We start from the raw sequence: 137,961 nt of genomic DNA, 5'->3' as shown, positions 1-137,961 counted from the left end.
TATGTAAATACTTCCCCACCTCATCTTCTACTTGGGACAGAAGGAGACATCAAAATGCTGGGAACAACTTAACAATACAGTGTGATTGCCTAAGGAGATTTTCTCTGCAAGAACAAAGCATAATGACTCCTGCTAACAAATGAGAGAAATCCCAGAGGGAAGTAGAGATATGAATACCTAAGAAGGTTCACAGCCACAATGTCACCCCAGCAAGACAGCACTGAATGAGAGTCTGTCCTGTCTTTTTTGAGAAGAGGTGTATGTTCTGAGTGCCTCTCAGCCCTGCTTTCCTGCTGATCCAGCGGCTCCAGCCCTAGAGCTAAGAGGAAACAGCGATGAGAAGACCAATTTTCCTGAGTCGTAATGGCGAGACATGTCTCCCTTGTGTAGACATCATTTCCCTCGTAGTTACTGGCTTTCACTGGCCCAATTTGGCCCCTGCAGCCTGTGTAAGCCCTGAAATTGCAACCCTTATACATTCAAGTCCAGATTATCCTTCTTAAAGGGAATCAACCATTGTTGAAATCCCCAGGTAATCCCCCAACCTCATTTGCACCATTTTTTTATACTGCTTTCCCAGAAAGCCCAAGTTCTAAATTGAAAGAACAAGCAAAGAGAGGTTGATGGCTTTGAATGTCAAGTCTAAGCCAAGAAGCCAACCAAACGTGGTACCAGGGCCCCAAGGAGTTCCCATATTCCCCAAGAGCTCCCAACTCTCAAGCCCATTCCTCTTCAGAAAGTCACAGACCTGTGCTTACAGCCCCAGAAGAAGCAAGGAGGCCAAGCTGGAGGAAGCAGGTGCAGTGCAGCCCCCTCCCATGAGTCCAGGTCAGAACACAGCCTGGCTGCCTCCGAAGTTTGGATCTTAATCTCTGATTTAAAAGCATCCAGTGCAATAACTGTAGGGCAAAACCAGGAAATAACTAATAAGAAAGAACCAGAGTGGTTTCCAGAGCAATTATGCCTGAGGGTCCTAAACACTGAGCAGACAGCCTGGGGACTTTGGGCCAGGATGGTCCGCCATGTCCCTCTCCCCAGGATCCCACCTTAATCTGGTCCCCAGCTAAAGCCGGAAGCACATGGTGGCTGACTCAATATACCCTTGTGTGGGAGAGTTACCTGCCCTGACTCTCTGCTAGAGGTAGTAGCCAGCCACAAAACAGAGACACTGAGCTAGCAGGATGGACAAGAGGTGGGTGTGAGAGAGGAGGGGGAAAGTGAGGAGGGAGAGGAAGGAAAGCCAGGATAGTGAAGATGGGGTCTAGATCGGCAAAGATTCATGGAAACGTCAGGATCGAAAGCCTGTCTTTCTTCTCTCCTCCCCCCGCAAAAAACTACTCCCCTCCACAGTCTTCGTCACAGCCACAACCCCACAATGGCACCTGTCTTTCCCCCAAGCTTATGGGCAATTTCAGTCAGCATTGCCAGCCAAGCCCTTGATTACATGATTTCAAGCGTATAAATCTGTTTCCTCTCTCTCCTAGCAAGAGGTTTCAGTTGCTTGAGGACAAGATTATGTTTGAAACGTCCCTTGCAGCTAAGAGCTAGTACTGCAGGTAAAGACCCTCTCCGCAAGACGTGTGTTGACTCACTCATTGCACTGGCTCCCGCCAGCACCTGTCCTAGATGAAGGCTTTGGCAGAAGGATGCTCGAGAGTTCCCCCTGCAGGACCATCTGCAGATTCAGGGGCCTCATAGGTAATGACAATAGATAGGGCCTGCCAGCCCAACCATTAAAGGGGATTGACGTTGATATTTCATCCAGAAATAGATGGCTATTTTTCAAACACACACACACACACACACACACACACACACACACACACACACACACACACTTGATTTATAAAATACAAAGTCATTTCAAGGCACTGCTGACCTCTTATTAACTGTATGTCATAGGGTTTTTTTCCTAAATAGGTAGGTATTAGAAGTTCAGGTCCAAGACATTTTTTTTACCTTAGAAAAAGAATTTCTACATCATATTAGAAGGGGTTGGAACACCTGAGCCACACACCAAACGCTGAAGCCTCCCCCAGTTCAGTCAGGCAACATGCTGCTCACCGGAGCCCAGGGTCCCGAGTCCCCATTTATGATCTCAACCTGCTGCAGTTAGTGCCTCTGAATGAATATTTTTTGAACCTGCCAAAGAAGCACTTCTGAATGCACAGAAGCCCAAAGCTTAGGGCAAAATTTAAATATTACTGATGCAGTTATCACCCTTGACCTGTTTGCAGGGAGCTGCAATCATACACAATCTAGAAACGTGATTGAAACACTTCTATTTTAGCTGACAATCAACAACAAGGTCCAGCTCCAACCCATCCCCCTCCCCAGGGCAGATAATTTAGAGCCCCATCCTGGAATTCCCTGGCGGTCCAGCGGTTAGGACTCCGTGTTTCCACTGCAGAGGGCACAGGTTCAATCCCTGATTGGGGAACTAAGATGCCACATGCCGCTCGGCCAAAAAATTAAAAGTTTAAAAATTAAAAAAAAATAGGGCTTCCCTGGTGGCGCAGTGGTTGAGAGTCCGCCTGCCGATGCAGGGGTCACGTGTTTGTGCCCCGGTCTGGGAAGATCCCACATGCCGCGGAGAGGCTGGGCCCGTGAGCCATGGCCGCTGAGCCTGCGCGTCCGGAGCCTGTGCTCCGCAAAGGGAGAGGCCACAACAGTGAGAGGTCCGTGTACCGAAAAAAATAAATAAATAAAGATTAAAATAAAAAAATAAAAAAGAACAGAGCCCCATTCTTGCATGGCCAGGAGGAGGGGACCACGAAGCTTCCTCATATTTCCCAGCAACCACAGAGGCAGCAGAGCTCCTCCCATTCCTTTGACCTAATTTACGACCTTGACTTTTACAAACTATCTGGCATGATATCCATGTCACATAGTGAAGCCCACTGAAATAAATGGACATCACTCGAATGTCATGATTATTACTCACATTTCTACATGATTCATAATCCAAGAGGCAACTACTAAGTTAATAAATATCCAAATTCTGACAGGACTTCCATATTTTATGATGTCAACGTTTGCATTTGGGCAAAAAGGCAACAGGTCTTCAGTTGAGGTATGATATAGTGATTCGTAGCCTAAAAGAGGGGAACTGGAAACGGACAGCCATGGACTTGCAACAAACAGAGCCAAAGTTTAAATTGCTTAAACAAAATCAAGGCAGGCCAGCCAGCCCCAGACCCCATCCACCTCTACCGACTAGACCAGCATTTATGAATTACTATGTGTCAGTCACCATGCTGTGCTTCTTACCCATTATTGCATTCAACCCTCCCTAACAGGCAGATTATGCTATTCTTATCACTGTTTAGCAGACAAAGACATTAAGCCTCAAGGGTAAGAAAACCCGGGTAAATCACCTCGTAGGCAGCAAAGTCGGACTCAAACCAAGATTTTCGGACTCCAAAGTTCATGCATTGTCTACTATGCTACGTTGCCTCTCAAATAAAATAGTATTTCTTTGCCGAGCAGCCCTCACAGCCGGGGTGGGTGTGGGCAGATTTGGAGATGGCCCCAGTATAAGAAAGTGGGGAGATGCTTAGAAGCCTTTAAAAAAGTGGTGGCACAAAAATTCAAACCGTCTCCTTCACACATGCCCCAGCCAGGTTTTTAAATCTGTATGCCCTCAACTGGCCCTGATAACAAAGAGATTTCAAAAACCAAATATGAGCAGACGTGTCCCACTTACTCAAATTTGTGACCTTCTTAAAAAATGGACAGAGTCCTCAGTTTGGGGTTCTAAGTACAGGTGCCATGTCTATAGCCCTTGAGGTCTCTAGGTGGAGGCCAAGTCAGAGGAGGACTCTGGGGGTGGATGGGCATGGAGCCAGGCGGGCGCTTACCTGTCTCGGGAGCTGCCTTGAGCCCCACAGGGCCCCCAAGAATGGGGATAAGAGATTGGGAACGCTGTGAGCTGACTGCCACTGTGCAGCTAGGAACACTGCTCTATTCTAACCAGCCAGCAGCAGCCCTTGTCTTCATGATGACTTTGGAGCTGTTCTCAGAACTAAGCAGTGGGGAGAAGGCTAAGTGGGGTTAAACATGACTCAGATAAAGCTATGGATAAATTTATTTTGTCTTTTATGAGAACATTTGTCCCAACTGAAGAATTACAGTGTTGGCATGAATATGCATTAAAAGAATAGAAGCTGAGTGTGTTCCAAGGGAGTTGCATTGACTATACAGGCAGCTGATGACATGGTTTCTTTCTCTAGAAGAATCAGCTCATTTTCAGAGTGACCTTGTAGTTTAAACTCTTGAAATGGAGAACACGATGAGCAACCTCCTCCACTGAATTCATAAGTAAATAACACACGGCAGCACTGAACCACTATCTGGGTAACCCTTTTGCCTGTCGAAATCTGGGTTGGTCACTGTTCATGCATCAGCCCTCCCAAGCTACTAATATCTGCAAATAGTTCTTTCTTTACAGGTTAAAGACTCCCTAATTCAATAGTAGCCACATGTCATAGATCATTTGCTTAGCCACTCTCAACAGAGAACTTGGGTATGGAGGCAAGGAAGTTCTTATTTGCTTCATAGACACCTGGTCAAATGGATTTGTTTCTGAGCAAGGTTAGGGGAAGGTAGCCATGTACCTGGTCACTAGCCAGCCTAGCCCTTTTAACGTGTCTAGCCAGCCCTGAACTCTGGTTAACTGAACCCATTGAGGATTTGTATTGTCTTTGTAGGTGTTCACAAAACCCAAGAATACTATGACTCAAATTTGTGACCAACTGACCCCAAAATTTGACTCTTATTAAAAATAAAACTAAGGGGCTTCCCTGGTGGTGCAGTGGTTGAGAATCTGCCTGCTAATGCAGGGGACACGGGTTCGAGCCCTGATCTGGGAGGATCCCACATGCCGCGGAGCAACTAGGCCCGTGAGCCACAGCTACTGAGCCTGCGCGTCTGGAGCCTGTGCTCCGCAACAAGAGAGGCCACGATAGTGAAGAGGGCCGCGCACCGCAATGAAGAGTGGCCCCCGCTTGCCACAACTAGAGAAAGCCCTTGCACAGAAACGAAGACCCAACACAGCCAAAAATAAATATAAAAATAAATAAAAGATTACTATTTTAAAAATAAATAAATAAATAAAATAAAACTAAGGATCCAGGAGGTTAAGTAACTTGGCCAAGGTTACCCAGCTAGGAGGTGGAGGAGCTGTTAAAGAAACCAGACTCTGGACTCCATGGCCCAACCTCACTCCTGTGCATGAGTTGATCCAAGACAATGGTTTTCAGACTTTCAGGCACATCAGAATCCCCTGGAGGCATTGTTAAAACACAGATTGTTGGGCCCCACCCCCAGAGTTTCAGATTCAGTATTTCTGGGGTGGAACTCTAGAATTTACACTTCCTACTAAGTTCTTAGGGAATGTTGATACTGTTGGTCTGGAGCCAACACTTTAAGAACCACTGATCTAAGATGTGTGATAAGGAAGGAGAAATTGCTCCTTGGACCCCAAAGACACAACAGATTCATTCAAAAACTCAGAATAAAGCGTTTGTTCCAGTTTCCAGATCTGTTCTGGGCTAAGTAAGTTAGGTGAAATCATCTTCTAGAATGCACATTTTGGAAGCAATGAAATGTCAGGGCAAAAGCTTTCTGCTCGTCCTGCTGAACCATAGTAAAGGAGTTTGGGATTTGAGTCTGGAATCAATGAATGAAGAAATGAATCCTCAGACAAATGCAGAAGACAGATAGAGGCCCATGGAAAATAATCAGGATGAAGACGGCAGGTGAGCACAGGTGAGTGGGCAGGAAAACAAAGGTACTGGTCAGGGGCTAAAACGAGGAGCACTGAAGCTCAGACTCAGTCTGGCTCCATCTGGCATGTGCAGTTAAGAACATGGAACAATGTTGGTGCAGCCCCTGTGGAAAACAGTATGGAGGTTTCTCCAAAAACTGAAAAGAGAACTACCATATGACCCAGCAATTCCACTCCTGGGTATCTATCTGAAAATAAACCAAAAACATTAATTCAGAAAGATACATGCACCCCAATGTTCATAGCAGCATTATTTACAATCACCAAGATAATAGAAGTAACCTAAGTGTCCATCAACAGATGAAGAAGATGTGATACATACATACAATGGAATATTACTCAGCCTTAAAAAGGAACAAAAGTTTGCCATTTGCAGCAACATGGATGGACTTGGAAGGTATTATGCTAAGTGAAATAAGTCAGACAGAGAAAGACAATTACTGTATGATACCATTTATATGTGGAATCTAAAAAATACAACAAACTAGTGAATATAACAAAAAAGAAGCAGACTCACAGATACAGAGAACAAACTAGTGGTTACCCGTGGGGAGAGGGAAGGGGAGAGGGGCAATACAGGGGAACGGGATTAAAAGGTACAAACTATGAGGTATAAAATAGGCTACAAGGATATATTGTACAATATGGGGAATATAGCCAACATTTTACAATAACTATAAATGGAGTCTAACCTTTAAAAATTGTGAATTCACCTGTAACATATTATACAGCTGTAACATATAATATTGTACAGCAAGTATACTTCAATTTAAAACATGTTTTTAAAAAAGAACATAGGAAAATGACAGTTAGATTGTTGATCTGCCATCAGAAATGCCAAAAGTTGGGTGTGAAGGGCAATGCAAGTTTTGGTTCACTGAGAGAGAAAGCAAAACCTACCTGCAACTGGAGGTGACTCTTCCTTCATTTACTGAATTATTTGGTCAGCATTTTGGGGGTGTTTCCTGTGTACCAGGCCCTACCATAACTAAAGACTAGGACACACAAAAAAATCAGAAGGCATTGCCTCTGTTCTCAAGGCACTAACGCTCCAGGAAAGAGAAATTGTGAATACACAGCTCTGACAAATGGCATACATGTTTGAGGGAGTAACAGGAAGAAGAGAGGTAACTTCTGCCTCGGAAAAATCTAGGTTTCAGGCTTCTCTTGTTCTTATCATCAACTAAATGTTACTTTACCCCAGAGTTCTATCCTCAGACTTCTTACTGTTAAAGTCTATCGGTGACTTCCAAATGCTGGATCCACCCCTCAGGCTCGTGACCCTGAAACTCCATCTCCAACCTGATTTCTCCCACGCTCCATCTCCCAGGGTATCATTTCCAACTGTTATCAGGGCTTGGATGCCTGGATATCAACCCTTCAACCTCAACATGTCCAAAGCTAGATTCACTTTCTTTCATATTTCTAACTGAATAAGCCAGTGAGTTTATCTTCTAAACAGCCTCCCAAGCTAGAGTACTTGAGTAGACCTTGGCTCTTTCCTCTCACCCATTTTCCATTCGTGATGTCAGCAGAATCTCTTATTTCTACCTCCATCACTATTGCTCACCTGGCCTTTTCTCTCCATTACCATTATCTTCATCATCACGTCCCTGGGTTACTGAGACCACCTCCTCTCTGAAACCTCTGCCTCAAGTCTCACCTCTCCCTAGCGGGTTGCTTTTCACACACTAAGAAGACTCTGGGCAGCTCTGTTTGCTCCTTTGGGCAGTTAACAGGATGAGAAAGGGGTGAGGGCCCAGGGGTAGAATGTCACAGGATCTGTCCAAGGTCCAGCTAGTGTTTGAAGGACCATTGCTGTCAACAGAGATGGAGTAGAACCGAGTCTTGGCCATCTCTGAATGTCAGGCAAAGGACATTCGACTTTATTTAGCTGGCCATGGGGAGTGAGAGAAAGCTTTTGAAGAGAGATGTGATGTAATCAGAGGTATGCATTAAGAAGATTAATTTGGCAGTAGCTTATAGAAAAGATTATATGGAAAATAGATTAGCAGGAAGGAGACTAATGAAGACATACTTGCAAAAGACTATGTGATGAGCAATGAAGGTTTGAATTCAGTTGGCAGCTGTGGAAACAGAAAGTAAGAAATGGAGGAAATATTTTGGACATAGAAGTGCTATTACTTTTTGAAGTTTGGTGCCAAAGAGGGGGAGAATTCAAAAGTAACTCCTGAGGTTTTAGCCCTAACCAACCGAGCAGAGTAATGTCACTTGGAGAAAGAGTGATGGGGGAGGGGAGAAGGAGGGAGGTGATAGGCGATATGGGGCTCACATTTAGTCATGTTTTGGAGGCCTTATTGGGATGCCCAGAGAGGCAGGAGATCAGGGGACAGATGAGTCAGGCCAGAAAATGGAGATGGATGTTCTTACTCAGAGGATATAGAGCAGCTGTGGAGGAAAGGATCAAGATGAAAGGCTGCTAGGATACCTCTGGGTTTAGAGATGACAAGAACATTTGGAGTAAAAACTATCTTGTAAGAGGGAAGTAGCAGGGAAACCAGACTGTCATCACTGCCGCGCGTGATAAGAAGGGAGAAGTGACTACTCTTTAGTGGTGATGGGAATAGAAGGATGGGAGGGAGGTGTCACATTGGGTGACGTGAGTTAGTTTTCAGGCATAAAGGAAGGAAAGAGGTGGGGAGAAGAGTAGGTAATGGATAATCTTAGAAGAAGACAAATTGATAAGATCAAGATCAAAGTGGGAACATTAGTCTAGAAAGGTGAAAAATGGGGGGGGTGATTTAGAAAAAATCATGAACTCTCTCCTGAATGGGGGGATGAAAGCAGGAGGGTCACGGAATAGCTCATAGTAGAAATGAAGGTTAAAAGTTTAACACTAAATTAAAAATACCTAGAAATGGAAACAAGGAATCAGTAAGATTTGGATATGGATATAAGAATAATAGAGCTGAAATGAGGGTTACACAAGAATTAAATGAATTTTTTGAGGACATGATCAAGATAATTCTGTCACTTTTCCCTGAAGCAAGCTTAGCACATTGCCACCTTCCATTGGTGTCCTCCAATCAGATGGTGAGGGGACACTCGAATGGAGAAATGGCAGAAGATTAAGGAGAAGAGGTATCTAGGGTGCCTGGTGAGAGAGACACTGAAGACTGACCATGGGACACAGGCTGGGAGGGAAGGAAACACATCCCTAATGGGAGTGATGAGGGCTCCAGGGTTTCTTGGTAGATGGGAAATTTGGTACCACTAAAGAAAGCTCAAGGGAAATGCAGTCACTGGAGAGACCAGATTTCAGTTAAGATGAAGAGGTAGACAGAGCGCTTGGGACACCAGCTAAGGGGAGTTTGGGCACAGGAGGATTGAAGTTTTCTGGAACTCAGTGGAAGGAACGGGCAGGGGTGTGATCTAAGTGGCAGTGAGCACGAGTGAACAGAAAAGCTGAAAAGGAAGAGAAGAGAGAGGAGTTTGCACCTGTGGGGATGCAGGAGAGCAAGACAATTTGTAGGTTAACCCCTTTTGCTCGTGTAGTAGGTCTCGAGGTCAAGTCAACTGGAAAAATCAATCATACTTCTGCATCTTTAAGTGATGAAGCAGATCGACCTAAGAATTCCCCCATTGTTACATTCTCACGGCCCAGTGGTCCAGGATGGCCTCTTCCAGGACACTAAGGACCTTGTTTTGGGAAAACATGGCTGCTGCTAGGACATCTGACTTGTGTTAAACTTGCATTTCTCCCTGGCCTCTGCCTTTAAATATTCAAATGACTGCTCTTTCCATAAATGAGAACTTCGGTTTACTTGGCTGTTGTTTTAGTTCACTGCCTTCTGTCTTTCTGTTGAGGAGCACCTGTCTAATCTTCTCAGGTTCTAAATACTGGAGAATCATCTACCACTACATCTTCAACACCCTGTCCCTCTGGTCTCTGCCTGCTTAGCACTGTCTGTTGTATCCGTCCCTTCCTTCTAGGTGACACCACACCAGCCCGACTACTATTGTTGACATTGTAAGAGGGGCTTTTCCTAAGATCGGTGTCTCCTGGTGGACCCCAGCTGGCCATCTCCCTAGGGGACATTTCCTGGGTGAATTTGCCAATTCACATGGGCTGACCAATGTCCAAAGTCAACTGTGCAGGCTCAGAACCACCGTTTCATCTGAAATCTCAGAGAGGGACTCTCGCGACCAAGCTCACAAAGACTGAAATATAAATAAGAATTCAGTGTAGTGACATCCCATAAAAAACCTATCAGCCCCACGGGCCAGAATGACGGATAATTTCTGTACTTCTGTGGGAAGTCTTTGTGACACTCTTCCCTACACCAGGGAAAATCCTGTTTGTAAAACTATAAATCTTCATGCCAAACAACAAATATTACAACTTCCTTTTTTTTTTTTTTTGTGGTACGCGGGCCTCTCCCTGTTGCGGCCTCTCCCTTTGCGGAGCACAGTCTCCGGATGCGCAGGCTCAGCGGCCATGGCTCAGGGGCCCAGCCGCTCTGCGGCATGTGGGGTTCTCCCAGACCAGGGCACGAACCCGTGTCCCCTGCATCGGCAGGCAGACTCTCAACCACTGTGTCACCAGAGAAGCCCACAACTTCCCTTTTATTTCCTTCAACTGCTAACGAATCTCAGGGATAACTTCCATTTTCTCACTTTGTATGTGCTAGTAGATTCCATTAGATTACAGCCATGCCATGCTGGCCTGGGGTCCATTCCATCTCTTTCCTCAGAGTTCTTAACCTCATTGTACGTAAAATTAAATACAGTACAAAGGAACTCAATAACACTGAAATGACACTTTAAAATATTTTTCAAATTGTGATATAATATGTGTGCATCTTTATTAATTACAAAATCTAGCACTGGGTCTAATAACTACCATAACTTCAAAGTAGTGACGAGCATAAAGAATATTTTAAAAGATATCCACCCAGTAGATGTATATGAAAATATATGTGATTATTATTGGTGACAAAGTCACAGGTACTGCTAATAACTACTTTTGGTTTGTTGTCTACATTTGTATTTTAAGGAAATGCTGAATTTCAGTCAGGGATTTGTATAAATAAAGATGTAATTTTTTCCCATCCAATATCACAGGTTTTCCGAATTTTACCCACAGACACCAACAGTTTGTGGACCCCAGGTTAAGAATCCCTATTAAGATGACTTGGCATGTCTCTGCTTTTCTACATTACATGCTGGTTTTATAATGTGTTTCTCACATCACAGTTTCTAAGTTCTTTAGGCAATTCATTCCAGTCTATATATACTACCTACAGTTCTCAGATACATTCTCCATCTTTTTAAGAACATTGTTTCTTACATGTAAAAAGTATGAGATAATCATCAAAAACTGGAAACAACTGAAGTATCCACCAAATGCTGAATGGATAAACACATTGTGGTATATCCATTCAAATGAGTACTACTCATAAATTAACAGGAAAATTAATGAAACATGCAGCAACATGGATGAATAAACAGAATTATATTAACACAAAGAAGGCTACAAAAGGCTAATCAAAAGGCTACATACTGTATGATTCCATTTATATGGTTGCCTGCATGGGCAATGAAAGAATGGGAAACAAAGGAAAAGGCTTTTTCCATATTTATTCAGCCATCCCCGGAGGAAAGACACACTAGATAAGACAGAAACAAGCATGCCGAGCACAAGAAAAGTGTAGTCTGTTGTGAAGTAAGGAAATTTTCTAGGCTTTCCCGTAGGCTGGATGAAATAGTCTCAAAAAATTAGTCAAGTCCCTTTGCTCTAATTCCTTGCTTACTCAGCAACCATCTGACTATTAATTAAATTGGTATTATGGTTTTAAAATGAAGCTTTTACGATTATCTTACTATTAATGGAATCCTCAGGGCTTAGTCACCTCAAGGGGAGCTGACGAAATTGAATTCTTCAGCCTGCAAAGATCCAGGGCCCCAAAACACTGTCTTCCCCCCCTACCCATCCCCCTCCTTCATGAGACCCAGTCCAAACTCCTGGTCAACCAACTCTCCACTCTGGCTAATCAGCTTACTCACAAGAATATTAGTGGGCATTTCAGGGTCAACAGATCACTGGTTAGCAGTTGACATGCACCCTCAGAAAATAAATGAAGAAGAAAGAATTTATCTATGATATTTTAAAAAATTAATAGATAAACTTGTCCCTTAGAAGGGAGACGGCAGAAGAACCTTAAACAGAGAGCAGTCCTGAGCTGTTCATTAACTACCACATATTTCTGTAGTAAAAGGAGGAATAGCATCATCAAATGAGTCTCTTTTTCACCTCAGCTAAACATCTAGGCTTCAGCCCCATGCTCAGAATGTGAAGAAAAACAGTACATGGCTAAGAAAAGACATACATTTATAGCAGAAATGTTTCACTACTGCACCTTTGTTTTCTGGCGCTTGATCCTACTGCTGTTGATATCCACCCTACAGAACACTGTTTCTACAGCAACCACTTAAGGCTCCAGGAATGTGGTGACCCTTGACCTTAATTCATCCCTCTTGGTGGACCTCATGTAACCATCTTTCTAAAAGAGCTTTCACAAACTCAGATAAACACGGAAAGGCAGGCCCTCTTATCTTTGGGAGTTTATGTTTATCCTTATAACCCTCTTTCATCACAAATTGCTTGTCAGGTAAGAAACATTGGACTTTTCTTGTATTTGTCACTGCCATTTGTTCCATACCAGCATTCCTTTGACCAAGAATGCATTCCCACTCTCTTCATTTCTTCCTTCCTCCTCAGCTTTGCTCTTCTCTCACCTAAAACACCATAAGCTTCTTCTCCTGAGGCTCTCTTACTTTTACTTCACATTTATCTACATTTGCTCTTTAGGTCTCTGGCAGAATTTTCTCTTCTTTTTATATTAAAAATCGTCTCTATCTCTGTAAGTTATTGATGATCCCACAATCAGATTCGGGATGCTCCCTGTACTCTCACTTTCCCTCTACCTCCTTATCTTGTTCAAGTTCAAATTCTGCTAATGATTTCCAGGTCAATGATAGTTCAGAAGACAAGCAAGTCAAAGTGGCCAAGGGCATGAGGCTTGGAGGGTGTGCTACTGCAGTGAATAACGGAATCTACTATTAGGGGGTGTAAATGGATGGAGTGGGGGTGTAACTAACATGAGGAGATAGATCAGGCATAAATATAAGTTCCTGTATTTAGGTGAAAATTCATAAATGGTAACCGCAGGAGGATATCACCTCACACCTGTTAGAATGGCTATCATAAAGAAGAAAAGAGATAATAAATGCTTGCAAGGATGTAAAGAAAAGGGAATCTTTGTGCACTGTCGCACTGCGGATGGAATGTAAATTGGTACAGCAACTATGGAAACAGTATGGAGTTTCCTCAAAAAATGTAAAATAGACCTAGCATACAATCCAGCAATCCCACTTCTGGCTATATATCCAAAGGACATGAGAAATGGATCTCGAAGAGATACCTGCACTCCCGTGTTCAGCATTATTCACAACAGCCTAGATATGGAAACAGCCTCAGTCTCTGTCTAGGGGTGAATGGATAAAGAATCTGTGGTATGTATGTACACAATGGAATATTATTCAGCCATGAGAAAGAAGGGAATCCTGCCATTTACAACAACGTGGATGGACCTCGAGGGCATGATGTTAAGTGAGATAAGCCAGACAGAGAAAGACAAATATTGTATGACCTCACTCATATGTAGAATCTAAAAAAGTTAAACTCATAGAAACAGAGAATAAAAAGTGGTTGCCAGGGGCTGAGGGGTGGAAGAAATAGGAGAGTTTGGTGAAAGAGTACGAACTCACAACTGTAAGATAAATAAGGTCTGAAGACCTAACGTAAAACATGGTGACTATAGTTGATAACACTGTCTTATATAATTGAAGTCTGCTAAGAGAGTAGAACTTAAATGTTCTCACTAAAAAAAAAAAAGATAAATATGTGAAGTGATGGGTGTGTTCATTAACTAGATGGTGGAATCCTTTCACAATGTATACATATATCAAATCACCACTATGTACACTTTAAATATCTTAAAATTTCATTTGTCAATTATACCTCAATGAAGTTGAAAATAAGGTTCATAAATGAAAAAAGCAGAGATGATGGATAATATATGGTGATTTTTGATCATTGCGACCAAGAGGTCATGACGGGTAGTGTTATGTTGCGGGGAATGTGGTCGCAGCTATTACAGTTACAAATGCGTTCAGGATGCATCATTTGCAGTAGAGCATCTTCCAAAGAAGGTTACTGTCTCAAAGTCCCGTGTACTGGCCTGATTCTACCTGGAGCACGTATCCAGTTCACAGCATCACATTTGAAAAGAAGCACTGACCACCGATGGGAGTGTATCAGAGGAGGAAGTTCTGGGTGATAAGGATTCTGGGAAACGTGTCTGAAAAGGAATCATTCAAAGAAGTTGGAATGTCTATTTGGCAAATAGAAAATAAGCTGTCATTCATCACTCAAATGGCTGTCAGGAGACCAGCAATTTCAAACTCAAATTTCCAGGAGGCCAGGCAGGAACACAGATGAGAGAAACAAGACATGTATAAGGAGAGAAAAGAGCTCAAGCGTGAGAGTGCCACTAGAGATGCTACCTAGCCTCAGAGTCGAAGGAGAGGCCTGGTTGTTGTGATGTCTGAGAATGACAACCTGAAGATTATCATCACATGTGAGAATAGGCCTAATGCTACATTCTTTTCTGCTTTCTCAAGAGAAGCCAGAAATCCACGTTTTCCTGCAATATGTCTCAATTTTTAATTTTAACAACTATTTCAAAAAAACTTTAAAGACAGATTCCTCAGGCCAAACATAACATGTCTTTGGGCTGGTGGCAGCCCAGGGTTGCCAGGTCATGATGTCTATGGGACACATTTCTTGGTTTTAACAGAAAGTAGCGCAAAGATGCATAGATGGAAGATTGACTTGGGACATGAGAGCACGTTCGAATGTTTAGAACTCACAGTCAGAAAACAGACCCTCCACCCAAGCTCTGAGCATTGGGAAATTGTCCAGAGAATAGTAGATGACAATATATGAAAGATATAAAAGAAAGGATTTTCTCCTTAGCAGAGATGTTGAACTAAATTATAATTATACTTTATACCAGAATAGTGGCTTACAGGTTATCAAGCGCTTTTGTATTATCTAATGTAAAAAGTTATTAGAATAGTTCTTTGAAGTAGAAAAGTACGTATTTCTGTTTTACAAATGCATGAGCTGGGTATCTGAGATATTACATAATTCACAGAAGGTCACCCTGGAAACTGGGCAAGAGAATTAGGACTCAGGTCATCGAACTTCAAATTCAAAACTCTTTCCAGTGCTACTTCAGAGTCAGACTCTAAGGCTATGAGATACCATTCCTAGCTATGCTCTGAACTGGATTTGCTCCTTGTTGTTTTTCTGTGGTCAGTTTCCTCCCCTGCACATTTCCGTATTCCTGGAATGTCTTCCTGTCCCTTACACTACTCCCTGAAAGCCCTTATCCTTCACCACCTCTTGTCCAGTTTCTTCCAAGCTGTCACCTAAAGGAATGCTCCCCCAACTCTCTGTGCTCCAAACTGGACTCACCCTTGACATGTGATTGTCCAAAATTTTTGTCTATCTTCTTTGCATCTTCTACATATACGTCTTTATCAGGACAAAACCCGTCTTAACCCATAACAAAGCCACATGCACTTATGTGCACACACATACACACAAGAGCTGGTACTTGATCAATGAATCATCAAATGATTATAATTGCTGGACTTGTAAACTGGTCAGGAGAAAGAGAACCTTTTGTCAACCATGGCTTCTAATTCTCACAGCCATTTCTACTTCCTTCCAGAAACTTTGATTCTGACAAAAGCCAGCTGGGTAGCCTTGTTTCTGCACATTCAGTGCAGGAGAGGCCATAAAACCAGATATCTGGTTCTTTGTATTTCAGGCTCGTGGATGCCATTTTGAAAAGTGTCATTATTCCTTGGGTCGAGAACCTTGTCTCAGAAGAACACAAAAATCATGGAGAAATTGCTAAGTTAAGCTTCCAAATGACTTAGTTTGGCTGAAACATAGGTTTTTCAAATGTAAGCACTGCCAAAGGTTTCTCCTCGTTGACTCATGGATATAGCTCGAGTGCAACGATGCTTTCTGGTGCACTATATTTAAGCCTGTGTAGCCAAATGTCATTCCATGTGAAATAAGTTATTACAGTTTGCATCTATCACTTAAAATGAATGATAAAATGTATAGAAAATGGAAAACATGCATAGAAATAATAGGTAGGGAGGAATAAAATCTCCAAGAATGTTGCTGCATCCAGCCACGCATGGAGAAGGGTATTTTTGTTTGTTTTGATTGTTTTGTTTTGGTCATCTAGCTGGTCAAATGACCTGTTAAGAATATTTCATAGAGCTAATGTTCTGACGCTCTAATCTGTCTAGGCAAGTTTCATATTTGTGTGGGTTACTTATTCTCCTTTTGTTGACTAAGTCAGTAGTCAGAATCAGCAGGTTTGGAGTCAGGTTGGCAGGGCTCAGGAGGCTGGCTGGGGAGAAGTGAGTATAAAAGCCCGAAGCTGGGAGCAGCCCTTCTCAGAGACCCACCAGTCCTCGGCAGAATGGCTTCTTCCCGTCTGTTCCTCCCTTGCCTCGCTGGACTGGTATTTGTGTCTAAGGCTAGCCCTGTGGTGAGTGTTCGACTCTTTGAAATCCTTTCATGTGTCTCCTGTGGACGAAGTAGAAGGGACTCCTTCCTGCTTTGCCAACCAGCTTTTGTTAGTAGGGCCAGGGCACCCAGCATCTATTTTTAAACATCATTGATTCAAACTTCAAAAACAATGAAATTCTGCAGAGCTCACTGAACTGGGGCTTGGATCCTGGGCGCTCTCCTTTATGGCTTTGCAGTGGTGCCTCAATTTCCTCAGATAAATGGTAGAAATAAAGATCCGATATTCCAGAAGCTGTTACTATTGAGTTTTCAGAAGCTTGACATTTGGTAAAGTTGATTTCCCTTTAGCTAATCAAAAAGTATGTAGGGATTAACCTCTGAAAGGCTTGGCAGACAACGTTCTAGTCAGATATCTAACTCTTAAATCCTGAGAATTCCCTGGTGGCCCAGTGGTTAGGTCCCGGCCCTTTCACTGCTGCGGGCCCCGGGTTGACCCCTGGTTGGGGAACTAAGATCCCGCAAGCTATGCAGTACAGCCAAAAAGAAAAAGAAAAAAAATTCTTAAATCCCCTAGGAGAATTAACTAAAACTCTAAAAAGGGTCATGAAATCATCTGACATTATTTTACAGCGACTAGTAAGAGGGAATCACTACAGCAACAACTGAGTAAAATGCTCTCAGGAAAAACTATTTAGTCCCATGGCACAGTACATCTTTGTAGTAATTCCACTCAGATGATGAGGCTTACTGAAGCAACTGTTCTCAGAGGGCCTATTTGCTCCCTTCAAGTTCATTATACACGCCCCCCGCTGGAGCACAGCATGTCCAGAGGCAGAAACCATTCCTTCTTTGGAGACAATCACGTCTTTGCTACACTGAGTGAGGGAAGCTCATTAACCATCAACACTTCCGTAGCTGGAAATGGGATTCGCGTGTCCTTTCTGCCTCCTCCAAATCGAAGGTCACAAAGGACGCATCCTGTCACTCTGACCAACTTTGTTGACTTGTCACTTGTTTTCTCTCTGCCCAGGCCTCTGTTGAATCCAAGTGTCCTCTGATGGTCAAGGTCCTAGATGTGGCCCAGGGCATTCCTGCTGTGAACGTGGGCGTGCAAGTGTTCAAAAAGGCTGCTGACGAGACCTGGGAGCCGTTTGCCTCGGGGTGAGCTGCCCGGAGAACCCAGATGGAGGACTTGGTTATACCTTCCCGTTCCCCCGCCACTTGTTAGAGAGAGGGGCTCACATTGTTACCAGAAGGGGGGCCCCTTCCAGGGCCCGAGAGTGGGCTCTCATCTAACACTCGGAAATGAATTGTCCGAGGAGACGCACGTGCTGACAAAGCAGAGACTTTACTGGGAACGGGCGCCTGGGTGGAGAGCAGCAGGGTAAGGGAACCCAGGAGGACTGTTCTGCCACGTGGCTCGCAGTCTCAGGGCTTATGGTGATGGGGTTAGTTTCCGGCTGTCTCTGGCCAATCATCTTGCTTGTGCCCATATTTGGCCTGACTCAGGATCCTTCCTGGTGGCAGGCACATCTCTCTGCCAAGATGGATTCTAGCTCGAGGGTTTCTGGGAGGTCGGCAGGACCTATGGGCTCCTCCCTCCTTTTGGCCCCTCTCGGGTTCTCCCGATTAGTTTTCTGAGGCAGTGCCGTGTTCCTTATCGGGACCTCCTGTTGTGAGACAACTCATGCAAGCAGTTATTGTCGTACCTGGCCAAGGCGGGCGGTTTCGGTCAAAGGGTCCCTAACAACATCATTCACTAAAGGTCCACCAAGTAAACTGAAAATGTGGGCAGAGGGAAGGTGGATTCTGAGAAGGATGCCCTCTTGCCTTGTTCAGCTGCAAGTGACCAGGATCCTGAACAGCATTCCGGGCAGCTTCCTACTCCCCCCTACACTTCACCACATTTTGGGGTCATGAACCACATGAAAAGGGTGATGAAAACTATGAACTCCATGCCCAGAAAAATACACATATACACACATACAAAAACGTGTATATAATTTCAGGAATTCCAGATGCCTTGATGCCCTTGCATAACACTCCTTGTCTTTGAATGTTAGGAAAGATGTAGAATTTGTGTTGATTTATTAATGAAAGGAATGGAATCGAGGGGCTGCATGGAGGAGGTGACTGTCTGTAGTGTATCTGGATCATCCAGAGTTCAGAGCTGTTGTCTAGCAAACCCTGGTGGAGCATCTACTCTGTGAGGCTGGGGCTATCGAGCTCCATAAGAAAAGACACAGAAGAGAAAGACACGTGACAGCAAGCACAGCCACAGATCAGCGTCACCATGCCCCACCGCTGGGAGCCCAAATGACTTCTCACCTTCACCAGACGCTCTATAACTTTCACAGAGTTCTTCCACCTCCACTAGCAAGAGTTTCAAAGAAAATGCACATTAGTAAAATCTAAACCAACCAACGAAAAGAATGAACAACGAAGAAACATTCAGTACCAAGCGATACTGCTAAGTGTTTCTGTCCCCTGAGAAGAGAGTTTCTGTGGGTTTTCAATGAATCCCAAGAATCACATGATGATTCTTGAAATATAATTTTTTCTTTTTTTTTTTACACATGATGATTCTTCATCCATCATTGGGAAGGTCATTTTCTTTAGTGTGGTTTCCACTCAGTTTTTATTTGTTAGTTCACTTATGTTTCTATAAAATGCCAAGAACACTGTGGAAATGCCAAGTTAAGAGAATATTCTAAGCATGAGACAGAACGGATGCCAAAAACATTCAGATGAAAATAAATAAATAAATAAATAAATAAAAAGAAAAAAAAAACAACATTCAGATGTTTGTGGGAATTTTTTTTTCTGATGAAAAGACAAAAAAGGGAAATCCAATATTTTCTTCCTGGCAAGGAAGAAAGAGTCAATAAAGACAACTTCCATTTTTACCTGTCTTAGTTTTTGCTATCTAATGGAGAGTGATTTCTAACACCAGCCATTGAGCAGGTACTTACATGGAAACAGAAATTGCCTAGTTTAAAAACAAAAAGGAGTTACCTAGTATTTGTTGACGGCAAAGAGTTACCAAGGAGCTTAATCATATAAACAATGAAAAAGTCAGATATGGGTTTCTCCTTGTATTTTGGGGTTCCCATCATGTGTACAAATGATACCGCCTCTGGAAGATACCCTCACACAACAGGGGAGAGAAGTGAGGCCCCCAGGTTCCCCAAGGGAACCCCAGTCAGAGAAGCTTATGGCCACTTCCAGGGGTAGTTACGAACCTTCGCCCAAACACCGACCCTGAATCGTAATGACTTTTTTTTTTTTTTTAATGTTAACTGTCTGGCAATTAGTCTGCTAAAACCTAAATTGGAACATGTAGACACAGAAGTACGTTGAAAAGATTTTTAGCTTTCGGGAAAGGAAACCCATTGCAATAAAACGTCAAACAGTCTTTTCAACTGACAGCAAGAACTACTCTCAGTTTTCTACGTATGAACAAAATCCCGTCACATCAAATTATCCAACAAGTTAATAAAAACAAATTTTCCTGAAACTGCACATCATTTAAGTCCTCCAAATTAGCGGCTGTCAGCTCAATCTGCCCTTGGTGGTTCCCGGGGACTATGGACCCGTCAGTCAGGCTGGCTCTGCTGCAGGCTACCTGGGTGCCAGGTGGGCCCCAGGGAGGTCACAGCTTCAGTAACTGCCTTCCTGAGTGGCCTGGGCTGTCCCTCCTCCCCCACCATGATGGTTAGAGCTTCTTTGACCTTCCCACGCCTCACCCACAAGCCCCAAGTTAGCCCAGTTCAAACACTTCCCTGAGTTTCTAGATGTTCCTCTATCTCCTGCCATTGGCCTGGAACCAGGTTTTCATCTACAATTTCCCCCTCAAAACACTGAGGGGACAAGGCCCCTTGCTGGGGAAGCCGTTTACTCTCCTCCTTACTTTGTACTGTATGGGGAAGCGGCCAAAAATGTGTTTTTTGTTTATTAGTAATGGGTCCTGTTGGACTGAATGACTTAAGAATGTGTCTATTGCAATTAAAAGAGGTATCGTGTTTATATTAATGCTTTAAAGTTTGGTTACTCTGGGAGCATCAGTTTACAAGAGTGTAAATAGATGATAATGAATGCAATGAAGGATCCCACGTTAAAAGTGTACCTCTCTAGAAAACGTCAGTGTGGTTTTTTTTTTTCTTTTTTTTTATTGGAGCAAAATTGGTTTACAATGTGGTGTTAGTTTCTGCTGTACAACGAAGTGAATCAGCTATACGTATACATATATCGCCTCCCTCTTGGACCTCCCTCCCACCCCCCATCCCAGCCATCTAGGTCACCACAGAGCACCGAGCTGAGCTCCCTGTGCTATACAGCAGGTTCCCACCAGCTATCTATTTTACACATGGTAGCGTATTTATGACACAAGGTAGTGTATTTATGCGTAATGACTTTTTTGAAGTGAAACCTCATAAGAGAAAAAATCTACAATGAGCTTTTTGAAATATTCCTGACAAATTTCCTGTCAGTTAATTTTACAGTTACTAGAATTTTCCCTGTCCTGACCTAGTTGAGAAAAAAAAAATATATATATATATATATACACACATATATATAATCACATAAACAAACTGCACTTATGTGTGTGCATGTGTGTGTGTGTGTGTGTGTGGTGTCACCTCAAAATGGCATTTATTCCCTCAATGCCTAACTTAACGTGGACTTTTGCACCTTCTAGGAAAACCAGTGAATTTGGGGAGCTCCATGGGCTCACAACAGATGAAAAACTTGTAGAAGGAATATACAAGTAGAATTAGACACCAAATCCTACTGGAAGTCACTTGGCTTTTCCCCTTTCCATGAATAGGCAGAGGTGAGTGGATGGATGCTTGTGTTGTTTTTAATTTTTTGTTTGTTTTCAATCCCAGAAAATGCACCGTTTGCACTTTGCACCCCTTGGAAAAGTCGGAAGGAACGTACTGTACTAGCACAGCTTCCCTTTCCCATTTCTACAATCAAAAATCCACAAAACTCTGAAAAGCAAACTTTTTCTCTCTTTGATGATAACTCATTTAGTAACATGACCTGAACTTACAAGATGCTCTTTAGAGATTTCATTCCTTCCACTGAATCCTATTGTTTGTCTGCTGAAGAAATATTAATATGTTGGATTATTAGGCAACCCTCCAGACCCCACTTAGGGTGTCACACAGCAAAAAATAAGTGCATCATTTTAATTCTCTAAAATCTGACAATTTTTTCATTCCAAAACACATCTGGCTTCCAGAGGTTTGGATAAGTGATTTCGGACGATGCATACAGAGACAGTAAATTCATAATAATAATAGCAACACAATAGATAACAGTTCTCAAGCATATACTACCACTGTTTTCTATATTTAACCTATGTAATCTTTGTAAACAACCCATTGGAGCCATTCCTATTATTATCCTTATTTTACAGGTGAAGAAAGTAAGGCCCAGGGAAGTTAAATAACTTGCCAAGGTCACGGGGCCAGTAAGGGGAAGAGCAGTAATATTTACCACCAGGGCCCAGGCTGGGTTTAGCCTCCAGGTGTGCCTCAGCTTTCTTCCTGTGAGAAGTCACGCTAGAAAAAATAATAATAATAAAAATAAAGCCACATTTGTAACCCTTGTTTCACACTCTACTCCTCTGCCTATGAGGTAGTGGGAACCTCAACGTTATCCATGGGCCCAATCTCCTTGTCTGTAGTAATTCCTTAAGTCGTGTTAAACAGATGGCTGCCGTGGAAATAGAATCCAGACATGTCGGTCAGCGTTAAAGATCAACTAATTACGTGAGCAATTAGGAGCTCTGTGATTTCCCTCGGTCAGGTTAGGGCCACCCTGATTTTTAGTGTGAATCTCCCAAAAAAAGAGAGAGACCTGATTATACAGGCGGGAGTAAAGCATCTGGTGGAAAGGGCTGCGCAAGGCTCCAGCGGCTTAGCTGGCCAGCATATCTGGAGTTTTGCCTTTTGCTCACACTGCTCCAGAAAACAAAATAAGAAAGTAAAACTAATGTCTTTGGACTTGGAGTGGTCTCTCTGTCTGTGACTCACATTTGGAGGCTCTGCTGAAAAGCAATCCGGTCTGTGTTCCCTCCTAGGTGGTGTTCACAGCCAACGAGTCTGGCCACCGCCACTATACCATCATGGCCCTGCTCAGCCCCTGCACCTACTCCACCACGGCCCTCATCAGCGGCCCCAAGGAGTGAGGGGCACCTGCTTCGGTGGACCTGCAGGATGAGGGACAGGACTTCGTGTAACCAACAGCATTCCATTTTTATTAAAGCAGGGCTCTCACTTTATAGGCTATGTTAGAAACTCGGGCAGAGACAATAAAACATTCCTATTAAAGCACTTCCCATCTCACCATTTGATCTTGCTTTTTTTTATTCCCCTGTTGTCCTCTCGAATAAACAAAAGGAACCAAATTTGACAGAAATGCAAAGGAACTCAAAGAACATCTCCGGCTGAACTCTGGGGGAAATCCAAATTTCCAATGTTTTCCAAGCTAAGCACATATTCGACCTCGTCCGCAGCTATTAAAAACACACATTCTGAAAATGAGAGAGCTTTCTTTTCCTCTCACCTTTGGTGAATAGCAAAAGGCAAATTCTAAGGGTCCTCTTCTTTATTATGTGCATTTCCTTTAAGTGCTTCGCTGATTTCAAGAGTAGCCCAGCTCCACCGGGACAGACTTACAGTGACTCAAGCCCTCTAATCTGGTTCAGAATGACCAGAGCCCACAGGCAGCTGACTGGGGGATGTGATCAGAGAACCCTCGCACCCCCAACTCACTTGGACTAACCCGAAATTCATGTACTGAGAGATTGCTGTACGCCAAGCATTCCTTTAGATGCTTTGAACCTAAATAAGATCCAGTGCCTGCGTATAAAGCGCTCACATTCTTTTAAGAAGATAACTATGTCAACGTGATTTGACAAGGGCTATGGCCCAAGGCACCATACCTTGGCAGGAGGGTGGGAAAGAGGGATAGCAAACAGCCTGGAGAAGTCAGAGAGGAACTCGGAATAAGTTGCACTTGTTTGAAATTTGACTCTTAGCCCTTTATCGGGTAGAAAAGGAGGACGTATTCTAAGTAAGGAGAGCAGAGATTGCAAGAGCAGGCCAAGGGAAAGAGCTTGATAAATTGAGAGAACAGATGGGGGATTAGAATATTGGATCGTAGTGGGTATTGAGGTGCACTAGGTTGTGCTACCGTAACAAACAACCCCAAACCTCTGTGCCCGAACACAAAGTTTATTTCTCATGAGTGCGAAGTCCAGTGCAGAAGTTCATGTTCTGGTGACCCTCCACATGGAGGTGGCTTTCCTCCACATGGGGACTCAGGGCCCCAGTTTGATTTATTTTGTGGCTTCAAGGGACACCTAGTCAGCAGGCTGGAGGAAGAAATTATGGTATTAGCTGCCTCTGCACTGAAGTGTCACACAGGATTCTCCCTGACATTTCACAGGCCAGAACTAGTTACACGGTCCCATTCAGATGCACTGAGCAATATGGTCCCCAGCGGAGAGTCATTTCCCAGAACAACTCTACAGTCTGGAAAAAAGCACTAATCTGTGTTGGTCAACAACCATCTCTGTCACAGGAGGGCTGGGAGTGGCGGGAAATGAGGCTGGAGCGGAGGCTGATGGCCCTGATGTCACCTTGATTTGGGGCTTCTACCCTCCACAACTGAGAGAGAGAACCATGTGTCTCTGCCTTCCTATGGCTGCCTTCTTACTGGATTATAATCTCATCTTTTATTTTTTAAATATACATTTTATTGTGGTAAAAAAACATAAAATTTATCATCTTAACCATTTTGAAGTGTTCAGTTTGTAGTGCTAAGTATTTTCACATTATTGTGAAACAGATCTCCAGAACTTTTTCATCTTGCAAATCTGAAACTCTATACCCATTAAACAACAACTCCCCTTTGCCCCCTCCACATGGCCCCTGGGGACTACCATTCTGTCTTCTGTGTCTATGAATTTGACTACTTTAGATCCTCATATAAGTAGAATCAAACAGTATTTGTCTTTTTGTGACAAGTGTGACCTCATTTTAACCAATTACATCTCCCATGACCCCATTTCAAAATAAAATCACATTCTGAGGTACTGGAGGTTAGGACTTAAACATATATTTTGAGGGGGACACAATTTAACTCATAACACTTGTCTTTCATGACATTGACACTTTTGAACAGTACTGATATCCGTTATTTTGGAGAACCACCCTCAGTCTGGACTCACCTGGCATTTTTTCAGGATTGGACTGAAATTATTGTTTGTGGTAAGAATACCACAGAAGTGATATCAGTGTTCATCTGAGTGCATTATAGTTAGGAGTTGATGTTGTCAATATGTCATATTCTATGTCCCGTTTTTGATCAACAGAAAGTCTCACGTATTGTGCTGGTGTGGGTGGGAAGGAAATATCTCATAGCAGCAAGAAAGAGGAGACAGAGAGGAAGAACCCTGGAACCTGGAAACACAGCCATGACGTTGTTGTTGTAGCTTTATAGGCCGGTGATGAAAACAAGATTCAACAAATGGAGAGAAGACAGTGTGTCAGTACTCTCCAGCCCAAATCCACCAGGAACACGTGTGTAGCTGAACCAGTTGGACTTACTACTCATCCCGGCAAGAGAGAACACACAACACTCTCACTAAGACAGTATTAGACAGACCCTATCACAGGGTTTGGGCTTTGCTTGGGTGGCTTGGGGGAGAGTCTAAGAAAGTGGGACTCCAATCTCTAGACTGGACGCCATCAGAAAGTGGGGACAATTCTATGACTGAGATCTCAACAGTTCATCTGTAGGGAAGGCAGACCAGAGCAGACACAAAGCTGTGACTGGTAAAGCAGAAATAGTTACTCCTTTTAGCGAAAAGGGAGGTTTTGGATTTTGTGTGTTTCAGCGATTCCTTTTTTTCTTGCTTTGTCATGGTCTTAGACCAACATTGTTTGATGTTCTGTGAGACTGTTGTATCCAACAGAGCGACGATGGCCCAAACTAGCTTGTAATAAACTTGAGGCCAGTTCCCGAATGCCAGCAGCTGCTTTCCCACCCTCTTCCTCAATGTCTATAGAGCTGTTGAGAACAAAAAATCAGAAAATAGTGGTGATAGCTTTGCTGTGAATGGGGAGAGAATTAGAGGAGTCCATGAAGTTTTAGGCATCAATCAGTCCTGGCCAGCAGATTAAACGGACCACCCAGTCACTGAGCTTGGGAATATGGGCAGAGGGCAGATTTGTAGTCAGTGATGGGTGAGTTCAATTTTAGCCACAGTGAGCTTGAAGTCATCAAGCCAGTTTTCAATCTCATACCTTGGAAGTCAGCATTGTGTGTACACATACAGGCAGAGAACAAAACTCACTAATATTAAAATACCTCCTGAAACATTTGGATAGCACCTGCCAAACAAGGAAATTTAGGGTGTTTATGCCTTAACCTGTATTTTGTTCACGAAGGTGACACTTCTAAGAACTTTTATTTCTCACCCAAACCCTCAGTCTTATGACCATTCCTTCCTTTTACTTCTCGTTTCAGAGAACACAACACTCCTGCCCCCGCTTCAGCCCCACGACCTTTTCCTGCCTTTCAAAATGGAAATAAGCTCAGAATCAATTCCATTTTCCTAGCTTCCCATTCTCTGTGGGTTAGGACTGCCCCAGTTAATTTAAAGCCAAGGCAGATGGTAATTCATCTTTGGCAATCAGTGCAAATGCTGAAGGTCTGTTCCGGAATCACTGTCAGCCAGCAAGGAGAGAGGGGTTACCTGCAGCTGCTGAAACAAACACTGAGATGTGGAGCTTCCCCAGGGGCTCAGCAGTCACCCACCCACCGCCGCTGCCACTAATGTCACTCCCCGGGAGGCTGAAGGTTGGGAAACTGCGTATACGGCAGGAATGCAACGGTGGGCTTGGGAGAGAACACTGGGGCTGGAACAAGCCCTGGCAGCTGCCCAAATGAGGACTCACGCTGAGCTGAGTGGACACGACTCGACAGCCTTCCTCAGGAGAGTGATTTGGAAAATACCCTGGAATATATTTCCAAGTATGTGGAGGACAGTCCCTAGCACATAGTCAGTGCTCAGTGAATATTTGCCAAAGGAATGAATGGAAAGGGTGGATCCGGGTAGGCAAATAGTTCTCATCTGCGCCCTTAAAGTCCCTGGGGTTCTACCAGGGTGTTTTTCCCTCTCATATAGATGTGTGAGAAATGGCACCATGGAATGGACCGGTTTGCTGGGAAACACTAAGACTACCAGCTCCCGGAAGTTACCTCGTTCAAATATTCAGTTTCAGGATCTGCATGCTTGATTTCAAGAACTCAGTCACCGAGAATGTCTACCATAAAATCAGTCGATTTAAAATGTCCCATTGGGGGCCTGGCTAGCTCAGTTGGTATAGCGTGAGACTCTTCAAGTTGCCACTGCCTAGGCCCAGGGCCAAAAGAAAAAAGGGTTCCTTTACTCAAAACTACAACTAAAGCCTACTGAGTGGATTTTCCTCATTGTCTTGAAAGGCAGAGAAGCTCTGCTATTCCAGGCCTCCCCACAGAGTAGCAGCATGGGATGGGGGTCCTGCCTGGGGCCGACACTGCAGGGGGGTCGGAGCCCTGCATGGAAGTTGGGGCCTTGACAGGAGTCAAGACCCTTCCTGTCTGGACTTCCTCTGTGCAGATGCAAATACCAGAAGCCTACCAGAAGATTCCGAAAGGTGGGGTAAGGCAGACCAACTGCCCAAGGACACAGAGACTCGAGGAACAACCCAGCCGTAAGTCCCGGGAGTTCTTTTCTTGCCTCTTTGATATCCCAGCCTGGGTGCCAGAGAGGTCAGCAACCAGAAATGTCCATAACTGACCCAAAGAGAAAAAGCCCCTCAAGAAATGCCTGCTCTCCACATCCTGAGAACCTAGAAGGGTGCAGACCAGCAGGCACCGTTCAACCATACTGTCTATTCTCCAGAAGGGCACCCTAAGAATAGCCAGGGCCTTTCCCACTCCCACTGAGGAGCAGTGGTGGCCAAACCCTATCGCCCCACCCACTCCCCACCCCCATCTCCTCCGTGGTGTTGAGCCTGTGGGTGGAACTCTGGGAACTCCCCTCGTTTACGTGGCCTGAGACTTTTGCCCCTTTTTCTGTTGGGTTTCCAAGTAGGTTATAAGATAGAGGAAAAGAGGTGAGGTTGGCTTCCACGAGAAGCCCTTGGCGAGCATCTCCCTTACTTGGCTGTAGCCTCCTTGGGGGAAGGAATCGGGTCTTAAGTCACTCTCATGCCACCAGAACAGCCCAGTGCCTGAGACACAGCAGGTGCTTAATAAATGCCCTAAAATATTGGGGTTGGAGAGACTAGAGACCAGCCTGCCAGAAGCTGCTAGACAGGCTGAAAGACTGCATAATTATCCTATACAAAATGACATTTATACAAGGTCAAGGGATAATGGAATAATGTGGGGCAAATCTGGTTACCCATAGTGACCCTGTTCTGCCTGAACGAAAGCACTCATGGGATTTCACTAAGACTCCAGGGAAACTAACAGCCACCATGATGTTTCCTGATTCTAACAATGGTGGTGGTAGAAGAAGAAAGGAGAAGAGCAGGTGAAGGAATGGAAGAAGGGGAGGAAGGACTGTGTAAAAGAAGTTGAATCCTTGGAAATTAACTAAATATGCTTTAAAATATTCCACCTCAGATGGAAATGATGTCCCAGAGGTAAATTAACACCTTCTCCTTGATAAATCAAGCAGGTGTTTTCGGATCTGCTCTCAAACCCTTTCATCACAGTATCTGTGCCTTGTGACAACATTTATTTTGTGGTATCATTCTTAAAATATGACACAAGACAATTGGCATGAAAGAAAAACTTGTCACTCTAAAGCTGAAAACTGACTTAATATAAGCCAAGCTTCTGCTCAAGAGTCCAGCACTGTGCTAAGTGCTCTATTAGAATTAGCTGCTTTAATCATCTGAACAATCCTCAGGTAGTTCCTATCGTCCTCCATTGAGAGACCAAGAAATTGAGGACCACAGTTTAAAATTCTGCTGTAATTTCACAGCCAATAATAGGGAATCTGTGAATTCAAACTCAGATCAGTCTGACTCCAGAATCTTTGCTTATAACTACCACCTTCCACACAGTTCTACTGAGAATTAACTGCAAATACTCAAGGTCTGTTGCAGAAAAGCACTGATCTCAACCACCCTTCTGAAGTGTAGTGTTTCCAGCTAAGAAATATTCTGCACGTGGAGAAAATCTGCTCCTTCAAGATGCTCTGTTGGTTCTTTAATATTGCATGAGCGAAATATAAAACTGAGTTTGCAGAGGGCACAAAGGAGCACCTCATTTGATAGGCTGTGGGTTTTCAGGTGTTTCCACTCTCAGTTTTACACACAGAGGACAGTAAACTCCTTGAGGGTAGGTAATGTCTGACGCTTCTTGGAGATCCTCCAGAGCACAGACTTCAACTAATGGAGTTGGGAAGATTAAATTAGCAATGGAATTCAGGCCCACCAAAATATGTTGTAGGAATGTGCTGAGAAAAATACAAGTTTTATTTTTCAACCCATATATTTTTCTTTTAATTGTAGTATAATTTTGAGTGATATAGCACTATCTTTTCTGAAGTCACTTAAATCAATAGCAATAGAGTACTCCTTAATAAACGCCTTTTCTAAATAAAACAATTTTGGTCCAGGATATCTCCACAGCCTTAAATCCATACAAGGAAAAACTTTTTTTTTCTTTTGCATCTTTATGAAATGATGGGTGTTTAATCATATCATTATGCTGTACACCTTAAACTCAGACAGTGCTGTATGTCAATTATATCTCAATAAAACTGAAAGAAAAAAATAAAGACAACAAAAAAATTATAAAACCATTAAATTAAGTTGGCATGATTCATCAGAAGATACATTAATACCATAGGTAGGAACCTGGGGCAGACTAAGAGAACTCCATTTTATGGCTTTGCATGACTACATGATTATGACTTAATGATTGGCTTTATTTGTGATATATAGTGGACAATATTCTGGTAGCTCATACTACGCATACAGATTAATAATACTGAGAATTTATCACACAAATAATTAAAGTTGATAAAAGTCATAATCTCACCATCTAGTCCCAAACACAAATCTACTCTTGAGGTATTTTTGAGATTTGACTGTTTGCCTTAAAGATATTCAGACTCCTAATACCTGAAAAACAAGAAGGGAATTGCCCACAACACACCAGCTTAGTTTACTGAAGTTGTGCAGGGAGAAGAAAGTTATGCTAAAAATGACTTCTTAAATATTCATTTTGATACAGTAGATTACTAACTGCATTGATGAAAATATTTAAGTGTCACGGTGTCTCCTCTGAGGTCCAAGCTATGAGGTGATCTCTAAATGTATTTAACAGACACTGTTGCAAAGGCATATGTGATCACCTTACACTCATGGTGTAATCCTAGTGCAACCAAGGTATTCACCAGCAATTCACCTGGAATTCAGGAACACAAACACAACAAAACCCCAGATAATCCAAAAAAAGTTCCCGAGAGAAAATAATTACATCATCACACCAGGTCTTTAGAACATTATATTTCATAAAAGACAATGATAAAAAAGTACAAACATTTCCATGAGAAGCAAAAAAAAAAAAAGAAAAAAAATGAGAGTACAAGAAATTACTAGCATTTATTTCAGTGCATTTATATAGAGGCCTTTCAGATTTTAATAAATAAAATAATCTTAAGTACACTTCCTTTTTCTGATAAACACTATGACCATTTTAGTTCTCTCATTGGCGTATTTGCAAATAAAAGATAATAAATCTAGAGTACCAGTATTTGTCTGAAAAGTACACAACGAAATACAACAGAGATAAGCAAAGGCCAAATAAAATGACACAAAGTCTGCTTTCACGTGTACAGAGCTTCCAAAAGAAGGAGAATATTGTATTGGATATTTTCCCATTTTGTTTTAAAATGGATATCAACATCTTGGCTGGGAAAGGAGAATAAGCAAGCTTTAATACATCCTTTTGTATTTACATAATATTGCAAATAAGGTTTTCTTACTGAACACCTTTTCACAAAATACAAACAGAAATTTATAATTAGACTTAAAAAAATATTCATTAAACCCCAGTTTTGGCAAAGACTTAAATGACCATCTCCACTGTGAATGAGATATAATCTTACAGCAAATGTGTACACTTTTTCCTTTTCTTTTCTACAAACAGGCCCATTAATCATTACTACTTTCTCTAGTTGAAAGGCACTATGTAAGTTTCCCAGTAGGGCCATAAGGAGCTCATAACTATGTCCACATATATAAGTTTCTTGACTTTGAGACTAAGAAATACAACACATAAGTTATCAGAGGATGTTTTCATAATTTTAGAAAGGTTTCAACTTGCTTGACTTGATTTGTTTAGAAATGAAATATTTTTTCTGTAGACATACCTAGCATTGCAACTGATAGAGTAGGTAATCAATACATGTTCACTAATAAATCAACCAAACTATAAAGATAGTTTGCATTTGCAATCTATTTGTTAATTTTTATGGATTACAGTTATTTTTATACAGTGAAGATAACTGGGCAAAGCTATGCCACTTATATGCAAACATATAAAAGTTACTATTTATAGGCAACAATCAATTTGAGGTCTGCACTTAAAAAGAAAATAAAAACAAACAAAAGACAAAAAGCAAACTACTGAGACGGCTTTCAAAGGATGACACACCGTATTCAAAACGGAAAATAGCGGAACATTCATGGTCCACTCCTGAAACAAAAATTACTACTAGACTTAATCCAAGAAAATAAGACAAATACTAGTAGAACGCAGTTCTCTTGAAACTATAAAAATGTGTATCAAAACAAGAAGATACCAAAATGTGGGCAGCTCCATATTAAAGAGAAAAATGTTTTCCTAATAAGACTCAGAAACAGCCCTAATTTCCCCCATGACTAAAATATTTAAGTATTATTGGGTTAATTATGCTCCTATGCCCCTAGTATCTTGTTAGTGATCAACAAATGTTAACTTTCCCAACCTACTTTCTTTCATTTCATCAAATTAAAAAATTACATTGGCTATGAGAGACAGAAAGTGAATAGATACACAATTTAAGAACAAATACCTTGCTTTTCAGAAGGTTTGATTTTTCATTATTCTGAGTTACCAGCAAAGAAATGAAAAACAAATATTTTGGAAATATTTCTAAGAAATAAATGCAGAAAAATTCTGCTTGGTATCATAACTGAGAGCTACCAGTTTTCTCAAAGTGTAAGAATTTCAGTTATTTTATGATTTGGTTTGTGGTCATTCGTGTTACTAATATTTGCCATAGAAAATGACAACTTCAAAATTAAATTTACAACCTGAGAGATAAATAACCATATTTCTGTGTTAGATGAATAACCCATTTCTATTGTTCCTCATGTTGTTGAAGATGCACTTTATAGATATTTAATTTTTTGTTTTAAATTTGTGAAAATATCTTAAGATATTTTAAAGAATCTTTGGTTAACCATAGTTGATAATTTTCAAAGTAAAGATACTGTTTGGTTTTGCTATGAAAATGCCATCCAAATTTAAGAGTAAGTAATATACGTGATGTCAGGTAGAGAAACCTGTTTTTAGAGAAGTGTCTTATTAACACCAATGCATTTAAATAACTGATAATGTATTTTAATATAATTCTATTAATTTATGCTTTTGTGAGGAAATTAACACCAGAGATGTGATATCTTAAAAGTGAAAAAAATACATGTAGTTTGAATGAAACTGGCCAACATTAAAAAGGATCCCTTCCAAACTTGAAATCCTATGAGTCTAATAATCAAACTTAAAATTTGTTTTTATCTACTAAGCATTTATTTTCATAAAAATAGAACATTTAATTTCTTACCTAATAGTATAATTCATTTGTATATTTTAAGTACTACTGGGTTTTCCATAACTCAATCTTTTACAAAACTGTTTTGATTTTTTTAAATGAAGATTTTTTTTTTGGCTCTTCTGAACTAGAAATAATAAAAGCGCTGCTCACTATGAATTCAAAAAAATACAGTGTACAACCACACGCAACCTTGGGAACATTTTTTGAGGCACAAAATCCCTGACACTTACACCAGAGGTACATGAGAGACGTTTAACATAAAGAGGTCCTTTATATCATGTCACATCATAACTTTTAAGATTTTCTTGGTAATACTCATGCAATATACACAAACAATATGGTTGTGATTTAGCAAACTCCGATGAGATTGCAAGCAAGGGGAAAAAAAGAGGTAATCCTCCGTAGGAAGAAAAGCTAAGTCCCTTCTTCTTACCCTTTAAAACCCTAAGGAAGCTGTGACTTCGTCCACACAAAAAGCTGACGGTGTAAAGCTCAAAACTAGTATAACAGTGTACTGTATTAGTTGGCTGTCAATTATTGACAGTTCCTTCATTTCACACAAGGTTAACCTTTGTTTAGTGACATAAATTTACATTGTTTTATTCCATGCAAATAAAAAAATGTTTATAAAAGTCCCATAAAGGCATAACCCATTACATGCAAAACTGCCAACACATCTTGTTTCTCAACAATTTGAAACACATTAATTTATATCACATATGTACAAAATATGTTTAAATGGAAATAAAGCATTCTCTTGAATTAAACTATAGATTTTAGTATAAAAATTTTCTCTTTGTAGGGAGCTCTCTTGACTGCCAGACTTAAGCAACAGCATCTGGTCTCTGCAGTGCTCGCCATGGGGTGTGTCTCAGGATAGAGGATGGGTGGGTGGAAGAAGGGTGACTGTATACAATCCCACAAGTAAACACTGAGAACACAGGCTCTTCTTCTCACCACCCAGGGCACTGTGACACATCCATTCACTGACCTCCATTAAGAGTGCATTCCAAGTTCCCGATCCAGCATTGTGGTCTATCTTGCCATGAGAGCTACTTCTTTTAATAGTCTTCAATTGGAGCTAACTCTGGCATGAGGTTTACAGATATATTTGTATACAACCTATCAACCAGTATTTTTGGCGTATATACTAAATTGTTCAACCCATCGATGTACTGGCGCTCTTTTGAGTGTCTTAGTAATTTATACCTATAGCATTAGAGAAAAAAATTAAAAGTAACAGAAACATGTTTGAAAAGAAAAATTGATGAGGAATACGCTCAAGGTCATTATCATTAAAGCACTTAAAGCTCTTCACAATTTTTGGTTCTTACGCATAATTAAAAATCTTTCTAGACCATTATTCTAAATTAACATTTTTACTAGTCTTAAAATGCTACCTGAAAATAAGTTATTTTGCACTCTTACACATTAGATATCCTTAAGAAATAAAATGCATTACGCTTTATGTTAAGGAAACGTTTTTACATAAATAATTAACTGGGCTCTTTAATATTACATGAATACATATCATAAATAATTTACATAAATAATTTACACAAATAATTTACATCAATAATTACCTGGGCTCTTTAATATTACATGTAATACATGATTACATATATGTGTGTGTGTGTGTGTAGGTATATGTATATGTATATCTCTTCAAAATAAGCACAAAATGCTCTACTTTTATAAACAAAAATGATATCGACAGAAAATCCCCTTCAGAAGTTTTTTGTGGGGAGTGCAATGCATTTTCAAAAAATCTTTCACAATTAAATAATTTTGAAACCTTGATATCTGAAGATGATATTAAACTTACCGTCCTAAGAACTGGACTTCACCTCGATGGTGATGAGGAATAGACTTGTATTTTCCCAGGTCCCCCTCTGGTCTTGTTACATTATATCCAGCATAGTGAACCCTACAACACAACATACAGAAATGAAAATACATTAAGAAATAAAATCTAACATAAAAATAGATGATGTGAGTTCAATTTAAAATGCAAAAGAATGCTCTAATGTACACGCTCTCAGTAATTTCAAAAGGGTACTACTCTCAATAAAAAAGGGAGAAACACAACGCAGGATTTAGGAACCTCAAAAATTTTCCACCCCAAAGAATCCTTTCCTGGAATAGAAAAGTACAGTTTACTTAAAGAAAGGAAATTTATAGAAATTCCATTATTAAGCAATTTGTACCTCAACATACCTATTCCAGAGGTCATCGTCTTCTCCTCCCCATCCCCAGAAGGCATTAGGAAAACCATTGATCTTTCTGAACTGTTCCACTGTCAGTCCACTTACACCGCCAAAAAACTCTTTATAAGGAAGACTAAAAAAGAAAGCAGAATATAGCATTCTAAAAATGAAATCAAAACTGTTTGCCATATGAAATCGAGTTTTCAGTCTTTTACATGCTTGCAAAATATACCCCTACTTCCATATAAACAATTATGTTGACTAAATCATATTCTGGGAAAAGTAAAGTACATCAAGAAACAAAACATCTTTACACTCTAGTGAAACAAGTACATCTAACTGTGTTATGCAAAACACTTGTGGTACCTGAAATTTAATATTGAGTATTGTTACTTTGTAAGACTCAAAACCTAGTGTTCAAAAATGGTCTACTTTCACACCAAAAGTAGACTTGATCAATAGCTGCTAAGGCAATGTTAGATGTTACTAAGCTAATTTCCTAAATTAATTGATATTAATTTATTAAATACATTATCATATAGACTAGGATAAATATAAATTAGTAAAGACAAGTCTAGCATTTAATTTTGAAAAAACTAGCTGCGTATTCCTGTAATGATCTTCTCTATTTGGACTACACTCCCAAAATATTCATGGATATTTACAAATATATTTATTTTTAATGCACTAATAGAAGAATGACAATTTTTTGAGATGTAACTGACCCTGTATTAGTTTCAGGTGTACAACATAATGATTTGATATATGTATATATTGCAAAACGATTACCACAATATGTCCGGTTAACATCCATCACCATGCATAGCTACTTTTTTCTCATGATAAGAGCTTTCAAGAGCTATTCTCTTAGCAACTCTCAAGTATACAGTACAGTATTTGTTACCTAGAGTCACCTCGTTATACATTACATCCCAGGACTTGTCTTATAACTAGAATTTTGTACCTGTTGATCCCCTTCATCCACCCCCAACCCCTGCCTCTGGCAACCAAAATCTGTTCTCTTTATCTACAAGTTTGGGTTTTTTTTTTTTTCGATTCTGCATATAAGTGAGATCATACAGTACTTGCCTTTCTCTGAGAGATGACTATATTTTTAAGTCTGGATTTTATTTTCCTTACCTTTCTCTAACTCATCCTCCATGGAATTTGTCAAAGTTGTTTGTTTAGAAACAGACAGGTTTTCTGATGTTGAGGCAGCATCCCTAGACTTGCAGTCCTGAATAAATTCCTGTGGCCCTAAATGTGCTACTGGGGAGCCACGTGCCAGAGCCCCTGAATGGACGAGGCCAACGTGGAGGAACAGCAGAGAAAACACGACCACACGCAGCCTCTGAAAATCACGCTGAGGGAAGTCTGGCCAGGACTAAAGCAAAGCTGCCTCAGAGGAAGAGAGCGGGCAGGTTTCACTTTTTTGTTGGAAGGACTCTGGATTCACTCTGCAGGGAGGAAGTGCTGTGTACCAGCGGGGACCTTGTGTGGCCACAGATGAGAGAGGCAGCTCCCACAGAGAACTCCAGGCTGCAGGACGAAGCACTCCTGGTCCCACACTGGGCCAAAGGCACCCCAAGACAGTAACAGCAATGCTGACCCCAAAGCCTACCACGGTGTCCCAGGGTACCTCACGAGGCTTGCACTGGGGAAGTTAGATTCTAGTTATGATACCAGTTGGGGTCCAATAGGGCCAATAAGCGCTCATGGCAGCACTGTGTTTCCCACATCAGTTGCATTATGCTTGCCCAGGCTAGGGGTTTGGGAGAAACCTGAAATCAGTAGATAGGTAAAGATGGGTAAGGGCGTGTGTGTGTTCACTGACATGTAACATGCCAAGCACGTTAATTCCATTTAGTGTTCTGCTTAAAAGCAGAAACTATCAACTGCACTATACCCAGAATAGAAAAAGATTAGATAAAATGAAGGTGTAACAGATAAAGAACAGAAAACGGAAGCTTGACAAACACAAATCTAGTAGTGTTTACCTGACACTGTCCAAAGGGAGAGAGACACTGCTCTGGGGACCTGAGCTTTCTGGTCAGCAGCCTTCACGGCGTGGGCACCACTGTGGGCAGGGACACCTCATCACACTTCAGCCCATGCACTGTCCGGCCCGTTCCCTGCTCTGCTGCCATTCTCTCTAATTTCTATTCCAACTTCCAAGATACCCTATGCACCCTGGGATTAGTCTAGGTAGATATGAGTATTTTACTGATTAGAAATTAATATTTTCAAATAAAAAATTAATTTAGAATCCCTAGTTTATATGACATGATATCTTTTAGTAAAAATCAGTTATGCTAAATTTAATTTGACTCTAGTGGGCTGACTAAAATTGAGTTTCTAGAAGTGCTAAGAATCAGATCCTGAACCTGGATGACCTTCCCAAGGTAACGCCAGACTTGGCTTTCAGATGTTATGGTAATAAGGAAAAGGTTTTCTAATGATAACAACAAGTCTAAAAAAAGACAAAAAACAACAAAAAGGCACTCTTCCTGTTTCAGTGCTAATTCACCTGGTCTCATCACTGAGACTTTTTGCTTCTCTAACTCAACAGGTGAGGCAGCAGGCAAAACAGTGATGAAGGCAACACCTCCCCTGCTCCAGGCTATTTTCTCTCCTCTCCACTTCCATGAGTCAATGAAAACTGTGATCTCTTTCCCAAATTAGACCTTTAATGTCAATTTAAGTCACTGTCACAGCTCCGATGACAGTATCATTTCAAGGTATCTCCAGTCAGAGAATGAAAAAATGTTTCTTCTTATTAAAGGCAGGTCAAGAATCCATAGCTTAGGAAGAAGAAAATATACTGCAGAAGAGCGGGCCTTCACTGCACAGGAACAACCCTGGGGGAGGGAAGAGAGGGGAGCCAACCTGTGCTGTGCTCCTACCTGGGGCAGCCCAGCGCCTGGGATCTCGCAGAACCCGTGGATGGGCTCTAGTGCTCCCTGAACAAGGAAACCAATGTTCAGAGATCCAAGTCCTAAGATGCAAATCCAAGCCCTCTAACTGCTAAGCGTGAAAATCAGAAGTTAGGTCCACATTTCCTTGACCGTAGAAACCAGGCTCTATTTCCCACCACCCCACGCTGAAACCTGTGTGTGAGGAAGCGACTGGATGGACCACAAGCGACCCTACACCCCGGCTCCCTGCGAGGAAGGACTGGAGTTAAAGATACTCTCTAGGCTCTTGAGCCCTCTCAGATCCAGGCACATAAAGCTGCTACCATTTCAATGATACGATTTTGCAGGTGTGCTGCAAAAGAAGAGTGTACATTACTTACATATACATGTATTTATCCAGCTTGGCTGCAAAGTGACGTGGCATTTCTCCACATCCGTAATAGTTTCGGTCATTTTCAGGTAGATGATCCACATCGTGGAAGATGACACAGTCCCAGACACTGTCTTTCATGGCCTCTTTGAAGCCCACATTGAAGAGCATTGCACGGTTAAAAGGCTGTGTGCCGGTCTTCACAAAGAGAAAAACAGAAATGTACTCAGGCTTTGCCATGACTTTTTTCTATACCTTTATAACTCGTTGAATCATGGTCAAATACTAATAATAAATACACACAAACCAAACGGATAAAATAATAAACATGTTTCAGGATTTTCAAATATACTACTTAAATTATTACATAATTTTATACTTTGGTAACACACAAGAAAACACTGTTATTTTAAGGGCCACTGGTAGATCATCAACTTTATATAATGATATAATTCATGTTTCTGTTTTACTTCAAATGTATCAGGATATAGATTATTTATGACCAGGAAAAAAAATAAAGCCATTGAAAATAATATAGCTTGTATTTTTTAGCAAAGCTTTCCATATGGTGTCCAGGCTAAAAGAAGCAGGAAACAAAGTGACTCAAGAAGCAGTAACCCTTCTCTTACATAACAAGGCCAGGGAGGGCTAACTTTGCATTACTAATGCTTGTAATAGAGACAAAGGCATTCTCAGAGACAAAAACAATTGGAACTTATTACACAAAACCCAATTTCCTTTATTATAACCATTTTCCTTTATTACTAGGGAAAATAAAGTGTCCAGACAACAGTTTCTATTCTTATTATGCTTGTTTATGATAAAGACCAAGAGCATCTGAAGGGACAAAAAAAAGTGGGAACTTATTACACAGAACCCAACTTCCTATATAATGACCACTTCCCTTTACTTATGAGGAAAATTATATTAAGGTACATTGGCAATAAAAGGTTTCATGCTACAGCTAAAGAAAATTAAAGAGCAATTTACCTGTGCCTTGGCAATATTTCTCAAAATCATTTCCAAAACATAAAACAAAAAATGATTATGAAAGAAGTGAATGAGATGCACAATGCAGTCATCACCAGAGTGAGCCCTCAAAAGTGAAAAATAACTAATTTTTAGTCCTGGGTCCTGCACTAACTTGAGATAATAGAAATCACTTTACTTTTTACAGCTTTTCCTCACCAATGAAATGGAGAGAATAAAAAGGAAAGGCAGTTAAATTATAATATTATTACTGGTACATCACCAGTTTGAACAAATGACTTTCCTTTAAGATTTAAAAAACTGTTTTCATTAAATGTGGACATAATACTTAATGGCTTATAATAAAAATAAGAAGTTTTATGTCGAACCCACCTTCATCTTCCAAAAGCAATACATTTACACACCTCTAGTAGTTTATTCTGGTACTTATCTCCTCATTTCAAGGTAATGAAAGTTTTGATATTCCCTTGCCTCATTAACTTTTTAGACACTACTGATTTCTTACCATGGTCATTGAGGATTTATACCCCCCCATTCACTGCCCCTCCATCCATTCTCCCAACAGAGTTATGTCATAATTTTTTGTTAAGTCAACGGTATTTGCATTATTATGACTGTATATATATGACTGTTGAGTAAATTATGATTCTGTGTTCTTTCTCAAACTGAGATTCATAACTGTCTTCTGTTTTCTTACTTTTCTATATAACTAGTATTACTTTGTACAAAAGCCCCAGCAGGCATGCCCTGTATTTTTTAATAACTGATGCAATCATTGAAACATATCAAACCATTTATCGATTCCTCCTCCACCCGCCCCCCAAGCCCAACTCCAGCTGCCACGGCCCTCGTGTCTTGCTCCAGTCTTGACTGGTCTGACCATGTGCAACTATCATCCTGGGCCTCCTCTTTCATTCCCTACATCATCGGTGTCCTTTACTTGGCTCTCTCAATTTGCTGAGGAACATCCTTCAGCAGCTTCCTATCTCAGGATCCACGGGAGAAAAAAAAAAAAATATATATATATATATATATATCTACATATATACACACACGGATATTATACATATACATATATATACATTTTAGCTAATGAATGACTGAAAATGCCATCAATCTACCCTCACACTTGATTGATATTCTGACTGGGTAAAAAATTCTACGTAAGAATTACTTTCTCCGGGGCTTCCCTGATGGCGCAGTGGTTGGGAGTCCACCTGCCAATGCGGGTTCGTGCCCCAGTCCGGGAAGATCCCACATGCCGCGGAGCGGCTGGGCCCGTGAGCCATGGCCGCTGGGCCTGCGTGTCCGGAGCCTGTGCTCCGCAACGGGAGAGGCCACAACAGTGAAAGGCCCGCGTACCGGGAAAAAAAAAGAAGAATTACTTTCCCCTATAATTTTAACGGCATGTGGTTCCACAATCTTCTAGGTATCAGCACTGCTGAGAAGGTTCATATGATTCTGATACATAATCACTGGTAATTTTTCCTACAGAACCTTTTTGATACCTTCCCTTTTTAATTTGCATTCTAAAGTTTCAAAATAATATGCTTTAAAGCTCTATATTTTATTCATGTGTACATGTGGACCCCTTTAATCTGAAGACTCACGTCTTTGCTTCTGGAAAATATTCTTATATTATTTCTTCGGTCATTTTACTCCACCCCAACCCCGTTTTCTTCCTGCTATATTTTTTCAGAACTCTGATTAGCAAGTGTATTTGTTATCTACTGATGTGTAACAAATCACAGCAAAACTAGTGGCTAATAAAACCACAGTCATTTAGTATGCTCAAAGCACCTGTGATAGGAAATTCTGACAGCACAGCAAATATCCCTGATCACTGCTCCATGATGTCTGGGCGTCAGCTGGCAGATCCACTTCCAAGAGGACTCAGTCACACAGCCAGCAAGGTGACGCTGGCAAGTCAGTTCTTCTCCACAGGGTTGCTTGAGTGTCCTCATGACATGGCAGCTGGCTTCCCCAAGAGCAAGTGATCCAACAGACCAAAGCAGAAGCGGCAATGTCTTTTATGACCTAGCTTCAAAAACCACACACTGTCACTCTGCAGTGTGGTTGTCCACACAAGTCAGCCCTTATTCATTGTGGCAGGAGACCATACAAAGAGGCAAGGATCCTTGGGGACCACCTCGGAGGTGGTTACCCCTGTGAGGCATTGATACTTCTTAATTTCTCCTGCTTTGGTTCTAGTTTAAGAGTTATCTTCTTAAGTTTATCTTCCAGCCATTCTATTGAAAGTTTTGTTTTACTTATCACATTTCCTTTTATGATAACTTTCTTATTCTGATTGCCCTTTATGGTGTTTTCATTTCACAGATGCATTATCTTTCCTTCACTCTCTGTGGATAGTGATTATGAGTTTTTATTACTGTTCATTTTTTTAAAAAATGTTCTCTGTTCCCTCCACTGTCTATATTTTCTATAATCCCTTTTGTTGGATTGGTTTTGTCTCCTTTTGTGGGAACCCTTCGCCGCCCATTCACGGTTGAGAGCAAGGCACTAAAAAGCTGAGGGGAACCTCCACATACGTATGTGAGGTTGTGGCACAGTACTCTTGGCTGCACACACACCACACATGCACACGCATGTGCACGAGCAAATCCCTAAGCCAAAGTGAAACAGAAACAGAAGCCCCAACCCTCCTCGCCAGCGCTCTATGTGCCATAGCTCAGAAAACGGCAACACCCTCCTTCAAGACAAAAACCCTGCATCCTGGTTGACCATTCTCCGTTGCTCACAACGTACGTCCACTTCAACAGCAAATAATCTGACTTCTAAACCCAATGTAGCCCAAACCCAGCCACTGCTCACCTCCCTCCAACACCACCGTAGCCCGAGACAGCATCTTCTGCTGCCTGGCCCGCAGCAGAAGCTCCCGCTCAGTCTACTCTCCGCACCGTCATCTTCTCCGAAGACCATTAGATCACGCCATTCCTCTACTCAGAAGCCTCCAGCACCTTCTCACCTTCCGCGGGACAATCCAAGTCCTCCCCCAGGTTCTTTTTTTTTTTTTTTTTTTTTTTTTTGCGGTACACGGGCCTCTCACTGTTGTGGCAGAGGGTCCAGACGTGCAGGCTCAGCGGCCATGGCTCACGGGCCCAGCCGCTCCGCGGCACGTGGGATCTCCGGACCGGGACACGAGCCTGTGTCCCCTGCATCGGCAGGCGGGACTCTCAACCACTGCGCCACCAGGGAAGCCCCTCCCCCAGGTTCTTCATTACCTGCGTCTATCCCACCTATGATTTCCTGCCTCACGTCTTTCTTCACTTGTCTCTCCAGCAACACTGACCACTTTGCACAAACACACCATGCGCTCTCCTGCCCTGCCTGGAACACACATCCCCGAACGTCAGCATGGGCTGCTCCTTTGTTCAGGGCTGCTCCCACCTCACCTCCTCCGAGAGCCTTCCGTAAAGACTCTGAAGGAAAGAGCACATCTCCCTGCCCCTACTGCTCTCTCTGCCCCGACTCTTAGCTCCGGGCACCACCTGACATACCACATGATTATTTACTGCCCTCCTTCCCTCACAAGAACAAGAGGCCTCACCTGGCTTGTCCCCTGCTGTCTCCCCTTTGTTGAATGAATGAAAGCGGGCTTCATGGAGGTGATAAAGTGAGGAACTGGCCTCTTCCTCTGGAGACTTCCCAACATTAGACCAGGCATCATCTCCCTGGGGCTAAGCTACTTCTCTAGTGAAGAGGCCACTCATGCCCTGCCTCAGTTGAAGGGGTTGGGGGGATTCACACCAAACGACTGGCTTCAAACAGTCAGAGAAGGAAAAGGACAGAGGGCGCTTGGGGTCCACAGGCAACCCGACTCAAGCCCCCGCTCTGAGGTGCCAGAGTTCGGCTGCACCAGCACCGGCAGGACCCGCGCTGGTTTCTCCAAGGAGAAACTTTTCATTTTCTACAACATACAACAGAGTAATCACCTGGCAGCAAAAGCCAACTTAAGAAACTAGGGATCTGACTGTTCTGCAACCAAACTTTTAAACAATCCCTTAGTTTAGTCTAGTGCTTCAGTTCGTCTTTCAAGGGCTAAGATGTGCAGGGGGGCTTTGTCCAGCAGACTAACTCAATCCTTGTCACCATCCCCCTTGACAGCACGTGGGTCTGAGCCCCCTGTGCTGGGCTAAGGGAGGGCGTGTCTGTGCTCCACCTGCCTCTTGACTCTCAGAAGTGGGCTGAAATCGCTCAACTACTTCCATCTCTTTGTCTTTATAGTTTAATAACTCATTAAAAGTTTTTTCTTTCACTCATTTTAGGAGTCTGGAAAGGAAAAGAGGGAAATATGTTGTACCCCCTTCTCTATTTAACTGGGAGTTCTGAGCTGCTCGTCAAAGGCTTAGCCCTTCTGGCACCAGTCCAGCAGGAAAATGACTCTTCTATTTCATATGTGGTAAAGATGTTACTAGCTCAAAACCACAACACACTATCAAACATACAGGCCTGAATTAATATTGATCAAAGCTAAGATTCAGACTTAAGACATTTATAAAATATGGACCTTAGCTGCTCTGCAGACTTCTTCATCACATACACAAAATAATTCAATGGTGTGGACTTGCAGAAGAAAATGCCTCTAAAAACAGAGGCAGGGCTTCCCTGGTGGCGCAGTGGTTGAGAGTCCACCTGCCAATGCAGGGGACACGGGTTCGTGCCCCGGTCCAGGAGGATCCCACATGCCGCGGAGCGGCTGGGCCCGTGAGCCATGGCCGCTGAGCCTGCACGTCCAGAGCCTGTGCTCCGCAACGGGAAAGGCCACAACAGTGAGACGCCCGCATACCGCAAAAAAAAAACCCCCAAAAACAAAAAACACAGAGGCAGATATCTCATCCCCCAACACATTATGAAGACTGAAGTTTCAAAAAAGGAAACTAGCAGTTGGTAAAACGGATCTAGAAGTTTATAACTATGGCTATCATGAAAGTAGCTAAAATTTTTAATTTACTATCAGGTTAACAAAAGTTAATTTTCATAATATAGGTGATTGCATTAAAAAGCACATATGCTCTATATACATCATTATATGAACAGGAAACAGACCTTAAAAGCGTGATTTACACACAGAGAACCATAAGTTACATTAAATACCCAGTACTTCCAGGGGGAAAAATAGAGGCAAAAAAGCTAAGAGCAAGAAAATAAAATTAAAAAAAAAAAAAGAAAAGGTAGAATCAGCCACAAAGGACATGGGAAAACACACTAACTGTAACAATCTTAGGAAGAGAATCTGAATATTTTCTAATATTTCAAAAACAAAAAAAAAAATCCCAGCATCTAATATAAGCTAGGTCACTTTCTGTCTACTGATAAAGAAATACATTTTTAGTCAGATTTAGTAAAAAGAATGACCGATCAGGATAAAATGAGGTCATCAATGTCAAAACCAAAAGTATCCAAATTACAATGTATTCTAAACATGAACAAAATGCACTTTAGAAATACTATATAGCAATCAGTGACAAAATTCAGCAAAGACCCTAGTGTTTGGGAAGTGGGGTTGGGGAGAGACCAAGGAAGAAATCCAAGATGACACCTTAAGTACAAAGGCAGGTGATGACAGAAGTAGAAAAACATAGTACAGAAAATATCTACAAAGGGTTTAAATAAGTCTGAAAGAAACTGTACATACGGAATACTGATATTAAAGTATTTACAGAGAAAAAATTAGCTGATAATATGAATAATTATATGTATATTTCAGTTTAATAGGTAAGACATTAGATGATTTTAAATGATAGGAATACATCAACTGATAAAAGGATTAACAAAATGTGATATACACAATTAACAGGCTCAATCCAAAATGGAATTTTACCCAAATATAAAACCAAGGATTAACCTTAAACTACACACTTTTAATCACACAGTATCTAAGAGTTTACTATGTTCTAGTATACCCAGTTACCATTTTGAAAAATATTCTCACCTGTTCAATGACATAAAAGGCAAATTCCAGCCGCTGTTTTTGGAGCATTGGAATCAGATGCAAGAAAAAAATTGGAAGATGTTCATGGCGATTACGGAAAGGAATGAGAACTGCCACCTTTAAAACAAAAGAATCACATATGTAAATAAATACAGCAGCAAGCCCTAGAGGTAAAAGAAAAACTGACCCTTGAGATTCTCTTACTCATGAATTTTCTCACCGGAGATCCAACAATGGGCAAAAACAGACAAGGCCCTTGCCTTTGTGCCATTTAAGCTCTTGTGAACCTGGAGAGGTATAAATGGGCTCTGAAGGCCGTTCTAGGGATTGTGGTCCTTATCCTATGAAAACCATGAACGTCGTGGAAAGATTTTAAACGAGTGATAAAATCAGCTTTGGTGATGGCAAACACTACTATGAAGAGCAGTGTAAAGCAGATTGGAGAAAACCAAAAGTGGGCTCAGGGAGCTGGTTAGAGATTAATGCAAAGTCAAGACAAGAGGTAATGGTAGCTTGAACAGAGGCCGGGTAGAGGACAAGAAGAGAAATGCATGAATTTTTGAAAACACTGAAGAGGTAAATGAACAGGATTTGTTCCTGGAATGGATATAAGGAGTGAGGGAGAGGGATGTGTCCAGACTGATTTCTAGGTTTTAAAGTAGATCATAAATAATAAGTTTATGGGTTTTAAATTGAATTTAAAAGAGATTCCACCTGAATATCTAGTATCGAACATGGCTCACCTGGTCTAGAGATATTTTTGAAAAATATAACAGATATATCATGGAATATAAATGAAGTTTGATAATTACATTAATATAATATTTTTCATCTAATCAAAATGCACAATTAAATTTTTGATACACTGCATGTTTATTTCAGTGGTAGGATAATATTCAGTTTAAAAATGATAATAAAATTATGTTACAATGTTAAGCTCAACAAAAAAGATAAGGTAAACAAGCACGAGCATCAGAGAAATTCACCCCTTAAATAAACCAAAGAAATGTGTATCTTATGTAATCAAAAAAAAACACGTTTACAGGAATTAAAATGGTTTCTCAGTAGACCAATCCTTCTTCTAATAAGAAAAAAAATGATCAAGACTCTCAAAATCAAGACTAAAAATCACTGTTTACAAAGTGTGCTACTATAATATGGGAATAAATGAATAATGATCAATCATCACTTACTCAAGTCCTCTTTCCTGGATCCAAACTTCATCATATACAAGTCAAGTGACCCTACAATTCAGATTTTGCCCTTGAAAAAGCTAAAATGTTTTCTAACCATTGCTTTTCTTAGCAATTTCTGAGCTAAGCTAGCCTTATTATAATTGTGAATTTTCTAAAAACTGAAATTAAACCAAATAAGTTTTCTACAGATTATAAATTCTAAAATCAGAAGACCTAAATAGGCATTTCTCTAAAGACATACAGATGGCCAACAGGCACATAAAAAGATGCTCAACATCACTAATTATTAGAGAAATGCAAAATCAAAACTACAGTGAGGTATCACCTCACACCAGTCAGAAGAGCCATGATCAAAAAGTTTACAAATAACAAATGCTTGAGAGGGTATGGAGAAAAGGGACCCCTCCTACACTGTTGGTGGGAATGGAAATTGGTGCAGCCACTATGGAGAACAGTATGGAGGTTCCTTAAAACACTAAAAATGAGCTACCACATGATCCTGCAATTCCATTCCTGGGTATATATCTGGAAAAGATGAAAACTCTAATTCAAAAAGATACATGCACCCCAATGTTCATAGCAGCACTATTTACAATAACCAAGACATGGAAGCAACCTAAGTGTCCGTCAACAGATGAATGGATAAAGAAGATGTGGCATATATACACAATTGAATATTAGCCATAGAAAAGAATGAAATATTTGCCATTTGCAGCAACATGGATGGACCTAGAGATTATCATACTAAGTGAAGTAAATCATACAGACAAAAACAGATATTATATGATATTACTTATATGTGGAATCTAAAAAATGATATAAATGAATCTATATACAAAACAGAAACAGGCTCACAGATGTAGAAAAGAAACTTATGGTTACCAAAGGGGAAACGGGAGGAGAGGGAGAAATTAGGAGTATGGGATTAACAGATTCACACTACTATATATAAAATAGACAAGCAACAAGGATTTACTGTATAGTGCAGGGCACTATATTCAGTATCTTTTAATAACCTATAATGGAAAAGAATCTGAAAAGAAATATATATATATCTATATATATGCACTTTGCTGTACACCTGAATGAATCACTTTGCTGTATACCTGAAACTAACATAATGCTGTAAATCAACTATAGTCCAATTAAAAAATGCCCAAAAAATTATAAATTCCAAAATCATCAGATTTTCAAAGAACATAAGCATCAAAATATGTCTAATAATAATGTCTATGTGTCATTCTATATTTTGGATTTTTAAATACAGCCTAATAAACTGGTTAAACAGAAAATTATGTAACAACATTAAACATGGGACTTATTAAAATTTCAACTATACCAAATAAATTTTACTGATGAATGAATAAATGTAAATAATTGACAATGCATAGCTTTAGGATCTGATCCTACTTGTAAAATCAGGACATGACATTAGATGTAGTCAATAGAAAATAGTAACATTTACCTGTGTATTTTACATTACCAGGATCATACATGAGAGAAAATTTTAAATTATTAAAATAGTTTTATTTTAAAAGAGAACAACACATGGTTTCATAAAATTGAAGACATCTAAACTAAAAACTCCACCACTAATTTTCCCTTAATGATGATGAGATAGTGGAAAAGAGAAAGAGACAATGGCTGTTCTGAGGCTGATACTTTCATGTCTACATTGATTCACATTTGGTAAGTGGTAGGAACCAAAGGGGCTCTGGTGCCTCTGCCAGCCCCACTCTGGGTCCCATTCTTCTTTGGTTTGCTCCATAACGTGGCTCTTGGCTTATGAGCCTGAGGACCACGAGGCTACAGAACAATACGGAACCCACATCTAAGAGTCCCTCCTGGGCTTCCCTGGTGGCGCGGTGGTTGGGGGTCCGCCCGCCGATGCAGGGGACATGGGTTCGTGCCCCTGTCCAGGAAGATCCCACATGCCACGGAGCGGCTGGGCCCGTGAGCCATGGCCGCTGAGCCTGCGCGTCCGGAGCCTGTGCTCCGCAACGGGAGAGGCCACAACAGTGAGAGGCCCACGTACTGCAAAAAAAAAAAAAAAAAAAAAGAGTCCCTCCTGTACCCCACACAATGGCCACGGTTGGTGCTGAGCACTCCCTTCTGACTGAGGAGACTTGCTGACAGGCCTCAGTATCCATTGTTGGCATCTCCACAGAATTCCCAAATCTATACAACTCCCAAAGCAGTTCAGGAACCCCTAAGTTTACTCTTAGGATAGGAAACTGCTGTGAAAGTGAAAGGAGAAACAGGAGTTAGATGGCAAGTACAAATCCCTACCACTGACCTTATCTGAAATATATCAGTGTGATAACTTCTAGCAAAATTAGGGTCGAGCTTACTCTTCTTGGTTTTGAATTTGGCCACAAGTTGGCTGCCTATGATGTAAATGGGCTATAAAAGCAGTTAAGACGCATTATAGATATTTAAGGAAAGACGCTATTAAAAAGCTGCAGAGTCCATATTAAAGACAGCCCATATTAAATACAATGAGGCTGAGTAATCAGTTGAACATCTAAGAATAAACAAAGGTTGTCATGGCCCCAATACAGTAATTTCTTCAATAAAACATTTAAAATATTGAGTTGATTTTTCCTTAATATTATATGGAAACTGAGAGTATTATAAGAGAAAGAAAATGACCAGTGTCATGGCAAGTTCAAAGAAGCTAAACTGTCGTTTTTACAACAAATGCATGTCCACATATTAATGAGACAGTTATCAAAGGTTTTGAATATGCCTAAAGTAAATTTTTACTAAAACAAAGCTAAATAGCATCTAAAAATTCATTTGGCACGTCCCTTCCTTTGGCTGTGGAATTTCACTGTCAACAGTTTACAATTTATTGTCTAGGAAGAGAAGATCTCGGTATTCTGTGGTAATTTATCTCAAGGTTTAATAGCCTTTGTTTCAGGACATTCTTTCTTACATGTGCCCTAATCTGCTGTTGGAGCCACTCTCCTGTTGAAGCATCTCCACTGGAGATAGAACTAAACATCTGGTCATTACCTTCGGAAAAACAAGAGTCATCTTCATGAATCTCTCCTCACCACCTCTTGGTCAAGCAAAATTATCCACACGCACTTTGCTCCCACTTTAAAACCACTAATCTTACGGAATGTATGCACCTATTTTTCATCCTTGCTCATCTTCTCCTACACTCACCATGAAGAGATTAGCAAGAAAAATGCTGACTACATAAATTTTCCCCACCAAGATTCTGCCCTAGTTTCAAACTTCAAGCACACTACCGCTACGATGTCCCCAAATGACATGGCTGCTGACTTGTACCTTTCAGGGTGCACTAGCTGTCTGCCACTGACTAAGACAGAACAGAGTAGAAGCTGCCAAGCCTTCATTCTCCTGCAGTGTTTCAGGTCCCTCCTCCCCTCCCCCTCACTTCCAGTGCCTACAGGAGCTTCTTAAACAGGAGGCACGCGATAAAAATTGCAGGTTCACGTCCCTTTCCACCAACAGAATCAGGATGTCTGAGGACTGAGTTCAAGAATCTTCTTTTTTACCAAACACCCCAGGTAGCTCTGAAACACGTGGCTAAGACCCATCTTTGAGGAACCTTGGACTAGAAACACAACTCCAGGCCTCCGAGCAGATAACCCCATCAAGCAGTTGCCTGATTCTTTAAAGGCTTAGGTTTTAGACCAAAGTGGTTCAGGCCTCCACCTGAACCCTGAATGGAACACAGGCAACATCACAGGTAAACACTTCACTTTAATGACCTGAAAAGCATCACTTTGCTCCTCTGCCAACCTCCCTTTTAGAAATAATCTTGCCTCTACAAGGCACCCGACCTGTGCTCAATCTTCCACTGCGACCTGCGATGTTCAAAATACCTAGGAATTGGTGAAATCACTAATTTTAGAAGATTAATTCCACTTGATTGGTCTTTGATGAACTTAGTTGGTATTTTTTTAAAAAGAAAAAGATCCTCAAATATTAACAATCAAGTTGATAGCAGATGTTTCACATAAATCTAGTTACTTCTTGTTTCCTTCTCTCTCAACTCAGTTTGATTAAGTATAGCAGGTATAGGTCACCTCTGAACGATCTCCAATTCCCTCTCATACCTTGAGCTGCGTAGCTCAGAACTAGAGACTATATTCTGAGAAGGGTTTGTGCATAACTGAAATAAGAGCAACGGTAGCATATAGTTCCCAAATAAAATAAGCCAATTTTTAGATCCCTGAATTAGCTGGCTCCTGAAACTTCACTTTCAAAACTGTTACTACTGATTCACTGGAGTTTACAGTCTACTAAAATCTGTAAGTAGAAACTACTTATGTGTGATATACCTCTCCTCTAGAAAATGAGGTGAAAACAAATGCTAAAATTTAAAATCCAACATCTGACGTAGACCACTGAAGAAAGGACAAGAAGACTTAATTTTCCTGATCCCAACTTATCCTACTGCTATACCACACAGTGCACACGTGAGAGGTATACATCACGTGTATTAATATACCTCTGAGAACCAACCTCCATTCTACCCCACAGCCTTTGTGATTGAGTATGCTTTTTCTTCTGTTAGCATTCAACGTACATACTCATCACCTAAGTAAGAAAAAGAATTTATTTTGCCCAGGACATTTTTTAAAGTAACATTATGTAAATTGGGCCATATTTTATATACAAATGTGAAGAAACTCAATCATGAAATAGGAAAAAATTCATTTATTATCCGAATCTGATCTGGGAAATAGTATAAAACAACTGTAATATAGAATGTGTTGCCAAAATCTGTACTGGAATCCATTTCAGCAGCTTTACAACTTGTTTGAGGGAAAAAAACCCAAACATTTAGTTAATAATTTGTAACAAGACATGTATCTGTCTCATAAACTCAACTCAACAAAACTGGGTTTGGCACTTCCCCTTTATACAAGAGAGGGTAAGCTCTACGTTAGGGATGCAGACGTAAATAATACACATCCCCAACACCCCCAAACACAAAGAGTTCAAGGCCATTTAAGTCAGAGGGCTTTTATCATAAGCTTAACAGCATACAATTCTCCTTCCCAGGAGTGACTTCTTTTGGTACCAAAAGACAAAACATTTTAGCAAAATACTGATATTTAAAACAGGAACTGGAAACTGTTTCCAATTCAGGCTAAAGCACAATCCTTCAGGATGTAGTATCTGATTTAATCATATGTAGTTTTCACTTGAATTACATAAATGCTGTTTCCTATTCAAACATAACATTACATGAACACGCGCTTATTAACCAATTTCACAGTACTGAGAACAACTCTGATTTAAACCATGGTTTTCAATTTTTTTTAAGCAGCAGGGGCAGGCCCACTTCCTTATAGTTTTTCAAACAAAACATTAAAAGTAGGATTCTGATATATCAAAAAGATTAAAAGCCTGTGCTCTGTCTTCTGAAACAGAGGCAAAGAAGAGCCCGAAGTTCTTCTTTTTGTGTCCTGCAGTGACCGCCGAGCAGCGTCTTTAGAATGCTGGGACTCAGGAACCCCAATGCTGGGCCCAACTGGAAACCACTGTTTCCAGGCCTTGGTGGGGCTATGCCTGTAGGTGTCAGTAACCACTAGGGACAGCAGCAGGAAGCAAAGAAATCACAGCCTCTCTTCCAAACAGAACAGGAAAAATCATCTGTTTTCCAAGCCAATCTCAAGCAAGGTACTTATCACCAGGATCTCCAAGAGACTGAACACAGGAGCATGTATCTGTATACGCACAGGTGCCATTCAGCTTCACAGGTAACACGATTAACTCACATTTGGACTGTGAATACTTACACATTAAACACAAACATTTTGATGTCTTAAATTTATCAAGACAAAGGGATTTGACTGTATATTCTGAATCAAACACACTTTTCCTCAAATGCATAGTAACAGTCACACTACTTATGAAAAAATGGACCTCACCTTCCACCTGGGTTTACAGTCTTTAGGCCTCCAGTGACCTCCTGGCTCAATATCTAAATCCTTGGAGAAGAGGTGATGAATTTCATCAAAACTGACTTCACTTACATTGACATTGAGGAATCCCCCTAAAAGGTCAAAAATGTGAAGAATTGTTTTAATACGAAGTCAGACAAACAACAATCAGTAGGGTGATGGCATAATGTAGTTGCTGAGACGGTACCATTTATTCCTGTTATCACCATATAATTGTTAATATCACCTTTCAGTTTTAGTTTGGATGATAAATTATATGGTCATCCTACTATCTTTGGTAAATCAGCCAAAGAAAATCAAAGCACTTAAACTTTTTGCTTTTGAGTAATATGGTGAATATTATAATATTCTTTGGGAAATGTTTGCATGTCATTACAATGTAGCTTATCATTCCAATTTATTCAAGTATTTAAAAACTAGTTTTTAATTTCAACATAATCAACACAGGAGACAATGAACACATAGTACGTAAGAGTTAATTAAGCAGTTAAGTTTGACGGGGAGCTCAATCTTAGCTTCTGTGTACTGGGGAAATTATCTAACTTCTCTGTGCCTTAGTTTCCTTATCTGTAAAAAGAGATGGTAATACCTGCCTCCCGCTGTGGTTGTATCCATTAGATGAAACAATGCCGGGCACAAAGGTACACATTCAGTAAATTTAGCTACTATTACTGTCATCTACTTTACTGACATTTCTTCAGAGAGAGAATTCACAAACACAATTCAACAAATTTATTTTGAGCACCTACCATGCATCCCCTTGACATGCAAAACGGAAAAACTATAAACTTCTAAGATGCTCCTGGTCTACTAAGCACTCACTCTCCAAATTAACAAATATATGATATTCCTAGAAATGTTTTTACTAACAGTTTTTCTAACATATACCATGGAAACAGGAATGACTCTTGGATGGAAAACCATTTCCGTTACCTCAATCAAAACCAACTAAGGGGGCTTCCCTGATGGCACAGCGGTTGAGAGTCCGCCTGCCAATGCAAGGGACACGGGTTTGTGCCCCGGTCCGGGAAGATCCCACATGCCGCGGAGCAGCTGGGTCTGTGAGCCATGGCCGCTGAGCCTGCATGTCCGGAGCCTGTGCTCCGCAACGGGAGAGGCCACAACAGTGAGAGGCCCGCGTACCGCAAAAACAAAAACAAACAAAAAAACCAACTAAGAATTAAGAGAACTAAGGACTAACAAAACTAAGTTCTTTCACCTCCTTGTCTCATGAAATACAAACCAACAACTATTGAGGTTTCCCATTTCAAGTCTTCTGAGCTCAGTGGCCATGATTCCACACATACAGTCAGCCCTCCATATCCACAAGGTTGGTTGAAATCTGTGGATGCAGAGCCCACACATGGAGGGCTGACTGAAAGGGATTTGAGCATCCTCAGAGTTTGGTACCCTGGGGGTCCCTGAACCAATCCCCCTTGGATACTGAGGGATGACTGTAAAGCACTCAGTTCCTCTTCGACGGAGCCTCTTTCCTTTCCTCTCTTCCTGCTATTCTATATTCTATAAGGTTTCACAGCCACTCGTCTTCCCATCCCCACTCTTCATCCTAAGTAGGAAGGAACATCCGTCAGTGGCTTCCACGAAGCACTTAGGCATACTCGAGAGAAGTATTTCAAAATGTAAATGCCTAGCTTCCACAGAGTAAGCGAGGAAAAAAATCTGCGATCTTCCAATGTCTGCCTGTTCTCCTGACAATGTTTGCTGTCTTTTATAACCAAATACCCATCCTTTAGTGTGACAAGATATGCAAAGTAGCTAATCTTAGAAAGGTCAGATTTACCTAAAGAGTAACCTAGGAACTTACACAGAAAGGATAGATCAAATGTAAGATCCATCGGTCAATGTGAGTACAGACGACCATGACTCAGCTGACAGAACAGACTCTGGCACTGTAATAAGACAAAATTCACACAAAGAAATCTGATGCATTGAACGGTATGCATAATTCCTAAAATGATAGTAATTAGGCTAAATAATAAGCCGTTCATATAAGGAACTGAGGTTGGTATTCCTTATGCACTTTTAAACCAATTTTTTTGCCTTTTTCCAGCTTTATAGCTTCAACAGCTGTAACCAACATTATTGTCAGCAGTTTTCTCCAGTATCATTTGCGTTTAATTTTCATCTTGAACACACATGTGCCAGCAAATTAAGAGACAGGCCTTATATCTTTCTCCTCAGTAGACGGGGCCTCTGGTGTCCATCACTTACAATCCCTGATGCCCAAGGCACCCGAAGTTCACCTCCCTCTCCATCGGCCCCCCCATTCACATTCCTCAGAGACCCTTAGCAGCTTTTCTATGTGCTTATTGCTCTTTGATCTGAAATCTTAATATCTTACTGGCTGAAGGCCATAGATGACCCAGTGGCATGAGGCTGTCATGCCAGGAGTAATAGCAACATCGCTATTGGGGGTGGGTATGAAGGGATGGGGGACAGGCTCCAGGACAGGCAGCGCCACCGCTAAAAACACCAAGTGTGTGATCAGAAAGAGAGAGAAAGGAAAATAAACACTAATTAGTGGAGGTGGGGTGGGGGGGCAGCAGGGTGTGATGAGAAAAACAACTTTTGTTTCTCTGAAAAAACAACCACTTATTTCTGAGTTGCTGCCTGTGCGTTTCACAGTGTGATACCCCTGCTCACACCCAGGGTCTGGATATTTAGATAAGAACTTGAGTTTAGGGACTTCCCTGGTGGCACAGTGGTTGGGAGTCCGCCTGCCAATGTAGGGGATGCAGGTTCGAGCCCTGGTCCAGGAAGATCCCACATGCTGCAGAGCAACTAAGCCTGTGCGCCACAAGTACTGAGCCTGCGCTCTAGAGCCTGTGAGCCATAACTACTGAGCCTGCGCTCTAGAGCCCGCAAGCCACAGCTACTGAAGCCTGCGCACCTAGAGCCCGTGCTCCGCAGTAGGAGAGGCTGCCGCAGTGAGACGCTCAGCCACCTCAGTGAGGAGCAGCCCCTGCTCACCACAACTAGAGAAAGCCCGCGCGCAGCAACAAAGACCCAATGCAGCCAAAAATAAATAAATAAATTTATTAAAAAAGAAAGAACTTGAGTTTAGGATTCCCACCATTTAAGTGCCTGCTCTGCTTCTCCCGGGGAACCTTTTAAAATAAACACTCAGAGTTAAGCCCGCAAAAAATTAGTGACCTCTACCCCGGCAACCTTTTAAGTCCTAGGTGCTTGCCGTCCTGCTCTCCATCTCCTGCTGGCTGGTGACCTGGGATAGAGGACGGCACTCCCCCGCCTCACTGTGCCCTGGCCCCCTCTGGGATCCGTGACTAAATCCTGAGACTCTAATTCCTTTGTGTGGGTGTACTGAAACTGCACCTTGCATCAGAATGACCCCCTGGGCTCCACTTCCCCAAAGTGGGAGCTCGGATGCCCAGGGAGCTACCTGCCAACCAGTAAGGGTGGCTGGTGTCCCCTCACACGGCAGGTCATAATCCTCATGTTCTTAATTCAGTACAGCAGCTCCAGCTGCTGAATACGGTTGAAGAAGAGGACGGGGTCGTGGGCGCAGTCTGTACACCCATCCGATGCCTTGGAGCTGCGGGTGGCTCTCTTCCCCCTCCAGACCGCTCAGTCTCCCTGGGAGGATCCACTGCTGGCCGGCAGTCAGGGCCGCTGCGCTGCACTGTTGTGTGTTGTGCCGCCAGGCTCTGCTGAGAATCCCCACCCTAAACTGTTGGTGCTGTAAAAGGTCAGACTCCGCTGCAGAGATGAGCCAGCAGGCCCCAGTCTGAAGCAGCTCTGTCTCCCATTATCCTCCAAAGGAGACCCCACTCGGGGTCAGGTGTGGAGGTGATTGGCGACCATCACACATGCCAAGTCTGGGCACTGGGCCAAGGCGAGCTAACCTGGACTGTCAGGTTCTGCCTCTTTCCCCCACGCAGGGACAGGGCTGGGGGACAGGCTATGATGTACTGGGAGCCAAGGAGAGCTCCCCAGGGCCCTGGAGCCGGAGGGGCAGGCCGGCTGCTGGGCCCACTGTGTCGTGTCAGGACCGGGTGCTGAGCCTGGGGAGCCGGCCTAACCCCTGAGGAGGCAGCGCTATCAGGGCCATCGTGGCACCCGGGAGGCAAAACGCTGCAAGGCAAGCGCATCACATGCTGCTAAAAGTGGGGCCCCAAGCGCTTGGTACCGGCTCCTCCCACGTCCCCAGAGGATGTTAAAAAACTACTAGAAGCCTGTGAGACCCCCATGGCTTGGGCGTTATGGAGCACAGTGGCATATCTACATGCCAAGTCGTGAAGGTTACTACGTTCTTGGGGCCTGGAGCTTGCCCCAATACATCTGCTAATGTTGCACAGGTGGAGGTGGAGGTGGACCCTGACCCTCAGCAGTTGACTGGGACCCCCTAGAATGGGAGGTGGCAGCAGAGGAGTTAGGGAAGAGGCGACCTCTGTCCCAGGCATTCCCTGTCACAATCCATCATACCAAAACATCCAACGATGGCCAGTGTGAATGAGGAACAGAGACACCTAACTATACCATGATAGAAATGCAAGGGTTTTTAGAAAAATTCGTTCAAAAGAAGAGGGAGAAGGGCACTGATTGGCTCTTAGGGGTCTTTGGAACTGGTTCCGAGCTTTGTTTACAGAGAAAGAGACCCCTCCAAGCCTCTGAGCCCACAGAGACAGAAGGAAGAAGCTCGGCCTCCCTCGCAAGATGAGCAACAAGCTCTCCATACTGGCAGCTGCAGAGATCAGGGTCCCTGATGACTTAATCTCGGGACAGCTGAACGCAAATTAGAAGCCTTTGTTCAGGTGCTGCCGGCTCTTCAGGAGACTGTGGTCCCATCCCAAGGGATGATGCTGTCACCTCTCAGAATGTTCCCGCCCCAGCAGCAGAACCCAGGATCCCACACCCTGATCTGTGAGAGTGACAGCCACCAAGGCCCCTGTCCTAGGGACCCTGCAGTTCCCCGAGCTTGTCCCTCCTCTTGGGGACAATCACCTGTTCACTTCTCTAATTATCCACTGGGATGCTCTCATTGACACTGGAGCCCAAATTACATTGCTTCCCCGAACCCCTCCAAACAGAAATGAAGGGCACCCTGTAAATTACAAGGCATAGCAAGTAGGATAGCAGAAGTCACTACTGGAACAACCTTTCTTAAAAATCTTTTAGTGGTGGCCCCTTAACCCTACCTTTTCCTGACATGGGTATGGATGCCCTGACCACATACATGGAGGAACAGGACCCACACCTGGTCCCAAGGAGTATAATCCCCCACCATCTTGGGCCTTGCAGCTCTGCCACCCAGGGGGGAACCCTGACTCCTCTGGCTTCCCTGATCCCGCAGCCTGTGCCCACTGTGGGTCCCGGGCCCCGGTGTCGTCACACACGTGGTTCTCCACGCGTTTCTCCTTCCCTCCACCTCCCCGCACCCTGGAGTCCTGTCTGCTCACTCCAGGGCACTTCAGTCTCTCTGAGAACACTCACATCACTGAACAGACACCCCCAATTCAGCTCTCTGCCCCCTCATGTCAAAGCCTGCCACATTCACCCCCAGTACACTGGGAGTAGGTCTGCTACTACCCTCAACAGGACTGAGGCGCCTCAAGGTGACCCTGCACTGAGCATAAAACAACACGTCATTACAGCAAACCCCACCCTGGGAGCCAAGCCGGCCGAGCACTCTGGGCTGTTAGACCAAAGGCCAGCCTTAGCGCAGCAGCAGCAGTGTGACTCTTTAGCACAGACAGCTTGGGTAACCGTTTAGCTCTAGATTACTCACTGGCCCAGGAAGGAGGTGTATGTGCTGTAAGGGGCACCACCTGCTGTGTGTATATTAATAATTCTGGACAAACTCAGACAAATTTACAAAAGATGGCCTGAGATGTGGTACTAGTATTCCACAATCTCACCTAAGTTTTAAATCAAATACCTATCTTAACCTTATCCAAGGGCTTTGATTTATCTTCTTGGCTAGACCCCAGCTAATGGGGGGAGAGTGGCTACAGACAGGATTTCAAATTGTCATTTGTCTAGTGATATTGCTGATGGCATTTTTGCTTTGCTCAAATGTTTCGTGTGCTGGGAGATCAAAACCCTGCCAGGGGCTTTTACTATCTCCACCGTCCAGAGAGTGCCTATGATCTTCCCTAAAGATTAATGGTGAGGCATCACGGGATCAACTGTGATGAGAAAAACAACTTTTGTTTTTCTGAGTTGCTGCCTAGGCATTTCACAGTGCGATAACCCTGCTCACATCCAGTGTCTGGACATCTAGATAAGGGCTTGAGTTTAGGATTCCTGCCGTAAGTTCCCACTTTGCTTTTCCAGAGGCACCTTTTAAAACAACCACTTAGGGGCTTCCCTGGTGGCGCAGTGGTTGGGGGTCCGCCTGCCGATGCGGAGGGTGCAGGTTCGTGCCCCGGTCCGGGAGGATCCCATGTGCCGCAGAGTGGCTGGGCCCATGGGCCATGGCTGCTGAGCCTGCGCGTCCGGAGCCTGTGCTCCGCGGTGGGAGGGGCTGCGTCAGTGAGGGGCCCGCGTACCACAAAAAAACAAACAAACAAACAAAAAACAACCGCTTAGAATTAAGGCCAAGAGAACTTTGTGACCTCTGCCCCAACCACCTTATAAGAAACAGGTGCTTGGTACCCTGCTCTCATCTCCTGGGACGGAAGACTGTCCTTCCCACCAGCTCTTTGCACCCTCCTCCGCAGCTCCCAGGATCCTTAAGTAAGAAAGCTTATGACTCTACTTCCTTGGTGTGGGTGTATTGAAACTGCACCTTCCATCAAAACAACCCTGTGGGTTCCACTTCCCCAAAGCGGGAGCTCAGATGCTGAGGGAGCTACCTGCCAACCACGTGTGGCGGGCTCATGCCCCTTTATTCAAACAGGTCATAATCTGCAAATTCTTAATTTAATATACCAGCTCCAGCTAGTCAACACATGGTATTAGAATACTTATTTCCTGTGCATAGAAAGTGAAGGGAAAGGGGCATATTATAGAGAGTGGCCAGGAAGAGGCACGGAGAAAATGAGCTAGTGGTGACACAGTTTCCAAACTACCCTCAGTGGAAAGAACCTCTCGAGAGCCTGTGGTCAGGACCTCAAGTCCTTGAGGTAGTCCTTGGGCTAGTGGTGACACGGTTTCCAAACTACCCTCAGTGGAAAGAACCTCTCGAGAGCCTGTGGTCAGGACCTCAAGTCCTTCCTCCCTACTGCACCCACTAAGGCTACTCTCATCTCCTTTACCTACCAGGTGTCCCCTCCAGGTTTCACTCAAGAAAGTGTTTCACCTTCCCACACTGTTGGTGGGAATGTAAACAACCATTATGGAGGACAGTATGGAGGTTCCTTAAAAAACTAAACATAGAGCTATCATATGATCCAGCAATCCCACTCCTGGGCATGTATCCAGAGAAAAGATACTTAGGCACCCCAATGTTTATTGCAGTACTATTTACAACAGCCAAGACATGGAAACAATCTTATTGCCCATTGATAGAGGAATGGATAAAGAAGATGTGGTATTTATACACAATGGAATACTACTCAGCCATAAAAAAGAATGAAATAATGCCATTTGCAGGAACATAGATGGACCTAGAGATTATCATACTAAGTGAAATAAGTCAGACAGAGAAAGACAACTATCATATGATATCACTTATATGTGAAATCTAAACAAAAAAAGAAAAAGATACAAATGAACTTATTTACAAAACAGAAACAGATACACAGTCTTAGAAAACAAACTTATGGTTACCAAAGGGGAAAGGTGGAGGAAAGGATAAATGAGAAGTTTACACACTACTATATATAAAATAGGAAATCAACAAGGACCCACTGTATAGCACAGGGAACTCTGCTCAATATTCTATAATAACATACATGGGAAAAGAATCTGAAAAATAATGGATATATGTATATTTATAACTGAATCACTTTGCTGTACACCTGAAACTAACACAACATTGTAAATCGACTATACTCCAATATAAAATAAAAATTTAAAAAAGAAAAAAAAAAAGGAAGCATTCCAGTGCTCTAAAGCCGGGAGAGAAGGCATCCCGCTTTACTTTCAAAGAAGTAAGCAATCAGCCAGACCTGCCCCCTTTACTTCACCTGCTGAGATTTCAAGGGCAACTGAAGAGGAAGGACCCAGTGAGCTCCAGGGACAGATCCCCACCTCCACTCTGTGCTGCACCTGAGGTTTTCCAGTGGGGACACACACTCTCTCTCCCCAGTTAGAAATTAAAAGGTCGAAAAACATATCTATTGGCTGAAATCTATTTACCCAGCAGTGCAATCATTCAGCACACAAATATAAACAATGTAAATAATGATTTTCACCCTTTGGAAGGTGGGACCAGGGTTAGAAAGGCAAGAGCAGGAAAACTGGACGCCTAAGAGACGAGAGGCTGCCACTTACTGAGAAGGAAAGTGGAAGAAGACAGTCAGTGGTGAGCTGCCTCTCAGGCTGCGCAACAAAACCTAGGTGCCAACCTCTTCTGTGTTGTGTGGGAGGGAATAACTTGGTTGTACCACTGGTTACATGGCACATTCACTCTAATGCCAATTCAGCATGAATTGGCAAGACGTGCAACGATGCCTCCTGCTTTGGGAAGTGGGACCTGAGTGGCCTGGGATCCGTTTGGAACAGCACAGGCCCCAATCAAAAGTTTATGGTTGTGTAGATTACAACATATCACATGACATGGTTTAGGATATTATTTTTTCTATTAAAGTATAATTCTTAAAATAGCAAATATTCAATACATATGAATTACCTGCATTTAAATTTTACTTGAAATGTAAGAAAAAAATGTAAGGCATATCATCTCTAGCCAAAGAGCTGTTTTCTCCATAAATCAACAGGTTTCAGTGACTACTTCACTCAGTTTGGGGCCTACCTGTATTTTTTGGTATCTAAAGCCTAATTCTGCATACTCTGGCTCTTGTCAGTATTTTACCCTCAGGGTTCCCAGTGTGCACTGCCCAAAGACCTGATGACGTTGTCAGAGAAACCCCTGAATTTCCTCTAGAAATATCCCTTCAGGTGAATTCTCTTCCAAAGTCAGAAAACGATTTTTACGATAAGGTGGCACATCCCTTCCCCCACCCTCTGGGCGGCTGACCGAGGGCAGCTCAGAGGCTGAAAGGTTCCATGAGTCATCTTGCCCCCAGTCACACACAGCCGCCTTTGAAGCCACCACTAGAAACTGCCCACGTCCAATGCTTTCCTTTGGCTTCTCAACTTCTGCAATTGTATAACATCTACCTACACAAACAACTTCTTACTCAATTATTCTTGAAGTGACCAAATCCTAGTATTCTAAACAGAGTGGTTTTTTAGTCACACATCTCCAATATCAAGGGCAATGCCTCGACACAGGATGGGTGAATGAATAAATGGATGGATGGATGAACGAATGGGTGCATGAACAGATGAGCAGGAATGACAGAGCTGGCCATGTCGAATCCCGTCTCACCTCCCTCTGCTTCCTTCCTCCCTGCATTTCCAAACCTTGGCTCCATCAGGTGCTAAAATATGCCTTTAAGACATTCGTACAAAAGATGTCCCACAGGGGCTTCCCTGGTGGCGCAGTGGTTGAGAGTCCGTCCACCTGCCGATGCAGGGGACACGGGTTCGTGCCCCGGTCCGGGAGGATCCCACATGCCGCTGAGCGGCTGGGCCCGTGAGCCACGGCCGCTGAGCCTGCGCGTCCGGAGCCTGTGCTCCGCAACGGGAGAGGCCACAACAGTGAGAGGCCCGCGTACCGCAAAAAAAAAAAAAAAAAAAAATTAATGATGTGGTTTGTCAAGAAAATATGGTATATCACACACCGCTCTGGCCTTTTCCAATGTGTTTTCTCAAACCATTCAGTTGCCAAGAAGCTTCCATACACTGCATCTCAATGTCTTTTCTAGAACAGCACCTCCACTCCTCATCTTAAGTGAAACACTATTCTTCCTTTCAAACTGTGCTCAGTGCTTACTTCCTGAGGTCCACGATCTTGGGGGTGAGGCATATAAGAAGGTACTCTGCAGATTATACCTACACCTCACAAAAATTAATTACTTCCTTCTTTCATAAATTCACCTCCTTTGAAGTTTACGACTTTCAGCCGAACCACCTTCCAATATGCAGCCACATTCACTGAGAGGTGCCCTCCTCTCCCTGGACATCCTGCATGTAACACCCAGCTCCACATTCACACCCTGAGCACCACTGTCACCTAGAATGACTGGCAGTGTCAGAGTTGAAAGCCAGGCAGTTCTGGCTTCAGCTTCTCTCTGCTGTCTCCACATTTTTCCTGTCTCTATGGTCTCCTAATAAAGCAGCTGATTAATTTTGGTGGAGTGGCTAAGAATCACCAGGCCTGCCTGTTGAGAATGGAAGTCCCGGGCCCATTCTCAAAGCCCCTGTGTCAGTAGACATGCGTGGGTCATGTTTGTGGACACCCAGCTTTACCTGAACACATTTCAGGGGCCTGAACTGCCCGCCACTGAGTCCTGCCTCCCAGAGGAAGAAGCTACCTCTCCACTCTCCCAACCTCTCCAGCAAAGAGAAGCAGTCAAGTGACAAGATGCACCCGAAGGTGACTCTGAAACAGAAGTGAACATGAGGACGTGGGCACTCTGCAAAACTGTCTTTCAGTAAAAGTGCTGGCAGAAGCTTCTGGCATTAAGGACCCCAGGAGTGGCACCTCTGGGCACGTCTGATCAGAGCTGTGATCTCTGCCAAGTGGCAACAGGAGATGCTGCCCAGAGTGGTCTGGGCCTTGCTCTGGTGGCTCAGCCTCTGAACTGACCTCTGTGGCCACCCAGGTTTTTTTTTTTTTTTTTTTTAACATCTGTATTGGGGTATAATTGCTTTACAATGGTGTGTTAGTTTCTGCTTTATAACAAAGTGAATCAGTTATACATATACATATGTTCCCATATCTCTTCCCTCTTGCGTCTCCCTCCCTCCCACCCTCCCTATCCCACCCCTCCAGGCTGTCACAAAGCACCGAGCCAATATCCCTGTGCCATGCGGCTGCTTCCCACTAGCTATCTACCTTACTACGTTTGTTAGTGTGTATATGTCCATGACTCTCTCTCGCCCTGTCACAGCTCACCCTTCCCCCTCTCCATAACCTCAAGTCCGTTCTCTAGGAGGTCTGCGTCTTTATTCCTGCCTTACCCCTAGGTTCTTCATGACATTTTTTTTTTCTTAAATTCCATATATATGTCACCCAGGTTTTTTTTAACCAGCATCCCCATGGCTTCTGGTGTAGATCATCTCTGGACCACACGTAGAGAAACCCAGCTCCACGAGTTTCACCCAATCACAGCAATGGACTGAATGTTTGTTCTCCCCACCCCCCAAATTCATATTTTGAAATCCTAACCCCAAATGTGATGGTTTTAGGAGGTGGGCCCTTTGGGGACTGATTACATCATGAGGATGAAGCCCTCATGAATGGCATTAGTGCCATTATAAAACACACCCCAGAGAGATCCCTCACCCCTTCCACCATGTGAGGATACAGCAAGAAGACAGCCATCTATGAAGCAGGAATCAGGCCCTCACCAAATACCGAATCTGCTGACACCTTAACCTTAGACGTCCATCCACCAGAACCGTGAGAAATAAATATTTGCTGTTTAAGCCATCCAGTCTATGGTATTTTTGCTATAGCAGCCCGAACAGACTAAGACACACCCATATACTCACAAACACTGTTATTTTCCCTCCCTTCCTGACCTGCCACACCTGATCAACAATTTTCCATGCTCAGATTCTGCACCCAAGAAATACCACTGAAGAAAATCACGTAAGCACATAATCCCACCACTGAGGTGACAGTACCTAATTTACTGCCTTAAACATAGTAAGCTTTCAGCAGAAACAAGCGTTATATTCTTTGTACATTTTGACCCCCACGGGGTAGGGAGGGCTCTCTTGGCTAACCGGTTAGTGAGCACCTTTTCCTTTGTGATTGCTTGACTCCACTTTGCATGACCTACAACGTTCAAAATATCTACTCCTCCTTTACAAGCTGCTCCATCCTTCTTGGCCGCCCCCTCACACATATCCTTCACACGTATCCCCCTCATCCTTCTTGGCCTCCCCTACTTTATTAGGAACACAGAAGCAACAGGCCTGAACCCCCTTTACTTCCCCCCCTCATCTCCAAATGAACGTCACTCCCGCCTCAGGGCAGGAGGTGTCCCCCTACTACTTTCCAAGGCCAGTTCTTCAACCCGAGCACATTCTGTGTCCTGTCACTTTCTCCAAGATCCAGGCTCCCTGGATGCTTCCCTTCTCCTCCCTTCACTCCCCATCTGTCCAGAGTCTTCCCCTCCACGCCCGCAGCGCTTAAGGTTCACTTAAGTCCATCTCTTCCTAAAACGTTGTCCCCTTGACCCCACCTCCTCCACAGATTCCTTCCCCCCAGTCTCCTTCCCTTTCCCACCAAACTTCTTTGTTTTATTCATTTATTATTATTTGGCCATGCCATGCAGCTTGCAGGGATCTTAGTTCCCCGACCAGGGATGGAACCTGGGCCCCCTGCAGTGGAAGGCGGAGTCCTAACCACTGGACAACCAGGGAAGTCCCAAACGTCCTTGTTTTAAACCAACTAGTTTTTACAGACTTCTGAGTCACTTCTCAGGACAGTGTATCTTGCTTCTCACGCTGCCGCCCCACTGGAATTGTGCCGACTGTGATTCCGTGAGTGTTCTTCGTGCCCAATTCAATGGCCTTTCTCAGTCCCTCGTTCTACCTGCTCTGAGGTATGTGACAAGGTGGAGCCCTCTCCTTGCTGTCCTCTGGAACACCGTCCCCTGACTCCCCTGTGTCCCTGGCTGCCTTCCCTTCTTTGCTGACCTCCCCTTGCCCCTCAGACATGGATGTTCTCCAGGGGTCCACTCGTAGGACCTCCCCTCCTCTCATCTCCAGCCCAGATCCCTCTGAAGAAATTCAGACCCCAAAAGAACTCTCCTGAGCTTTAAACAGAACAGGCCCAACACTGAACTCATGCACTTGCCCGTTCTCCAAATGTGAGGTTTATCCCGCATTATATGTTTCAGTTAACGGCCACCGAGACAGAAACCTGGAAAGCAGCCCTGATCCCTCAGCTGGTCACCACGTCTCTTCTCTTCGGCGCCACAGCCCCGGCACGTGCCCGTTGTTCCTCTGGGGCCCTTGCAGGAAGCTCCTCACGGCCCCTCCAGATCCCGGCACTTCCCCATGCTCATCCATTTTCAACTTCTCATCAGGATCATCTTTCCAAGCTACCATCCTAGTCACACCATGTACCTACCTAAAGCAGATGAAGGTTACATTCCCTAAAGCAGTGTTTTCTGGGGTTTCCCTGGTGGCGCAGCGGTTAAGAATCTGCCTGCCAGTGCAGGGGACATGGGTTCGAGCCCTGGTCCAGGAAGATCCCACATGCCGCGGAGCAACTAAGCCCGTGTGCCACAACTACTGAGCCTGCGCTCTAGAGCCCACGAGCCACAACTACTGAGCCCATGTGCCACAACTACTGAAGCTCGCGTACCTAGAGCCCATGCTCTACAACAAAAGAAGCCACCGCAATGAGAAGCACGAGCACCGCAACGAAGAGTAGCCCCCACTCGCAACTAGAGAAAGCCCGTGCGCAGCAACGAAGACCCAATGCAGCCCAAAATAAATTAATTTTTTTTAAAAAAGCAGTGTTTTCTGTTTTTACCCTATTTTGTCCCTAGACCCTTGGAAAACCATGTGCCCTTATCTTAGAGAGATACACACCAGGCTGTAAATCAACCCTCTGCACACACTCTCAGGGGCTCCGTTCCCTCTGATGCCCACCTCACAGATGCCGACAGCTTCATGGAACCCAGGCAGCCCTCGGATTGGTGAGTCCTTTACACAGGGCCCTTCACCTCCCTATGCAGCACACATCCCACTACACACCCACCCCAGTCCCAGCGGACCACTCCCCATTCTCAGAACACAGGGCCTCCTGTGCTCGGACACTGCCCCCTCAGCTACCTGCTGAACCATCCTGTAAGACCCACTTCCAATGTTCCCTCTCTCTGAAGTCTCTCTTTCCTTCCAGAAGGAAACTGCTGTCTCCCTTTCATCACATAACAACCCTTCCTCCGAATGTGTAACCCGCTCCAGCCGGCAGGCACATACTCAGCTGTGTTTCTCCCCGCCTGCCCCTGCGAACAACACAGGGGCGGCTGCAGGCGGGTCACGACTGCTCCGTTCCTCTGCAGTGGCCCCCATCACTCTTTTCTACAATAAACGTGGGCATGATGGTTTGTTACATTAAGCATTACCTGAGCTTCTCTAAAGTTTATAAATTCATCTCAAAAAGTCCTTGTAGCTTCTGTTATGCTCCTAAGGCTAGCAACTATAGAAACTATCAGGGTTAAACCACAAAGGCAACTACTCCAAAAATGCTAAGGACAAAATATATAAAAGTCATTACAAATGCACTCTATTTGAATAGGAATTAAAAGATAGGAAATCTACACGTAAGTCCATCTTCATTTTAATGCAAAGTGCACAACTGACATTTTCCATCTCTAACCTCATCCAGAAAATCAAAACATCCATGCTAAGCACTTATTATTTTTCAGCTCTAGATAAAGTGAATTGTTAGCACGGAGAGTGTCACATAAATAAAATAAAACTGAAAGTGGATTCACCCTCTGGAGAACCTATAAATACTAACAATAACAAAGAAGTATTCACTCATATTGTACAAATAACATTTAAAATAGATTTTACACTGTAATTGATTGTGAAATAATGCTGAAATCCATGAAATCAACTTTATGTGAATTCCAACTGGAGAAGTTCAAACTTCATCTTTATGGTAATCCAGTGCCAACAAAAATCAAAAACAAGTTACAGCTAGATAATCAAACAACAACTTTAAGCCTTAACTTCCCTTCTGGTGATTACAGGAATTCAGTATCATACATACTTGAATGGTTTTCATCTAAGTAGATCACCTTCTTACACAGACTCTCCTTGACTATTATTTGGGGAGGTATGGTATTCAATTATTTTGTGTGATATGACAATAAGATTTTTATACATAGGTATTTTATTATGCTGTTCTCTTTCATCAATGGGAAACAATTCTGTTAATTAAAAACAAATTAAGGATGCGTAGCTAAGTAAAAAATGCCTTAACTCCACACATTTCTCCTAGGTTTCTCACTCCCTTGATCATCGTAAAATCTGGCTCCATCATTCAAAGAAATGAGGAAAAGGAAAGGGAACAGCAAATTAACGTCTACCAAGCTTCAAGCACTGTGCTTCTCTTTATCCTCACAACACTGTGAAGTGGGCATATAATCCCAGATTTTACAGATAGGCAAACTGAGGCTCTACTTTGCAGTGGTCACAGGACTAGTGAGGGGGTTCTCCAGGATGGCTCGTGTCAGGCCCCTTCCTAAGGAGTTATCTGTATGAGGGCATATTTTCTACTAAACCATCATCCCATCAGGCTGGCCACAGCTAATTGGACAAGGAATTGGTGCTGGACCCAAAGCCAGCAGAGCCATGAGGAGGCCTTCTGTGAAAAGGTAGCTGGCCAAACGGGTGTGATCCTCTCTTGCAGAAGAATGCAAGACTGATGGGAGCAGAGGGGAGGAGCGGGTCACCAAGACAGTCAGCGAAAGGCAGTGAGAACAGCCGCGACACAATCTTTCAAGCACGTGACAGGAGCATTTATGAGTTACGGGGCCAGGAGAGAGGAGGGCAAGGCCTGGCAGGCAGACGCTCTGAAACAGACTTCAATTAGTACCCAGAAAGCACTAATTAAGAAAATGGCAACTAAACCAAGAACAGAAAGATTTCCTAAAACTATAAATCCTTGAATATGCAAATTATGAAAATGAAATTACTGTAATCAATATTTCAACAGAACATTACACCCAGTGGTCTCAGTACTACACAGACAAAAACATTCATTTTTAGAAAGCCAAGGCTGCAGTGACAAAGTAACGACAAATACATAGCCACAAAAACCATAGCTTCATTCTCTATTACAGGACAGCAAGGAGATAACAATATGAGAATCAGCTGAGAATTTTTTCTTAAATACTCAGGCCCTGCAGCTAATTAATAAAATGAGAAACTTAGGGGTTGGGTCCCAGAATTATGAAAGCTATGGTGCAGCCAGGATCAATTCTAGATGAGTGGGTCTGTGGCCCAAGGATCACCAACATCAGCATGACCTGTCAGAAATGAAAATTCTCAGACCCCACTCCACATCTACTGACTCAGAAGCTCTGAAGGTGGGCCCCGCAATGTGTGTTTTATAGGGCTGTCCAGTGATGCCGATGTACCCTAGAGCGTGAGAACCATGGCCTTAGATGATAATAAAAGGTGAATCATACTTTTTATTACAGATATCTCTATCAACAACATACTGAAAAAAATCCTACAAACATGACAGGCAAAGACTAACTTCCTCAATAAAGAAAAGTAACATAAAGACATAAAAAACACACCTTAGATACTGAGGACATTAAGACACGTGGATAAATAAGCAATTCAAAATAACGTTTATTTGAATTTTAATTACATAAAAATCAAGATACTAACTTATATGTACAAAGTATGCTTAAAATCAGAGGAGGGAGACACAAACAATAAAAGCTGCAAAATAACAGCCGTGTGGCTTCTGACTGATTATAGAGGTTTTTTTAAACGATAATGTATTATCTTCATAATTTTGAAAAAAATGTTTAAAATACAGTTATCTTGATCCCTACCTCATATTATACACGAAAATTCAAAACAAAATTGTAAAATTATTGGAAGGAAATAAAAGAGTATTCGTACGGCTTTCGGGTAATAAGGAAAGCTTTCTTAAGACCAAAACAAGCAAAAACCTTAAATAATGTGATTGATACACTTAGAAACATAATTTTAAACGTCTATAAAATAAAAGACTCCATAAACAAAATGAAAAGACAAGCCAATTGCAACACATATAGCAGACAATAGGTCACTGCTGGAATATATATAAAGAACTCCCACTGATCAATACAAAAATCTAATTAACCAATAAGGAACCGATAAAACGGTAACTGAGTCACAGGAGAGAAAACTCAAAACTACTCACAAACACAGGAAAAGTCACTCAAACCCACCAGTAATGAAGAAAGTAAGAACTGAAACAAGATACCTTTTTTGATTTGTCATAATAGCAAAAAGTGTTTTATCTATAAGAATAGAAAAATTTTTAAAGTCCATCAATATCAAAGTGGTGCATTCACGCTTTGCCCCTGGGGATATAAACTGGTACCGCGGCTGTGGAGTGCAACCACACCAGCCTACCTAGCAATTCCACTTTTAGGCATGAACCCTCAAGCACACATGCACAGGGAAATCTGTATGATGTTGTTCCTTACAGCACTGCTTTGTGGTAGCAAAACAGTAGAAACAACCTAAATTTCCATCAGCAGAGAAAAAGGTAAATGAAATGTGGTACATGTATTCAATTATTCAAAGATACACTATAGGACAGTGAAGGGAAATAAACTGATCTCTATGTATCAGCACGGACAGTTCTCAAAAAATAATTAAGAAAGCAAGTTACAGAAGGAAATGTAATTTTAAAATCATTTATATAATTTCTTAAAACCTTTGAAACGTTCTAATTTCCTATCTATGTAAAAGATAGCGTTAAAATCATTTTAAGGATAATTTTAAGAACACACATCAAACTCACAACAGAGGTGAGATTACTTCTGGGTAAGGCATAAGCTTTTTCTTTAGCTTTTCAATCCTCCTCCCCCTCCCAAAAAATTGCTTTGCACCCCTCTCAAAAGAAAGTCAAATAACATGCTACGTGATATGAATACGAGCACCCCCAATAATGGCCTGAGGGTGGTGTGCTCAAACCATGCGATTTCATTTTATTATAATACAAGCAAATAGTTAAGTCAAAAGTAGATGAAACTTACGCATGTAAGGCAGCTTTTCCGGGCAGGGGAGGTATGGCGAATATGTGAAGTTTCCCGGAAGATACGTTGTTGCTTGAACAAGATAATCACTTGAATTATTGCCTTCAGGATAATCTTAGAGAGAGAGAGAAAAGTTACAACCCAAAAATTGTCTTTTGCTTTGCTCCTAGTATGAAATGTGTCACCGTCACTGTGTAAAGACTACAATCTGCAATCTGCAGCAGTACGTAAAAGCAATTATCTATAAAGAACTAGAGAAAAGCAAAATACAGCTGCCGTGACTACTCTCCCATTCACCCTTCACCACTGCCAGACGGGACCTCTCAGCACGATTTCCCCGGGGGAAGCTGGGACAAGTCTGGGGAGCAACAAGGCCCGATCCATGCGTACACACAGAGCAGGCCCATTTGCAACTGTAAGAGAACAGGTGTTTCCACCCTTCCCCCAGCTGAGCCACTTCGAAAGAGGGAGTGACAAAGTGAGAGAGTGGCATGGACATATATACACTACCAAACGTAAAATAGATAGCTAGTGGGAAGCAGCCGCAGAGCACAGGGAGATCAGCTCGGTGTTTTGTGACCACCTAGAGGGGTGGGATAGGGAGGGTGGGAGGGAGGGAGACGCAAGAGGGAAGAGATATAGGAACATACGTATATGTATAACTGATTCACTTTGTTATAAAGCAGAAACTAACACACCATTGTAAAGCAATTATACTCCAATTACTCCAATAAAGGTGTTAAAAAAAAAAGAGGGAGTGAAAGTACACCAGGGGATCCTCTTCAGTATCAAACCGCCCAGGGTATTCTGGACAGCCACACAGCCACAGCACACTGCTTCCACATCCACAGAGCAGAGGGTGGGAGTAATGTTTTCTCATCGCCTCACACTTGAGAAACTGCGATTTACCCACTCAACTGACTTTTGTAATACAGCCCATTTAAAGTCCTTAAATTAGTCATTCCCAACCCGTGGGCTGCAGTTTCTAGAGAGCCCTGGAGCTGTTATTACATTAGGTCCATTATCTTTAGAGTCAGCAAATTATGGAACACCGAGGGTACGGTTTAGAGCACCAAAGTCAAGTGCTGAGTTCAAATCCTGCCCCAACACGCACTAGCTTTGTGGTACAAAGCAAGAGAACAGAGTTTCTCATCTGCACCTACCTCATGCTGTCGTTTTCAGATTTCAGAAAGATAAGTGTACAAAGTGCTCAGAACAATCCCTAGCCCATATGCATATTCAGGAACTTCAGCTAGGAGTGACTGCTTTAGAAATGAGCCCCTGACTCAACCTGGAACAGTCAGAGCCTTGGGAATTTTAAACTTGGAACCAAGGAGCTCCCATTTCAGTCCCTTTCTGGAACAAAGTTCTGAGATGCAAATCTGGGAACCATGACCTGCCAGCTTCCTGCTATGTAAGAGGAAGTTGGTCTGAGAGAATGAGACCAACATGTGGTGAGTAAGAGATGAGAAATGGAAACCGCTGATTAAACTACCATCTGTCTTCTGGATCACAAACCCTGTACCCACAGGAAATGAAGTTCTAGCAGACACTTTAGGAAAATGTGAAGACTTTCAGTCTTCAGTAATCTGCTCTGATAACAGAGGTATTCCTATCAGAACTGGCCTGCATGCAGAGTGAGAAAGGGGGAGAACGGGCATATGACTTAGAAGAGAGGCCTGTCAGCCAGAGACCAGCAAGCAAAAGGCTGAAGGTCAAAATCACAGCCTTACTGGACTGTAAAAGCTAAACCCTCTCACCGCAGAATCCTGGAAATTGAATATGAAGCATGTGAGAAGAGTCAAAGAAAACCAAACACCTCCCGTCCATGGCTTGGCCTAACATAAATATTCACTCATCATCAGAATACAGTAGATGACAGGAATTCCCTAGCAGTCCAGTGGTTAGGTCTCCACACTTTCACTGCCAAGGGCCTGGGTTCAGTCCCTGGTCGGGGAACTAAGATCCTGTGAGCCACGTGGTGTGACAAATAAATAAATAAGTAATAAAGTAAACTGAAGAAATTCTTTAAAAAAAATATATACCGTAGATGGGGATGCAGCCTGGGAGCCAGGATGGCACTTTGGAGCAAAGAGACACACCCCACCTTCAGGCCCACCTCCTGGAAGGGGCCTTGCAGAGCGGAACCCCTTATGAATAAGTGGAAACACCTTACGAACTTGGATAAGGCATCAGTAAGGAGGCTTTAAGGTAAGTGTGTTACCAGAAAACCCCAACATGATAAATAGGGACCAATGATGGTACAATGGCTAAGGTCTATTCCACCAGGAAGTCGGAAAGCCCCAGTAACAGAATCCTCCCCAATGCCTTTCTCCAGAGGAGCCCTGGAAAGCATTTGATAAGGAAAATCCTCTAAGACAAAGGAGGGGGAGGGATTCAGTGGACATTAGCTGTTTTGTACGCCAAGACACACAGGGACGGACTAACACCACGGAAACCCCTCTAGGAGCCCATACTCTGTATCTCACCCATAGATATCTGAAAGATTTAAAGATACTAAACATAAAATAAGTGTAAGGAAGTCCAATAAAGTTCTGCTTTTTTTTAAATCCCTTTAAAAATATATATCTAGATATATATCAAATTTCAAGTTATAGTAAAAAAAACTAAAAGTTCTGCTTTTATGGGGACTCCCACTATGTTAGCCAAACATCTACTCTACACAATGCATTTGTAGGAGCTGAAAACAGAAGATAGATAAGCTTGTCCCTGGGAGTGCACTGCCTTTATGTGTTCCAAAGGCAGTGTGTGTGCTCATTTTCATATAATGCTGAAGAAGATAAACATTAACACTCACGCATCCCTAATTTCTTAATGTCACGTAGTTAAATTTAAATAAGGGTATTTTCTTACTGTAAATAATTAATTCTTGTCATTAAAGCTTGGGCCCCTTTTCTTAGCCACACATAATTTATAGACTCTATTAATCCACACCTAACTCACAGAGATTTTAAGCTCTCCAGACATCTCTGCAACACAAACTGTTAACAGCAGCTCCCTTTGGGGAGTCTCATGGCAACAGGAGGGCTGGAGGACTGTTTCACTTTTTATTCTCATGCCAAAATGATTGAATTTTTTTTTACAAAAGAACTCATGGATCACTTTCATCAGTTTTCAAAGAACTAATATTAAAAAAAAAACAAACTTAAAGACATGCAGTATCAGTATATTCATGTCCTTTAAATATGAAGTTTTGGAGCTAAACATGTTATTCTTGGCTACATCATTACAAATGATCATAAGGATCTCAACTTATTGCCAGACTAATAAAAGCATCTGTATCCCTTAAGTACTGTGTCCAGTGGTAGTTACATCATCCCAAAGTATTTTGTATATAAGGCTATCCACCCCCTTGCCATTAGTCTATAAACTTCTTTTAACTGAAATCAAATTGCCTTTGATTTCTAGCATCTAATAAAGGACCTACAACATAGTAGAAACTTACTGCAAATAAACACTTCACAACTGATAATATAGCCAACAATGATTTAAACTTTTGGAGACTCTGATGTAATAAACCCACAAAATCGTTATTCCTACAAAAGTGGTGAGGCCCATGGAGTATAACCCACTGCTTTCATTTCAGGAGGGTTTTTTTTGGGGTTTTTTTGTTTTTGTTTTTTTCAGTACACGGGCCTCTCACTGTTGTGGCCTCTCCCGTTGCGGAGCACAGGCTCCGGACGCACAGGCTCAGCGGCCATGGCTCACGGGCCCAGCCGTTCCGTGGCATGTGGGATCTTCCCGGACCGGGGCACGAACCCGTGTCCCCTGCATCAGCAGGCGGACTCTCAACCACTGCACCACCAGGGAAGCCCCCAAATCAGGAGTTTTAAAAGGTGATGCATGACAATGCACTGAAGGCTGATCCACCACAACTGCTGTAAAATGTAGACATTATTTCATCTAATGAATGGATGAAACCACAGTGAGACCTGGCCCCTGCCTTCTTCCTTCCAGAGCCACACCAAACGAAAAGGAAACACAGAATGAAAACTGCTGGACAAGTCCCCTCTTCAGCTCTCACTGGACCTTAGGAGAACAGGACCAAAGAAGACCTCTCCAGGGCTTTGGTTTCCCTGCAAAAGGCAGCTTAAAGCAGGTAACAGAAACTCAATGAGCATTCCAGTCTATTTACTGCTAGCCTGTCATGTCAGTCTGGCGATGTCTGTGGGCCTCTGACCATGCATCCACCAAATGAGGAAGTGTGCTGGGTTATTTCTAACAAACCTACCAGCTCTAACACTGCGTGACCCTTGTCATCTGTTTTGATAACTGCTCACTGAATACATTTTGTTTTCTTAATTTGACTGACTCCGTGGGCTACAAGGCAAGGCACCATTTGATTATAAAAGAACATGGTTTCTTTACAAAAATTTTACATACATCTCTTTACACTTGGTGCTTCAGAACGTTCAGGCACAGGGTTAAAAACTCCTTTTTGGAATCAAATGTACTTAGAAATATCACAATTTGCCACTAAGTGTTAAATATTATGTTTTTTGCAAGCTATTTTCATTGGCATATAACACTGTGTTAGTTTAAGGTGTACAACATAATGATTTGATACATGTATATATTGTGAAATGATTACCACAAGGCTAATTAACATCCATCACTTCACACGGTTACAGTTTTTTTGCTTGTGATGAGAATTTTTAAGATCTAATCTAAGTGATAATTTTCTTTTTTATTGGCCATGCCGAGGGGCATCTGGGATCCTAGTTCCCCGACAAGGGATCGAACCCATCTGCACTGGAAGTACAGAGTCTCAACCACTGGACCGCCAGGGAAGTCTAAGTGATAAATTTTAAATGAGTCAATACATGTTCATCAACTCTCCCCTGGAGCTCAATTAGCTCTTTGTAAACCTTAGTGTCCATTATCTCCTTTTTGGCAGATTTCATCTGTACAAGTCTGTGCAGAAATAAATCACTGCATTATAAGTAGCTATTTACATTTCCATCTCTCTCAGAAACCTAGAGATCTTCATGTAGAGGGAGGATTTTTTTTTTCTTTTGGCAGGAATCCTTTATTTTTGAATAGTACTATTTGCCTTTTACAATGAATGCTAAATGCCAGATCTTCATTTTATTCTAATAGTTCTATGAAACAGCGTAGATGAAAAAGCTGGGCATAAAGAGCTTGCTGAATCTTTTAAATATACGATAGCTAGTTGGTATAAGAACAAGTGCTAGATCCAGAGTCTTCTGATCCCTAAACCAGAGAACATCAGAAGTCTGAAAGACAAGCTCTAGTCCTGGTTGACTAGTTACTAGCTGTGCAGCCGTGGGTCAATCACTTCGTCTGGGGCCTCAGTTTTCCCAGCTGTATAATAATGGGGTTGAAGTAGGTGATCTCTAATGGTCCTTCTAGCTCGAAAGCTCCAAGATTATTTTCCCTAAAAAAGGTAATGTGACAACGTGGAAGAAAGACTATGCTGTTTAAAGGCACAGTTTCAGGAGGATGTTTTTCTTCATCTTGTATCTCTAATATCTAGCTAAGGATACCTACACTAACTACTCAAGATAAATGAACACGGCAGAACCTCACAGTTGCCTATTCAAACTCCATTTTCCCTTTCTTCCTTGGTAACAGAACCCCAATTTCATTCAGGGCAGCAGGGAGCCCAGCTCAAAGACTATCATTCCCAGGCGTCCTTACAACTAAGTTCTGGCTAGTGAGACGTAAGCGGAACTACTACATGGGACTTCCGGGAAGGGTCCTTACAAAGGGGGCACTCTATTTCTTCTTCTTCCCTCCCTTCCATCTCTCCTTCTAATGACCCAAGGGCAAACATAGAGACTGGAGACCCACAGCCATCTTAGCCTGTGAAGCTACATGACAGAGCAGAAGTGGGAAAGTGTGTGAAGACTTTCTCCACAACAGAAACAGTCCTCCATCCAGACTTCTTTTGTACAAGCCTCATGGGTTTAAACCACTGCAGGCAGGTTTCTCTTACAACCAAACCTAATTCCTAACTGATACAATAACTGACGGTCTCCTGAGAAGAGTTGCACCATCAGTAAAGGAACCATGTGAAAATTTTCCAAAGGTTCATAAAAAGCACACTTTCATCAAAGGATGCACTGGTTGTTCGGTCTTCACTGCAACTACGACTTGGTGAGGGGAAGAGAGGATTTCCTTTTTTTCAGCTGTGGGATGCTGCAGTGGGGTTGAGGGCAGGGTTGTCTTGCCCAAGTAACCAGTTCTCCTAATCAAAAATGCAACATTCATGCATATAACTTATTCATACTCCAGGAAAATAACCTGATTGGGCACAGATTCTATTAGCACTCACTTATACAAATACAGTAACTTAAAGATGCTTAATACTTCAGGTGAATGAACTTTTAGCGAATACCTTCACATCAACTTACTCAACCAGGACAAGTCTTAGCGAAGCTTTTAAAATGTTTAAACTTCTCCTAAAATTGACCTACTGTTCAGAAGACCAATTAATGCAGAAGACCAGTTCATGAGACTTTTACCGTACTATTAAAATATCAGCTCAGATGAGACAGTCTTTCTAAAGGAAATTTCTTTAAAGTTAAAAGGAAGAAGAAAATTAAGAATGTTTGATTGGCGGCATCATAATACAAATCAGGCAAATGACTAGGACAGGTTTTGCAGAAGCATGTGTGACATTAAATTAAGAATCAATGTCACAGTCTTGAATTTTTAGAAGGGTCTAAAAGTATTACCCATCTTAACGCCCATTTTAAGAAAATATACCTATGGTTGGGAGATAGGGACTTCCTATTAGGGTGTGGGGATATGTGTGTGTGATTTACAGTGGCACAATGAATGAAGAACTGTTGACATAAGTCTTTCACTTTAACTGTTTAAAATGAGAATACAGTGGATGCAACAACTGATAATCAGCCACTGAACCCTTTAAAATAACAGCCAATTCTACTTCAGGAAGACAATGTGGAAACACTGCCAGAGAAGAGCACAAGCATCCTCCCACAGCAGTTGAACCTATTTACATCATTAAATCACTAGTTTGGCCTATTACACAGGTTTTAACCTCATGTGATTCTGATGGAGATTCTTCTTCCAGCTTATATTTTAAAAAGACAAGAGCAGCTACTGATTTCCAATTTTATATGATTTCTCCCATTAGCCCCTAAAAAGGCCATACAATTATTAAGACTCTTCTATAACTAAAAACAAGTACTTTCTAGACATAGCTGGGAAAGCATCTTAGGAATTAGAATGGGCATAAAGAAGATGGCAGTATGGCTAAGATGAATAAATTACTCTCTTTGTGGGTAATTTCTTTTCAACACAGTAGGCAAACTGAAAAAGTACAAGCTGTTTTTCATATTTTATGTTTGCAAGAATTAACTTAAGTATCTTTATACAAAGCCCTCATCACCTTGGTGATCATACCCTTATATATATCCTAGAATACATGACAGTCCCGACTCAAGCAGTGAAAGACCCTCCCAGTGCACTTAGTAGGAGACCTTCATCTTTAACAGGAAGGTACTTGGAGGCAGAACCAGAGCTGAAGAGATTTGGTTTACTGATTTATGACTCTAAGGGTAAGAAGTGGAAGCAAAGCAAAATTAAACAGGAAGCAGTCTTACCTGTACCATTGAGTGTAGTGTTTTTATTTGTGTACAGCCTGATCATATGTCCTATTGTTTTTACATTCTCTCTCAACATTATTCCTCGAGCTTGTACCATAAAGAGATATGTGTTGGCTATAAAGGAAAAAAAAAAAGAGAATGTCATGACTCAATAAGCTTTTTAAAAATTTTTAAAAATAATATTCAGAATTGAGGAACTGCCCAATAGACCCAAACTGACTCAATTAGTACATCCAAAGGGAAAAGAGAAATATAAAATGACTATTTCCCATTATCAAAAACTTACAAAAACAAACTCTTAAAAAAACAACAAAATGAAAAAATTAAAGTAGTAACATCCATCCATCAAACAGAATGAGACTAAATGAACAAACTGAAATATCGTAATTCCTTTATCCATAGATGATTTTCTACTATAAAATATACTTAGAAATTTCGAAGAGGCATTTTTTTATAAGTATTCAACCATATACTCCTAAAATTCACTTTCTCTAATTCTATATTAATTCCCTCAAACCAAAGACTCCACAAAGGTGAGGATTCCATCTTGAATCATAAATAGATCATAAATCAATCTCTCTAGTATGGGTATGGATCTTGCAAATTCTCAAGCCGTTGGAGGGGCAGAGTGTAGAATGATCTAGAATCAGTATCACTTTTTGTAATTTTTCTTAAATACTTGAACTTTTACACCCCCTTTAAATCACAAATCTACCTACCAGGACTGTAAAAGCAGACAAAATCAAAATCAATGTGGCATTTTCAAGCTGTTAATCTAATTCTCCAGAGTAAGTGCTTCAAAAATAATTTCTAATCTCCTCCTTTGGGAGAAACTGGTAATTTGACAAAGATTACAAAAATCCCTGACTTTTGAGATGGCAAGCCTCCTCAGACAGGCACAGAAGTCAAGTCAAAAGACCTTTTCTTTTTTGGTCCTGATTCTGCTACCATGGGCAGCTCACTGGATCTCAGTTTCCTCAACTAAAACTGGCCGTACTACACTAGGTTTCTCTAAAGCCCCTTCTACTCTAACTTCTCCAAGCATGAAGCTAAAAATCATAAACTCCATTCAGACAAGAGGAGGAAGCTCACTTTCATGGCAAAACCAAGAAACTGCAAGGCTCGGTTAATGGCTCTTTCAATTTTAAGGTAAGCTGTCTCCCAACACAGTAATGACACTCTCGAAAAATGAATGCTGGATGAAAAAATCAAAAATGCCGACTCATTTTCTGGGCCCAGTTCTGCTTCTTCGACATGATACAGAGAAATGAGCAAAACGTTTGCTACCTTTCCCATTTTTTTGAAATTTGAACTTGCTCAAAGTACAAATGAACAGAAAATAGATAACGAGAGTAGAGAAGCAGAGTGTATTAACACTCTTTTCTCTCACCTTCAAGCCATAAAAGAGAGAGAAACAGAAATCCAGGTTCCACATAAGCTTTACCTCAATCATTTTTAGTAGACTGTCCACATCCTCTCTAGAAAGCAGTCCTATAATTAGATTTAACTTGTTTAGACTTGAATTTATTATACCAGGGTTACAAGCCCCACAAGCTTTTATTACAGTTTTGCTTTCTAATGGACTTTAAAAGACAAACGAGACAAAGTGAAGAATGAAAACAAAGAGAACAGCCAACCAAAAATGTGGGAAAATGTTCAAGAAAAGCCAAAGTAACATTAGCAGCTCTACCTAAACCAAGATCTCAAGTTCAACTGAAATGATGCAGGAAAAAAAAATGAATGCCAACTGATTTACAATCTCTCGGATCATTTAATCCTAAAGTTATACACGAAATCTGTTATCAGTGGTGTAAATATCCTAAATATTTGTTATGCACCAAACTGGAAAAAAAAAAAAAAAAAGACCTGTCATGGAGAAGCAGGACTGAGCCAAGGGTTATTAAGCGAAGACCAGTACTGATTCCCAGCCTTGGAAGAAACAGTACTGGCCTAAGCAAGGATATGCTAGGTGAGAACACATGTACCTCACTGTCTGTCCTGGAAACAGAACTTTTAAAAACTATGTAGCTTTTACTTTTAATTAACACACCTACTCTTACAAAGAAAATGGTTTGAATCTTGAAACCAAGTCAAATTTAAGAAACAAGGAAAACATCCAGTACAGAAAAGGATAATCAAAGTCAAATTTTCCTAAAAACTTTCAAAATATCAGGTAACAAAACCGTTAAGAAAATGTATCACTGATGGCACCTGTGACAAAGGTGAATCATTTACCAAAAGACTGCATTTACCATTCATTAGATGGATGGAGAAGAAATAAAGTGAGACACCAAGCTCTCCAAATGGAAATCTATTAGTTTATTTTAAATCATTCACAGCTAACTGAGTTACATTCCTTAGGTTAATAGTCCTCACGGGTTTAATCCCTAAAGATCAAAACCCATTAAGGAATGAAGCTGTGTTTAAACAGAGGCATGGTTAACAGGAGCAAGGCCATGTGTCAGAGTTTCAAGGCCCAAGAAACCAGCACTGAATGGTCCAGACTGTCTGATTACCAAACATCATGAAAGTCCAGTAATCCACACTCAAGTAACTATACTTGCCTGCTAATTATCATTACTATAAAATATAATATCTTATTGGCAAGCCTGGAAATCCTGGTCTAAAATTTCTATTCCAACTTACAAGAGACTACATTTCAGAAAACAAAGAGGGAAATCTTTCCCATCCTTGCCCTTTGGTCTCAAGACAACTCAGAAACACACTAAAAACTACCACTGGTTAATTAAAATGATGCCATGTTCTCTAATTTAGTTCATTTGCTATTTGCCTCTGCATTGTGAGACATAAATTTAACTTCTTTACCTAGTCTGTTTTCCAGGGGGGGACAACTACAACTTAAAGGAAAAAAACTTTCAAAAATCAACAGTTTACAACAGCTTCTAGGCATCCTACCCTGGGTTTGTGTGGAAAGATTTATGAACATGCCTCATTCTCAACTTAATAAAACTAAGGAGTACATTTGCCATAAAGCTGTGTCTCTCTACCTCTTTCCACACGCAGCTTTGTTCACTGAAAGCACGCTGTGTATTCAAGCCAAGGAGACTGTGCTGTCTGCAGTGATCTGGAAAGGCTTCCTAAGCACTGAAGGACTCAAATACAACATCCCTCTGATCCCGACATCCATGTTTCTAATCGTCACAATCTCCAGGTCCTTTAACAAAACCAGAAGTCAACTACAGAGCTGACTGTGAGGGAGACTGTGTTGGTTAGGCATTCTCACACGCAGGTATAAACGCAGTGCTGGAGCTAAGAAAGACAAGGTACAAATACAATTTGCGGAGACACTCACACAAAAGTAAAAGTAGGAACCATGGTGGTGAATTACCACAGGAAAAATTATCTAGAAAGGAGATAAGAAGGTGAAGTTCAGACCACAAATAGGAGACACAAAGATAAAAGACCCCGAGATGAATTAATCTGAGCTTGAACATGGTGAAGAAGTCACTGGACAAAAGGGAACGGTCAACCATGTCAAATGTCACCACACAGGCTAACAAGAAAGACTAAAACACAATAGCTTAGAAAATAAAAAAAACTAATACCTAGTGCATACTCTACTGGGCATCCTTAGAAGTTCCTTACATAAACTAATCTATGTAACCCTTACAAGCAATCCTATAAGCTAGGTACTAATATTCCCATTTTACAGATAAGGAAATTGAAGCATGGAGTTAAGGGACTTGCTCAAGGTCACACAGTTATTGGCAAGTAGTGGAGCTAGAATTCACCCCCTGCAGTCAGCTCCAGCAACCCAGCTCTTCACCACCATCCCAGTTAGCCTTGAAAAAAGCTATTAGATCACGGTCAACCTTCAAGAGAGCAGTTTCACCCAAATAATGGAAACAAAAGGAAACTAGTAAGGAGTTGAGTGGATAAAGTGGAAGCAGTCAAGTTTTAGAACAGGTAAGTGAGAGCAAGGTCAAGGGAAGTTTTCTTGTAACAGGAGGGACCTGAGCATGACTGTGGCCTGAGCGGAAGGAGGAAAGATGAATTTTAAAGCGAAGGCACTAAGAGAAGTAAGAGGAAGGAGGGAGAAGCACATTTCCGTCGATAGGACAGTATAAGCAGAGGCTGTGAGGTGCACAGCTGCAAAGGATATACAGGGATAAGCGATCCAACTTGAATAGTGTTGGCAGCAACGGAAAATAAGTTGTAGAGGTCCAAATGGACGAATGGGGTGAAAAAACAAAGAAGAGGGGACTAGAGCTCATTGTGAAGATGAGAAGTAACATTAATGAAGGTGAGAAAGTGCCAGACGTGGAAGGTTAGAAAGACTGGGGTCGGGAGAGAGAGCACACCACAGACATGGGGACACCCAGGCATGGTCAAGCAAGGAAAGATGGAAGACGAGAAGCAGACTACCTGATGGTCACCACAGGACGCCAGCAGGAGCAAAGCGGAGCAGAAACGCTCTGAATTGAGCATAACCGCGGAAAGCATCCCAGGGGGGCAGAATGTTGGAGAGCACAGATTTCTGAAGGGAAGGGAAAGGAATTAACATTGAGTAACTACATTCATCAGGCACTGAGCTAAATGCCATACATAAATATACTTAAACACACATATAATTACATTTCACTTAATTCTTATGTAACAGGTTGAATGGAGGCCCCCAAAGATGTGTGCACATCCTAATTCCCAGAACCTGTCAACGTTATCTTATTTGGAAAGGGAGTCTTTGCAGAGGTAATTAAGTTAAGGATCTCGAGATGAGGAGATCACCCTGGATTATCTGGGTTAGCCCTAAATCCAACGGCAAGTGCACATACAAGAGAAAGGCAGAGGGAGGTTTTTACACACACACACATACACACACACACACACACACACACACACACACACACACACACACACACACACACACGAGAAAGCAATGTGAGGATGGAGGCAGAGATTGGAGTGACCTGGCCACCAGCCTAGGAAGCCAAGGAATGCCAACAGGCACCCAAAGCTGGAGACAAGGAAGGGTTCTCCCCTAGAGCCTCCAGAGGGTGCACAGCCCTGCCAACTCCTTGATTTCAAATTTCTGGCCAACTGGAATAGAGTGTGGTAACGTGTACGGCAGCCCTAGGAAACGAATACACCACCCCAGGATACAGGTACAGCTTTCCCCATTATGAGATCAGAAAACAAACTCAGAAGTTACACAGCTGGAATTTTTAAAAATCAAGATTCAAGCACTGGTCTGAATGACCCTGAGGGGCAGCTATTTGGAAGAAGCAATGGCTTCTTCTAGAGGAGAGAGAGGGGCTAAGAAAAAGAAAAACCTTCAACGTAAAAAGTTATGAGGGAAGTGACAACAGGAGGGATAAACAGATTTCAACTAATGCGAGGAGGAAGTCAGAAGGGGCACTTCAAAGTCACAGGAGAGAAAACGGTTTCCCATATAATCCACAGAACACATAAGGAAATAAACAATATGGATAAAGGCAAAACACTGCATGTAGACATCCCTTGACAGTAACCACAGATATCTGAATCAGGTATTCTCTGAATTTCTAAGAACTCACAATAATCTATTTCACATGCTTGTAAGTTTTCTTCTTTCCACATCTAGCCCCTTGTGCAACAAGTTTCCAGACATTACTCATGCAAGTTTGTAAAAGCTAAATATATTATCTCTAATAATAATACTGTAAACCCCAGGATGAGGCCACATGACATGTGAAATATAGTTCATACTTTGCCTAGGACCAAAGTATTGCTTGAGTTAAAAACAAAAAGTAACAGACTTCTAGGCTGTGCCAGGCTGTAAAACAAATGATTCCCTTTATGTCAAAGCACTATTTAAACAGATCTCACTATTTAAACACTATCTTACCATGGTGATAATAATTCAAAGTCAGGTATGGGCTCAAGAAAATCTGCAGAGCAAATAATTACTAGCCTATAATATCCTCCTCCCTATCTTTCCAGTAAGTCACAGGCTGACTAATAAACAGAATGAAATAATTCTGTGGTCAGAATCTCATTTTATCAAGCAATAATGAATACAGTGATCACATACAGTACAGATCTATTTCAGATCTTAGCCAACAGCTCAAGCTTTGCTGATGTAGACACCAAAAATTAACAAAAAATTCTTTCCAACAGGTACTTTTACCACTTCCACTCTGCATTTCAACAGTTTTAAGTTATTTGAGGGTATTACTTGTGTTTGAATACTGATCAAAGTTAAATGTTTTTGAATAAAATTTGACTTTTCCAACAGTCTTATTAAAGACGTTCAGGGTAGAGACGTGTTTATTCAATAAATATTTGTTGAATAACTACCAACTGCCAAGCAGTACCAGAAACTAAGAAGCCATGGGGGTTCCTCTGTAAAAACCAAAATCCTGAAAAAGAATAAACTGCCTAAAACATCGGAATTACTTCTACAACAACCAGACCATCAGTTCAGCCTAGTTTAAACTCAGCTGAAAATTCAAAAACTAGACTCTGAACACATGATCTAACACACGATAGCTCTCAGCACTGTCATTTGTTAATTCACTGTTATTCACTTAAACACATAGCCTCTTTAAAGCATGACAGAAGCCTGAAGAGTTGAGCTATAAACCACATTAGAGAAAAGTAGAATCAGGAGGAAATGAGGGAAACAGGGAAGGAAAAATGCAGACAATTACATTTTTAATCTAATCAGTAAGGAAACTTACCTAATGAAATTACCGACTAAAAGATGAAACCATAAATAAACACATCCAGGAAACATTATAAATCTGCTGAAAATGAATGATTTCAGAAGACATTTAAAGTGAATGCGAAATGAACCTCTACCCGCTTAAGAATGCTATCTTGAGAAAAAATAAAAGGGAGACCTATTTGAACTATGTTTTACAACCATCCCCAATTTCCCTGTGTTTTCACAACTAAAATATCTTTCATAATTTCAACTTACTTAATCATGAAAGTAAGTATAACAAGCAGGAGAAAGGGGACACAGCATGGGAAATGAATTTCAAAGATTTTCAAAGCTAGAGCATATTTTCAAATCTAAAAACAAGGCATCTTCTCATTCTCTACCACTGGTCTCTTCTCAAAGATTTATTTTTATTTATTTATTTTATTTTATTTTTTGGCTGCGCCGGGTCTTAGCTGCAGCACGCGGGATCTTTTAGTCACTGCGTGCAGACTTCTTAGTTGTGGCATTCAGGATCTAGCTCCCCGACCGGGGATCGAACACAGGCCCCCTGCGTTGGGAGTGCAGAGTCTTACCCACTGGACTGCCAGGGAAGTCCCTACCACTGGTCTCTTGATTCAAATGGAAATAAAGTCCAAGTTCTCTTCTTCCAAGTCAAACTGGAAATTGCACTATAATTAGAAGTCACAATATCTGAGCGATTAACTTAATTACCAGCAAGGCAATATATATAAATGATTTCAGTAAAGAATTATTAACACTAGCAAGCTCCAAATATTTAAAAATAAAGAAAGAGATAATATTTCAATTAAGATATCAATGGTATAGTAACAAACCTCATAGAGCTGCTTAGCTATGAAAATATTATAAAGACTTTTATAAGTCTTTTGTTTTGAAATTACTTCCATTGGCTAACATGTAATGCCACATGCTTTAATAACTTTTACTGACCTTGTTAAGTGAATTACAGTATATCTTTCTAATAATTAAAAATACTAAATAACAAATTTAGGATCAACCTATAACTCAATCATATAGTCAGTGCAGACTCATAAAGAAACACATGATTCTGGTTGTCTTAAACAACCTGTCTGTCCATTCTGCCCATTTCCATTCTGGAGGAAAAAAAGTCTTCACCGTGATAGCCATTTCTGTCTCCAGTAAAACATGATGCTATAAACAAATTAATCTGTTTTTTAACAGGTAAGATCAGTTCTATGAAAGATCAAATGATATGAGATAACCAGTCTAAAAAGTAAAACTATTTAGCACTAAATTATTTCCCAACCATTTGGGGTATTTGTCAGAAATAAGTTCCCAGGGGCTTCCCTGGTGGTGCAGTGGTTGAGAATTCGCCTGCCAATGCAGGGGACACGGCTTCGAGCCCTGGTCCAGGAAGATCCCACATGCAGTGGAACAACTAAGCCCGTGCACCACAACTACTGAGCCTGTGCTCTAGAGCCTGCGAGCCACAACTACTGAGCCCATGTGCCACAACTACTGAAGCCCACGTGCCTAGAGCCTGTGCTCCACAACAAGAGAAGCCACTGCAACGAGAAGCCCGTGCACCGCAAGGAAGAGTAGCCCCTGCTCACTGCAACTAGAGAAAGCCCGCGTGCAGTAATGAAGACCCAATGCAGCCAAAAATAAAATAAATAAGATAAATTTAAAAAGAAAAGAAAGAAAAGAAATAAGTTCCCAGGGTCCAGAATTACCTGAAGTATTAATTAAAAATCAACCAGGATCACAATCAGAATATCTGGTGATAAGACCTGGGTTGCCTTAGGTAAGGCTTAAGTACCTTCATGTTTGAAAATTGAAAAACCATTCTCTAAACATCAACATTTGTTAACAAGCAAAAAAGTAGAAGCTTTCATAATTAGTTTAACTTATACCAAATACATCCTCTTTTATACAGCTTTCTAATTTACGAACAATTCATTCAGACAACGAAGAATCTATGTTTCATCCCTAACGAACATACAACACAAAGACCTCGTAGAGCCAAAGACTTTTACTAACTCGAGAAAATTAATCATGAAAACAAAGATACGAACAGGAAGTCATACTTATTATGCCTCTGGAGAAAAAAAGTTAATTACAAATTTGAGATTTATGTTTTCCTAAACATTTTGCCGTGCCACATAGCCAAAAATAAAACTGACAAACATCCTTTAAGCTATCTTTCCTATTTTAACTGAGGAGGGTTTTTGCTGTGGTTTAAACTGAACTCTGTCAAGTTCTGCCATGACGGAAAACAAGTATGCCCATGAAACAGAACAAATTAAGTCGGCCCAGTATAGGATATACGTGCTAGAGAGAAATAAAATTGGGGTGCTACCTGAAACTCTCCAGTGGGCCCAAGACATGAGTAAAAATACCTAGTAATAACTAGAGTAAACCATTTTCCATGGCATTGTAGGTATCCTCAGAAAACCTTTTAACCTTCAATGGACCCAATCTTCAACTCGAATCACAATATTACTCGTATATTATTCTCTTTGTTATCATCCTGACAACAGGCAGAAGTGGAAAGAAAAGACTTTATAAATATTCAATCACTGGAGCCTCTGGGAATCAAAAAAAGAAAAAGAAAGAGATTCAGATGGAAAAGGAGAAAAAAGAGACGACAAGGGAGAAAGAGCTGGGGGCAGGCTGCTCTGATTAAACTGGTAAAAAAAACAGTGCAGTCCAAGCAGTGGTGACAAGAGCTAGCATGGTCTAAGGCGGCCAGGAAAATGGACCGGAAGGAGAAAACTGTAAACACACAAAGCCGGAGGGGCTCTCTATTCTCCAGAACTCCCAAATAGGACCTAGGAAATCCAAGTTCTAGAAAAATCTCTCCACAACGTACCTCCTTCTCACCACCTCCACATTTTCACTCAGGTTAAGACAAACATGAGGGGCAGGCTGGAAAGGGAAAAGGAGTCACAAAGGCAGGTGGGTAGAAGTGGGCACAGGTGGAAGAGGGAGAGGGCTGCAGAGATGAACACAGCGCCGAGGAAACGAGGGCAAGGGGCTGAGAAGCCTGTCCGGTCCCCCAAGCAAAGCACCTTCTCCAGCCTTAACCTGTGGTCATCTACTCTCGGCTGGAGAACAGGTTACGAAAGGAACGCTTAGCAGGCCGCTTATTTTGTTGTTTACAGCTCAGTTAGAATGGTCTGGTTTGGCTTCTTTACAAAGAGCGGAAAACCTGCCCCGTAATTACGCTCACTGCTCTCACTCTATCCAGAAGAGTCTCCTCTCTTCTCCGTGGGGTATTCCTTAAAGCTGAAGAAGACACCGGTCATATGTCCCCCCAAATCTTCAATGTTCCAGGGCAACTCAGGCACAGAAATCCCAAGGGGCACAGTTCAGCTTTTCCAAAAATCATCCACTTCAGTTCTTCCAACAACAACGCGTGAGACTCTGGGCAAGTGGTGATCTTTAGGGGCCTTTCCTTGTCTTCCTTTACAACAAGCCCATTCTTCTAGCACGGGGCAGGGGGTGCGGAGCTCCAATAGCAGACCTCTGGAATCTTGCTCCTGGGGCTTCTCTGCACACAGCTCTGGCTCCAGAGCCAAGGCCTCTGTGTCCAAAGTTCCCATGGCCCAGGGCCCTCAGACAGAGGGGCTCCGGTGGGGAGAGGCTGAGCCACAGCTGCAACCACCAGAGCCTAACGCCATGCGCACAAGCGTGTGTGTCCTGAGAAGCTTCGCAGTACATCCTGTGATAAACAGGCTGGTCACAAGATGGGTAAGGAAATTACTCACCCTCTACACATGTAACACTGCCCCGAGAGGAAAATGCATTCTGTTCCCAACAAAATTCCAAATAGTATTTGGAATACCTACCAATACAGAGACGACAAACCTAGATTAGGCGTTTCTCTTTTTAAGGTACCCACAGACACAGCTATTTTTATCTTTAATAAACATTAAAAAGTAGTAATGATAAACACTGCTGCAGAATAAATGCGTCACTACCTCATTCTGCCACGTTGTTTAATAGACGTCAAATTTACTTATAAAATGGTAACAGGGAGAATGGTATTTAGCATTGTCAGATTTCAATCAATCAATATCCCCTTCAAAAATACCTAATTTCCCACAAGGTCATAGGATTTAGATTCACTCATGCTGAAACAATATAGCTGAGTTAACAGATACGCTCAAGAATGGCAACCAGAGAATAAAATAATAAAAATAAAAGAATGGCAACCTGACGGCGGTAAGCAGCCTCTGAGAAGGCTCCCCTGCCCCTTGAGTGTGCACTGGACCTAGAGACTCTTTTCTGACAAAGAAAATATGGCGAAAGCAATGGGGCTGGGAGCTGCCCAATGGAGAGGTGCCAGGGCAAGGAATTGAGTGAGGCCTCCAGCCGATAACCTGCGAAGAAGCAAAGTCCTCAGTCCAACAACCCTCAGGGAACAGAATCCTGCCCAGATGCATGTGGGTGAACCTGGAAGCGGATCCTGCCCCAGTGGAGCCTCCAACCACAGCCCTGAGCTACACTCTGTAGCCGAGTAAGATACCTTGAACCAGAGGCATCCAGCCAAACCGTGTCCAGATTCCTGGCCACTGAAACGATGAGATAATACATGTTTGTTGGTTTAAGACCCTCAATTTGGAGGTAATTTGTTAGAAAGTAATAGATAACTAATACACTGACCAATCCTGGCATTTTCTCCACTGTTCCTCATCCCCTGACAGCCCCTCCATATTCTTCCAAGGTGTCTAACATCCAACACTAGAAGGGTATTGATGAGTGGGCAGGGAAGAGAACGAACTGGAGCTGCCACACCAAAAGCAGTGATTTAATCGGAAACAGTCACTCAACAACCCTTCACTAAGCCTCTAGTATGTGCCAAGGTAGAAACCAAATCTCTTAACCTAGTCTAGGAAACAGTTTATACTAACATTTGTTCACGTAAACAGAGCCGCTCACTCTAAGAGCTCAGTCACCCACCTTGTTAGGTATGCATGTCCTCAACCTCCCTCTCCACATGCATCTAATTTTTGCTATCATGAACGTCTTTATCTCCTCTCCCATCTCCAAAATTAATCTACCCATATACTTGATCCCACTCCCTCTACCTGGTCTCCCTGATTCCAGAATTGCTGACTTTAATCCATCCACACCAGTACAGCCTAAGTACTTCTAAAATGCAAACCTGATCATGTCACTCTCCTACTTAAAATTTAAGCTCAGTGGTCTGACATTGTCCTCAGGCTGAAGTCCAAGTTCTCAAACCCAGCTTACAAGGTCCTCTATGGCTGGACCCGTATTTCTCTCTCTGGCTTCGGCCCACACTCCTCTCTGATTTCTATTCTTTAGCCCCCTACCCTTTTTCTTTTTTAAAAAAACTTTCCATTTCTCTCTCATCTCTTAGCCTTCAAATATCCCATTCCTACCTGAAGCACTTCTCCCCAGGCCCACCTTTTAATCACCTAACTTAAGCTTCTGGCCTCAGCTTAACCTCCCTCTTCTCCCTGACGCCTAGTCTAGTGCCCCCATCCACCCATCCGGTGCCCCATAGCAAACTGCGCTCCACACTCTCTTCCAGAATAGTTGCTCTGCAACTATGCGAATTTCCCACTGGCTACGAGCTCTATGAAGGCAGCGACCGTGTGGATTCTGCCCAGTGCAGAACCACAGACAAACATGTATGAATAAGTAAATGAATTAAGTCTTCCTAGATCGTACGTTGTAATTTGTTCCCTTCCTCAAATCTTCAAACCGTGCCCTCACTCCCCAAACATCCACATAAGCTCAGGTCTTCCCATCTTATAAGGCTCCTTCGATCCACTTTCATCTGACCTCTGATTTACAATCCAACCCAAGGCAATCCAATCCAAGGCTAGGCAATCTGGCTGGTGCCCTATGACACCACAAAAACAGCTCTTGTAGAGGCTGTCACAGAGCTCCTACTTACCAAATCCATGATTCTCCTTCCAGACTTTACCCCACTGAACTATATATCCCACTGCAATGCTTGTTTTGCTGATCATCATTTTTATTTATTTACTTATTTTTGCGAAGGTCTCTCTTCACTTTCATGATCTCTCTTCCTTCATTTTCCTATTCCTATTTCTCCACGTGCCCTAGGCTGATGGATTTCATCTGTCGTTACCTTGCCTTCAGCCTCCACCAGCTGTCCTTGGGTAGCCATCTAAACTTTCCACAGTGTCAATCACACTGCTTCCCATTTAGGGCTGGGGAGTGAAAAAGGTAAAAGAGCCTCATGGGAAACCCTTCAAACTGCACTTGGGCTTCCTTCATATTCCAATTTAACCCCTATCATTCCACATTTAAGAGTAACTAACTTAGTGAGTCACTTCTGCTTGCACAAGTTAGTTTTATTAACTCAGGTGTGTCAGGGGAAAAATAGATATGTATCATTCACCTATATGCCGAAGACACCCAAATCTCTCTCCAGTTAGACATTTCTCCTGGGCTCTAAGCCCTTATGTCCATCTGCCTACCTACTGACAAGTTCTTCCTGGCTATCCTATAAGCGTCCCAACTCTGTATCTCTAAAACCAAAATCGCCCCCTCAAGGCACTTGCCTTTCTATATAGTCCCTACGACCCACAGCCTGGTTGTCTAAGCCAGAATACAAGCATTGTCTTCAAGCTTCTCCCTTTCCTTCAATCCCACTATTCACATCCTCTCCACTCTGCCCTGACCCAACTACAACCTTGATCAGGTTCGAATCTTCTATCACCTGAGCTACTGAAAAAACTTCCCACCTGGTCTCCCAGCCACTGGCTCTGCCCTCTGTAACCCACACTCCATGCAGAAGAACTGCTCTACAACAAAGGATTCCAGCATCCCCCTTTTCAGAACTTCTGATGTTTCCTGCTACTCACAAGACAAAAATATTAGCATGGGAAGCCTGACCAGTAAGAGAGGCCCAGAAAAAAGAAATACCCAACACGGTGGCCCAAACCAAAAGAACCCCCCAAAAGAGCCATGGTGACCAGAGAACTTGGTGAGGAAAGAAACCAGAAGGACCTTTGAAACACAAAGCAAACTGTAACAGCTCAGAAGTGCACAACCAGACTCACCCCGCCAGGAGGCTAAAGGGCTGCCATAAGAAAGCTACAGGCAGCTAACAAGCTACTCTCTGAGCAAACTGCGAGAAACCCAGCCAGAACGTCGGGGGGACTCCGAGCAAGGACCTACTAAGCCACCCGCTCCCACAACACGCCCCCACGCCCTGCCCACCCATCCCCACCTCCACCTGACCCAGCAGGGCACCAACCTCCTTGAGACCCAAAAAAGCAAAGCACATGGCCAGGTGATTCCTCAACAGGCCCACAGGAATTCACACCAAAGTGGCCCAACCGGACTCCACCTCTACGCAAAGAATAAGACAGCCTGAAAGCAAGTCTGACACCCCCAGGGGAGCTGTGCAATCTCCCCCACAATACTGCCCCGCTGATTAAAGGCTCATCAACTTCTTTCTTAACCACAGACAGCTTTAATAAAGCTGTGTGAACCAGGGCCAGTTTCTCTCAGCCAGGAAGTTCAGGGACCCCAAGTGCCAGATCACGAGGCTAGGCAGGGGAGACCCGAGACTCTGCCCATCTGGCCCATCTACCAACCCACGCCCTGGATGGTAGCCAGATGGAAATACTCCTATTTTCTGGAACCTATCTTTGCTCATGCTGTTCCCTCTGACTAGAGTCCCTTTGCTCAGTCCAGATAAATCCTATCCATCACCTCCTCTGGAAATCCTTAACCAGACCTCACTCCCCACGGCATGCTTTCTGAGGACCTGATGCAGCCCTTTCACAGCGCTCATCCCACTGTATGAGGGAAGGAACTCTGTCTTAGTCGTCTTTTTTCCTCAAACAATGTCTAGCCTATCTGAGGTGCTCTATTCGCGTTTGCTGAACGAATCTGTAAGTCAGTTCACCTACTCCTTTGATACAATAGCAGGTAAATGACTATGTTGTGTTATATTGAAAACAGTTTCACACTAAATGGAACTCCATCTTCAATTCAGCCAAGGCAAGACCTTAGGGGAAGACTGCACTCACCTTTTTGCAATCATGCACAAAAGTAGAAAGAGAATGAGAAAAAATTCAGGGCACCAGCCTCTACTGGGTGGGCTAGAGCCATGTGTCCATGGATTTTCAGGGTGGAGGGTGGTCTGCAGACCAATTTCCCTTAGTACTAAAGTTCCTAATATAAAGAAAGTTCCTGTGTTTCTTGCATGAATTAGAAATTTCAAGGAAAGTGTTTCAAATTATTCTTAAAATAATGAGCTTTGAGTTTGCTGGAATTCATTGCAGATTAAAATCCAAAGAGTCAAAAAGTTGTTGAGCCACATGAGAAAACATTGGAAACTAAACATATTCTGCTACCTACAACTGTGTGGTACTATCTTCTCAGAAGGAAGAGAAGGAGAGGAGAACACTGAGGAAGGAGACTAATAAGAGTAACTAAAATGATAGGACTGACTGCCTGGGGGAAGACACACAACAAAAATAGGTCTCTGGGCAAAAAACGTAGGAAAATACAATTGATGTCTACTAAACAGGTTGATGTGGATAGGATCAACATGGATTTTTTAACATAAGAGATTTGAAACATTTATTTAAGATCAATTAAAAAATGCTCTCTTACATAACATGTATTTTAGTCACAAGAAAATTCTGCCCCAAGATGTAATTCAGGCTAAAATATGAATTATTTCAAAAAGATTCTATGTATATCTAATGTAAACTAGTTATAAGAACCTAATTAGTTTGGGGTATGTCTCATTAATAAGAAATCTGTGATGCAGAGGTAGAAAATAAAACTTATGGTTACCAAGCGGGAAGCAGGGAGAGGGATAAACTGGGAGACTGGGATGGACACATACACACTACTATATATAAAACAAATAACAAGAGCCTACTGTACAGCACAGGGAACTCTACTCAATACTCTGTAATGACCTATATGGGAAAAGAATCTAAAAAAGAGTGGATAAATGTATACGTATAACTGAGAAGTAAAACAACATTGTAAATCGACTATACTCCAATAAAAATTAATTTAAAAAAGAAAAGAGAAAAAAGAAATCTGTGATGAAACGAGAAGTATGCATAAGGCATTTCTGCAGCATACCAAAGTACTGTGGTTGTCTTGAAAATCAAATTGTGCAATAGATCATTGCATTGTGAGCTGAACTAGCCACATTTTTTTCACGGAACACCATTTTTACTTAAAGGTACAACTGAAAAACTATGCTCATTTAGACTTCTGTATTTGACCTACATTTCCCCCAAAAACAGCAAAATGAGCCTGACGCCTCAAGAAAAACTGACAGTATGTGTTACCAATGACAAAATTCAAGCTTTCAAGCAAAAATCTGAGTTTTGGAAAACTGCTTCTCAATAATTAAAAGTAAGGAGGGTTTTCTGCTGCTAAATAATGCTAGTTTGAGAAACAGATTCAGTTTAACAAACTGCTAACACTTCACAAGTTTTGGTTTTCATTCTTCTTACTGGCTTCAATCAATTTTTTTAAGTTATAAATTAGAAGACCCAAAAGAACAGAGTAGTTTAAATCATGTCAACCTAATTGCCTAGAAGACAACTGCCAAAATTTTTATGCCATGTCAGTGATTGTTCTATGGCAAACATTAAGTATAGAAATAAGAAAGATATATTACTACCTCACATCAATTGAATTTTAAGAATCTACAGATAATATATTAATGCAATAACAAAAAATGGCTATCAAGTGAAAGCTGGAATTCTGATTTCCTTTGGTTAGCTTTTGGAGTAATTTTAATATGTTACTCAAAATACCAAGAAAGTAAGAAAATTGTTATCTAAGTGCAAAAAAAAACTTTTCCAGAATCTCTCAAAGTTAAAATATCTCATAAAATAACATCCCCCAAAGATGTCCAACCTTTAAAGAGCTACACAAGAAAGTAAAAATTGCTGTAGAATGAGAAGTTAATTGATAAGACTTCCAAAATGGCAGAGAATTTTAAGAAAAAGCTTGCTGAATATTTTGGCTAACTACTCTCAAAGCCACTGAGCTATCACTGTCATTTACTACAGGCTTCAAGATGTATCCAATTTAGCCTAAAGAAAAAAACTGCATTAAAAGAAAATAATATGTTGAAATGTTCATATTTTTTTCAAACTTTAACCCCAAACTTCTATTTCGGGATATCAAGGTTTCGACAATTTATGCCTTCTCAAGCATCATTCTGAGCTTACACGTTTTACTTGAACCTGAAAATTTAATCAAGTCACATAATTTTTAGGAAACACAACAGTCTTGATGAGGTTTGGTGAGGTCTGTTTCTTCCCTCCCCCCTGCAATCCACTGAAATAATCTACTACCATGTGAGACAATGCCCTGATAATAATTCCATCTTAAAATTCTGCAGGTGTTTTCACTCTGTAAGAGGCCATACATACATTTTTAGCTCACTCAGGGGAGAAATGGTACTGGTTCAAAAAACTACTAATGTCTAAAAAAAAATGATAGGAGATGCACAATGTTACTAACTCATTTAACATTAAATACATAATAACCCAGAAGAACTCAGAAAAGTTCTGGAAATACAGTGTTTTAATATCCATATGAAGTTCAGATTTTTCGGTCATGAGAATGCCACACTGGCACCTTTTCAACCAGAGGGGCTGAGAAACCAGGATGTTTACTAAAGAGGCTAATTCAAGCAGATTATACAAAAGTGTATTTTGGACTAGAAACCAAAAGAAAAAATGGTAAATAGGTTCAAATTGTAAACTATCTTGCATAATTGTTAATTTAATCATCTTATCTCAGAATTCATCCTAACAGGTAGCAGAGGCTACCTACCCTTGCAAAGCAGACCCAAGCACACTGAACAATTGGAGCATTGTTTTTACTAGACAGCTCATCGCCTAAAAATTCCTGAAGTGTGGCACAAATGTTCACTGACCCCATTCTAAAAAAGCGACCTAGAACACTAGAACAGTACATTCTTGAACTCAATCACATTCCCTACTGTGGGTTTCTCCATCGTATTTTTACAACTAGTTAATATAGCTGAGAGTGTTTGAATAAAATTACGATTACTAAGTTTAAACTTAAAAACTTAATATTAAATGCATAAAGCTGTCACGAATACTCAAGAAAGCGACCAGGGCATCTCGGGCCATCACACCTTATTTTGCTCTGTCCACGTAACGCAGTCTTTAAGTTGTTTAAACGTGCATTGACAAAACTCACATGCCAAAGCCATGCCCCAAAGCAGTTTATGTGACAGGTCTGAAATCGCATTTCAAATAAAATGCTTTCTGCCGGGCCCCTGTTTATACAGCTTCCAAATCCCGTAAGTAACATGCTGCGTTTCCTTCACTGTGACCGTGGGAAGTGAGGGTGTGTCTCGGTGCTTACCGATGCCCGGAGCCACATAGATGAAGTAGAGGCAAGACGAGGAGAGGGAGAAGAAGAAGATGAAGGCGAGGAGGGAGCGATTGGAGACCCGCATCATCCGCCTGAGCACAGACATCTTCCTCTTCCCGGCCGGCAGCTCGGGCTGCGCTCTCAAAGCGGACTTGGGGGCACCGTCCAGGCCCTAAACTTCCATGAATGTGCTAAAAACCACAGGACTGCAGCGGGGTCCGCGCGGGGAGGATCTGGGATAGAGGGGCCAGAGCGGGAAGGAGGAGCGAGGAGGGAGCCGACGGAATGAATGAGAGGCGGGGGAGCCGGGGGAGGGGAAGAGTGGGAGGACGCGCGGGAAGGGGGGAGGGGACGCAGGGCAGGGAGCCCCGGGGACCAAATAACCCGAGGAGGCCGTGAAAGGGCGAGGACCCGCGCTCGATACGCCAGGTAGCGGCGGGAGGAGGGGCTTTAAGTGGGGAGAGGTGCGGGCTGCGCGCCGCGGCGCCCCTGCGGAGAGGGCCGGCCGACTGCAGCAAGCCGGGCTCCCCCGCGGCTCCGGCTGCCCGCGCCCGCCGGGGTCCAGGTCGCGAAGCCCCTGCGCTCAGGGTCCGGGCAGCCCGCGCTTGGCAGGCCTGCGCCGCCTCCTCCTCGGGTCCGCTGCGTCTCGTGCCTGCGCGGGGCTAGCGTGGGCGCCGGGGCCGCAGCCGGCGCGCGCAACGCGCCGGGGCCCGCGGGGGCCCTAGGGGCAGAGGAGCTGGGCGCTCGCCAGCGCGCAGCCTCCTCCTCATGCCGCGCCGGGCCCCGGCGTCCCGCGGCGGCCGCGGGAGCCGAGTGCAGGCGAGGGCGGCGTCCCGGCCAGCGGCGAGGGCGCTCCGGTTCCGGCTCCTGCCTCCGCCAGCTGTCCGCCCGGCCGCAAGGGCGGCAACCGCAGCAGCATTACCGCCGCCGGCCCGGGGTGAGGCGCCCCCGCCGGCGCCGCCCCCGCACGGCCCGCGGACACCAGGCGAAGAGCCGCGGGGTGAGTCGCGCGGCTGGCAGAGCCTAGGAGTCCGAAGAGGGGGAGGCCAGACGCCGTCGGAGCCGCGTCTGAGTCGCAGAAGAGGCGGGCCTGCGAGGGCGGGGGAGCCGCGGAGGAACACCGGGCACGCGGGCGGGACCGGAGACCCCCGGCGGCCCCACGCGCTAGCTCGGAACTGCAGGCGGCGCTGCGCTGGCCCTGAGGAAACCTGGAGGCTCCCGCCCACCCTTCCCCTCCCCTCGTCCGAAACACCGCGCCTCCTGATTGGCCTGCGCCGCACCGCGCCGAACAACCTGCCCCCTCCTCCCCGCGCCGGGACCGGCGCCCCGGCCGCCTCCTGCGTCACCGCCGTCCCCGCCCGCGCGGGGACCCCGGCGCTCCCAGTGCTGCAGGGGGCTGAGGGACGCGTCTTGAGCCTTGGATACGTTCCACTCTGGGGATCGATAATGAAAAATGCTGTGTCTTTATCTCGAGGAGGAAGCTTCTGTGGTGTAGTGTGCGTTCCTCCCAAAATACGCGCTCCGGGAGCAAGGTGTTTTCCAGTACTAGATTAATGGAACCTCCCATCCCGCACTTTCTATAGAAACATACTGTCTGGATGTGATACGGATCTATGTATATCTCTTATAATAGAACTTGCCTTCCCATCTGAAGGTGAGCACTGAATAGCCCTACTTCAGCTGTATGCGTTCAGACGGTGAGGAAAAGACTTCTGTGCAGCCAATAGGCCCTTGAGCGCTGCAGCACCAACCAGCTTCAATGGGCAAATTGCTTTAATGCACCCCCTAGATCGTGGTCTACCCTTTGTTCAAAAGCTACTTTTTCCTACTAGCTGGTCCTTAGCTATATCGCATTTTTCCAACGTGTGTTTGTAGTTGTTTCTTTTGCAGCTAATCATGTAGAAAGTGGCTGGATGCCCCCTACTGCCATTATTTGCTATTTCCAGATGCAGCAGTATTGAACACCACTTGACTGCCAGCAAATATGGTACCTTCTTAGCAAGAGACCCATGCCTTCCATCGTCTCTGAGATAGTACTATGCTTTGTGGAGCCTGTAACACCTGAGTTTATAATTCCACCAAGGGCTTTTATTAACTGAAACTCACGCCAAGCCACTACCCTCTGCAAGCCTCTCCTCAGCCTTCAAATGGTGGTGTGATACAAGGTTTCAAGTCTATGGGATTAAACCGGGTTACTGTGTAAAATGCTAAACATGATGTCAGGCACCTAAGATGTTTCCTTACCTCCCTTTAGACAGTTGACTGGATGGAATCACCAGTTCAACTTCATTTCTTAATATTTTGCTTTTTGGAGTACTTACAAGTTACTGAACTTCTCTGGCTAATTTGATATTTAATGTGAAAGGAAATGACACTGTTTTGTAACATTTTTAGATGCTTGAGGGAAATCTGAAATACAAAATGGAGCAACATATTAAATAAGAGATAAAACTCACTTGTAAAAAAATATGTAGATAAAACTCACTTGTAAAAAAATACATATGCAAGAGAAAGAAATCCATGAGTGGTGAGGAAGCAAAGTTGTAGTACTTCCCCCTCTGACCCTGCTGACTTTTATCTCTCTTTATTTGCACCAGTTCAACTGTTGTTTATAATGCTAATACCACTGTGCTGTCTTTGCAATGGATAATTCTTCTAAGGAAAAATTGGCTTTTTGAAAAGAAAGTTTACTATGAAACTAAGTGGGAAGTATTAACATCTTAGAAATTGATGATTAATCTTATTTTAAGAAATATGAAGTCTGTGTACAGATGTGCTTGGCTAGCATAGATGACTGCCATTGGTATCTCTTAACATGGTACTTGTTAAAAATGATTAGTTCTCCCCTGGAGTTAAGCAAGTACCAGAAAACCAGGTTAGTCGGTGCACCCTTTAGCACTGTTGTTCACCAGCCACAGAAGGAGGTAGCCAGGCCTCTAGAGCCAGGCAGCCTATGGTTGGATCCCAGTTACTCAGGTCAAGTGACCTCAAAAGTTACTTAAAGCTCCCTGTGCCTCCACTTTCTCATCAGCTAAAGAAGATAACCATAGTGCCTATTAGGGTTGTTGTGAGGATTAAACTGAATGAGTTAATTCTTCTAAAAAGCTTGGGAGAGCCTGGTACCTAGTAAGCACAATTTGAATATTTGTTAATTTTTTTTTTTAATCTCTCCTTTAGATTACTCTCTGCCAACTAACAAGTTATGCTGGTCTCTTCCTATTTAAAAACCAAATTTCCTACTGATTCAGCCATGAAGTCTCAGTCTCTAATGGTCTGAAGGATGCCTCAGGGTCTCGGTTCACTTGTAAAGCAAAGGTCAATGAAATACTCAGAGCCAAACCTTTTCAAGCCCAGATTATCACCTGATACTTCCTTAGGAGCCAGGTAAGGCCCACAGCAGAGGAGTGACCTTACAAAAATCTACTAAGTTTCATTTTATAACAAAGAGACCTTAAACATAAAATCATAAGACATACTACTTACAGTAGCAAGACACAGTAAATTTCACGTACCTGCTTTGTTCTACGTTTAGTACCACCAACTATTCCTTTTGCTATTTTCTGTCCACTAGAGACCCTGTGCTCTTAAATATTTGGGTATCAAACTGAATAAGTTACAACTAATGGTTTTCTATTTATGTTAATCAGAAATATATTATTGAGGAACTTCCCTGGTGGCACAGTGGTTAAGAATCCACCTGCCAATACAGGGGACACATGTTTGAGCCCTGTTCCAGGAAGATCTCACATGCCGCGGAGATCTGAGCCCGTGCGCCACAACTATTGAAACCCACGCGCCTAGAGCCCGTGCTCTGCAACAAGAGAAGCCACTGCAATGAGAAGCCCCGCGCACGGCAATGAAGAGTAGCCCCCGCTCGCCGCAACTAGAGAAAGCCCGCGTGCAGCAACAAAGACCCAATGCAGCAAAAAATTTTAAAAATAGATAGATAAATAATATTTTTAAAAAAGAAATACATTGGGCTTCCCTGGTGGCGCAGTGGTTGAGAGACCACCTGCCGATGCAAGGGACACGGGTTCGTGCCCCGGTCCAGGAAGATCCCACATGCCGCGGAGTGGCTGGGCCCGTGAGCCATGGCCGCTGAGCCTGCGCGTCCGGAGCCTGTGCTCCGCAGCGGTAGAGGCCCCAACAGTGAGAGGCCCGCATACCGCAAACAAACAAACAAAAAAGAAAGACATTACTGAGATTGTAATTACCACAAAAAAGAGAAATGTACTTGTTTAATGAGATGGATGACATTTTACTTGGTCTGGGCTAGGATAAACAATATCCATTAAGTGTTTTGGACTTGCTCGTAACCTTGGTAAAATAAAAATCAGTAAGTTTGTTTTTCTTGTGAATTGGAGAAAAAAGAATGAAAGAGCACGTAGATCTCAGTTTTATGATTGCTTAGGGCTCCGACCTCCATATTATAATCACTGATTAAATATAGTAATTTTATATTTTTAAATACATGGTCTCAGCATCTGAGCTTCAGTTAAAGAAAATTGTTAGGTTGATAGATTGTGCTTAGACAGTTGAATTTTTTTACTTACATAATTGGAACGTAGATTGTATGAGTTAGACATTGGCATGATTCATAAAATGGAATATGTATTCCAAAATATTGTTGTGGTACGGAAACTTCCCTTAAATAAAGCCCATTTTCCCACTGATTTCCACTATAAATATAGAGTTCTGCTGAGAGAAAAATAATAGTCCCTATCTCTTATTTAAGTTATATTAAAGAAATCTTAAATTTCTTACATTTGAGATCAAACATAATCACCTTAAAGCTAGATTTTAATAATCTTACATATATGAAATAATCCAGAACTTAATAATACTCTATTATAGTTAAATTTGAAAAAGAAAACCACCGTAGTGCCAACAATCCTCAGTTCAGCAGTTGACCCAAATTTCATACTCATCTTAAATTGCCTTAATCCTTTCATCCTGAATCCAAGATCATTCTTCCACATCATAAGAATGCCCTGTAGCATTTTCAAGTATTCAAACCACTCTTCCTATCGTTTCATAACATCCCTTTGGGGGAGATATGGCAAGTATTATTATATCATTTGGGCATGAGGAAACTAAAGCACAGTGAGGTACAATATCTGGCCTCAGGTCACATGGTGATCAGTAACAGAGCTGAGGAGAGAGCCAAGATGTTATCAGCTTCATTCAGTGCCCTTTCCACAAACAGCACCAGCTCTCATTTTCACACGAATTCCTTTGCCTATCAGGGCAAATATTTGATTTAGTGTATATTTTAAATATTTCCAGAAGTAAATATATGCAATCCATTTTTCAAACTTTCTCTACCAATTTTGTCTCAGACATCTGTATCAGGAACCAAATAAATTGTACTACATGGTACATAAAGTTAGGACCCAACTGTCTTCATTCTTGCTTGTCATCAGTTGTTAAGTCAAAATCAGAAAATGAATAGATTGTGTTTAATGAGAAAATGAATAGATTGTGTTTGCTTCATCCATTCTCTTGCTCAGCTTAATGCTAGGTATATTCAACAGATTGCTAGTTTCCCCTTCAAGGGAATCTGAGCTGCGGGGCACTAGCCACTGACTTGCCCCCTGGAAAAAGAAGCCTGCCCAATGGCGATGGAATGAGAATCTGTTCGGAAAACTACGAAGTTGGAAGGTAGAGGAAAATACAATAAAAAGGAGAGATAGGAGATTAATAGAGTAGTTGACTCACATACCAGGCAGTGCCCTGTGCCTTACCTGGAGAGGATGCTATTCAGGCTCTCTCCATGGTAAACATAGAGGCTGCCTCTCAACTTGCTTGAGGCTTCCTCTGTATCCAGCCTGCCTGAAAGCTGAGGGAAATCAAAGTCTCTGCACATATGTAACCCAGATACACAGGCACCTCGGGTGTTGTGCACACCAGCTGGACCAGTCAACCCTAGAGGGAAGGCCCATAAACTTGGCTACTGAACAGACAAAACAAATATCCACATTCTTAGAGCAGCCTTGAATTCTAAACAGCAGTTAGTCCTAGGTAACTCTGAGAGACATCTTCCTTATTAATACACATATCCATAATAAAAAGAAGGGAAAAAAACTCCTGTTACTTGATGCAGTTAAAAGAATCTGCTTGTTATAGTCAAAATAGCCTACCCTCAGTCGTTGGATTTTTTTAAGAAGTCATTTCCTGAACACGATTCTATTTTGATGATATATAGTAGTTTCCCAGAACTTAGTACAAAAGCAGGGCAGTAAATAATTATTGAATGAATTAATTAACACAGTCTTAACTTTTACACTATTATGTATATTCTTTTGGGTTTAGTGTAACGATGAGTACAAGTTAGTTCACCTTATCTCATCCAGAGCATTTTATCAAAAGAGCCATCTCCATAGGTGAATGACTCATAAAAGTAGAGGATAAAATATGTAGGTGAAAGGAGTATCCTATGACAGTGTTCTTCTATCACATTAAGAATCCTACAGCTGTGGCAGACAAAAGCATTTTAAGAAATTGAATTATGATATAGAATAGCTTTTAGTGAAGGACATTGGTAGGCCATTTTCTATCCATTTATTTTCATATTTAACATAAGTCTCATAGGATTTTCTCAGTCTGTGACTAAATCACTCTGGGAAAAATACTGGTTTCAGAGCTTAAATGGGTAAATGTTGAAGTGAGAAATAGGTTTCAGGTAAATTTGACAAAGGATTTCAGTGTTTCTGTGTCTGGAAAGGGAATTTTGGAATACTAAGGTCCTGACTTGCTAAAATCCACAAGTTCATAGTAACAAGCTTGATGTAAGTTATTGTAGCAAGACGTGAAAACATAAGAACTTTAGATACCTCAGAGCTAACTAAAAGAAAGAAAGAAACCAAAATATTTTCAGCCTGAAAAGTATGAATAATACCAATTCACCATGACCAGTAAGGAATGCCCCAGAAATGCAAGAACCTGGCAACATTAGGCAAATTATTAGCATAACGTATTAGGTCAAAGAAAAAAAACAAGTGTCTTTTTTTAAGTAGGTAAATGTATAAATATAGGACAATTTATTTACCTATCTTATTATTTATTAAAGGACATGGCTTTTCAGTTTGACTCAATTATGAATAAAAATATTATAAACTTATTATGCGTTTCATTTTGGTTATATACCTAGTAGTCAAAATTCTCGGTTTTATATGTGCATGATCAGATTTCAGAGATAATGGCAGACAATTTCCCAAAATGATTATACCAATTCACAACCTCATCAGCAGCGAGAGTTCAAGCTGCTCACCTCACCAACACTTAGTATAGTCAACCTTATTAATATTAGCATTTCAGGTAGAATATAATGGTGTCTCATTTTGGTTTTAATTTTCACGTTCCTGAGGGCTAGTGGGATTGAGCAATTTTTCATAAATTTATTGGCATACAGTATCTCCTATAGAAGCTGGAAAAGCATTTGGTACAATTAAAAAATTTCTGATGTTGAAACTCTTCATAAAATAGTGTTGAGGATATGTTCTATTTTGTAAAGAGCTATCTCAAGCAAATTGCATCGGTATGATTAATGTAGACTCATACTCATTAGAATCATGAAAAAGATATGGATTGGAAGGAATTAGCCAATGCATGTGGAAAATAAAATTAAAGGGTAAAAATAGTGGAAAGAAAGTGATAAAAAAATTATTGTTATTTATAAGTTTATGATTACCATAAAGAGCATTAACTGGAAAACACATTAGATCTAATAGGAGAGATTAATGAAGAGCCACTCAAAAATATATATATACACACATAGTTCAGCATGGGGATACATTCCTAGAAATTAGAGCTCTAACTGGACTTAATTATACAGAGTCCTATAGTTTCTATGGAGAAGTATTTTAAGCATTGTACTTAAGCAATTGCCCAATCATCTCAGCTTCTAACAATGTTTAGGATGTCCTTCAAAATGTCAAAAGATTTCTACCAACCTCCTAATCTTCTTTATCATCTGCTTCCTAAAGCATTTCCTTAAAAACATCACAAGTTGCCAGAAAATTTTTATTCTAACCTAGTGCCTGGTCCTTCACCCTATTCCTTTGTAGTAGGTAGAGTGCTATGGTACCATACCTTTGGAAGTCAATTCGTGTCAGAATTATTTACCAGAGCTCAAAATAAATCCCAGGATGGACTTCCCTGGTGGCGCAGTGGTTAAGAATCCACCTGCCAGGGCTTCGCTGGTGGCGCAGTGGTTGAGAGTCCGCCTGCCGATGCAGGGGACACGGGTTCGTGCCCTGGTCCGGGAAGATCCCACATGCCGCAGAGCAACTAAGCCCATGAGCCACAACTACTGGGCCCGCATGCCACAACTACTGAAGCCTGCACACCTAGAGCCCGTGCTCTGAAACAAAAGAAGCCACCACAATGAGAAACCTGTGCACCACAATGAAGAGTAGCCCCCACTCGCCGCAACTAGAGAAAGCCCGCACACAGCAACGAAGACCCAACACAGCCAAAAGTAAATAAATAAATAAATAAATTTATAAAATAAATAAATCCCAGGAGAAGCTAGAGCAGAGAAAACAACACACATTATAGAATTACTCATCTCAGGATGGCTAAGACATTACTCACTGTTTATGTTTGGTAGCAGTGTATTCCACTGGTACCTCATGGGTCGCACATATGATGGCACTCAGAGCATAGAGAAAAACCCTAGTAATAGGGTAATACGATAGAATATTCAATATATAAATCATTGTTATACATATAGCATATGCTTTCTTTTAAAATATAAAGATAGGGAATTCCTTGGCTATCCAGTGGTTAGGACTTGGCACTTTCACTGCCAGGGCCCTGGTTCAATCCCTGGTCAGGGAACTAAGATCTCGCAAGCCGTGTGGTGCAGCCAAAAAAATTAATTAATTAATATAAAATAAAATATAAGATATATAGCAAATGGAAGATATAAATTACCTGGTTATATTACAAAATTGATAAAATTTGATAAAGTTACCTGGCACAAACATTAACCTGTGAGATTATACAATAAACAACCACAACAAAAAGATCACAAGAACAGCAGCAAATATATGTAAATAATACCCATGAATAAACTGAAAAGGAAATGCACAAAACCAATATGAAAAAAAACAAAACAAAAATATCAGAGACAGGGCTTCTGGTTTCCACATAAGGAGCTTAGAAATTGCTACTCTGTCCGAAAGACAAGTAAAACATTGAACAGACTGAAAAAGTCAACAACTCTTATTGGATCCTTAAGAGAGATGAAGACACAGGACAAGCTGCTGTCCCCAAGTTTGGAGAAACAGCCACGGCTTCCCAGAGCAGAAAGTGGTGAACAGAAACCACCAAGGGAATCAGTGCTGGAGTAGGAAAACCTGAACCATAACTGACAAATTGCTGGAGGCTCAGTATGAACAAGTCTGAGAGTTAAAAACTTCAGGGGACCCAGTCATGGAGGACCCCACACTTATGTGAATTTCATCTCCAGGAGCTCAAACATGTTCTCATAATAAATATCAGAGGAAAATCTCCTCATGATTCCAGGAGAGCATTCTGTTCTTAACAAGGCCTGCCCTCAGGAGAAACTAGTTAACCAGAGCCTCTGGTTGGGGCATTATCAGAGCCTAACTGACCTGGGGAAAGGAACTATCCAACTCCAGTCAGCTCTAGTCATCTGGTCCCACCTAAGGGGGAGGAAAAAAAACTGAGAAACACTTGTAAAGTTCACAGCCCAGAGGCACAGGCTCACTAAAAGACTGAGAGCTAATCATAGGACTATAGAACACTCCTCCTTCCCCCACACCTCACCACCACGTTGCTACAGACCTACTTATAGCAGTTCCTTTTATGCAGTACATCATGTCCAGCTATCAAGAAAAAATTCGTAGGCATATTAAAAGGTAAGAAACACAATTTGAAGAGACAGAGCAAGTGTCAGAGCCAGACATGGCAGGGATGTTGGAATGATCAGACAGAGGATTTAAAACAACTATGATTAATATGCTAAGGGCTCTATTGAATAAAGTAGATGGCATGCAGGAACAGATGGGCAATGTCAGCAGAGAGATGGAAATCCTAAGAAAGAAGCAAAAGGAAATGCTAGAGATAAAAAACACTTTGACAAAAATGAAGAATGCCTTTAATGGGCTTATTAGTAGGATGGCCACAGCTGAGGAAAGAATCTCTAGACTTGAAGATACGTCAATAGAAACCCCCCAAACTGAAAAGCAAATAAAACTAAGACTGAAAAAGAAAACAGAATATCCAAGGACCGTGGGACAACATACACATAATGAGAATACCAGAAGGGAAAGTAAAAGAGAAAGGAGAAGAAGAAATATTTGAAACAATAATGACTGAGAATATCTCCCAAATTAATGTCAGACACCAAACCACAGATCCAGGAAGCTCAGAGAACACCAAGCAAGATAAATGCCAAAAAAAACTACACCTAGGCATATCACTTTCAAACTACAGAAAATCAAAGATAAAGAAAAAAATCCTGAAAGGAGCCAGAGGAAAAAAATACCTTTCCTATAGAGGAACAAAGTTAAGAATCACATTTGATTTCTGCTCAGAAACCATGCAAGCAAGAAGAGAGCGGAGTGATATGTTTAAAATGTTGGAAAAAAAAAAAAACACCAACTTAGAATTCTCTACCCTGTGAAATTATCTTTCCAAAGTGAAGAATAAATAGACTTTCTCAGACAAACAAAAATTGAGGGAATTAGTTTCCAGTAGACCCACCTTGCAAGAAATGTTAAAAGGAGTTCTTCAGAAAGAAGAAAAATAATAAAGGTCAGAAACCCATATATACGTAAAGAAAGGAAGAGCACCAAAGAAGGAATAAGTAAAGGTAAAATAAAAACTTTTATTTTTCTTATTCTTAATTGATCTAACACATAAAAATTTGTTCAAAATAATAATAGCAACAATGTATTTGGTTACATTGCTTATATATAAGTGAAATGAATGACAACAATGATACAAGGGACAGGAGGGATAAATTGGATTATTTTATTATTGTAAGGTACTCACACAACCTGTGAAGTGGTATATTGTTATTTGAAAGTGAACTTGGATTAGTTGTAAATGTATATGGTAAATTATAAGGTAACCATTAAAAAATGTTAACACAAATTACTAATATCAGAAATGACATGGACATTAAAAGGATAATAAAAAGGATAATTAAAAGGACATTAAAAGGACATTAAAAGGATAAAAAATGTTAACACAAATTACTAATATCAGAAATGACATGGACATTAAAAGGACATTAAAAGGACATTAAAAGGATAATAAAAGAATACTATGAATAACTTTATGCCCACAAATTTGATTACCTAGATTAAAGGGATCATTTTCTTGAAAGACACTTGCTACCAAACAAACACAAGAAGAAATAGACAATCTGAATAAGCTTATACCTATTAAATAAATTGAATTAATAATTAATAACCTTCCAAAACAAAAAGCACCAGGCCCAGATATGTTCACTGGTGCATTCCACCAAACTTTCAAGGGAGAAATGACACCAATTTTGTACAATTTCTTCCAAGGGTTAGAAGCAGAGGAAATACTTCTTAACTCGTACAATGAGGCCAGCATTATACTAATACCAAAACCAAAGACATTGCAAAACAAGAAAATTACAGACCAATATCTTTCACATACATAGATGCAAAAATCCTCAACAAAGTATTAGCAAATCAAATCCAACAATGTCTAAAGAGAATTATACACCATGACCAAGAGGGATTTATCCCAGGTATGCAAGGCTGGTTCAATATTTAAAACAAATTAATGTAATCCATCACATCAACAGGCTAAAAAATAAAAATTACTGATGATATCAATAGATACAGAAAAAGCATTTGACAAAATCCAACACCCATTAATGATAAAAAATAAAAAACCTCATAGTAAACTAAGAATAGAGGAAAACTTCCTCAACTTCATAAAGACTATCTACAAAAAAACCTACATCTGCATCATACTTAGTGGTGAGAAACTCAAAGCTTTCCCACTAAGATGAGGAACAAGGCAAAGGTGTTCCCTCTCACCACACATTTTCAGCATCATACTGGAAGTTCTACCTAGTACAACAAGGCATAAAAAGGAAACAAGGGCTTCCCTGGTGGCGCAGTGGTTGAGAGTCCGCCTGCCGATGCAGGGGACACGGGTCGTGCCCCGGTCTGGGAAGATCCCACATGCTGCGGAGCGGCTGGGCCCGTGAGCCATGGCTGCTGAGCCTGCGCGTCCAGAGCCTGTGCTCCACAACAGGAGAGGCCACAACAGTGAGAGGCCCGCGTACCGCAAAAAAAAAAAAAAAAAGAATCATCAGTCTCTACACATAATATGTGTGTGCTTTACAATATGTATAAAACTCAATAATTTTTTTAATTTAGAGAAGTTATGTTTAAAAAATTTTGAATCACTTTGCTGTACAGCAGAAGTTAACACAACATTGTAAATCAACGATACTTCAATTAAAAAGTATTGAAAAAAAATTATTCAGCCAAAACTAAAGAAATAAGAAAAATTGAAGAGAAGAAAAATACTTTAATTTGCTCTTCTAAGCCTAAGATAGTCATGTAGACCTGAATAGAAATATAGAGGAACAAAATGATATACTTAATAATATAGGTTTAACTAAAGTATATATATGAAACTCCATACTCTGTAATAAAGAATATGGTTTTGCTTCAAGTGCTTATGGGACATTTATAAAATTGATCATATTTTAGACTCCAGAGATTATCTCTGGTGTCATAAGATGGTGGTGCATCCATCAGCCTTGATCTCTGAGTCACCATGTGGAGCAAAGTCCCACCCCACACCTATCTGAACCTACCGAACCACACTGACATGAAGTCTGAGCAAGAAATGAACCTTTGTTTTATTAATCAACTGATATTTCAAGAATAATTTATATTACAACATAACATAAACTATTACAACTAATAACTTAGGCTAACAAAACAAGGGAACAAAATAGAAATTTGGAATTAGACTCAAATGAAAGTGGAAATTCAATACCTATAAAAGTAGCATTTTTCAAGTCATGAAAAATGGACAAGATTAGTCATTAAATGGAGAAGGAACAATGCTAATATCTGGAAGAAACTAGACCCGTTAATGTTTTACACTAAACATTTTTACACTAAAATGTTTTAGTGTAAAACATTTTAGTGTAAAATGTTTTACACTAAAAATTTCCACTTTAAAAAATTTCACTTTTTAAATATAAAAAGTGAAATGGTAAAAAATACTAGAAGAAAAAAAGGTGAATTTTTGATTGTCACAGAATGAGGAAGGTCTTTCTAACTAAGACATTAAAAGAAATGATTGAGAAATGTTGCTAAACAAAATTTCAATTTTGTTCATTGGAATGTTCTGTAAGCAAAGTTAAAAATCAAGGACAATCTGAAAACAAATATTTGAAATGCACAAAAGAAACAAAGGATTAATTCTATTAGTATAAAAAAAGCACTTACATATCAATAAGAGATATAGGGAAAGGAAGTTCTCATGGCAAAAAATAGTTTTAAATAGAAAGTTTTTATCTTTTACTCAAAATTTTAAAAATGTGAATTAAAATGGCAATGAGATACCATATTCCACTTATTGGTTTGGCAAAGAATAAACTTTATTGGCAAGATACTATCAGTGGCAGTATAAACTTGTACAAACCTCTAAAGGGGCAATTGTCAGCATTTTATTAATGTTTTAAATGCATATAGTTTTTGGTAGAGCAATTACTAAGTTAAAAAATTATCCTGCAGTCCTACTTGTACATATGTGCAAAGATATAAACACAAGGCTATATGTTTGCAGCAACATTATAAACATAGGGAGACTGGAAACAACCTAACTGCCAACAGTAGGTGATTGGGTAGATAAATTAAATCAGCACAATTGAAAATTATGCTTGCAAAGGCCTAAGATAAGTTTCATATGTGTTGCTACAGCCTGACATCTAAAGCTCCAGAAAATTGTGCATTTGGTGCTCCCATTTCATCTTTAGGATTCTAGGAGGCAACACTCAGACTGAATATCTAAGGAGTTTTCAAAGGAAACTGTTTATAAGTTCTGGGTGGGGTGTGGAGAAACCTCTAGAGATAGTACTACAAGGCACAGTAACCACCAATAGGCCTGAAGAGGTGAAGGAAAGGCCCAGTTACCAGAACTGGAAAAAGAGGGTAGTTGGAGAGAGACACCAGGGGGACCTTAGGAAGCCAGGCCAAGGCCCACCTCTCTCTTCTCCCACTTAGATCTTCCAAGCTGAAGCCAGAAGTGAGGGAGTCCAAGGATAAATCCATTACAGAGCTCTGATCAGGGAGCGAAAGTAGAGAGTAGATCTGGAGGGGAAAATGGAAGATACACAGTGCTCTATTTTTTGAAAAGTGGAGTTATACACATACTTAAGCACTCAAAAATCTGCCATGAGGGGCCTTTGGAAAAGAGAATCATGTAAGCATAGGGGTCTTTGCAGTATGGGTTAAAAGGAAATCATACTTTCTCTGCATTCTTTTTATTTTATTTTTATGTATTTTATTTTTAATTTTTATTTATTCTTTTATTTTTATAAACTTACAAATAAATTTATAAATTTATTTATAAATTTTTATATTTATTTATTGTTGAAATTTTTGTAACTATATATGTGTGTGTGTATTTTTTTTTCTTTTCTAATTATTTAAAAACTAGCTGGTGGCAGAATTTAGGCAGAAAACTGTTGTTTAGCAAAGCCTCTTGGTAGGTCATCCTGGCAGAAGAAAAGGGGGTTGGAAAAGAAAAAAGAAAGAAAAATGATTTAAAGCAAAAGAAAAAATTGTTTTCATAACAAACTAAAAATAATGGAGAGGGCGAGGGAACCCAGGAATGGGTAGAAAGTGGGAAGAAGTGAAGAATTTGAGGAGAGATACAGGGGTCCAGAAAAGGCTGGGTAGCTGAGCCTTGAGGAGAAAAAAGACGAGGACGACGCAGAATTGAAGAACAGGCTCTGTACACGCAGTTCTGTGTTACCCCAATCCTTCAGAAAAACTTGTGCTTATGCTACTGGATAGAGTGGGTGGGAGAGATTAAAGGAGGGGGACCTCTGCTTCCTGCTTCCTGTTAGGCCTGAGAGTAAAGAAGAGTTACAGTTGGACAGACATAAAAAACAAATTTCATCCTAAACCACAAATTGGGACAGAACCTGACTTTGAAAGGCATAAGCCCTGACTTTGAAAAGCATAAGCCCCTAGAAAGTCTTCAGCGGTGTAGGAGGAATGCTGATTTTCACCATATTTGAGGTCAGAGATCGCGCCAGTATTAAGAAAAGAGGGAGTCTAAATAGCTAGAGCTCTGAGGACACCTGGGGAAACAGTGTTATATAAATAGAATTAGACAAGAGCCCAATAAATGTATTTGAGGACAGACCTGACTCAGGTATGTTCCGCAAATGTCTAAGAATCCATATGGAGAAATATGTAAAGCTCTGAGCAACTAATTTGCACTGGCTTTTTTGCGTATCAGCAGGGTTAAGAGATTTAAATACTATTCTGAGAGTTGAGAATCAGTGCTTTATGATTCAGGACAACTAACCATCAAACTTTTCTGTCATCATAAATCATGTACCCAGGCCTGGGACTTTAATCCTTCTTTGATTTCTCTATTTTCAACAAAAACAACATTAATGACAACAAAAACTGAATGTGAAAATCTAGTCCTACAAGTTTTGCAGTAAATGGTAAATCAGAACATCAAATACAAATAATAGTCATCATCAATAATAATTTTATAATTAATAATCTGAAGAACCCTGTGGTCTTTAAGACACATAGGAATCATAGAAGTGGGTAAGCATAACTAAGATCTTTTATAAAGGGTCATAAGAGAGCTTTTTCATATCAAAAAAGGCCTGTATCCATCCTTAGTACAGTTTTTGACATGCCTTATCCCAAATATATAAAATCTGATAAAGTGAGGTATCTGGATTTGTTTTTCTAAGAGTGATGATGGGTTGCATCTTTAGAAAACATTCTATGTAGGCTTTTACTCTCTTCTCACCACTAATACATATTTGTGAATTAACCAATCGGTTTAGGGATGCAGGCAGTGGTCATTGAAGAGTTTGTTCATGTTAAAGTCAAGCAATCCATATCGACCTCATTTATACAATACATTAAATAATCAACTGGGCTAAGTGACCCAGGGTTTTGGCGAAGTGAAAAGAACCACATGATTTGTAATTAATTTACAATTTGAAAGAGATATTTAGAGAAATGTACATAGGCATACAAAGTTAAATCTTTATAGATATAACTCTATATTAATATTCTGTTTACCCACCAAAATTTGGCATGGCCTGTCATTTAAAAATCACAGTTAGGGACTTCTCTGGCGGTCCAGTGGTTAAAACTCTGGGCTTCTGCTGCAGGGAGCACGGGTTCCATCCCTGGTCAGGGAACTAAGATCCCGCATGCTGTGCTGTGCAGCAAATAAGTAAATAAATGAATGAATAAATAAATAAATAAATAAATGACATTGTTTAAGCAATTCTGTTAAAAAAAATCACAGATACAACAATGCAAAATCAGTCAAACAAGTCAAAAGCTAAGTAATAAATATGAAACTCTATGGCTATAGCTATTCTCAATTTATTGATGGGAATATAGAATAGAGCGGACCTGCTCAGACTCAGATTGCGGGCTTCCCTGGTGGCACAGTGGTTAAGAAGCCGCTTGCCAATGCAGGGGACACGGGTTTGAACCCTGGTCCAGGAAGATCCCACATGCTGCAGAGCAACTAAGCTCACACGCCACAACTACTGAGCCCACGTGCTACGACTACTGAAGCCCGCACCTAGAGCCCATGCTCTGCAGCAAAAGAAGCCACTGCAAGAAGAAGCCTGCGCACCGCAACAAAGAGTAGCCCCCACTCGCTGCAACTAGAGAAAGCCCGCGTGCAGCAGCGAAGACCCAACACAGTCAAAAACCCCCCCAAAAACAGATTGTTTTACTGCCTTATAAAATAGATGTGATTTAGCATATTTGAATCTGACTTATCTTCTTAACTCTACCAAATTAATGAGGATAATAAAAGTATTTACACAACGGGGTGTGTTAAAAGATATTATCTAAAACTTGTCTATAAGGCAAAGAGTTCAGCACGTGCTTTCAGTATCATACTGGGGCACTGTTTAATCAGCCCACTCACAGATTATTTCGTTATCTACGGTAACATTCCTTTGTTTGACTTTTGCACAGCCCTTTTTGCATGATTTGTACATGAATTAAGATCTTAGACTCCTTGTGAAATGGAAAACTTTGTTTTTTCAATCCCTATTGTAGTATATGGTAAAGCATTAATTTTGTTTTAGTTGGGCTCTCTCTTCAAGGTCCCTTGTAAAATATTTTCTGTTAATTTCTTTACTTGAGTCCTTATGCCTCAGTTTTTGTTGAATAATAAATTATCTGTCACTGTAAACAAACAAACAAACGAAAAGATCTTAGACTCTTTGGATATAAGTGCTAACTTGAAGGTAGGTACAGCGGAATCACAAGTAATTTCTGTTGGGTGGAAAAGATGGCCCCAAAGGTTTTTTTGGTTTTTAAATTGCCCTATTGATCAATCTTATTCTAACATTCCTCTTAAATGCCTATAAATACCCAGTTCTTCAATATACTCCTTGAACAGCTTTATTATCTTGCTGACTCTCTCATTAATGAGTTAATAAATCTTTTAGCATGTGTTCATACTATATTGGAATGATAATCATGTCTTTAGCTTCTTGAAAATTATATTTAGACATTTATGATGGTTAAATGAGACAGCATACCTAGAATATAGTAAGTGCTCAATAAATATTAGATATTTTAAGTTTCATACCCTGTAAAAGAAAAATGTAACACTATTCACAGAGGGAATAAATATACATACATATGGTGTGTATAAATGTGTTGTATGTGTATATATACATCCATACTATACATCTATTATATTATTATATATATATATCATATACATAAAACATTTACTATCAGGAACCTTATATAACTTTTAAGAAACCTCCATATTTCCATATTCCTATAATTGACTTTAATGTTTTTGAGAAAATATTAATGTTAATAACCAATAACAATATACTCAAGCCTGTCTTTGGCTTAATATCCCTGAGCTGAAAGTGCTTAAACAGAACAAATCAGAAACAATAGCAGTACCATAAGGATCACTCTGAGAACCGTACTAATTCAGTAAGAGGTGCTCACTGACTGCTCCGTGAGAAATACTAACCATGTAACATGAGTAAATCGCGAGAGTCGCTTATTTATGAACTTCCATCTTGAACAGACATTTATTCATGTGGCCCTGGGGTGTGTAGGGGAGATGGATAAAAGGCAGGAGGAAACAGCACAGAGAAACATAAATAGGCACTACTAGTCCATACTTTTTCTCTCTTCATAGGAGTGGCAACACAGAAAAAGCTAGGAAGCTATTTACTTTGCAAATAAAAATATGTAAGTCAACTTTTCCTAAACTTTTTACTCAGGCACCCAAAATGATTAACTATACCTCTATCTATGAGAAATGATCAATTGATTTATTAAAAAAGTTTTTTTAAACATTCAGTGGGGCTTCCCTGGTGGCGCAGTGGTTGACAGTCCGCCTGCCGATGCAGGGGATACGGATTCGTGCCCCGGTTCGGGAGGATCCCACATGCCGCGGAGCGGCTGGGCCCGTGAGCCATGGCCGCTGAGCCTGCGCGTTCGGGGCCTGTGCTCCGCAACGGGAAGATACTATAGTGTTAGTACATGGTAAAATACTTCACCAGTGCCTGTGACCCAGTGTATCTGCCTTGAAAGATGACCATTTTATTGTTTTCTCACTCATAGAAGCTGATCAACTGACCTCATTAAGAGTTTTTGCCTTTACCACAATGAGTAAGATGGGCAGAGAATTTTGTATTCTTCCCTGTTCTAGATGAAAGGGTTAATTTACAGTATAAGTTGAACATGTGCTATCCGTGATTTAGAATATTTGAAAAGAGTAAGCCGGAAAAGAGATGAATAAAACATTTTTCACAGTAGTAAATTATTTAAATGGTATTAATTAACTAAATGGTATTAATTAATTAAATAAGTAGGGAAATGATGTCTCTAGGATACCAACAATTTAAAACAAGATCTAGGCAAATAGAAAATTCAGGCTTAAACTCAAAGACTACCCAGCAACAACTCAGAGACTTTTCCTCTTTCAGAAATAAGAAATGCATAAATATAAACTATGTTTTTCTGATTGAAACAATTGCCTTGTCAGGGTAAAACCAAGCCACACAGTATAAAATGAAGAAAGACTGCCTAGGCCGAAATAAACATCAAGTAAGTGACAAATATTTTAATATCAGTGAGACATAAGCTGATACAGTAAGTCCCCTACATATGAACCTTCTAGTTGAGAACTTCAAAGATGCAAACGTGCCCCTGTATGTCAGCTGTCGTACTGTACTACTGTACTTTTCAAGTTACTGTACTGTAAGATTAAAAATGTTTTCTTTACTTTTTGTGTTTGTTTTTATGTATTAATTGTGTGAAAAGTATTATAAACCTATTACAGACAGTACTACATAGCTGATTGTGTTAGCTGGGTACCTAGGCTAACTTTGCTGGACTTAACGAACAAATTGGACTTAACGAACGTGCTCTCCGAAAGGTACTCGTTCATATGTAGGGGACTTACTGTATAAATAAGCAATGCAGTGATCACACAGATGGGAGATTCCTGCCTGTTTGCTGGCCTAATGGCTTCCCATGACTCCCCTTGTAGTATGTTGAATGGTGGCCCCCAAAAGATATGTCCACCCAGGACTTGCGATTGTGACCTAATGTGCTAAAAGATCTTTGGAAATGTAATAGGCATAGCCCTAAATCCAATGTGTCCTTTTAACAGAGGAACAGATGATGTGAAGACAGAGGCACAGATTGAATGACATCTATAAGCTGAGGATTGCCAAGGATTGCCCGTAGCCACCAGAGCCAGGAGAGAGACATGGAATGAAAACTCCCTTAGAGCCACCAGGGAAACCAACCCTGCTGATACCTTGATTTCAAACTTCTGGATTTCTGGCCTCCAGAACTGTGACAGAATTAATTTTTGTTGTTTTAAACCATCCAGATCTGGTACCGTGTCACAGCAGCCCCAAGTAACAAATACAGTCCTTTAAAAACATAGTTTCCAAAAATACTGATCTGCTCAGAGTTCCCTGAACAAACTGTACATATACACGTGTGATATAATCTCTGAATCCTTTAGGGATTAGGTGATCTTGGCCTAAACCCCACTTCCATGACCTGGGATGGTCAAAAACCGTCCCCCACGCATACTTTCTCATGTTGCCACACAGGGTTGAGCAGGCTGTGCACTGCAGAAGGGTGTGCAGCCAGGGAGATGAGTGGGAGCTGCAATACATTGGCAATTTGCCCTCAAAGCTGTGCACCTGCTGTGGGGCTGCAAACGCCTCGTTTTTGCACAAAGCCACCACACAGTCCCAAATAGGTGTCTTCGTAAAATTTGTACAAGAATGACATAACGTCAGCCGTGGTCTTGGTGGTTCTTTGTGTCTGTCCTCTTGCCCCTGGTCCCATGACCTTGGCTCCTTCCCAAGACTGGTATCCACAAATAATTCCCAAACATCAAGCATCTCTTAAACCTACTAGGATTACTAGATCGGGGGTAGCACAGAGGAAAAACTACATCACATACCACACAATTTCAACATCACGCTCAGTTTTCCCTTCATGGTCCCCTCTCCTTTCCAAAATCCCAAAATCCTTACACACGATTTTGCTAGTAATGTAAGCCATCCCACCAACCTTCTCTGTGCACCATATTATGGAGAATAAAATTTTCTCCAGCTTTTATTCAGTATTTTAAGCCTCTGAGCCTTTGAACATGCTGGTCTCTATGCTTGGAATCACTTTCTCCCATTGTCCACCTGGTAAACTCTCATTCATCTATTCATCTTTCAAACTCCATTTCAAAATGAAAGACATGGGATTATTAGAAAGTAAAGACTATGCAATGCCCCTCTGAATTCACCAGTCATCATCTATCTCCCATATACTAGCCTCTGTTCTCTCCTACCTCTCCCAACTTGATGATAACTCTTTGAGAGCAGAGCCCTGACTGGTTGTTCCCGCCGCCCTGCATTCAGCTCATGTTCAAATGTTTGTTTCCTAAGTAATTTTTAATAACCAAATATCCTAAGAGGATTATAGTCACTTAAGTTTAGATTCCTGCCATTTCCCAAACATCAGTAACCTTAAAAGTCTGACAAGTTCTGCTGGCCATCGCTTCTCCTGATGGTGTAGACACTACTGTAAAACATACAGTCTTTTTCTTATTTACTACTGGATTTCTGCAAAAGTTTGCGGTTGTCATTGTTTTTTGCTCCTCTACTGATACATGTTCTTTCCTTTTGCTTTCCTCACATAGTACCTTTCAGGAAGACCATTTTCACTTCTTCCTTCCTAAATTCCTTTGTTGTGCTCACATTTATATTCATTGTCCCATGTTTAAGGGCTTTTGGTGATGTTGAATTCCACCTGAATTTGATTTCTTTTTCTATTTTTTGGTTCCTTTCAAATTCCAAATTAACAATGCCACTAAGCAAGGAAAAGTGTGTTAATAAGCCAATTTTATCTTGACAGGCTCAAAATGCAGTTATTTTCTTGTGGGATATATTAGATTATGACAATGAGTTTAACCCAGGGAACATATGAAAAGAACATTTTATTTCCTCTGTGTAGGCTGCAGCACTGTATTTTTTCATTTATTAACAAAAAGGTGCATTTTTTTCCAAGCACTGTTTAGTTCTCACCAGTTTCTTCCAAAATTGATGTTATCTAAGTATAAAAATTATAACTCAAATGAAAATGTTACTTTCTAAATTTTAAGCTTATTACTGATCATGGATATTAAGTGCTTTATACACCTCACTGCAGAAAAACCTCATAAGAACACTATGAGGTAGCTACCGTTATTGGCTTCATGTTATAGAGGGAGAAACTGAGCTTCTGAGAGGCAAAAGGACTGTCGCAAAGTTGTCCACCTAGAACATGATGAATCCAGTTTGCAGTCCTGCTCTGGTGGAGCTTGAAGCTACTGCTTTCCTGTACGTGGGCCCCTTTTTTAGTCAGTCTGAGAGAGGCAGCTTCTAATTGATATTTGTAAAAGGCACCTCAAAATTAGACGTTTAATTAACTCGTTTTCATAAAAGTGAAACTGAAATGTTGTTTCTCAAACAGGGACCCCCAAGTCAAATTCCTGTGGCAGCCAGGCAGATAAAACAAAAGAGGAAAACAGGTGGGGTGTAAAATAAAACAAAGCAAAACAAAATAACGCTCAAGTTAATCGGTGCTTTAAAGGACTGTTGGCTTGGTGTTTTCAGATATCCTGATACTTTCCAAAGAAGCCAGAAATTAAGTTTTTCATCGGAAATGTTCTAATTATTAAATGTTGGCAACTAAATCAGGTTAGTTTGTTTTTCTAACTGTGCAAACTGTGTCTACACAGCCCACAAGTTGCCGGCCAAGGAGTGACTCTAGTGTAGACTGATATTGGCCCATAAACCACATGTCCAATATAGTTGCTACTAGCCACCTACAACTATTTTAATTTTAATTAAATAAAATTTAAAATTCAGTTCTTCGATGACACTAGCAACATTTCCGGTGTTCAGGAGTGACCTGTGGCTTGTGCCTACAGTAATGGACAGTGCAGAACATTCTCCTCATTGCAGAAAGTTCTATTGGACAACACTGAACTAGAGCAAGAAGAAAACCTCAGCTGTTTTGCTGTCCGCTGTCAGGATCTTCCCACTGGCATTACAGTGCTTAAGTTACTGCTCCCCCAAGGCCATTCCTGCCACTTCCCTTCCACCTGAACAGAGAGAGGTCACACAGGCCACCTACGAGGCTGGGCTTCACTGTAACTGAGAACAAGTCACATCCAGGGCAGGCCTGGGGATTAGGCAATGTGTGTCTTTAGTCTTTCCCACATCCCGGCTCTGGGACTAAAATCAGGCCACGATCCTCCCCTTTCCAGAGAGATTCAGGGCCTCATACTCTTCACTTACTCTCAAAAATTATTTTTAGGTCGTTCAACTACTGTAAAATGTAAATAATGGATACTTACCTGAAGTTTCTCCCCTTCCCTCGGACATTTGCAATGTACACAATTCTAAGAATAGAATGTCAAGCCTAGAGGAGGTGGTGAGGCAGGATTTTTTATTCTCATGAGAAAAGACCATGATCTTCTCCTGGGAGCATCTGAAATCCTCCACAGAGGCAGTCAGCTCATTTCCCTCGCTTTCAATCAAGCCCTACGCAGGATGTGGGTCAGCAGTTTCAAAAGCAGCTCGCTCGTGAGAGTTACCCATGTAGGATCACCAGCTTTAGCAAGTAAAATACAAGATTCCCAGTTAAATTGAGATCAGATAAACAATGACCAACTTTTTAGTATAAGGATGTCCCATGTGCCATGCATTGTGTGTTTTACCTGGAAATCCCATAGCGCTCTTATAAAAATACTGTTTTTCTGACCCCACTAATTCTAAGTCACTCAGATATAGCAACCATTGATCATAGGCAATTCACTTGACTCTCAGTAGTGTTTCATTTCTTAGCCAAATCTCTGTCATGTTTAGAACTGTCTTTTTAGTGGAATCACAGCCTCCTACGGCGAAATATCAAACTACACGACTGTGGCCTTCATTATGCTAATCTGACCTCACAACAACCCTGTAAAATAAGAAAGGCAAAAGTTTCTCCATTTTGTCAATGAGAAAACTGAGGCTCAGGGACTTAAAGAAATTTCCCAGGCACAACTGCTAGTAAATGGCAAACCTAGGACCCAACCTCAAGTCTTCTGGTTCCAATTTCAATGCTCATTCAACTCATCAGTGCTGTGAGTGAAAGGTGGTGGGAATAATACACGACACAGAGAGAGAGAGGAATTCAGACAGAAGCTTCTGAAAATGTTTCATCAAAAGTATGGCTAACTAACCAGTTACCACTCTTCACTCACAGCTCTCTTAACCACCAGTCAACTAGGAGGCTGAAGGGGCTGACCTGTGACCCAGAGTTCAAAAAGTCCCAAGTCTCCAGGAATCTAGGGATCTCAGAGAGAATTCAGAACTGGGTAAAACAATCAAAATGGTCTAGAAATTGGCTTTGGGACTAGTAATGAGAGTGATGACAGGGAATGCCTGCAAGAATGTTTTATGCTCAGTACCGTTGTTGAACTGAGTAATGAGATACTCAGCCTGTAATTAACCTCAGCCACCTAGTTCATACCCTAAAATTTCCTCACAGTAACATAATGATTAGCTCTGCACCTGATCTGACCCTATGGGCTGCACTGCCATAAACAGGGTCAGAGAGGGGTTACCACTGGGGAAGGAGAGGAAGTCAAGAGACACCATGAACCTAGGCTCTTAGGCAACATAGGACAGATAACTGCCCCATCCCAAATGAATGCCCGGAGGGGATGGCGGAAACTGAGCTGCCTCCAGAGCATCTCCTTGAGCTCTCTGCCTTTGAGAGAGATTCCTTGGAGGACCGCAAGTCATCACACATCCACAATAACATCCAACATGTACCATCCACATGGTCTCAACAGCACCTTCCTCTCTCACATTTGTGCCCTCGGAACAGCTACCCCTGTGGGAACAGTGGGCTGAACATTCATTCCAAACATGGGGAGGGGGGGAGGGGCCTCTGATTGCCCAGGTCCAGTTTGCCGGTCAACCAAAGGTCATGTCCTCTCAATGACCTCCTCCAAAAACAGGGAAAACAACCTAAATCTTATTTTCTCTGTTTTGACTGAGGCTTAAAACATCATGTTCTTGCTTTTAATAAGCCATCAGAGTTGGTAAAAATAGGTCCATGAGCTTATGTGCTAGTTGATTTAACAGTATCTTCCATGGAAATCAAAGGGTTAGAGATCAGATAGCTTCAGAAGTTATTTCAGACTCATTTCCAGATCCATTTTACATGAGCAAACGTACACTTACCAAAATAAAACACTTAAACAACAAATATGTTTGTTGTCCTACCCCTAAATCGGCATAAACGGGAGATGAAAGAAAATAACGAATGTGTTATCTCTTTTCAGGAAAATTTCCCTCTAGGTCCATTCTGATATCGTGCCAAGAATAATAATGATGCTGACGACTGGTCACCAGCTAGTCTCAGGGGTGGCAGTCGAAGCCGCCAAGTAACAGAGCGTGTGCTCAGGCAGGCGAGAGTTCAGACCTACGGGACTGACAGAGGACATAGCCCACCATGGGAGGTAGGCATCAGGAACTGAGGCAGAAGGACAAGGAGGGAGGGCTTCGAAGAAACCTCTGGGCATAGATGCCCCAATATTTGCTGGAGATAAATGCTAGTCTTCAGGTTAGCACAACTCATGCTTACTTATTTTCTCCCAAGCTTTAATACTTACTTCTCGCTTTATAAAAATCACTGCCCAGTGTGATTTTGTCTACTGTCATGATGCCAACTCTACGCTAATGAAGAAGAAAATACATGTTGGGATTGGCTGTAATAGTCTTCCCGCCAACTGTTATTTCTTCTAGAAGCATGAACCTTGTCTTAGTCAGGGGACCTACTTCAAATAAAATACAAATGCCTTATTGTTTAGAACAAGGATGGCAAACAGATTTTGTGGCACATATGAAGTCCCATCAGGCTCAGCGGGAACGAGTGCCATGATGGATGAGTGCCTCTATCATGGGTGTGGAGGGGAGAGAGCTGGAACACAGAATAAGGTCAAACATGAGGCTAACAAAAGCACTTAATGGTGAAATCCCAAGGCATTCTTTTTATAGTGAGGAATAAGAAAAAGAAGGAAATTATCAACAATAGTGCTCAATATTTTCCAAAATGTTTTGGCCAAACAACAGACCAAGGTAAAGAATTAAGTGCTATAAACATTGAAGAGGCAGTGACAAAAATTATTTGCAGTACAGCAGAAACTAACACAACATTGTAAAGCAGCTATACTCTTAAGAAAAAACTCTGATTAAAAAAAAAATGATCTTTATTTGCAGATGACATACTGCTTCCTCCAAAATCTGGAAGTAGTACTAACAGCTACTAGACTGAATAACAGCTTTTTAAAATTGCCAGAAACTAAACTCAGGACTTCCAGGATAAACATGGCTACCCTAAGCTAGGATTTTTCCCTGTTCACTTTGTGGAAGTCACATAAAAGCAAAAAGGAGAAGGAATAAAATTCCACAAACTCCATTTGCAGCAAAACCAGGAGTCCGATATACTATGCAGACTCAAAAACGTGTAAGCTCTGCCAAAATCAGCAGAGATCAGCCAGAACTCATGCCTGTGTGGGGGAAGAGAGCATGGAGAATGCTACGGGGCGTAGCAAAAACACATTTCTTGAAAATGGGGAGCCCCTCTTAGAGGCAAAACCTATGTCCCTTGTTTGCAACAACAAGCGGAGGAAACGGGTTGAGAAAGGGGGAGGATGAGGTAAGGGGGCAGCTGAGTCTCCCTGAACCATGTCTCATCCAAAGAAGGAAAGGGGGTAGGGCTGCACAGCAAATGGGGGCACACAGGCCCCCTCTACAGGAGGTGGACTCTCTCTGAGGCTGCAAAGAAGTCCTTCAACTACCTGATCTTTCTGCCCAATCTCTACCCCCGAGAAACTTCTCTTCTAGGAAAACTCAAATCATTTACTGATGAGTCATAAAATAAGCCTTTTTTGTTGTTGTTTTGTTTGTTTTGTAATAAATTTTTAAATTTATTTTTGGCTGCGTTGGGTGTTCGGTGCTGTGCGCGGGCTTTCTCTAGCTGCAGCAAGCGGAGGCTACTCTTCCTTGCGGTGCAAGGGCTTCTCATTGCGGTGGCTTCTCCCGTTGTGGAGCACGGGCTCTAGGCGCGCGGGCTTCGGTAGTTGTGGCTCATGGGCTCTAGAGCACAGGCTCAGTAGTTGTGGCGCACAGGCTCAGTTGCTCTGTGGCATGTGGCATCCTCCCGGACCAGGGCTCAAACGCGTGTCCCCTGCATTGGCAGGCGATTCTTAACCACTGCGCCACCAGGCAAGCCCTAAAATAGCCCATTTTTATTGGGTAAAGGATGGGCACAGCATTGACACAAAGCTAATACAGGAAAAAAATTGTGAAAAACAACAAAACTTAATAATAGCTGAGTGCATTTGTCAGGAAACTATGACTATGAAGCACTTGAAATTTGTGAGCAAACATTTAACATGAATTTTTAAACTTAGAGAAGTGCCTCTATGAAGAAACACTACAAAGCAGAAACTGCAAAAGCTCAGAGATGTAAAATAATTTAATAAATAAATTAATTACCTTAATTTAATAAAAAATGATCTAGAAGAAGCAGAAGACAAAAAATTTACAGAAATGAAGAAAAATTTAAAGGAGAATAAAATAATAATCAAAAAAATTTAAACAAACTAAAATGGAGATAGAGGAAAATATAGGTGAATATTTTTATAATCTTGGGATCAGAAAGGTTTTCCTAAACATGACCCCAAAAAAATTAAAACAATAAGGAAAATATCAATGAATCTGATTATATTAAAATTAAAATTTCTGTATATGAGAAAAACATAAATTAAATTCTGGGAGACATTTGAAACATACATAACAAGCAAAACTTGATATTCTCTAGCCACACACACATATATTTTACAAGTTAAGAAGAAAAATATAACACCTCAACATAAAAAAGTCAAAGGATATGAACAGACAAGTCAAAAATAAGAAACACAAGTATTACTAAAGAAAAAAGAAAAATTCAAAACAGAATGGTAAATGCCATTTTTATAAAGAAAACTATTTAAACATTTGTATGGCTACAAGTGGGGGGAAAAGCCATGCATGGATGAAACTGTCAAAATTTTAAAACTTATGTGGAAAATATTTTATGATGAGTTTTACTACTTCAGGAATCAGAAGTAAGTAAAATATTTCTATATTTTTTAAAAGCACACAATTAAAACATCACAACGACATCAAAATAAGACCAAGGTTTAAATTAGTGTTTCTCAACCGGGCTGCTTTGCTTCCCCAGGGCACATTCAGCAATGTCTGCAGACATTTCTGGTCGTCACAACTGGTAAGAACTGATATTGGCAAACAGTGGATGGATGCCAGAGATGCTGCTTAATATCTTACAACGCACAGGACAGCCCCTCACAGAAAAGAACCATATGACCTAAAATGTTAATAGTGCTGAGACTGAGAAACTCTGACCTAGATGGAAATAAGACAGGACCTATTTGTAAGAAGGAAGTAATGAGAAGATGCTGTGTTGACTTAATGTCTTATAATTAGCCCACATCAGAAATCTCAAGGAATTATTTCAAACTGTTCGGAAGTTGCCTCACATTCACATCTCCATATATCCCTGTGGGAACCAGCAACGTACTGCACCTAACCCCGTGGCCTCCGCAGAGCTGGAAGGGTGGTGCTTGTAGAATCAGCCTTGCAAAACCACTGAGAGGCAGCCCTAACTTCCAAGTCAGGAGAGCACAGCTATACAGGCAGAATCCTCCTAGATAGAGGTGAATGGCCAAGAGGGTGGGTGTGACCTTCCACTCTGCTCCTCTCCATTCCTGCCTGTGGGAAGGCACTGCTTATGGGGGAAATCAGTTCTAACCTCCCTGTGGACCCTCATAATCAACGGCTTCCCAGAAGATAGAGCTATATGTTGGGCTTTTGATGACCAAAGTACTTTTTTTTGAGTCCCTAGCAAGAGATTACTAAGATGAGGTTTATTGGAAGAGAAATTGTTTTCTAAATTCTTTAAGCTTCAGTTAGTACATCAAGATTCAGACTTTGCCCACTTTACCATTAAGCCAGGGATAGGGAGAAGCAAGGCTATGCTGTAAGGGGGATCCCTGCCATGCGAAAAGGAAGGTTAAAGACTATACTTTTCATTCCCAGAGAAGGTGGAAAGGGAAAGGAGAAAAGGGGAGCAAAAGATATATGTGTTCTGGCAACTTGCTCCAGACCAAATTCCAGAGGGAACAAAGAAGTAGATGTATCTAGACAAATATGAGGGAAACTTGGAGCTAGTTTCTTCCTTCACCATATAGAACCTGGGAAATCTGAGAGCCTCCAAGAAGAGGTTGTATCACATGTGACAGGAAGAGAACAGGTAGATGAACCTGAAATACCACGCCTGGTTGCCCATGCCTGAGTGGAGGGTGCAGTGCACCCAGACACTAGTGTGTGCCCTAGGAAGTCGCAAATAAACACTGAGATGACCAGTGGACTTTCTGAGGCCCAGGATAGAGAAATGTCAAGCATTTCAAAACTGATGGGCAAATGGTGGATTTTGGCTGTGGACACCATCACAATACCAAACACCGCCAGGTATTACCAGTCATTAACGCTTCAGAGGACACCAAACCCCAGAGCAGGAACCAGAGAGGGCTCAGAAGGACTGCTCCTCTCCTATGTGGATAAGAAGTCCCTCCATTCCTTGTCACCATGAGAACCCTTAAAGCTCCCCCAACCCAACCCCATAGATGCCATCTTGGAGATGGGGAGAGAAGAAGAAATTTGAAGATGGAGTTGAAAGAGACTATTTGAATTGAAAAGGACTGAAATCAGTGAACTGACATGTGTGTGTCCCCCTGCCCACTTTCCGTTAAGTCCATGATTGAATATTTGAGAAGCCTACATTTGCTTCCATATCTGAGCAGTGGTTTGTAAATGTGTTGCACCTTTCCGGGGTTTCCTCAGAAAATGAATCAGAGTGAGATGTCCCCACTTGTGTCTGGGCTTTGTCGGAAGGAGTAACTCTGAATTTAGCCAGAAGCCAGAAGAGGGAGCTGGTAGCACTCATCCCCCGTGTCTTTCTTTTGTTTTATACATTCACACACATGTACACACACACACACACATACACACACACACAATTAAAGCTTTTGTTTTAAAATGGTTAGTTTGAAAGGAATAAAACAACTCTAGAAAATGCTTTAATTAAAAAAAAACAAACACAAAATCTTACCAACCAAAAATTCTTGTCCTAAGATGGACCAATACAGAAATATCTGCTGATCTTTGGAGTGTTAGTCTCAGTCCTTATCCAAGAAATGTGCCATTTTGCATATTATAAACCTTTTTTTTTTAAAGCCCGTGTGGGCTTGAAGAGTGTAAACCCAGGTGAGACGGCACCCTCTATGCGATTAATAGCTTATGTTTCTGGTTTGGGCTTTGGAATCATGAGTGGAGTATTTTCCTTTGTAAATACCCTGTCTGACTCTTTGGGGCCGGGCACGGTGGGCATTCACGGAGACCCTCCCCAGTGCTTCCTGAATTCAGCTTCCATGACGCTGGTGATCATATTGCTGCACGTGTTCTGGGGCACTGTGCGTTTGGACGCCTGTGAGAAGAAAAAGTGGTATGCCCTTCTTGTAGTTCTTCTCCCCCATCTGCTGGTGTCAGCCCTGAGCTTCATAAATCCTCGTTATGGATTAAAGCTGGTGTCGGCATACATCATCCTGGTGCTCACGGGCATCTGGACATTCTTCGTTTCTGCCGGAGCCTGAAACTCTGCCTCCTCTGCCAAGACTAGGACTCGGTCCTCTTTAAGCAGCGCTCCAGATAACCTCCAAGGACCAGCACTTCTGAAACAGGAAGCTGCGCCTTTAGAAGAAGCGCAGCTGTGTCTTCTAAAAGTCCATTTTCCTGGTGAAATTTAGAATAAACAGTACTATCTAGATACGATATGGCTTTCATGCAACGGCTTTCTGAAAGGGATACATCAGTGGTGTGCAGCCTGGATGCAAGTTGGAATCACCTGAGAAAACATAAAGACTGATGTTCTGGGCTCTACCCTCCAGATTTAATTGATCTGGGCATTTGGTAATTTTTTAAAGCTTCTTAGATAAAACTCCGATGTGCTGCCAGGTTGAGAACTGTCCACGTCCAAATAGGAACTTTCTGAGAACACCATAAGTAAATAAGAATGAGATGTTTAGCTATCTCCTAACTCAGTTAGTGTTGAGCAAGTAACTATCTGAATGTCAAATAGAAGTCCTAGTTGGCCTTTGTCTTTTTAAGTTCTGAAGTCACAAAAGGCTAAAGGGCTATCATCTCTGTGAACTGTTTTCTCGTACTTCACTGGTACTCTGTTTTATGAGAACATGGTAGGTTGTGCTTCTAACTACAATAATAAATTGCACTGACTTACTATGGTAAAAAAAAAAAAATTCTTGTCCTGTATTTCTTTTCTTTTTTCCTGTTCTTAACCTTGGTTTCCTTACTTTTTTAACTTTATGATCTCATAGGCTGTGCTTTCATCTTAAAATTTATCTTTCTGGGGCGTCCCTGGTGGCGCAGTGGTTGAGAGTCCGCCTGCCGATGCAAGGGACACGGGTTCGTGCCCCAGTCCAGGAAGATCCCACATGCCGCGGAGTGGCTGGGCCCATGAGCCATGGCCACTGAGCCTGCGCGTCTGGAGCCTGTGCTCCGCAACGGGAGAGGCCACAACAGTGAGAGTCCTGTGACCAAAAAAAAAAAAAAAAAATTTATCTTTCTAGTTCTACCTTTTATCTTTTACCTGTTGGGCTTTCAGTTTTTAAATCTATTTTGAATTTTCATTTATTGTCATAATATCTATTAGACTTATTTATTTAAATTCTTAATTTTTATACTCTTCCCCCAAATCTTTTTTTCCATCTTTATATGGCCAAGTTGAAAAAACAGGGGCATGCAGCAGCAGAAAGGGTCAAAGTGCTAAAAGGAGAGAATGGAAATTTTCTTCTCAGCCTCCTACATTATTTTTGGACCACAAGACAATTTTCTAGAAAGTCTTATCCATTATTCACACTTTATTATAGTATGGAATTTCTACCATGCCACAGGCCTCCTGGTGGCATTAACTTCTCAATAGTTCTCAATAGATACCAGGTTTCTGGTGCCCTTTCACAGTAGCCTGGTGCTACTTCCCACCCATTTATATACCAGGAGGTTGACCACCCTTTCAGGCAGTTCTCAGGCTTCCCAGGGACCCAGAAGAAAAGAGGCAAACACTGGCTACAGTGAAGGATATATTATATAGGGCTTTTTTTCATTTTGTGCTTCTGTTTTTGTTTTGTATAATAGTGCAACTTGGACCTCTGTTGGATCTTGGGAATCCAGGAGTGTCTAGAAGGGCAGACAGTAAATAAGCTAAGGATCTCCCCTTTGCATTCTCTTACCGACCAAGGATCCCAGGAAGGTCCTATAGGAACATGGTAGAAGCTTAGGTGTTTTGAATTTTCCCCTTCCTAGGGTAGAACAATTGCAACATTTGGGAGTCTCAGGTCTTGACAGTGCCTCAGGGCTCTAGCCTCACTGCTTCTTTTCAAACTGTTAAAAATATATTTGTTGTGGGCTTCCCTGGTGGCACAGTGGTTGAGGGTCCGCCTGCCGATGCAGGGGACGCGGGTTCGTGCCCCGGTCCAGGAGGATCCCACATGCCGCAGAGCGGCTGGGCCCGTGGGCCATAGCCGCTGAGCCTGCGCGTCCGGAGCCTGTGCTCCACAACGGGAGAGGCGACGGCAGTGAGAGGCCTGCGTACCGCAAATATATATATATATATATATATATATATATATATATATATATATATATATAATTTTTTATTGTGAGCTAGAGTAAAAATACATTTTACATGGTGATCCAGTACACACACACACAACACACATATTGACACAAATAAATATTTTATCAAGTAATACCCTTACTCCATATGATAAAGTTAAAAAGCAACAAAGCTAATATAAATGTGATTTTATGATTATTTAATTGCAACATTATATTCTATATGTCTCTAACCTACTAACATTATTTCTTTACTCCTGCTTTGCAAACGGGAGTTTGAAACACTAAATAAAGGACTTTTCCCAAAGAGTTAGCTTGCTACAAAGTAATATAAACAAACACAACAATAGCTAACATTTATTAAGATTTAGTATGTGCTAGGCACTGCCCTGTGTGTACTTTGGCTGATAACTCTGTGTGGCAAAGGTACTATCTTTATTTTCATTGCTACATTTTATGTAAGGGAAAGGGCATTTAGGGATTAAGTGGCCACTGTAGATCACATAGCCAATCGCAAAACAGACCTTAGGTTCGAACCCAGACTTCCTGGGTTCCAGACTCCAAAATTACACACTTATCCACTAAATTACATTTTTCTACTCCCATCCATCTTCAGAGAACTTAAAGTAAAATCCCCCCGCCTCGTCCTACTCAGCTTAAAGGACAGGACCAATAAGGCTATGGTATCCCAAGTACCTAACTTCTTTGGGGTACCCTGGAGATATTTCACCAGTGAGAACAACTCTAGCCCGGGTGATGGGGTGACATTGCCAATCAGGATATATTTACCTTGGCCTCTGAAATCCAGGATGTGGCACAATGAACAAAAATATCATCTAAGAAATAATATGACACCAAGAGACACACCTCCTTAGCCTGGTAGAATCCCTAGCAACAATTCTCTCCAACTGATCTTCTATATTACAATCAAAGTTATCTTTACATACACAAATTTTAGCCTGTTACTCCTACAATGAAAATATTCATGACTTTCATCATATACTCATAGAATCTAAATAAATTATTTTGCAATGTATACAAATGTCAAATCGTTATGTTGTACACCCCAAACTAACATAATGTATGTCGATTATACTTCAGTTGAAAGGAAGGAAGGAAGAAAGGAAGGGAGGGAGGGAGGGAGGAAAGAAAGAAAATTATATATGGCCGGGATCTTGCCCCAACTTAATTTGAATCTCACTCTGTAGTTCCCTATTCACAAAACCCGAATTTTAGCCCTTTCGCACCTTGTTTGCCTAGGTCTTTACTCCCCCTTAGAAATCCAGTTCAACCAGAGCAGAATGTGAAAGCTTCACCTGTGTAGATACTCAAATAGCCAATCATGGGAACAGAAATACAGTTGAAGAGAATAACAGTGATCCAGGAACTAAAAAAAAAAAAAAAAAAAAACAGAGAGAGAGAAATGAGGGAATGTGATCTGGGAGTTGGTGGAGAACACTAGCAATGTAGAGAAGTGGTTGAAAAGCCTGGTGACTTGAGATTCAAGAGTGGGTGCTTTGGGGAGGAGAAGAAATGACCTGGAAGAGACAAACAAGAGCAAGGATGATTCTCAGCACTCTTCTTGAGAAGCCTGCAGAGGAAGCAGTGTCCTCGGGGGAGAGAGAGATTTTCTTCGGAAAGACTTTGTTTACAGAGGGAATTTAAAGTTTTAAGGAGAATTTTTTAAAAATCCAGTTCAATATCATTTTCCCCACCTTACCCAGCAAAAGTAAGAACAGCCTCCAAAACATTGTAAGAGATAATTCAAGTGGAGTTATTGCTATTACTAGTGTAATAGTGTAAGATGGTTTACAGAGGCAAACAAGAACCTCTTTCAAAATGCTTTGATAACTATCCTCTAATGCTACCTTGGGCATGCCCCTCTCAAACGTTCTAGGTAAGAGAGTAAATCGGTACAGCCTCTGTGGAGAGTAACTAGATATGACAGTTAAATTTTTTGTGTTAACTTGGCTAGGCTATGGTGCCCATTTGTCTGATCAAACACTAGTCTAGATGTTGCTGTGAAGGATTTTATAGACATGATTAACATCTACAATCAGTTGACTTTAAAGGAGTAAAGGGGGTGACCCTCAGTGATGTGGGTGCAGCCCATCCAATCAGTTGAAGACCTTAAGAGCAAAAAAAAAAAAAAAAAAAAAGAGAGAGAGAGAAAGAATAAAAGGAGTTCTACTCCAAAATGGTGAAATAGAAATCCATTCTGGAGGGTGACGTCATGAAAATGGCATCATAGGTCATTCCTGACTTCAGCCCCTTCAAAGGAAGACCAGCTAGCAACTACCCATAGACAAGACACCATTGTGAAAATCCCAGAACCTGGGGTGGAGACAGGAGGTGAGGCTTAAACCTCACCCTGGACCACAGAGATGGAGAAGGACCAAATTTGAAGGGTAAGAGAAGTTTCACTTGGAGCTTGTTGCCCCTCCCTTAGGCCAGCACAGCACTGCACCAAGAGGTCCCCCCCTTGGTCTATGGTTTCCCTAGGGGGAAAAAGAGAGCCCAAGGTGGACCTCCAGCTTCCCCAGCATTTCAGACACTTCCCAGGAGGCCCACTTGGGTCTCTCCTCATGGAGATCACAGGGGAAAATCTGTGGTCCTTGACCACTGGGTATCAGATAGAGATGGAGAAGAAGTGCACTTACAGCAAGTTCAGATCTACGCAGACTGTGTTCCTGCTTGCAGAAGAGCCTGGGCAGAGACTCTGGCCAGCAGCTCTGCCCATCTATGAAAGTGTGTGTGTGTGTGTGTGTGTGTGTGCTTTGGGGGTGGAGGGGGACAGATACACCTAAGCCACTCAACACAGGTTGGCAGGCAGGAGCAGGGCAGTGGGGAACAATTTGGGGGAGGATGAAGAGAGAGGAAGCAATTGTCTCCTTGGTTCCGGCAGGGAAAAATATGGCAGCTGCCAGAAATGTGACAGATTTGTCACAAGCATGTGAAAACACCTCAAGAATTGTGCTTGCTCACATTATGTGCCCTATGCCTAGTGCAGAGCATGGAACATATTAAATATTCGTTGGCTGAATTCAAAGCGAAGGTATGAATGAATTAACCGTATAAATTAAAAAAAAAAATCCTTTCTGAGTTCCCAGCCTGCTGGCCTGCTGTACAAAGCTCAGACTCAAGACTACAACATGACCTGTTGCCTGAGTTTCCAGCCTGCTAGCCTATCTTACAGATACCAGGCTCGCCAGCCCCCATAATTGTGTGAAGCAATTCCCTGTTTTTAAGCTACAGATGTACTCAATGTGTAAATGAAATTATGCATGTCCAAGGCTCAGTAGTACTGCAGAAACAACTAAATGCCCTTCACTGAACTACTAGTTGGAAAATTATGGCACACCCATAGCTAGAATTTGCAGCCATAACAAGAAAACTCTCTATATCCTTGCATTGAATTTTACCCAAGGCAATACTAAGTGAAAAAAGCAAGACATGGAATAAGGTGTATGGCTGCTACCATTTGTATAAAAATAAAGGAGAAGATAGGGTGATGCACACCCCCCACCACTGTCTCTGAAAAGATACATAAGGAATTGGTGATGTTGGGTAGTATTGGTTGTTTCTGGGGAACAAGAATATTCTTTCATAACTTTGAAATTTGGTCAAATATATTATGAAAACAAATCAATTTGAAATGAAATTTAAAAATTATTTAAATTTAAATTTAAATTTAAAAAGCACCACCTAACATTGTTAAAGAAGGGATGCAGAATACTGGGAAGCTGCACAGAACTGCTCACGGGCTTGTGATTTCTCTGCCCTCTAGAGGCTGCCTTGAGAAGAACTTGACAAAACGGTTACTGTGGACCTCTCATCAGCCGGCCTCCAGTTAGCCTGGGGGCACAGGCCCGCAATGGCTGCTTACAGGATGGTTTTCCTCTGGCTACAATGCCTCCGTTTCAGCTGGCAGCAGTGGTGCCTGTAATGGTGGTGTCAATGGCTATTAGAGTGGGAGGAATCAGAACTTGAAAAACCATAGCTCTACTGAAATCTCCTAGAATCACACATGTTGAAACAGAAATGAGGGCAGGTCTTCAGTCACTAATGAAATACTGATACTTCTCTATTATGGTCAAAAATATAAAACTAGAAAATAAAACTGTAGAATGACTTTTCTATTTATGAATGTAGCCTTTTACATAAAAAATGACTTACATAATAAATCGTGAGGTCAGATTTTAAATCCTGGCACACTCAACATGTATAAAAAGAACTTTGTAATCACGTGTTCTCACTGCAGGCTGCAGCTGGAAAATATGGAAAATAAACAGTTTTTTAAAACTAATCTTTTGAAATTTAAATATGTATTGTAACAACAATATACTTCTACCATCACAGTCATTGTCAATATTTTTCATATTTGCTTCTAATTTCTTCCTAAAAAAACTAAGATGTATTTTCCAATTAGAAAATGATGACATAATCATTATTGACAATGTTAAAATATGAAAACGTTAACGATGTTATTAGGGCTAACCAAAACAATATGAAATTGGCAGAAATAAGTTTATTGTTCTGGAATAAAAATTTTCAAGTCAACGCACATATTTATAACCTGTAAAAGTCTCCTCTAAAAGATCACCAAAGACTGTTTATTTAATCCTGTTTTAATCAGTGTTAAATTCTTTGCAAATTATTACATGATATATTTCAGTAAGAGTTTAAAGGAGGAAGAAGCCACCTATTTTATGTTCATTGTAAGTGCTCTTTTTCTTTTTGCGGTATGCGGGCCTCTCACTGTTGTGGCCTCTCCCGTTGCGGAGCACACGCTCCGGATGCGCAGGCTCAGTGACCGTGGCTCACGGGCCCAGCCGCTCCGCGGCACGTGGGATCATCCGGGACCAGGGAGCAGATAGGTTGTTTTAGGTGCTTTGTAAACCCAGTTAAAGATTTTGATTTTCCAGAATATAAACTCTTGCCAGGATCTCTCCTCTCTCTGACCATTAAATGCTGCTGATACGCAAGATTCTTTCCTGGACATGTGTCCTCTATAAGCTCTTAGCACCAGTTCCTTGCATTCTCCTCGTTTACTTGTCACTTGCAGGCCGGTGACACCTGGATCACTATCTCCAACACTGGACTCCCCATTGATCCAGGCTTGCTGGGTCTTTCCATACCTATAGTCCCTGGGTGCATCTAACTCCATGTGTCTAATAGGGAACTCACCATTGTTCCCCCAAAACTGTTCCTTCATCAGCGTTCACTGGCACCTGCTTAGTCAATCAGGAACCAGTGAGCGCCCTTTGCTATTCTCCCTCCTTGCCTTCATGTCAGATTTCTCAAGCCTGTCCAATTTTACAGCCTAAGTGTTCCCAATCTCCTGCCCAAGATTGGGCTCTGAACATCTCTTACCTGCATTGTTTCAATCACTTCCTAATTCTCCTTCCTGTATTCATTCTTAGCTTTCTCTGCATTCGTCCACAATGCTGTCGGAAGGATGCGTTCGAAATGCACTTCTGGAGAGAAACTATCAGTTGAGGTCACACAACTTGGTCTATAAAAAAGCATGAAGCCATATAATCCTACTATATCTCCTGGTTTATTAAATTTATACTTTTTTAATGTATGGAGAACTTTATAACATATAAATAAACGTTTGTAAGGTCGTTTTCGACTTACAAATGCCTGACATATAACCATCTCTTACCTAGACATGGGTGTCTCATTCAGGAGTTCACTTCCTCCAATTTCCTGCTGAAAACAGAGCCTCCCCATTATACAACTCCAAGGTTATTGAAGTCCGTGTGAGGGGCACCCCTTCAATGACAACGGTGCCCCCTAGTGTTGGCAACAGAGCATTACTAACTGGATGTCTTCTCCCTATTGTGCTGGAATCACCGAGGATTCTAGCGTCTTCTCTGCTGCCTGCTTTCCCATCACCTTTACTTCCCATTTCCTTCCACTGCTGAGGACAAGTGCGATCTTCGCCCCTCCTGTTGCTTCTCGGGATGCCTGTGTGATTCCCTACTGCCACTTTGATCATCAGAGCCCTCTTTAATGGCCCAGGACTCCCTCTGATGCCACAAGAACCCTAGAAACCTCACTGCTAACCGCTGCTTCTGAGGCTATAAAGCAGCAGAACCAGAGTGGGCTGTATAGGAACTGGAGAGTGGGGAGATGTGAACTGACCCCACTGAGTGGAACCCAGAATTGACTTCCTCACAGAAATAATGCTATCATCCCGGCTATGTACTACTATTAATACCGTAATTAAGTACAGAGGTGCTAAATAGGACTTTGAGGGTCATTCTAGAAAATTAAACTACTACATAAGCACTATGGCTGTCGGAAAATACATTCTCAACTGACTTAGAAAGGAACACTTGGAGTGTAATCAACTGATAGTTGAGCCCAAATAAATGTGTCCCGGTCTGGGAAGATCCCACATGCCGCGGAGCAACTAAGCCCGCACGTCACACTACTGAGCCTGCGCTCTAGAGCCTGCGAGCCACAAATGCTGAAGCCCACGCGCCTAGAGTCCGTGCTCTGCAACAAGAGAAGCCGCTGCAATGAGAAGCACGTGAACGGCAACGAAGAGTAGTCCCAGCAACTAAGACCCAACGCAGTCAAAAAAAAAAAAGACTTGATCTCTGGTCGGGGAGCTAAGATGCCATGTGCCTCGCCACTAAAAAAACAAAGCATAAAACAGAAGCAATATCGTAACAAATTCAATAAAGCCTTTAAAAAATGGTCCACATCAAAATAATCTTTAAAAAAAAAAAAGGTCTCGTTAGAAAATGGCATTTGTTAATAGAGCTTCAGACCCAAAAATGGGACTTCTCTGGTACTGGAAACACGGTAACCTAACAGTTCTGCCGCTTAGTCACAAACCTATTTGATCTGAGATTTTTTTCAAATTCATTTACTTAAGAAATTAGGTCGTTCACTACAATTAATTTGGCAAGCCAAGACAGCCAGCTGCTCAAGTGAGATCCCCAATTTTCTAACAAATTGAATAAACACTAATTTGTTTGTTGATAGGATTATGGAATTAGCAAAATGGCCTGTTCCTCAGTGTGAAAAATTAAGATCCAATTTATTTCATGATGGCTTAACCCCAGTTACAAGTTAAATGAAATGGAGACTCTATTGATCACAAACTAAAAAACCATTGTTAAAAATAAATACCATTGGGGCTTCCCTGGTGGCGCAGTGGTTGAGAGTCTGCCTGCCGATGCAGGGGACACGGGTTCGTGCCCCGGTCCGGGAGGATCCCACATGCCGCGGAGCGGCTGGGCCCCTGAGCCATGGCCGGTGAGCCTGCGTGTCCGGAGCCTATGCTCCGCGACGGGAGAGGCCACAACAGTGAGAGGCCCGCGTACCGCAAAAAACTAATAATAATAAAAAATAAAGACCATTTGGACATAGTTTGAAACTGCAAGTTGTGATTTCCATGTGGTCCTCATGCTCTCTCTCTAATATGGGTCCCACATCTTACTTAAAATTGTGCTGATCCTTCCTAGACCTCTGTTCTCAGATTGCCTTCCTCCCATTATAAGAATCTTATGTGTAATAGGTTAAATTTGCATTAAGACTTTATATTGTATATTTTCTATACACTTGTCCACTATTTGCATCAGTTTTTGAGATTCCAAAAAAATGGTGAAGAAAGTTTAGGTTTATTATCTTCTCAATACTTAAATTCAAAAGAGATTTATTTGCAGGAAATGACACCTTTTACTCAGAGAGGTATCTGTGTGCCGTTGGGGGAAGGTGGTGCTTATTTTCTTCCTGCTCTCATTTCCATAGAGAGGAAGGAAGGGTACTGAAGGTGCATCCCGCCCCTCCTCCCCACCTGCTTGCCTGGAAGCAAGGACAGACTCGCCTGTCTGGAGACAGTGGAGGCAAAGAACGGGCTCCCGTGTGGTTCTTTCTCAGTCTTCCTGCGGGGTCTCCATTTCTCCTTCAGTCCACCGTGAGCCAGGAACAGCCAGCAATGGACGTACCAGGGAGAAAGGGGGACCTGGGGGCCCAAAACGCTCTGGTCTGTATGGCTGGGCCTGAGGCAGGCTGGGATTCTCTGTCTTCCTGGAAAGATGAGCGTCTACACCTCTAATCAGGGGAGTGGGTGAAAAAGCTCTAGATTTGGGGTCAGACAGGAGTGTAAAAAGATCTACTCCAACTCAGCACACCAGGTAATTGTTTGAGATAATTATCTGATGTTGTTCTGGAAGGCTCAGTTAATTACTGTGTCAGGTATCTGGGTTTTTTGTTGTTTTCTTTTTTCTTTTCCAAATTTACTAGAAAGCAAGAAGAGGAATAATTATATTTCTTGAGTTGGGACACGCCCACTCACTAACTCCCTCACGCCGGTCTCCAAATCATCCAATTTATAGCCTTGAAGACTCTGAATTAAAAGACTACTGGAAATTATTTCTCTGCATTTTACTTTAAATAATATTCACCAAGGGGCGGGGTGGGGGCGGAGCACTGAAATTCTGAGTAAGCATCTAAATTCAACACTAGATGTCACTATCCTAATCTTTTGAATTAGGTATTCAACCATTTCTCCCCCGATCTGTTTTATGTTCTTCCTAAAAATGATAGTAACCAATGCCAAATATTTGACCCTAGATTATCATTAGCCAGATGTTTCTTTTGGAGGGGGCAGGGGGGTTGCTCCGCCCTGCCACTTGTCTAAGCTCTGAAAACATTAAGTCTGAAGTCTAACAACCACGTTATGGTCTCGAGCAATGGTTCTCAATCTTGGCTGCACATTAAAATCACCTGGGAGATTTTTTCTGAGTACTTATGCATGAGCCCCTCCCAAAGACTCATGTAGATGGTACAGGGTGGGCCGTGAATAGCAGCATTTGTTTAAAGTTTATCAGGATGTTCTAATGGGAAGACAAGGTTGAGACCTCTGAACTGGTGGTAAAGGACTCCTACCTTGAGTCTATATCAGAATCACCCATAAGGCCCCTCGCAGACCTCCCGAATCAGAATTTCTGGCATGGAGCCCACAAATCTGTATTGTTCAATGATCCAGCTGAGCCCTGGACGAGCATCTGGGAGGCGCCAGGATGGATTTCCACTTCTCCTCTCATATATCCTCCATGATTTGTTCAGATAAGCTGTTAGCATGCCATCTGCTGGATCTCCAATGCAAGCCCCAGTCACTTCATATCTAGATTATTCTAACGAGTCTGTCTTTCCCCGTCTTCAATTTCTCTTGAAACTGCCACAAGATTTGCTCCTAAAACATAACTTTGCTGCAGACATTTTGACAGAGGATACATTTTGCCATTTTGCCAAATCAAAGGTTCCTGGCAGGGCTTCCCTGGTGGCGCAGTGGTTGAGAGTCCGCCTGCTGATGCAGGGGACGCGGGTTCATGCCCCGGTCCAGGAGGATCCCACGTGCCGCGGAGCGGCTGGGCCCGTGGGCCATGGCCGCTGGGCCTGCGCGTCTGGAGCCTGTGCTCTGCAACGGGAGAGGCCACAACAGTGAGAGGCCCACGTACCGAAAAAAAAAAAAAAGGTTCCTGGCAACGCATAAAATCACCTCTTTAAAGAACTGCTTCATATCAAGTACAGAACTTTACCAAACGTTGCTGACCCTATAGTCCCTTCCCAGCCTTCAACCAGTTGGGATCAGAGTCACATCCCAGCTGTGGCCCTTATTCCCTCTCCAAATTATCAGTATCTGTAACACCTCCTCTACTTCCACCAGGAGCCATCTCATTCTGCAACCCATCGCTCTTTATCACCCCAGGGATACAAATTAGCAAAGGTTTGAGGCTCAGCGCTAGGGCCTGAGAACTGATATTCTGCAGCTT

General features: G+C 41.7%; 2 protein-coding genes and 1 pseudogene across 5 annotated transcripts; 2 read left to right on the top strand and 1 right to left on the bottom strand.

Moving 5' to 3' along the window:
• Positions 1-16,351: 16,351 nt before the first annotated feature.
• Positions 16,352-22,739, top strand: TTR (transthyretin). The gene is given in 5 exon segments (XM_060121317.1): positions 16,352-16,452; positions 17,464-17,594; positions 21,133-21,200; positions 21,203-21,267; positions 22,525-22,739. Coding segments are annotated over 5 exon segments (441 nt in total). The 5' UTR covers positions 16,352-16,383; the 3' UTR covers positions 22,633-22,739.
• On the bottom strand, positions 22,503-96,095 carry B4GALT6 (beta-1,4-galactosyltransferase 6). Of its 4 annotated transcripts, none has more exons than XM_060121314.1 (9): positions 95,536-96,095; positions 77,490-77,606; positions 69,874-69,987; positions 51,887-52,011; positions 44,773-44,889; positions 37,840-38,027; positions 34,555-34,677; positions 34,163-34,264; positions 22,503-22,653 (listed from the first exon to the last, which is right to left on the bottom strand). In XM_060121314.1, the coding sequence occupies exons 1-9, from the start codon at positions 95,648-95,650 to the stop codon at positions 22,593-22,595; spliced, it is 1,062 nt and encodes a 353-aa protein (XP_059977297.1). In that variant the 5' UTR covers positions 95,651-96,095; the 3' UTR covers positions 22,503-22,592. The 4 variants fall into 4 exon arrangements, with proteins under 4 accessions (XP_059977297.1, XP_059977296.1, XP_059977298.1 ...); XM_060121313.1 differs by lacking the exon at positions 22,503-22,653 and adding an exon at positions 30,059-33,546; XM_060121315.1 differs by lacking the exons at positions 22,503-22,653; positions 95,536-96,095 and adding exons at positions 30,059-33,546; positions 87,380-87,458.
• Positions 96,096-120,066: 23,971 nt separating this feature from the next.
• LOC132532193 (gamma-secretase subunit APH-1B-like) lies at positions 120,067-126,185 on the top strand (annotated as a pseudogene).
• The last annotated feature ends 11,776 nt before the right edge of the window (positions 126,186-137,961 follow it).

The sequence above is a fragment of the Lagenorhynchus albirostris genome, chromosome 14 (genome assembly GCF_949774975.1).
Source record: "Lagenorhynchus albirostris chromosome 14, mLagAlb1.1, whole genome shotgun sequence".
Lineage (NCBI taxonomy): Eukaryota > Metazoa > Chordata > Mammalia > Artiodactyla > Delphinidae > Lagenorhynchus > Lagenorhynchus albirostris.
This window is presented reverse-complemented; position numbering and strand designations above follow the sequence as displayed.

Coding starts and splice junctions, on each gene's coding strand:
- B4GALT6 (XM_060121313.1), bottom strand. CDS start 95,650: ATGTCTGTGCTCAGGCGGATGATGCGGGTCTCCAATCGCTCCCTCCTC. Junction 77,607..95,535: donor CTATGTGGCTCCGGGCATCG/GTAAGCACCGAG, acceptor TTTCCTTTATAG/CCAACACATATCTCTTTATG. Junction 34,265..34,554: donor GACGATGACCTCTGGAATAG/GTATGTTGAGGT, acceptor GTTGTGTTGTAG/GGTTCACTATGCTGGATATA.